This window comes from Arctopsyche grandis, chromosome 10, assembly GCF_051622035.1.
Source record: "Arctopsyche grandis isolate Sample6627 chromosome 10, ASM5162203v2, whole genome shotgun sequence".
NCBI lineage: Eukaryota > Metazoa > Arthropoda > Insecta > Trichoptera > Hydropsychidae > Arctopsyche > Arctopsyche grandis.
The window spans coordinates 3,589,004-3,733,182 of record NC_135364.1 but is presented as its reverse complement, the minus strand read 5'-3'; the positions used below and the strand labels follow the sequence as shown (position 1 = coordinate 3,733,182).

The 144,179-nt window shown below is 32.9% G+C and overlaps 6 protein-coding genes across 11 annotated transcripts; 4 read left to right on the top strand and 2 right to left on the bottom strand.

Moving 5' to 3' along the window:
* The first annotated feature begins 79,366 nt into the window (after positions 1 to 79,366).
* On the top strand, positions 79,367 to 94,211 carry LOC143917773 (putative fatty acyl-CoA reductase CG5065). 3 transcript variants are annotated; one of them, XM_077439355.1, is made up of 8 exons: positions 79,367 to 79,484; positions 90,404 to 90,609; positions 90,689 to 90,997; positions 91,897 to 92,092; positions 92,173 to 92,371; positions 93,147 to 93,386; positions 93,478 to 93,735; positions 93,815 to 94,210. In XM_077439355.1, exons 2-8 carry the CDS (start codon positions 90,418 to 90,420, stop codon positions 93,945 to 93,947), a joined length of 1,527 nt encoding a protein of 508 aa, XP_077295481.1. In that variant the 5' UTR covers positions 79,367 to 79,484; positions 90,404 to 90,417; the 3' UTR covers positions 93,948 to 94,210. The 3 variants fall into 3 exon arrangements, with proteins under 3 accessions (XP_077295481.1, XP_077295479.1, XP_077295480.1); XM_077439353.1 differs by lacking the exon at positions 79,367 to 79,484 and adding an exon at positions 88,314 to 88,432 and having other exon boundaries at positions 93,815 to 94,211; XM_077439354.1 differs by lacking the exon at positions 79,367 to 79,484 and adding an exon at positions 88,337 to 88,513 and having other exon boundaries at positions 93,815 to 94,211.
* A 1,115-nt stretch (positions 94,212 to 95,326) lies between these two features.
* On the top strand, positions 95,327 to 100,546 carry LOC143918026 (putative fatty acyl-CoA reductase CG5065). Of its 4 annotated transcripts, none has more exons than XM_077439678.1 (9): positions 95,327 to 95,351; positions 96,299 to 96,466; positions 96,974 to 97,175; positions 97,254 to 97,562; positions 97,877 to 98,072; positions 98,151 to 98,349; positions 99,572 to 99,811; positions 99,899 to 100,156; positions 100,236 to 100,546. In XM_077439678.1, exons 3-9 carry the CDS (start codon positions 96,984 to 96,986, stop codon positions 100,366 to 100,368), a joined length of 1,527 nt encoding a protein of 508 aa, XP_077295804.1. In that variant the 5' UTR covers positions 95,327 to 95,351; positions 96,299 to 96,466; positions 96,974 to 96,983; the 3' UTR covers positions 100,369 to 100,546. The 4 variants fall into 4 exon arrangements, with proteins under 4 accessions (XP_077295804.1, XP_077295805.1, XP_077295802.1 ...); XM_077439679.1 differs by having other exon boundaries at positions 95,327 to 95,436; positions 96,305 to 96,466; XM_077439676.1 differs by having other exon boundaries at positions 95,327 to 95,436.
* A 1,008-nt stretch (positions 100,547 to 101,554) lies between these two features.
* LOC143918275 (peptidyl-prolyl cis-trans isomerase-like 3) lies at positions 101,555 to 102,514 on the top strand. The gene is made up of 4 exons (XM_077440063.1): positions 101,555 to 101,834; positions 101,898 to 101,996; positions 102,082 to 102,200; positions 102,316 to 102,514. The coding sequence occupies exons 1-4, from the start codon at positions 101,694 to 101,696 to the stop codon at positions 102,440 to 102,442; spliced, it is 486 nt and encodes a 161-aa protein (XP_077296189.1). The 5' UTR covers positions 101,555 to 101,693; the 3' UTR covers positions 102,443 to 102,514.
* Positions 102,196 to 113,042, bottom strand: Sardh (Sarcosine dehydrogenase). The gene is made up of 16 exons (XM_077440062.1): positions 112,722 to 113,042; positions 112,532 to 112,642; positions 110,234 to 110,376; positions 109,946 to 110,158; positions 109,756 to 109,879; positions 109,476 to 109,684; positions 109,208 to 109,394; positions 109,049 to 109,139; positions 107,006 to 107,258; positions 105,031 to 105,150; positions 104,815 to 104,957; positions 104,641 to 104,749; positions 104,414 to 104,562; positions 104,088 to 104,338; positions 102,926 to 103,092; positions 102,196 to 102,851 (listed from the first exon to the last, which is right to left on the bottom strand). Exons 1-16 carry the CDS (start codon positions 112,828 to 112,830, stop codon positions 102,525 to 102,527), a joined length of 2,706 nt encoding a protein of 901 aa, XP_077296188.1. The 5' UTR covers positions 112,831 to 113,042; the 3' UTR covers positions 102,196 to 102,524.
* Positions 113,043 to 121,976: 8,934 nt separating this feature from the next.
* Bap60 (Brahma-associated protein 60) lies at positions 121,977 to 128,015 on the top strand. Its single transcript, XM_077439233.1, has 10 exons — positions 121,977 to 122,147; positions 122,236 to 122,465; positions 124,091 to 124,344; positions 124,424 to 124,506; positions 124,577 to 124,705; positions 124,778 to 124,944; positions 125,014 to 125,221; positions 126,342 to 126,437; positions 126,511 to 126,621; positions 126,693 to 128,015. The coding sequence occupies exons 1-10, from the start codon at positions 121,977 to 121,979 to the stop codon at positions 126,846 to 126,848; spliced, it is 1,605 nt and encodes a 534-aa protein (XP_077295359.1). The 3' UTR covers positions 126,849 to 128,015.
* Positions 128,016 to 128,875: 860 nt separating this feature from the next.
* On the bottom strand, positions 128,876 to 141,844 carry LOC143918023 (uncharacterized). Its single transcript, XM_077439671.1, has 8 exons — positions 141,760 to 141,844; positions 137,741 to 138,029; positions 137,429 to 137,661; positions 137,246 to 137,349; positions 132,400 to 132,550; positions 132,112 to 132,309; positions 131,421 to 132,035; positions 128,876 to 129,247 (listed from the first exon to the last, which is right to left on the bottom strand). The coding sequence occupies exons 2-8, from the start codon at positions 137,947 to 137,949 to the stop codon at positions 128,970 to 128,972; spliced, it is 1,788 nt and encodes a 595-aa protein (XP_077295797.1). The 5' UTR covers positions 137,950 to 138,029; positions 141,760 to 141,844; the 3' UTR covers positions 128,876 to 128,969.
* Positions 141,845 to 144,179: the final 2,335 nt, after the last annotated feature.

Sequence of the window (144,179 nt, the reverse complement as noted above, 5' to 3'; positions counted from 1 at the left end):
ATAATATATGTATGTATTTATTTATTTAATTGCAAATTGCTAATTAAAACATGTTAACAAAATTACAAGAAACGACAAACAAAAATTAATAACTACATATATATACATACATATAACATAATATATCGAACATGGAATCAATCTAAGCGAGCTAAATCAATAAATAATACGCAAACTAGAGTGCAAAAACGAAATCAAATGATTATTAGTGATTGGAATGGTTTCAGAGACAGGATTTTAAAAGCAATAACAAAATGACAATTTAATAATTTTATTCAGAATATAATCTTTGCAAATACACTCAAACTTGACAAAATTCTATTTTATCTAACATCAACATTAATTTTAATCTAAAACTACATATAAAATATAATGAAAAGCATCAACATTTCTATAAATCAAATTTATTTATTAGTGTGATTTTATTCAACATCGAGATAAATTACAAGAAATATTTCGTTTTTTCAATAAATTTTTAACTCTGGGCAAAATAACCTCTATTATAAATATCAATGTACAAAAACCTAACAGTTCACCCCAAAACAAAAGCAATCCAGACATGTTTTGAAAATTCAACGCGTCCACATCATTTTGACAAATATTGGCTTCAGCACTGAACGGCTTCGGAGGTAATATTTTCCCATAATATTGACCACAAAAATAACCAATTCCAAACTGTTTAGCGAAAGTGAAATAATTATTAAAGACACTCAAAAATGGTAAGTCTTTCCTGAAAGGCATTCCGAAAACGCTGGGCGGCAAGAAGTCCGTGGTAATTCTCAATCTCGACAAATACTTTCTATTACAGATTACATTTCGACATATGGATTGAACGTTTATTATTACATACTCCCACTGTACAAAAATACTATATTTTTCATTGATAACCAATTTCCAAAATGCACATGAATCATTTGAAATAAAAAATAAATTCTTCGTCGCGATATTTTCCAATTTTGTGTTTAAAAATGAGTCTGGAGTAATATAACTATTAGCACTCCATACATGATAGTAGTCATCGTTTATTAAATCTTCCATTGACTTGGGTGTCGTTTGAAGCCCATTTACCATCAAATTAGTAAGCCCTGTTTGATATGCAGTGGACAGAATCCCAGAGGCGAGCATCCACATTAGAAATACAACTCTTATACGCGTGCCATTAATACAACTGGGATATTGATTAATCAGTGCTGCAAACGTCATCAATGATGCCATTTGAAATGATTTCTTTTCGTTTTGCAAGTAGTACATGAGCCAAATTGAAATCGATATCATAAAAAACGAAAACGATATAAATATCCATACTTTTTTCTCTAAAGTCAAAACTAAAACTATTGTAGATGGTTTCTCGGCTGGTTTAGCATACAATAAGTAAAACGGTTCCTTGAAGACTTGTGATATAATGGTAACTCCACTACGAGGCCTCAAGAGATATATTCCGGATAATGACCAGTCAGCTTTGTGCTTTGCAATATCATCTAGAAGATCAGTGTCATATTGTATAGAATCTATCGAAATTGTACTGATTACAAATTGAACTTGAAAATTGAAGCGTTTCATCATATCTGTTAGTACAACTTTTGCACACCCATTAATTTCTCCACACTGAACCATTGCTAAACCGATTTTTGTTTTTATTTTCCATGTCTATTTTTATTTTTATTCGGGTGCTTAAAATGTACTGATACTTATTTTTACGCTATACATATTCATATTCAATAAATATATTATTAAATTCAAATCCTTCTAATTACACTGTTCGACAAATGACGACTTTTAAAATGTTACAGAGACGAGATATGACTTTTGTTATAGATCTATGCCCATTGAACACGAATCTGGTAATAAAAAGTGTTGATTGGCTCGAGATTCGGAGATATATGTGTTTATTAAATCGCGCGATTTTTCTATATCTTGGTGTTGTTCGGTCGATTTCTCAAAATCTGTTAATTTCCTATTAAAAATGAATATTGGAATCTACAGTCGGGTATTTTATCTTTCATTTGTAGTACTTTTCAGCTTTCAAATCTCTCTAAGTAGTCGTCCAGTTCAAATCAAAAGTCAAAATTACGTATTTTCACTTGGGATTTTTTCCCACTGTTAATACTATATTATATTGAGTATTTTCTATTGAAAAATGTTTATTAGGATAGTGTTCTGGCCACACTATTTTTTGATTTCGTTTAAAAGGGGTAATTGGATGTGTGGTGAATTTTAAACCGGTTAATTTTCGAGCAAAAATTTCGTATTAGTAGAGAACATATTTAATAATATATTTATTGAATACGAATATGTATAGCGTAAAAATAAGTATCAGTACATTTTAAGCACCCGAATAAAAATAAAAATAGACATGGAAAATAAAAACAAAAATCAAAATGAAATTAAATACGAAGATAATGAACATTTCAAAGATAAATAATTGTGAAAAAATAAAAATATATCTATATTAAAATAAAATATTATGTTATATATGTTCTGATATTGAAATATCAGAACATATATAGGAATAAAAACAAAATCAATTTTAATATCACACACTCAAACAGTTCAAACAAAAAAAAAAAAAATTTTTACGTAAATATACGTTTAAAAAAATTAAGTCTATAACTTCGATCCGTAAAATTCTATGGTTTTATCAACACCTTTCGAACTGAAAGACCTCTCGAAGGGAACTGAAGTACAATACGAATGTATAAACACATAAAAGAGTTAAAAAGATCGCGAGCATAGTGAGTCATCGACCATCGTATAGCTCGTGCAGCTTCACGCTTCACAAGCTACATATATGTACAGCGCACGCAACACAAATATGCTCTCTACTAATACGAAATTTTTGCTCGAAAATTAACCGGTTTAAAATTCACCACACATCTAATTACCCCTTTTAAACGAAATCAAAAAATAGTGTGGCCAGAACACTATCCTAATAAACATGTTTCAATAGAAAATACTCAATATAATATAGTATAAACAGTGGGAAAAAATCCCAAGTGAAAATACGTAATTTTGACTTTTGATTTGAACTGGACGACTACTTAGAGAGATTTGAAAGCTAAAAAGTACTACAAATGAAAGATAAAATACCCGACTGTAGATTCCAATATTCATTTTTAACAGGAAATTAACAGATTTTGAGAAATAGACCGAACAACACCAAGATATAGAAAAATCGCGCGATTTAAAAAACACATATATCTCCGAATCTCGAGCCAATCAACACTTTTTATTACCAGATTCGTGTTCACTGGGCATAGATCTATAAGAAAAGTCATATCTCGTCTCCGTAACATTTTTCGTGTCGAACAGTGTAATTATTGAAGTGTCTATACAGTGGAAAATCTACCCTGAAAGGTATTCCATAAGTGCTGACAACCAATGTGTCCGTAGTAAGTCTCACTCTCGATAAAATCTTACTATCGTGTGTCATTTTACGACAATGTATTTTAATGTCAGAAACAAAATATTCCCACTGAACAAATCTAATTTTTTTTCCAGTGATTAAAGAATTCCAATAATCGCATGGTTCAGTTTTATTCCAAAAAAAATTATTCATCTTCAGTTTTGCTATTGGTGAATTCGAAGAGTTTGAAATTGTTTCAGGAGATATAAAACTTCCAGACCACCATATTAGATCATAGTTCTCGGTTATCAAATCCTCTATAGTCTTGGGTGACATTTCCGTTCCTTTTACCATCAAAACAGTCAACTTACTTTGATAAGCAGTACTCAGAATTATAGAAGCCAGCATCCACGTTAGAAATACGAGTCTAATTCGTGTTCCATTAACTAAATAGGGATATTGATTAATCAGTGCCGCAAAAGTCATCCATAAAATAATTACAAACGATTTTTTCTTGTCTTTCAAATAATAAATGACCCAAATTGAAATCGACATCATAATAAATGTAAATAACAAGACGATCCATGTATTTTTCTGGAAGGCAATTATTAAAAATGGAGCTGTATTCTCGACTGGTTTAATATATGTACAATGCATGTACTGGTTTGTTGATGAGTTGTCCCATTATGACTATTTCATTCAAAGGCTTCAACATAAATATTCCTTCTAATGACCAGTCGACTCTACGTTTTATAATTATATTTGTGAGATCTTTCTTATATTGTTTTAAATCTGCAACAGTTGAGAAAATCACAAATTGAACTTGAAAATTAAAATGCTTCATCAAATCCTTCAGTTTCCTCATTAAATCTCCTTCCACTTTGTTACATTGAAGCAGTGTGATACCATTAATCAATGGCAAGTAAGTAGGTTCTATACATCGCCACAAACTTGAGTATTGTATAGCAACTTTGAATATGTGACCGTTCATATTGCGAAAACGCAACCTCATCGTTTCCATCATCCGAATAGATATCGCTGTAGAAGGACCGAACATAGAAGATGACTCGAGCAATAGAAACTTCTGTGACAAAGGACCACAGTAAAAACACATGTCGTATAAGTTTACAATCTCACCGACATATTCCAGATAAAACACAGAATGCAATCTTTCGAGCAGACCCTTGCGTATTAAAATGTTCGAGTCGTTTCTGAATCGCAAGAAATCCTTCAATGCAAATATGACAATTTCAGATGTAACTATGAATGGTGCTGCAACTTCGCTCAAAACTGTGGGATCCTCGAATAAGACAATGTGGAAGATCGTCGTTGCTCTGTAGTTGGTTTTGTTGAACAGGAATCTTGTATTACGTATTTCGTCATAGTTTATTTTGGCCGCAATCACTTTTTCGCCAATCAAATTTGCAATCAAGGCTTCCATGAAATACACATCATTGTTTCTGTAATGAAATGCAATGTCAAATTTTTCTGTAACTGATAGAATAATCTTGCTTGTAAATATCGCGCGTTCACTTTCAGTATTAAAATCAATAGGGTTAATGAGAGGAGTTTGTCCGTTACTATTTAAAATTAATAGAAAGGCCGAAGACAGAAACAACAGAACCATTTTGTTCAAAGAAGGTGTCCGACGAAATGATCGAAATTTCTTTCTCGATCATTATATATCATACAATCGTTATTATTGGTTTATATAGTTTATAATGACGCAATTTGATTCTATCTTTTGCTTATAAATTTAAATAAACATTCCACGTCTGGAACGTTGCAGTATATTTATTACGAATAATGACTTTTGTTGTAATTAAAATGATATAATTTCTTATTTCTCCATTTTATTGTTAGTATACATACATAAATAGTGTAAATATTGAAATGACATGTTGACTTTTTCGGTATAAATTTTTTTCACGTAAGATTATTTTTAAAAAATAATATTATAGCCATTATATTATATTTAATTTGAATATAAATAAAAAAATTCGGGTGTGACCAACCCATGACTTTATCTATGTATTTGAGGAATATAAGAAGGTTACAAAACAAAATTCGATATTGAACTAATAACTATGATAGCGATACAAATTGAGCGCAAATATATGCAAATACTTTCACAAGAAAAAATTTCTACTTCCGGTTGGCGGATTTTGTTCAAATTTTTTTAATTATTTAAAATCAGTATAATTATTATACACATTTAATATCAAGAGGATAAAAATAATTTAAAAGGTCAAAATAAAATAATGAAATATTGTTTTTAAAAAAAATACTACTTTCGGTTTACGAATTCTGACCAAAACGTTACCAAATCTAAGTTAGTGCATAAACAACACAAATATAAATTTTCAGCTTAATAAGTTAAGGGGCGTGGACAGGATCCAGGCGACAACATTTTTGACCTTTCTAATAGGAGAAAATCCCACTTCCGGTTCATTAAATTTGCTGATTTTATTTTTTATTTTTACTTAAAATCACTATCTCTATTGTACACAATAAATATCAAGAGGCTTAAAATAATTTAAAAGGTCAAAATAAAATAATGAAAAAATAATGAAATATTGTTTTTAAAAAAAATACTACTTCCGGTTTACGAATTCTGACCAAAACGTTACCAAATCTAAGTTAGTACATAAACAACACAAATATAAATTTTCAGCTTAATAAGTTTAGGGGCGTGGACAGGATCCAGGCGACAACATTTTTGACCTTTCTAATAGGAGAAAATCCCACTTCCGGTTCATTAAATTTGCTGATTTTATTTTTTATTTTTACTTAAAATCACTATCTCTATTGTACACAATAAATATCAAGAGGCTTAAAATAATTTAAAAGGTCAAAATAAAATAATGAAAAAATAATGAAATATTGTTTTTAAAAAAAATACTACTTCCGGTTTACGAATTCTGACCAAAACGTTACCAAATCTAAGTTAGTACATAAACAACACAAATATAAATTTTCAGCTTAATAAGTTTAGGGGCGTGGACAGGATCCAGGCGACAACATTTTTGACCTTTCTAATAGGAGAAAATCCCACTTCCGGTTCATTAAATTTGCTGATTTTATTTTTTATTTTTACTTAAAATCACTATCTCTATTGTACACAATAAATATCAAGAGGCTTAAAATAATTTAAAAGGTCAAAATAAAATAATGAAAAAATAATGAAATATTGTTTTTAAAAAAAATACCACTTCCGGTTTACGAATTCTGACCAAAACGTTACCAAATCTAAGTTAGTACATAAACAACACAAATATAAATTTTCAGCTTAATAAGTTTAGGGGCGTGGACAGGATCCAGGCGACAACATTTTTGACCTTTCTAATAGGAGAAAATCCCACTTCCGGTTCATTAAATTTGCTGATTTTATTTTTTATTTTTACTTAAAATCACTATCTCTATTGTACACAATAAATATCAAGACGCTTAAAATAATTTAAAAGGTCAAAATAAAATAATGAAAAAATAATGAAATATTGTTTTAAAAAAAAATACTACTTCCGGTTTACGAATTCTGACCAAAACGTTACCAAATCTAAGTTAGTACATAAACAACACAAATATAAATTTTCAGCTTAATACGTTCAGGGGCGTGGACAGGATCCAGGCGACAACATTTTTGACCTTTCTAATAGGAGAAAATCCCACTTCCGGTTCATTAAATTTGCTGATTTTATTTTTTATTTTTACTTAAAATCACTATCTCTATTGTACACAATAAATATCAAGACGCTTAAAATAATTTAAAAGGTCAAAATAAAATAATGAAAAAATAATGAAATATTGTTTTAAAAAAAAATACTACTTCCGGTTTACGAATTCTGACCAAAACGTTACCAAATCTAAGTTAGTACATAAACAACACAAATATAAATTTTCAGCTTAATACGTTCAGGGGCGTGGACAGGATCCAGGCGACAACATTTTTGACCTTTCTAATAGGAGAAAATCCCACTTCCGGTTCATTAAATTTGCTGATTTTATTTTTTATTTTTACTAAAAACCACTATCTCTATTGTACACAATAAATATCAAGACGCTTAAAATAATTTAAAAGGTCAAAATAAAATAATGAAAAATAATGAAATATTGTTTTTAAAAAAAATACTACTTCCGGTTTACAAATTCTGACCAAAACGTTACCAAATCCAAGTCAGTACATAAACAGCACAAATATAAATTTTCAGCTTAATACGTTCAGGGGTGTGGTCAGGATCCAGGCGACAACATTTTTGACCTTCCTTCCGGATGCTTCCGGAAGGGAAAAATCCCACTTCCGGTTTATTAAACTTAGTGATTTTTTTTTATTTTAATCAAATTGATACAAGAATTATACTTTAATTTTTTCGTGAAGACCACACATGTTTAAGGGGTCGAAAAAAATAGTGGAAGACAAATCGAACAAGAGTAAACTGCCACTTCCGGTCGACGCACGCTTACCAAATTTTATACATAACTTGCTATTGAGCTTAAACTGATCGATATGAAATTTCAGTTCGATAAATCAAAAGGCTTTTGAGAAAAACATAAAAAACCTCGACTCTCTAGAGTAAAAGTACTACTTCCGGTTCAGATAAAAATATTTAAAAAATATAAAATTATAAAAATAATGATTTCTAGTACATGTAAAAAAAAATCAGTCCGATTCAGTTAGCAGTTTGGGAGGAAATCGAATTCAAAAACTTAAAAAAAAGAGGACACCTATAAGGGGAGGTACCATTTCCGGTCAACTTAAAAATTCGAAAAAAATTTACGTAGTGTCTATAAGAATTTCATTAACCGATACTAAGTTTCGGTTCGATAGGAGTAACGGTGTTGAAAAAATCCCCAAAGTACACAGACACACACACAGACACACACACAGACACACACACAGACACACACACAGACACACACACAGACACACACACAGACACACACACAGACACACACACACACATTTTTTCTAGATCATTAAAACGTGATCAGTAATCGATTCTGAGTTCGAATCAGTCAAAATCTCGAGTTTGAATTTTCGCATGATAACAAAACTTCATCTATTGTTACTACGTACATAGATAAAGTAAAAATATATTCAAATATACCACGCCAATTATACAAAAATTACCACGCCAGATATATGTACATATGTATGTACGTACGTACATATAAACTTATGAATTTGTAATATTATATTTGAATAAATGAGAATATAAATATTTATTTTTATATTATAGATATATTAGACCTTTATTTGATAACTGTATACATAATATGTACGAAATTTATAAATATCCTTTAAAAATTCATTTAAAGTTTGGACCATCGCATTACAGGAATTCTTAATACACCACAATGATCGAAAATATAACCGAGGAGAAACAAAAATATACTATACAGAAATTAATTGCAAATTTATACATACAATACATAAACAAATAATAGCAGTAAAACCTAAAATAATAATAGGAATATAATAAATCACAAACGTATTTTGATTTTTAAATGCTTTTTATTATTACGAAATTATGTTCACAATACATCTTATATCTATTTTAATAGCTACTGATCTACTGATCATTTTCTATTTTACAATTTTAATTTAATTTTGTTAGTAATCATAGTATTATATTATTATAATGTTAATGTACAGCATAATAAGAAAAAGAGCTCAAAAACCTATTTACAGTTCTTATATATGCTCATAATACATCTAATACATAATATTAATTAAAGACTCTCTAAAGTCGGTGACTTAAAACAGAATCACAAACGTATAATAATAGTTAAATATAAGAAGAAAAATTGAGAATGCCTTGCATCTTCACCTAGCACCAATATATTTTTGTAAGAACCATCTGTAAATATAAAACATCCCCGTGTAGTCCAAATAGGAGAGGAAAATTCACTCTTACATCGCGTCCAATTATGAAAATACTGATGCTAGTAGCCTGCACCAGACAAAAAAGTAATAAATAAAAATAAACTCTGATAATGTACACACACTAAGGTGGAAAATATCACATTCAGACATCGTTTTATTGAGAAGTCTAATAGCACTAGGAATAGGAAGCCATCCTATAAAAATCTGTGCAGGTAGGAGATACAACCACCAAATGATGATGTCAACCTCACATATAATAATCTTTAAGGAGATGTCCCGAATGTTCCAGCAAAGACGGGTATGGCATATATACATACATAATTTTCAATTTAAACGACACATAGACAATATTTGTTTGCGAGCCACAAAAATGCTGGGATTCTTACTACGAGTTAATTAAAAAACTTCGTGGTGGGTTAGATGCTACCGTATCGGGGGTCCTTTTCCGTGCGCCTAATCAGTCACAGTGCGATGATCCTCGATTCTGGCGAAGTTTGAAGTCCGTTATTTTAAATTGTGCTATTTCAGCTTGGCAACTTAGATGGGATTGTTCATCCAAAGGTAGACACACCTATTTCTTTTTTCCGAGGGTTACTTCGCGCCTTGAGCGTTATTGGCTGTCGACCAGTTTTTGGACCAGTCAATTTTTGACTGGTCATGGCCACTTAAACGGCAAGCTCGCATCTATGGGCTTGGTATCTGAGTCCTTTGTCCGTCTTCTTTTCCGGTGCAGGATGCAGATCACATTCTGTGGTCCTGTCCTGGAATGGAGACTGAGATGAGGGTTCTGCTAAACAGCGTCAGGGGTTCTCTCATTAGCCCCCTGCATCATGGGGATCTAATAATGAATAAAGCATCGTTTAGAGCTTTCAAAAAGTTTGAGGAATGCTTTGGGAAGCTGTGTTCCCCTGGATGCTACTACTCCACTTGATTGCATAAGCATTTGTGAGTTCATTTTTATTTATTTATTATTATTATTTTTTTATTTTTTATTCTGTGAATGTGTGTGTGAGTGTGCGTTTGCTGTTTAGGTGTGTGTATGTTTTTGTGGTTTGTGTATGTGTGTGTGTGTGTGTGTGTGTGCGTGTTTGTGCACGTATAAACATGCATACATGAATGTTTACTTGAGGTGTGCGTGCATTCGCACGGCACATTTCAGGTATTGTTTCCTAACGCATGAGCGCTTTATGTGTCCATGCGTTGTTGTTTATTTTGTACTTGGTTATGTACAGTGATGTACGGTTGTTCTTGTGCTTATTCATGAACAACCGTCTCATTCTCCGACGAAAGGGTCTCTTAGACTTTATTCGTTGGGGGGGGGGTGGCATCATGTTGAGGGCTTTAAGGGTCAAATTCCTTGACCTTTAAAGCGGGCTTAGACTACGAGTTAATAGACCTTTCCAGAGTGCGTTGGTGCTTAAAATTCTTTATGAATCTCTAGTACGTAGCATTCTAGAACTTTCTTCCATTATATGGAATCCTACCCATATAACTCATTCACTGAAGATTGAGAGAATCCAAAAACAGTTTCTCAGATATCTTTATATGAAACGGTATGATTATTATCCTTGGCTATATCCTAGTGCATTCTTATTAGGGGCGTTGGGTTTCAACCATTGAAGTAGAATGGATTATACTTCAATGGTTTGAACTCATTGGAGTCTCGTCGGGATATGTTACTGGGAAGGCACTTTTTTAAGCTATTGAATGGGATAGATAATACACAATCCTCAGGTTCTTAATGAATTTAGGTTTTATGCAACTAGTAAATTCAGGGACCCGAGGAATCGTGATTTGTTTGTTCCTCCTGTGGCTCGCACAAATATGTTGGCAACGGCTCCCATATCTAGGGCGATATATCTGCTCAACCGGATTGCTGGTGAAATTGACCTCTTCAATATAAAGTATGCTAATCTGGTTGAGTGGTTGTTGAGGAATGCCAGTGGTTGATTTTGCCAATTATAAATGTGAATGATTGTTATTTTTATGATTTTATGATTATAATGATGTTGTGCTATAATTGTTATTATTATAAGTTATTATTATTGTTATCATGTTATTATTATTGAAAGACTGACCACAGTGATGCGTTGGAGCTCTCTGTAATGTCACTGTGGCAAATATTTTAAATAAATACATATGTATGTATATACATACATATTGTTGCATAGAGGTGAGCAAAAATCTTCCTAATCATGTAGACTCAATTTCGTACACACGTAGAAATTCTGTGTCACGACGCGTCGCGTCGTGTAGATTCGGTTCGCTTTGAACTGTGCTCATTTAATATGCGTTTTCAACTGAAAACTATCGGGTTAAAGTGGCAAGTTTTAGTTTAGCACAACTTTGACGAATAATTAATAGCGTTCAGTGGGGAAACGTGTCTGTGCATAGTCGACAACTTAAAAGTGTACTCGCGTGTGTTTTATTATTCGGAAAATTCGCACGTCTTGAGCAAGTCTCATCCGCGATTAACACCCCTAAATATATTTACCGTGAAAATTGAGGCCACCGTACTCGTACCACTGGCGAGGCGTAATTAATTATTCATGCAAATGTTTTTAGATGGCAAGCTCCCCCTTATATCTTTCCGTATTAATTAAAATGATAATGATGTATAAAGAATGATCGCGGCGCGAGTTCGAGCGATATTTTCATTTCGATCGTGAAAAACTTGGCAGAGTTTCAAGCACGTATAAAGGTTAATTTATACCAGTACAGCTCAACTTTGCATCAACTCAATCAGTGCAAAAAATATCCTCTACTGCATTCTATATGGACACATTCATATTTTCCGTAATATGAACGTGGGGTAGATGTAGCAGCAGTAGCCGACACTATCTAATAATATTATACAGCAGTACATATACTGCTGTATAATATTAAGAGATAGTGTATTTTCCGTACATATCCCGCACGGATAAAAGCGCGCCGACATTTTGGCGCGGTACAACTGAGCGTGTATCATTTCAGCGCGTGACATTTCGGCACACCGACATATTGGTGCAGTGATAAATATAAATTTAGTATATTATATATACAATTTTAGAATTAAGTAATTAAGAATGTATTTGGTTACATCATATTATCACAATGTTTACTCGATGATACAACGCAAGCAATATTGCGCTGTATCGTCGCGCTCTGTATTTTATTTATTTATTTACATATTAGCCACAGAGACGTTACAGAATACTCTAACGCGTCTCTGTGACCAGATATATAAGCATAATACAAATACTTTATATAAGAAAATTAGCGAGACATCTATGTTATAGATAATAATTTTTTTAAATCATATTCAAATAGTGGTGATATATTGGGTAGGATGTTTTTTGCCAGTTTGATAGAGGAACCGCTTCAACTATGAAATCAGATAAATCGGCAAACTCTGATAGGAAACGATCGACTTGGTGTCACAAACTTCCAAGTCTGACCAGCAACATTAAAGATTATACTCAGAATAAATTATTTTCAATCGCGGTCATATCACGGGATCGAACCCGGTGACCTTTTGATGCTTAGTATCAATGCAAACACCGAGCTATGATGCTTGTTAATGTATGTATTATACATATGTATATGTATGTAAGCCGATTATACCTTGCACTCGTCTAAAACTAATATGATCGTCCCGAAAACGGGCAGTCCTGTATAGTATGAATAGAAGTAGTCTTTACCGTGCAGTGTTGTGCCGAGCTGTTGACGAGCAGTTAAGTTAAAAAATAAAGCGCATTTGTATTTTCTGAGAATTAATTAAACGCCCCCCCCCCCCCTCTCCCACCCCCTCATTGTTTTATAATATAGCAGCATAGCTCGGTCGTTAAGCTTGCGTCGAGAGGCGCCGGGTTCGATCCCATGAGCTGACCTCGATTGAAAATAATTTTTCCGAGTATATCTGTAGTGCTGCTGGTCAGACCTGGATATTTGTGACTCCAGGTCAATCGTTTCCTATCGGAGTTTGCCAATTTTCTCTTATTTCATTGTTGAAACGGTTCCCGATTAAAAATTGGCTAAAAATCCTTACTACCTACAATGTCACCACTATTTGAGTATGATTAATTTACAATAAAATGTATGTACAATTCATAGATGTCTCGTTAATTTGCGAGTTTTCATTGTCTCGTAGTTCAGCGACTTGTATAATAAAAAAAAGCTGTATTGTTTGTAATTAGCCATGAAGGCGCGTTGGGGCTTATCTGTAAGGCCTTCCTGGTATAAAATGTAATAAGAAATAAAATAAAATGTATGTATGTAAATATGATGATATTCTGGATGGGGAGATTTACTTTCAATATAAAAGTTTTGGTTCGTTAATTATGTATGCGTTAGTGTGAGGTCCGGTTCAACTGTGCTTAATCGAATCCTTTAAACTTTTAAATTCGCCAATATTCGTATTTGGGGCATAATCTCAAAGTCTGAAATTTGAAATTTGGATAGGCGGATTCGGAATGAATTATGAAACTTTTACTTGTGGCTGTTGGTGAACTTTGATTTTTAAATGTGATATAATATTTATGAACCGTGTGCTGAAGCCGACTATCGAAATAAATATATTTTTTTGATTTTTAAATGCTTTTTATTATTAATAAATTATGTTCACAATACATCTTATATATATTTTAATAGCTACTGATCTACCGATCGTTTTCTATTTTACAATTTTAATTTAATTTTGTTAGTAATCATAGTATTATATTATTCTAATGTTAATGTACAGCATAAGAGCTCAAAAACCTATTTACAATTCTTATAATTGCTCATAATACATCTAATACATAATATTAAGACTCTCTAAAGTCGATGATCTATTTTAATAGCTACTGATCTACTGATCATTTTCTATTTTACAATTTAATTTAATTTGGTTATTAATCACAGTATTATATTATTCTAATGTTAATCTAAAGTATAATAGGAAAAAGAGCTCAAAAACCTATTTACAATCCTTATAAATGTTCATAATACATCTAATACATAATATTAATTAAAGACTCTCTAAAGTCGATGACCTAAAGCAGATTGTGTTTAGGTAATCTGTGTTTATACCTGAAGGGTATAGACATTTTGTTGTAATCACCGAGACTCTTCACAAGTGTGTTAGTATGGTTATTAGAGATTATGTTATAGAATCTAATGGTTTGTTTGTTAATAATGTTTGTAAGTAACGGAATATTATTTATTGCATGCATTTATTTCAAGTTAGTATATACGGGTGTATTATAAAATATTTTGAGGGATTTATTGTGTATTATTTGGAGCTTGGAAAAGTTAGTATTCGAGGCGTTATTACAAACAGGTGAAGCGTTGGTTAATATTGGTAATATGAGCGCGCAATATGATTTTATTTTATTTTGAGTTGATAAAGAACTATGGCGATTAAAATTTATAAATAAATTATTTAATATACCCCGATATACGAGGATATACCCCGCATCGCCTTGCATTTCGCTGCCTCAATGTGAAGTGTCCATCTCATTCTTTTATCGAACGTTACTCTTAAATATTTTATAACTGATTGCCATTTCAGACTTTCTCCAGAGGGGATTTTCAGATCTGAACTTGGCTTATGCTTTCTAACTCTAAAAAATATGGCGTCTGTTTTGGTTTGATTAATTTGAATTTTCCACTTAGTGAAGTGTTCAGTCATTTTTTTAATTGCAAATTCAAGATTTTTAAGAATAGTGTCTGGTTTTTTGCTACTTGTAAAGCAAGCGGTATCATCTGAATATAGGGCTATGTGACAGTTTTTTAGAACAGGTATGTCATTTATGTATATATATGGAGAACAAGAGTGGGCCAAGCATGCTCCCCTGCGGAACGCCAACTGCGATTATTTTTGGAGACGAAAATTCATTATTTACGCTAACCAATAGCTTTCTACGAGTTAGGTACGATTTTATGATGAGAATTAGGTAGTTTGGTATTTTGTTAATAAGGAGCTTATGAATGAGTCCATCGTGCCAAACCGTGTCGAAAGCCTTTTCTATGTCGAGACAGTATATATATGTACATTTGAAAGTAGTTACAAGTCGTCACTATGGCTAAGAAGTAAATAAAAAAGGATACAATGAGAATAAAATGAAACATGAAAAAAAAACAAAATAAGGAATAATGTAAATAAAGAAAAAGGTAATGTGAGGAAAAATTCTATTTCACGATTTTCTTTTATATACATAATTTCCAATTTAAATTAAGCCCATCCCCCGTATATACGTATGCAAATTTCCAACTCAATATACAAATAAATAGAACGGGGGAGTGTACGGTCCGTAACGTGTTTACGCGCGTAGACCCCGTCTACGGGTTTTACGAGCCTACGTCAGGATCCGAGTTAGTATGTCAACAGGACTTTGCCGAAGCGGACGTGTCCTGCCAGGACTCCCCTACAGCCTCTGGAAAAGTGCTGCACACGTACTCGTCCGTGGCTGGAAACTGTCGTAGACCAAATCGTAGCCATGTGTGCGGTCGATATTTGAACGAATGCAGTTCGCCTTCTACGACGGTCTACGCGGGAAAGCTTTCGTAGCGCTGCAAGTAAGTGCAACTTTTGCGCGGATCGTTCAATCAACATTAAATGATCCAGTTGGTTGTATATGTGTGTGTACATTCGTACATGGCTACAGATAGCTATTTATATATGCAATCTTTTCTAATTATTCGTATTGTATCATATTAACTTTTTGTTGCTCAATAATGTTTATTTTATCGGACGATTTTTCAGGTGGCATTTATAATGTTTGTGTTTATGATTATTATTATATATTGAGTTAAAATATACATACATAGCTTATCGATAAATATAAACTCTGAAATAGTATAAATAAATACAATTTTAATTTTTGAGCTCGATACGATCAGTAGTGTGGAAAAAATCGTATGGTTAAAACATTTTTTACTTTTCTAATAGGAAAAAATATACTACTTAATATCAAATTCGTTGATTTTTATTTATTTAAATTATACTAATATAGAAATTATAATGTAATTTTTTCGTGAAAAGCACACATATTTAAAGGTTTGCAAAAAATAGTAGAAAAAAAATGAAAAATGAGTATATTTCCTATAAATACACAGAAAACACTTTCGTAATGAAATAACTTTAAAATGTGTTTATTATTTTTAAAATTATATGAATATGTACATATATGAAATATTATTATTTTACATTCAAAACTTTTTTGAATATAAAATAATTTAAAAAAAATAGCTTAAAATGTCTTGTCAAAGAATATAAAAAGGAAAAAATGAAAAAGATATTCTAAGAACGTTACAATCCTTTTTTGAAAATTTTCATTTACATTTGTGAAATAGTGTTATATTTCGAATTATAATATTCAAATGGTTATAATTGCTTATTTTTAATTTATTTAACTTTTATTTTTTATTTTATTTTATTTTATTTTACAAAATCAATTAATCAAGCTCACTCGTCTAACAGATTGCTCCAAAGCGACGAGTGTGCTAAAAAGATTAAGAAGTACAAAAGGAAAAAATACAAGTTAAATAAACAAATTATATGTATATACAAATATACAAATTAAATAAAGAAAAGATAACTAAATATAACATGAAATCATAATAAAATCATAATTAAAAACACCAACTCAACCTTTCTATATATGTATATATGTATGTACGTATGTATTTTAACATTCAATTAAAAATAGCTTAGTATATCTCGTCAATGAATATAAAAATTTATAGCTAATTAAAAATAAATAGCACCTTTTATTTCTTTAAGTAAATACACAATCGTGAAGAAATCTTTTTGTAAAGAAAAACTTAATTTTATATATTATATACAATTTATATGTAGATATACATATATATAATATGAAACGATGTACTGAAAGGCTTCATTTCATTTCATTATTATATGATCGTATCAATTTCTGAATTGTATTAAAAATACTCAATGTATTTTTATATGAAAATACTCAATACTATCTTGTTTAAATAATAAAAATGTATTTTATCAATATGAATCCGTATTTTTCATAAATAGTGTTTTGAACTCACAAAAAAGTTTGGATATTTTGAAATTCATTATATCTTATTATGTATAGGTACAATATAATTTGATTCGTAGCCCACTCCAAAATCAAAGACAGTCACCCAATATTATTACATTTTGGGGAAATTGCGTTTACGTGTACTTTCAAATGATTGATGCCTTATAATATAAATATCGTATCTTATCGTAAGCCGTTATTTAAACGTCTGAAATGATAAATTATTTACGTGCACGCGTAAAAGCATGTTCGGAAAAAGCTTCTTTTGAATTATTGAAGGCGAGAAGAGCGAATATGTCTTTTTTTTTTGTTTTTTTTTATTCGCCAAATGGAAAATGACCGATGAAACAACGATTCGATATTTCGAAAAAATACACATCAGAGTCTACGCAAAAAATTGAACCCGGCCAATTTTTAGATATTCTATTGTATGCGTTTTTGTCCGGTTTTATTCTTTTTATCCTGAGCGAAAGAAAACTTTCATCGAGGAAAATCGAGGTAACAATGCACGGGTTTTATTCGAATGGGAAATAAGAGAATTCATCCGTGATTCAAATTTTAAGGGCCATTTGTGAACGATGAATGAACGAGTCGTTAAAAAGACGAATACGACTCCATTCGTCCGACCGTTAAACGATACTATGACTTAAATTTAAACTTACCAGTCATTTTATCAATAGTGACTCAATGAATAAACATAAAATAACCTTTAATCTTTGATCATTATTCCCATATACCTATACAGTTAAAATATTCAACCTAAATCGATAGAATACTATTATGAGTTGTATGATAATGCCAATTTATATCTCAAAAGAATTTACCTCGAATTCTTGCTTTCTCATTTAAAATTAATAAGTTTGAATTTTGAATTTATTTTCGTCCCTTTCAATTAACTTTTTAAGCGGGCTTTAAATTTTCGCACCACGGCTTCTCAAAGGAATTTAGCACAGGTACAATTGTCATAAAAATAAATATTTCAGCTTCATTTTAATTTCACATTATAATAAATACATCTCTTCAAAGTGTTTTAATGGAAGTGACTTTCAAATCATAATATTGATTTAAATTACATTTTTTTATTAGATCCTACGATCCGGAAATATGTAGATTGAAATTTAAATAAGACATTTTGAAATTGTTGTGAAAAATACAACTATTTAAAAACAATGAAAAATTTTATTATATAATTTTATGTTTACTTGGAATTTTCATGTTTACTTGAAATTTTCAGCTTTCCATGAAATAGATGCGTATGAACAATGTTTATAATATTATATTTGATTGTTAAATGCTTTTTATTATTATTAAATTAAGTTCGTAATACATCATACATATATATTTTAATAGCTACTGATCTACTTATCATTTTCTATTCAATTATTTTTGTTTTTTTTTTGTAATTGTAGTATTATTTTATTTTAATTTTAATGTACAGCACAATAGGAAAAATAGCTCAAAATTATTTTAAAAATTCTTATAAATGCTCATTAAACATTTTATACATAATATTAACGAAATACTCTTTACAATCGACGATCTACATATGTAAAGCAGATTAGAAAATCTATGTTATAAAATATTATATATGTATGTATATACGAACGTACATATAAACTGGTGCCTCATTATTTAATGTTATGTTCAACATTTCATTTAATTAAAATATAATTTAAATCTGAAAATATTACCGAGACTGTTTTTTTAGTATTTGTATAGTAATTTTATTTTATTTTACATAGATATATAGCAGGAAGGCTTAACAGGTAGACATCAATGCACCTTCGTAGACAATTAATTACAATCATTGCAGCATTTTTATTTTATTTCACGAGGCTGAAGAACACGAAATTAGCAATTAATTAATCCATAGAGACATTTATGGAATTAGGTTTGTACATATTTTTTTACATATTGTATATATGTAAATCAAATTCAGATATTTGTGACAGCGAGTAGGATGATTTTTTAAATTTGATGGAGGAACCGTTTCAACAACGAAATCAGATAAATTAGCAAACTCTGATAAGAAACGATTGACTTGGAGTCACAGATATCCAAGTCTGACCAGCAGTATTAATAATAAGCTCGGGATAAACATAAACGCAACCACCAAGCCATAATAATGTCTATTTATAAATATAAAGGCTATTTTTTTTATTTGTTTGCAATCGCAATTTATAGAGAAACGATCAATTTGAAATTTAATATTGAATAAATAAAATATTACACAGAATTAAAAAAAATAGATGGCTAGACTTTCTAAACATACACATTCTATTCATAAATTATATTTAAATTCGATGGTTGTACTTGAAAATAAAATTTTATAAAACCTGTATCAAATATTAACATATTATTTTAAATGCCTTATTAGCGAATATAATAGCCAAATATTATGTACATATAATAATGATTATAACTAAAAAAAAAACTTTACTGTCCAAAATGACCATCGTATTTGATGATATGTAATTTAGTATAACTAATTATATGTAAACCTGTAGGAAGTAACCTGATTAGGATCAGTCGGCACGCGCAGATATAAATAACAGAAATAAATGTTATTCGACTTTTGGCCGAAACACCATGCTATTTAAAATTCATTTTAATAATCATTATATAACCTACGAGCGAAGTAAAAATATATAAGATAGAGAGCCTATAATGCAAATTTCATAAAATATAGAGTTAAAAAAGAAAAAGGTATAGGCGTTTAAACAATTAAAGTCTGATATAGCGAGAGGGTGGCCAAAAGGGAAAAAAATGATCAGAAGTTTGTGGATACGAACCCAAATTTCGTCAGACGAAAAAATCTATAGTGAGCTAAGAAGAGGCTAGTAAAAATATAACAAGTTTAAGTGGGCTGGACACCAGTGCCTTGTCCATACAAACGTATTAAACTTATCCCTTCCTCAATTATGGCACTAGAAAAATTATTTTGTAATATGCTATGGATACCCACGATAGGCATGTTTCTATTTTTTTTATTTTTTTTATTGGTTATTTTTTATAGGAGCTAGGAGCCACCAAACATCGATAAAATCACCTCGTTTTTATACCCACGAAAATAATCCAGCGTACTAATTAAACGGTCGATTTATAAAAAAATACGAAGCCACAAACATAGAATATATCTTTCTCATACCGTTGATGAATTTTTTTTTAAATTGGTTCAGTTTTGGGGGAGAAAAATGGAGAATACGAAACCTCGATTTTGTCGATTTAAAATAGGTATTATTTGGCCGAAGCGCGACTGTCGCATTCACTCAATATATATATTTATTATTATTTTATTTTATTTTAATGAACGCCAGAATGCTGCAAAAGATCCAGTGCCCTCAAAGAAGAATCCTTGGCATAACGGAAAGAGATAGAAAACGGAATAGGGGGGCTAGGTTGAGTTAGGAAGTTAGGTTAAGTATGAAAATGATGAGAGTAAAGAAATTGAAATGGCAATAAACGGGTCACGTAGCTAGAAAAACAGACGAAAGAAGTGCTAGAATGGTACCCGATAGAATGTAAAATGGTGCAGGGCAGATGGGTGGATGAAATCAGAAAAATGTTTCAGATGTGATGGATAATAATGACACAATACAGAGACGAATAGATGAATAGACAATATTGATATATATTGTCTTATTCACTCAATATATATATGTATACATTCACTAGATATATATATATATATATATATATATATATATATATATATATATATATATATATATATCGAAGAAAGGAACGGCAACAAAATTAAGGTTTCGGGTATCCAGCCCTCTTAAGAGGGCTGGACAGCAGCGCTTTGTCCATACAAACGTACTATACTTCTCCCTTCCTCAATTATGGCACTAGAGAAATTATTTTTTAATATGCTATGGATATTCACCATTGGGGTGCATCTATCGTTTTATTTTTTTGATTAATTATTTTTTATAGGAGGTAGGAGCCGCCAAACATCTATAAAATCGCCTCGTTTTTACACCCACGAAACGAGTCATGCGTGCTTATTTAACATTCTCATATCGATAATGAAATTTTTTTTAAAATTGGGCCAGTTTTGGAGGATAAAATAGGAGAATACGAAACCTCGATTTTGTCAATTTAAAATACGTTTTATCTGATCGAAGCGCAACTGTCGCATTCACTCAATATATATATATTGATATATATGTATTGTCGCATTCACTCAATATATACATACACTCAATATATATATCGAAGAAAGGAACGGTAACAAAATTAAGGTTTCTGGTGTTCAGCCTTCTTAATAACTAAATGAAATAATCGTAAGTGAAACGTAAAAGAGGTTAGTAAAAAGTAATGCGTTTATTCGAAAAATGTTTCAACATCACCCAACCAGCATTTTCTTTAAATAAAACACACTCCAAGTATAGATCTTACGAAATTAAACATTGAACCTGAACACAAAGTTCGGTGAATTATTACCGGGCGTCCAAATTAAACTGGAAATTTACACCGCGGCCCAGAATAACAGACGCAGCGCAATATTTACACAGCAAAAGACTACGTCTTCTTTTTAAAAAGAAGCTTAGAAACTCGCATGGACCACCTGATGCCGGGGAAATTTTTAATACATCCACGGTTTAATGTGCAGACTCGTTTCGCCACACAGGGATGCTGGCAACAAAGTGTCGTATAAATCACACGGCCAGTACGTACTGCCGAACGATATTATTTATCGGAAGGCTCACATCAGCCTGTATTATAAGCCTCTGGGGTTTGAATGAAAATACGCTGAAGCGAGGATGAGGTCTGGTTTTTCCGAGAGACGGAATTTCCCGGATATTTGCACCGGTGAGATTGCACACACACACACACACACCAAGAAAATTGTACTGCTCGCGAACGTGCTTATCTTTTATCTGCCGGTTGCGATTGTTAGCGCGCTTCAGTTTGCACGGTGCACTAGCTAGTTGGAAACCTGAATTGCGCGATTAATTAAAAGATGAGTGAGCTTATTGAAATGTGTTATATTTACGAGTATGTCTAGGATTACGACTGATGATCCAATGATTTAGACAAAGTCTCCAATATACGTAAGTGGATGACTCATTAGGTGTCATTATTTATTTCTATCAAGCTATCGTGCTGTGGTATACTTTAGATTAACTAACTTAAGTTACGAATGGTATACGATGCAATTTGTATGAGATATACCAGTACTTTGTACGTATTAGGTTGTTAAAAATTCATTAAGAGATTAAACAAAGGTAGTCTCTCGAGAAACGTGTTTTATTTAAGTGAGTGCTAATAAAAATTTCAGCGACTTTGAAGAAAACTCTAAGTTGGAAGCCGAGCGTTGAATATGGAAAAATATTAAATATTTATTGTAATTGTCTTTAACTTTTAACTCAATTTGATATTTATTTCATTAGACCGTTCCCTGTATGGAAATTTGTAAATTTGTCTATTTAAGTACATATTTATGAAGTTTATTAGCCTGCAGTATTATTAGGAATTTGTTATGTCTTTGTCAACCCCTTTAAATAAAAGAAACCGCCTTATTATAAATTCTTTACAATATATTTTTTACCATTAAACCGGAATACGAAATTTCATCTACCTGGAAGCATTTTAATTTTTCCAACCCTTACATTGTTATATCCGCATATTTCTGTTGTGTATTTCTGTCTAATTATTCAAACTTGTCTTAAAATTAAAATTTCAAACCAACTAAGCTGAAGAAACATTTGCAACTCATTCAATAAAAAAAAGCCAGAAACTTTTCAATTTTTTTTTCAAATTTTAAACACCGATTTCTTTTTTATTCAAATATTTTTACGATATACATATACAGTATCTTATATATAGCGATTATTCATTTTTTAATTTACATTTATTTTTGTGTTAAAATTTTAAATTATAACATTTATAACAAACATTTATATTTTAAACAATTTCTTCCTTCAAATTAATATTATATACATATATCATCATCATCATCTATGTACAGCCGCTAAGCATCCACTGTTGGATGAAGGTCTTTCCAACACGCTTCCACTCGTCTCTGTATTGCGCAACTCTCATCCATCTCACTCCACACATATTCCAAATTTCGTCGACCCATCTTCCTTTTACCCTTCTGCAGTCTCTCGGGTACCATTCTAGCACTTATTTTGTCCACCATCATCCATTCTTCTAACCACGTGGTCCGCACATTTCCATTTCAATCTCTTCACTCTATCCACTATATCCACTACCCTTGTCATACTTCTTACCCACGCATTCCGTTTCCTGTCTTTCCTCGTTATGTCAAGCGTACAACGTTCCATACTTCTATAAGTACATTGGACTTTTTGTAAAAACTTGGCATTCAATGTCCAAGTTTCACATCCATCGTCATCACCGGCAAAACACTTTGATCGAAGATCTTTTTCTTAAGACAATATGCCATTTTTGATTTAAAAAAACATTAATTCGGCCAAATGCACTCTATCCTAATTTCATACGTCTCTTTATTTATTCTTCTTTACTACCGGACACAGAAATGTTATAATAATAGAAGTGGCTCTAGGCGTTATATTGTTGTCAAGTGAGGATTGTCCACGGACATTCCTAAATAATTTTAGCATCAGTCGTATTTGATGCTTGGTGCTCGATGTATGTCCGAAAAAATCTTCTCTATTTATTTATATTCCTCGCAAGATGGGCAAGCATCGTTAAAAATTGCACAATGCATTCAAAAACACACAATAAACAACATGGGATACATTTTTATAAGTAAATATATCCCAAGCGTTGATTACATTCCGTGCGTTGTAGCGAAGTTATGCAGACGTGACGCGTAATATTGACACGATTTATTTATGCGTAAAAGCCCTTCTATTATTATAACATTTCACTGGCCGGACATGTCTATTATTTGACCTAAATATAAATAATTATTTACTTCTACTATATACATACATACATATAAATATAGCTGTATTTGCTTTATATAGAAAATGCTGATTTTATCCAGTGTTACATTTTGTTACCTTTACCCTTAAAGTTTCGCATAGACACCGAAGCCTTCCCATTTCGAAAGAAAACAAACAAAAAAAAATCAGACAAGCAAATTTGAAACGTGTGAGCTCAAAGGGCCACAGTACACACGTATCCTTGCTTGGAAACATTCACATTTTAATATTTGGACGCGAGACCGTGGAAAACAAGGGACGCGAATTATGGAAATGTATGCATATACGTTTCGGACACGCGATGTCGAGACACGGTGAATGGAGACGAGATGGGGACGAAAGAGTGAAAACGAGAGTATGAGAGAGGGGGAGGGGGGGGGGATTTGCGCAAAAATGAGCCAATTTATTAGAGAGCGGGCTCGAGACTGTTTTGCACACGAAGTTTTCCGGATATCCGGCACAAGGAGCCGGCAGCCGCAGAACATCTGTCCGGAATGGCCGACACGCAGCCTCGTAAAAAAGTTATGGTCCGAGAAGACGACCTCTCCCGAATCGAAAATATATGCCAGATTATGCGACCTCGAACCCGCGATGTAAACAGCCATCTTTCGAGACGATAAAAAATACGCTCGTTAAAGGGTTAACGCGCACGGTGAGACCGCCTACTCCAAAAAAACACACACGGCTATTCTCATGCGTCATAGAACAGGGGTGTGATTTTGCCCTTAACTTAATTTTTCTAGGTTTGAAAACTAAATTCTACAATAATATAATTTCGTTGAAGTTTTTTTTTTATATTCAAACCAAACAGTACTATCTCACTTATTGTCTATTTATTTTATTTTATTTTATTTTATTTTATTAATTGAAAAATCAACAGACAGGATGTATATAGATATGTATAAAAAAAAACAAATAGTAAATAAATAATATATGTAACATCCGAGTCCAATAATAGATTTTTACAAAAATGAAAAAGATAAATATAAGGAAAACAAATTAAAAAGTAAAGAATAAAGGCATGACAAAATATGTAGAACATTGCATAATTAAACTATAGTATTAAAATATTTGGAAAAGGTTATAAAATAGAATATAAGAAGAAATTGAAATTTACAAATATAAAACAAATGAAAAAGGTAAATACAAAATAAACAAATGAAAAGGAAAAGAATGAAAGCTATAATATATGTATTGTCACGTTCCAGGAAAATTAAAATCAACTTGGTTAACCAACCAAGTTTCTTTATTATTATTAAAATGTTACATTTATCTTATATTATAGATATATTCGAAAAACGAGAGATTATGGAACGATGACTTTTATAATAGGAGACACGTAGAACTATTTCACTATAACTTTAACTTTCGTTCACTTTATTCTGCTGCTGTGCTGATCGTTATTTGCGGACGCGTTCTCGGAGTCTTTATGATGACGACTGTCACTCTCAGAGTCGATGATGATGACTGTCTCTCTCGGAGTCGATGATGATGACTGTCTCTCTCGGAGTCGATGGTGATGACTGTCCGTCACTGCGGAGTCGATGTTGATGACTGACTAATGCGATCGAATGGCGATCTATATAAATGATTTGTTATCTTATGGGCTGGGCACATTCCTGTGTTATCTGAATATCCTATTACAGGAATTTTTATAGTTTTGTTATTCACGTATATGAGCGTGTGAAAAGTACATTTGATATTGTGGGAACTAGAGTGATAAGCGGGGTACATAACAGTATGTATGTATATTAAGTATGTATATTATAATATATGTATGTATGTATAATATATGTATGTATGTCTATATACATATGAATGTATGTATATTAAGCTCGATCGATTCAGATGATTTTTTTTACCATTGAATTGCTTCCAAGGCGAAACCTATGACCAACTTTCTACATATTTATGTACTCTATATATAAATTTTTCCTAACAAATGCCCTGCACTCCGTTAAAGACGTTAGTGTTTTAAGTAAAGTAGATATAGGTAGCGATCACAGATTAGTCCGTGCCAAGATGGCCATTAATATAAATTGCGAACGTAGGAAATTAATAAAAGGATGCAGTAACTCTCCAGATTTCGCTCAACTAAGGTCTAGGAAAAAGGAATTCGAACTCGAACTTGGAAATCGATACGGGAAATTAAACCCAGAAGCAGACATCGAGGAATTGAACACTGTAATTAGTTCGGTTCTAACCTCAACAAGTAAGAAATTAGGTGGATTCAGGAAACAGATTAAATTAAGCAAAATTTCAGCGGAAACAAAAAACCTAATTAAGCATAAAAGGAATTTAGATAGGGATAATAATAAGCAAGAATACAATCTAGTAAATAAGGAAATTAAGAAGAGAATAGTCAGGGATGTCAGGGATTTTAACAGCAAGCTAATAGAAAATACCATTAAGAATAACCGTAGCCTGAAAAAGTGCAAACAGGATCTTTTCTTAGGCAAAAACCAAATGATCGCAATCAGATCAGAGAGCGGAGTAATAATTAGGAATAGAGAAGAAATCATAGACAGAGTTTACACGTTCTATGCAAAACTACACGAGAACGACAACGGCCAATTCCCCACTCTGGAATCGACACACGGCCAAAGGGTTCCTGCAGTATTGCCTAGCGAAGTAGAGGCCGCGCTAAAAACTGCAAAGAATGGTAAAACCCCAGGGGAAGATAATATTCCCATCGACTTACTAAAATGTGGCGGCCCCCCCCTAATTAATATCTTAGCTAGGCTTTTCAGCAAATGCATCCAGAACCAAGCTATACCAGAAGGATGGAATAACGCAACTATCATTTTAATACACAAAAAAGGCGACAAAAGCGATATCAAGAACTACCGACCCATTAGTCTACTTTCAGCGGTCTACAAGCTCTTCACGAAGGTTATTACAGAAAGGCTGAAGAATATCCTCGACGAGAACCAACCTATAGAGCAGGCAGGGTTTAGGGCAAATTTCAGCACAATGGACCACCTCCAAGTAGTTGGCGAACTAATCGAGCGCGCCAACGAATATCAACGGCCACTGTGCCTAGGTTTCGTCGATTATGAGAAAGCCTTCGATACAGTTAGTCATAATGCAGTACTTAACGCTCTAAAAACACAGGGAGTGCCGGAACCCTATGTGGGACTGTTAGCTGCAATATATAAGAATGCCACAGCTTCAGTTAAAATTTTTTCAGGTACAGATAGATTTAGCATAGGAAAAGGAGTAAGACAAGGAGATACAATCTCGCCCAAGTTATTCAATGCGGTGCTTGAGGGAGTTTTCAGGAAATTGGATTGGGATACAGCCGGAGTAAGCATCAATGGTCGCTTTTTGAGTCACCTTCGGTTCGCAGACGATATAGTTTTAGTAGCTCGTGATTCAGCTGACCTACTTATCAGACTAACACAGCTGGACAGGGAAAGTAGAAAAGTAGGATTAAAAATTAACGTAGATAAGACTAAACTAATGTTCAATAGTTATTGCATGCCTGATAGCATCCCCTTAGATGATAAACCAGTAGAAGTAGTAAATAATTATTTATATTTAGGTCAAATAATTGACATGTCTGGTAGTAAAAATGAAGAGATAAAGAGACGTATGAAATTGGGGTGGAGTGCATTTGGACGGATGAATGTTGTTTTTAAATCAAAAATGCCACTCTGCCTGAAGAAAAGGATCTTTGATCAATGCGTTTTGCCAGTGATGACGTATGGATGTGAAACTTGGACACTGAACGCCAAGATGCAAAATAAAATCCAATGCACTCAAAGAAGTATGGAACGCTGTATGCTTGGCATAACGAGGAAAGACAGGAAGCGGAACACGTGGGTGAGAAATATGACAAGGGTAGTGGACATAGTGGATAGAGTGAAGAGATTGAAATGGCAATGGGCGGGTCACGTAGCTAGGAGGATGGACGAAAGGTGGACAAAAGAAGTGCTTGAATGGTACCCGAGAGAAGGCAAAAGAGTAAAAGGAAGACCGCAAGGAAGATGGGTGAACGAAATTAGGAAAATGTGCGGAATGAGATGGATGAGTGTTGCGCAAAACAGAGACGAGTGGAAGCGTGTTGGAGAGGCCTTCATCCAGCAGTGGATGGCGAATGGCTGTAAATGATGATGATATAAATTTTAAATATTATTATAAATTTAAAATTTAATTAATATATTTTTTAGAACCGTTAAAAGAATGAAATCAAATAGTAGAAAACAATTGATCTGGAGTCACATGTGTATATCTGGCCAGCAATACTGGATCAGGGATCGACCCCGTGATACCTCAGTTGTTGGCATTAAACGACAACCAATAAGCTATGTTGTTGGTAAAAAATATATTAAAAAAAAAACTAAAATATATAAAAGAAGTTCAATATGATAATAATATTCAAATTGCAAAAGAAGATTAAATGTGATCAAATCGGTTTATTTTTGTAACACAATTCGAGAGACACCCGGTGCGTATATATGTATATGTGCTTCCGGTCCATTTTAATACCTGTTCATTGTGTTAGGGTGGACGATAAAATTTTAATGTCCTCTGACCCCTGACCCCTGACGCTATGACTGTTATGACACTCGTTATTGTGCTTTTGTTCTGTTGGATTTTGCAGTATAACAATGTTCGCGAATACATGTTGCGACTGTGAAGTTTCGATTCATATACAAGGATATGGAATTTACATTAATCAAATGATGTATAATACATAATTTTATTACTTCATTCTATGGATTATTATATATGTATATACATATATACATATATTTCAATTACAGTGCGGTGGGCCGAAGCTTTCAAGACGTTCACACAAACAAACATAAAGATGTACAATGTATGTATGTCCATATAATACATACATATATACTCGTACAATCACATAGCTTAATAGGCCTCAACCTAGAACTGTCAGATTAGCTCGAGTCCCATGGCGACTGTCTGCTTTAGGGATATATAGGCTTAACATTTCGATTCGTAGTTGTATGTTTCAATATTAAAAAAGGGAGATTTAGTAAGTATAGATGAAGTGTGAGTCTTGCCAATAAAATTTAATCTTCAGAACATCTTGTATTGTTTTGAATTGTTGAATTCAAAAGTTACTTATCACTTTAATAAAATTATATTACATAAATATACGTATATGGGTATAAAATTTATATATTTTTTTATTTTTTTATTTCAATTTATACCAGTAAGGTCTAACAGGTGAGCCTTCCTGGCCAAAAACATTGTACATTTGATAAAAGTACTATTAGTATTATACAAAGTAAATATTTACATATCAATTAACATCCGCGGAGACATTTATGATCAAGTTTGTAAATTTGCAGCATTTCATACCATTCGGTGAGATTCTTGATTGCTGAAAACTCAAGATTTACGAGAAAATGGGTAGGGTTGCCAATTTTTTGGAACTGTTTCAATGAAAATCAGATAAATTGGCAAACTTTGATAGGAAACGATCGACCTGGAGTCAAAAATCTAAGGTCTAGCCACCAGAAACCAGTAGGATTTGAACCCGTGACCACTTTGTTCAAAGCATCATATGCTAACCATTATTCTATTCTGCTGATTAAAATATTCATACATTCTAGAGTTTCTGATTTTCCGGACATTTTCAATTCCTGGGGCACGAAACAGCTCGAGAGCGTTCGCGGGATTCCCGGAATCCCGCCATATATGATGTATTTTTTTTATTAATATACAATTTATTGATTTATAAAATATTTTTAAAAAAAGTAAGCAATATTAATAATCTATAACTGGAAAAAATGTAATTATAAAAGAATTGATTTGAAATAGCTTCTTAAGTATACTAAAATATTTAAATGACAATCCGAAATCCTATTCTAGATTCGGCACAAATATTTTCAGCAATGGATGAATGTTGGTTGTTGGAGCAGTTTTTCTAGATTTTAAACGAGCGTTTGAGACAGTAGATAGGAATATTTTATTACAAAAATTATATAAGTTAGGAATAAATGGTATAGCATTAAAGTGGCATCAATCATACTTAAATAATAGACGGCAAATAGTAAAAATTGATAAGGTGTTATCCTCTGAATTTGTAACACCTCATGGAGTGCCGCAAGGGTCCAAATTGGGACCCTTATTATTTATATTATATATAAACGATATTGTTAAGGTAAGGTATTGCAAAAGTTGAAAACAATTTTTTTAATTATCTGTTTTTTCTCCTGTCAGTATACATATATATTATCATTTCTGTTTTTAAGTCGAGGCTATTTTTATTTACGTTATTTTGTATATTTATCTTCGAAAGCTCCTTATTTAATTCGTCATTCATCGTCAAAGACTATACTGTCTACATATGTATATATGTATTATACATACATCATAATATAAAAAAGTTTCTTCAATTTTGGAATCGTCAATACAAAAAGAATACATGTCATCGTACGATAAACATTCGACTTAATTTTAACATTTACAAAACTTTTTGATTAAAATATTTTTCCCGGGATTCAAGCTAAAAATTCCAGGGACATAGGACATCAAAATTTCCGTATATTCCGTATAGACCCTAATACATATTTTACATACATAAAAAATCATATATAATACATACATATAATGAGAACATTTTATTTTGTATAGACAAACATTTAGTCCAACAATTTTGAATATATCTGTACATATTTTTGGATAAATCAGAGTTGCTGCTAGCATAGCAATATTTTATTGCATAATACAATATGACAGCGTAAATTCAATAAATGGTGGAAACTCATCTGGAAAGTTGCTGATAGTAGCAAATAGTTATTCGCTCCATTATGAAAACGCATGATTTACTTCTCGTTATATGTAGTTTCAAATTTATTTAGTAACCATTCAATGTGAGTTTATTATATGTAGCCTAAATGTTTGTATTTAATTGGTTTAAAAAGTGTAAGAATTCACCAAAATAATCATATATTCATTTTTAGATTATTTTCTTATAAACTTACATACAATTAATTATTTAATATTATTGCTTTAATTGCTATTGTTTTTTATGATTATGTATAAATATATGTTTATATTTATTTTTCTTTCTCTTTTTTATTTTATTTTTTTGATTTTTGATTTTTAAAGGCTTTTTATTGTTACGAAATTATGTTCACAATACATCTTATATATATTTTAATAGCTACTGATCTTCTGATCATTTTCTATTTTACAATTTAATTTAATTTGGTTAGTAATCATAGTATTATATTATTCCAATGTTAATGTACAGCATAATAGGAAAGAGAGCTCAAAAACCTATTTACAATTCTTATAAATGCTCATAATACATCTAGTACATAATATTAATTAAAGACTCTCTATGACCTATAGCAGATCGTGTTTAGGTAATCTGTGTGTTATACCTGAAGGGTATAGACATTTTGTTGTAATCACCGAGACTCTTCACAAGTGTTTTAGTATGGTTATTAGTGATTCTGTAATAGAATCTTTTTTTTCTTTTATAAGACATTCCCTTCTTTGTTGTTTTTATAATTTGTAATTATTATTATTATTATCCGCTATTATATAGCTTATTATTTTTATAATTGTGTTAAATGTGTTGTTTGTGTATATATATGTATGTACATATATGTATATGTTTTATTTTTGTCATGTCCAATTTCTTTAGTTATTGTTTTATTTCTTTTCCGTTATATTTTTAACCATTGTGTAGCATTAGCAATTCCTGTAATGCTACAATGGTCTAAGTTTTAAATAAATACATTTCTACTTATAAATTTTCTATAAGTAGTCAACAAACAGTTATATATTATATGGACAATATAATGAAAACAAAATAAACTACTGAGATAATAAGCTTGTTATCAAAATAGACAATAAAATAATAACAATCATATTTCAAAACTTAATTCAATCAAGATAATAAATAGAATAACACAGACAGAGATATATGTATATACACATAAAGAGTAAGAGTGAGATAGCACAACTTGAAATTAGAACAAGACGAATTTAATTTAAAATTTAATACACCTATATGTATATGTATGTATATTCGGTCTCCGTGACGAGACAGAATGTTAAATTACAGAAAACGCAAACATCGGAAGGCAAAGATCGAAAATCGAAAGATCTTAAGTCGAAAGATCAAAAAAAATGGTGCATGGTAAACGGTACATACTCACGAACATACTCACTTAATTTGCGCGAGCATAATACAACAGGAACAAGAGGAACATGCTTTTCCTCCCGTATTAATGTGCGCGCGCAGAATACGGGAGGAAAAGCATGTTCTTCTTGTTCCTTTTATATCCTGCTTGCGCAAATTAAGTGAGTATGTACGTGAGTATGTACGTGAGTATGTACATGAGTATGTGCGTGAGTATGTACGTGAGTATGTACCGTTTACCATGCACCATTTTATTTTCGATCCTTGCCTTTCGATATTTGTGTTTTCTGTAATTTAGCATTCTGTCTCGTCACGTAGACCCATGTATATTATACTATGAAATTGCGTATTAATAAAATCGTACCAAAAAAAATAAATATATCTTAATAATATTGTATACTATACAAAACTAGAAATATTGAATAAATTTATCACCAAAAAACGGAAAGCTTTTTTAACCAATCCCATATTCCAATTTTACACGAGTTGTTTGCTTCAATTTCAAAAACCCATCTAGCGTACAGCAACGAATCTCCAGCCCACGTTTCGGTATAATATCCAACATATTACTTTTTTGATATCGAATAAGTAAGCCTTGCATATTCAAAAAAAAAACGTGAAATTCAATTCATACAATACGACACGTATTCAAATGGCAATCCAAAATTTAACCAACTAACGGCTGCCATCTCGAGATTGTATCTATCTCTCACAATCTGAGTTTGTATATATCACTGTCGGCATTAATTATTATCGGCAAATAATTAGCAGACAGCTCACACGAGCCTATTGATTTTCGGAAAACGGCCAATTTCTCGATTTCTAGAACGGCAGCATTGCGCAATCGGTGGCATGCGAGTCGAATTCCTCGAACCGAGAAGTTGTCTGAAACCGCGAAATGCTAAACTTTTACAATTTATTATAAATGCGAACGTAATTGAAAACCGCTCGAGCGAATCTCATGTTGCGAATATTGCGATGCGTCATAATATACATGCATATAGTAGGTAGTTCGATGCACATTGTAAAAGTGCCATAAAATCGACTTGTTGCTAAGTAGGTGTATGTAGATAGTATATGAGGATTTTATGGTCTCGCTCGTGCCGTACAATGTGTTAAATGTAATATTAAAAGTATCTACAATGAATATTATGTTCACGTAAGTATACTTTTCATGTTAGCGTTTCTCTTAACTCTCTTTTTTGTGGATGGATGAGTCTCTTGTGTGAAGTTTGGACTGTCGTCACCAGGTTACCAATTCATCAAGAGATGAACATCCTTTTTTGTTTAAACGCTCTTTAGGTGCTTTACACGAAGCAGTACATCCAATTTTGTTTAATATTACATTAGTTTCGCTATAATATTCTTTCGACTCGTTTTATCTTACAAAATTATCAGTTATGAGAGGTAGTTTTTTATGTATTTGATAATTTGATAATTTAATAACTTTGTATAATTTATCTAATATATAATTTCGAAAGAGACTTTGTAAGTATGTATGTAAGAGAATATGTAATGTTAGTTTGTAACATTGAAAACGTTAAAATTGTTCGTTTCCATGACTTTCGATATATAATATGTATATTTGAATCGATTTTTTTTTCGATTCAAATAAATTTAATAAAAAAACAAATGAATATTTACTATTAGATTCGCCATGTTTAAGCTGTTTATATTACAAACACTGAGCGAAGCCGGGTAAAACAATTATACTTTGACTTATTTAATGTTAATACAAACCAAACTAGTGATTGTTGCGAATTTGTTTTTTGATGTTTAACATCCTTGTTAACTGATGATTGGGATTGTGAATTTTTATTATTTTTTATTTTAGTGTTTTCTCTAATTACATTACTTAATTTATTATTTATTTGCTTAATTTGAATCTAATTATTATTATTAGTGTATTGTTGTTATAACAATAATCTAACTTATTATTTTTATTATTATCTTACCATTATCATTGGTACTATTTTTACAAACCTCCTTTATGTACTTTTAATGTTTAAATTTTTATTGTCTCCCAACTATATGTGAAAATTTTTAAAATGGTTTAACTTCTAATAATTATTTTTTGTCATCAATAAAACGCGCGCGCGCCTATAAATAACCTACAATATATTTTTACATATATAATATATAACTTGATTTTATTTCGTGTTTCAATTCCTTTCCGAAGTCACCCGTTGAGATCAGCGGGCACAACACTATGTATGTAGTTATTTGATATTGTTACGTACACCGCGGATTAAGCGAATAAAATTCCAGAAACTGTGTGACCGTTGAAGGATTATCTGTTAACGGATTAACTAAGTGCTTGCACTTAGAGGCGATAGCATACCGTGCGACCGGGATAATTGGTTTCAAGGATTATATCTAGACTCTAAGTGCATATAGGCTAAACAATGACCGTTATTAGTCCCTTCGCAGAACTGACCCATACCGTGGGAATACATATCCGAATACGTGACTATACAATAGGTAAACAGATTAGACGTCCTGAGAGATCTACCCTTTATAAGGCGGTACGTAGGCGATATCATGTCATTCTGGACTGAGCACTGCCAGTGCGTGTATCTCCTTAATCATCAATAAATGCTGTGAAACAACTAAGGCCTTTTACTTGGATCTTCCACCCACCCCTACGCAACAATATTAACGATTCATGAAAAGTTCAGAACTTGTGTAAACATTTAAAGAAAGGCTTATTATGTCTATAGACAGTTCAAAGAATATTTAATTACGAGTTATTTTTTAAATTCAAATGTTGTGATTTTTATTTTACTTATATTTATTCAATGATGCTATTCCGGGTTTCCCCTGAGTGACACCTATAGTATTATATTTGTACACATGTATATGAATTTATAGATTGTAAATTTTGAAATCATATTCAAATATGGTTGGCTATGCCATTTTGATGAGGAACCGTTTCAACATTTTTTATTCAAGATTCACCATGAAAATTTTCTCATATTTTCACATCTCCAGAATATTTTAACTAGTTACAGTAAATAAATTAAGTATTTCCATTTATTTTGTCCGTTTATTTTTATATCTTTCTTTTATAACCAATGAAGATTTTTTACAACCGCTACCAAAAATATTAACTTATCAGAATATATCCAGTGTTTTGTATTAAATTTTAGACATTGTCTATTATTACTTAAACTCCTTTAGATATAATCAATATATAAAATATTTAAATACACTCACTGTATCACTGTATGTCCTTTACTGCACAATTAGGTTGGATCTAAATGTGAACTTTCACCTATTATTATTTTTTAATATTAATTACATAGTCATTTTCTATGTAATAAACAACATTGTTATAAATTTTACGTATATTATAAGTTTTATATTCTCACTTTATAGTACGAAATTTGAGCTGCTACCATCAGGCTATCAATTTCTTTGTGAAAGAAAAAACTTTTTATAGAATAACTTCACATCCCTTTTAAACCGCTTAATTTCTAACTATTTTTTTTTGCATAAAATTGAGGCACAGTTTAATTTAATTACAGAAAATTCATCAATCATCCAAAAAATAAAATAAATAAATAACAAATTTTTCAAAACGAGTTAAATACTTGAACATCAATCAGCTAACCACATAGTACATAAATTACTAAGACGAACCCTATATATATTTGACCACTATGTGTATAACTCAGAACATGTATTATATAAAGAGTACACACACAGAATGGGAGCATAATACTCGTATTTAGAACAATAAGAAGATGAATTATTTAGAAAGAGGAAACCCTTTAAAGCCAGACATAATAAAGCGAATGAAGTAGTTGAAATAGCAATGGAAGAGACACGTAGACAAATTGTATATGAGGAAGATACTTAAAATGGTACCCAAAGCATTGTATGCAGAATGAAACAAAGTATATGTTCCTTGCATACATTGTTCAATACATATATGAAACAGTCGACCTTTACAAACCACGAATGGCAAAACATATGCGACATTGTAAAAGCTCTTGTTTTTATTTCATTGTATGGTTCAAGTAAATTTCCTCGAATTCGTTCCCACTTAGTAGACAAAGGTGTCCTTGGTTCACTTTCACACGTCGTGTATACATACAAAAGTTCCACAGAAATCTGTTACTTATAGTCTTATCAGCCACGTTTATTTGTTCTATGCGAGAGGAGAAAACATTGTGACGGATTTTGACGGATTTTCCCTCCCACGCTACGCGAGAAAATGAAACGTCCGCTTTTCTTTTGTGCGCGGAAACAACCTCAACCTTTTCGCCTACAACCTCACCTAACCCATCTAGCACATAAAAAATGTATCTAGAGTGGGTCGGCTTAGACATCGCACAAAGTCCTCCTGCCGAATGTCGATACGGGGATATACGAGAAATTCGCCACGTCTATTATTACATATTATCGGTACGTGTGTGTGTGTGTGTGTGTATGTAGTACTTCTGTAAATATACTATTATAGATGTTTGGTGAAGAGGAGTGCTCTCGGGGTTCTCATATCGGTAGTATTAATGGCTCTCATTGGAAAGATGATTCGCAGTCTGAGTAGGCATATATTGTTTGCCGTTCAGTGCCAGCCGAGTGGTTGTGAGCCTTTGGGATAAAATGAAAATACAAACATAGATAGGGAATGGAAATGGGAAATGGTATTAAATTAAGTCGAAAATGGGTGTGGTTCGATGTGTTTGCGAAATGCCTAGATTCCCCTGTGACATTTTCAAATTACCAAATTTATTATCTGATATAACTGTAGTGCTCGTCTATAATTTGAATTCGAAATATATATGTATAATATCGCTGTTCCGTCTGTGTGTCTTTCTGTCCGTCTGAGATAACGCTCGCCGTACTATAATAGTCGTTTCGATTCGACATACGTATGTACGTGACAGCTAAACCACTGCTGAAACGTACATATATACGAATACAATAACAAAAGAAAATACTTCTGTATACTAAACTTTTGATTATTATTTATTATTGTCTTATGACAATTGCCTTTGTATTTTGATTAATAGAAAAATATATACTATAATATTATTTTAGTTATATGCAGATATTTGAAATAAATAAAAAAATAGTGGAAAAAAAATCGAACAAGCGTAAACTGCCACTGTTCACAAATGCTTACTTAATTTTATACATAATTGGGTATTAAGCTTAAACTTCTACATATCAAATTTCAGTTCAATAAACCAAAAGGTTTCTGAGAAAAACATAAAAAACCTTGATTCTATACCAAAGTACTACTAGTAGTACTTTAGTAGTACTTTAGTAGAGATACGTTCAGATAAAATATTATTATAAATATTATTATTTGTATTACATGTAAAAGAATTTCAGTCCGATTCAGTTAGCAGTTTGGGAGATAATTGAATTCAAAAACTTAAAAAAGAGGACACCTATAAGGGGATGTATTATTTCTGGTGAACTTAAAAATTTACGTCATGTTGATAAAAATTTCAGTAACCGTTACTAAGTTTCAGTTCGATAGGACTAACGGTGTTCAAAAAATACACAGACACACACACACACAATTTTTTTCTAGATCATGAAAACGTGATCAGTAATTGAGTTCAAATTAGTCAAAATCTCGAGTTCGAATTTTCGCATGATCACAAAACTTCATCCATTGTTACTATGTACATACATATGTAGATAAAGTAAAAATTACCCTATTGTACTTTTTTTTTAATTCTTATCTCGTCTTAATTTAAGAATATAAATAATCTTTTTTAATCGCAAAACATGTTAAATAGTTAATAATCATGCGATTATATGTCATTGGGGTCCCGTGAGGTAGACCCCTCCTTTCTGGCCAGAAACATTGTACATTTGATACAAGTATTATTATACAAAGTAAATATAAATCAATTAATATCCACATATATGGTCAAATTTCTCAATTTGCAGCATTTTCTACAATTCAGCGAAATTCGAGATTGCTGAAAACTCGAGATTTGTTAGAAAATAGGTAAGGTTGCCAATTTTTTGGAACCATTTCAATGAAAATCAGATAAATTGGCAAACTCTGATAGGAAACGACCGACCTCGAGTCACAAATCCAAGGTCTGGCCAGTAGAAACCAGTGGGATTTCAACCCGTGACCACTTTGACCAAAGCATTATTTGCTTACCATTAGTCTATTTAGCTGGTTAATTAATCCATTTATTAAAAAAATACACTGTAGACAATATTTTAAAAATAGTATTTTTTCATCACATACTCCAATTACACTGTTCGACAAATGACAACTTTTTATTGGTTCAGAGACGAGGTATGACATTTCTTATACATAGATCTATGCCCAGTAAACACGAATCAGGTAATAAAAAATGTTGATTGGCTCGAGATTCGGAGATATATGTTTTTTAAATCGCGCGGTTTTTCTACATCTTGGTATTGTTCCGTCGATGTCTCAAAATCTGTCAATTTCCTGTTCAAAATGAATATTGGAATCTATAGTCGGGTATTTTATCTTTCATTTTTAGTAATTTTCAGCTTTCAAATCTCTATAAGTAGTCGTCCAGCTCAAATCAAAAGTCAAAGGTACGTAAAAGAGTATGATGAGATAGTATACCAAATTTCGTAGTCTTAAGTTGAAAACTGTGGATTTACAAATACACAAACGGTTATTTTTTTATTTATACATATGTATATCATTTTTATATATAGAAAAATATAAATAAATAAAGTTTTAATATTAAAATGTGATACACCAAAATTGCTTTTTGTATACGGACGGAGCTTTTCGTTTTCAATTTGGTTTTAATCTCATTTTCAATGAATTACTTTAATATTATAAACAAGAAAAATAAAGTAAAAAATGTCGGTCTTTGATTGAGCTGTCTACCAGATTTTGACAGACAGATGTTGGCCTAAAAAAATCACAATCTTTCAAGCTGTCAGACAAAAAGCTCTTATAAATAAACACTTTATATTCTTAATATTTTGAATGTTTAATTAAGACAAACCAATTTTCTTGTTAATTAAGTAAAAACGTATCCCCGTGACCCATTTTTAAAATTCAAAGAGGACTCAAATTTGATACATTCATTGCAACGATTCGTTTATATCGTAAATATATGAATATATATGTATATATAGATATATATATATATATATATATATATATATATATATATATATATATATATATATATATATATATATATATATATATATATATATATATATATATATATACATATGTATGTATTCATAATTCAAAATTTTCAATTTTATGTTTAGAAATAATATGAAAAGCGTATGAAAAAGAAATAAGATAATTTATTTTTTTACGCTCTTTGAAGAGGTACATACATACATACATATTATACGTACATATGTACGATAAAAGAAAATGTACAAATGAAATCTATTTCCATTGCCTGTTGTACATTTTTCTCTTGACTGTCATTTATACAAAAAAAAATGTCTCGAAAGGAATTCTCAAAAATAATTATTTTGAAATATAATACATCAGTTTTATATACAAATATTGAATTAAAATGTAAAACAATGGTAAATTCCTAACAATAGACTCGTTCCAAACTTTCACATAATGGCCAACGCGCCTTTCAAACATGAAACCAATCAAACAACACAATTAAACGAAGCGAAAACAAAAAAAAACTTAATTAAACAAACAAGGAAAGATTTCAAACGTCAAAATATGTATCAAACATTTAAAATGGAATATTTTATGAAAGGATAAATCATCGTAAAAGCTCCATTATACATACACACCTGTCTACCTGCCACAATTGCCCTAAAATGTACTATATATTGAACCCTCGTCAAAACGTCACACAGTTACGGCAAATTAAACGTTTAAATTGATCTACTTCGAGTTCATTGTCTTAGGGGTGGGAATGCTCAACCTTTTTAGAATCCTTTTCATTAATTGTAATGGGATATACAATATAGTAATCACACTTTCTGCTTTCAAATAAAATATATGTATACTTACAAATATCAATCAATACCATTTGTAAAATACTTTTGTATTTTAAAAATGAGCCGTTATATTTGAAAGTAACGGAATTCTAATTTTCGGTTCTAAGAACATTATTTCTGTTTGTCATAATTCACAAATTATCACTTATTTTAATTCGATGAGTCCAGAATCTCGGAAAAACCAAATATACGAATTACAGGCCACCAATATTTTAAAATATTGTTAACCTTTGAAGGACGGAGCGTCGAGATCGAACGAGTGTCCTGAACTGGGGTTGAGTTAGACCCCGTTATTTTCCAATTAAAATACATATTTTCTCAATACAAATGAGTTCAATATATACATATCTTATGAATCATTTTATAGATCAACATAAAAAAGCTTTAGTCCTAATAATAATAGCATGTTTTTGACTATTTTTGTATTAAAAATTACGACAAGCATCGACATGCAAACGCACATAGGTAAGGCCAACAGGCGACTGTATGACTCAATAGCTACGCGCCAAAAGCGACGAAAACAATAGCTTACGAAAATATAGCTGTCTCTTTCTCTCGCATTGATTCATCGATCAACAAGAATATGCAAGCGAACAGTCAAAAACATGACTTATCGCTACCGCCTTTAAATCATACTTTGGAACGTAGAAATGTATTTTTTTACGATGTACCCCTTTTCTAAATCATACAAAATCTATTAAAATAAATTTCTTGTAGTTCATTCTAGGAATACAATAAATATAGGGTGTATAGCATTGAAAACCACATAGTTATTACGAAAAACGTAAAAATTGGGGCACTTGCATACACCACTTCGGTGAGGGAGGGTTAAATGCAAAACATTATACTTAATATTTTGGAAAATATTTCTCCAAGTGAAGAAACGTGGATTTATTCCACTTTAAAATATAGCGGTTCATATATTTGGTATACATGCACATATATCAAGTGGTAATTGGATGAAAAATCGACAATTTTGATTTTAATTGCGTGTTCGAAAAGATTTTTGCCGATAATTGTTTGCACTGTATATTTTTCACGTGGAAAAACTGTTTGTATATAATTTTAACGCGGTAAATTGAACGTAAAATAATAAAATGTTTTTTACTATATGTATGTGTATGTACTTGTATAAAATTTCATTAAAATATATCAGAAGATCTCTCCACTGAAAATGATTACTTTTTTAATTTTTTGTAGTTATTAATTTATACTGCTAAAATTGCCTCGAGAGAATACTTGCTTCAATTCAAGGAAAATTGTTTTCAAGGCCATTTTTAATGATTAATATCAAATCGAAAAAACATCTACTTTAAATTACAGCCTATAAAACACTAGCTATATATTTATATATTTTTGTGGATACTTTGAATGTAATATAATTTCTACTTTATCTACATATGTATGCAGTAACAATAGATGAAGTTTTTTGATCATGCAAAAATTCGATTCGAACTCAAAATCGATCACTGATCACGTTTTCATCATCAAGAAAAATGTGTGTGTTTGTGTATATTATGGGGATTTTTTGAACATCGTTCATTCATCCTATTGAACTGAAACATAGTATTGGTTGAATATTTAATCCATATGACGTCAGTTTTCTTTCAAATTTTTAAGTTGCATGGAAATGATACCTGCCCTTATAGGTTTCCTCTTGTTTTTAAGTTTTTGAATTCCATTATCACCCAAACCGCTATGCGAATCAGACTGAATTTTTTTTACATGTAATAGAAATTATAAATTTTATAACCTAATATTTTTATCTCTACCGGAAGTAGTACTTTTACTCTAGAGAATCGAGGAATTTTATGTTTTCCTCAGAAATCTGTTGATTTATTGAACTGAAATTTCATATATAGAAGTTTAAGCTTAATACCATGTTGTATAAAAAATATGTTCGGAATATATCCGTCAATCGGAAGTGGCAGTTTACTCTTGTTCAATTTTTCGCCCTTTAAACATTTGTGCTCTTCACGAGAAAATTCAAGTATACTTCTTGTATCAATGTGAAATCATTACATTTAATAAACCAGAAGTGGGATTTTTTCGTTTAAGAAAAGTCAAAAATATTGTGACCACCTGATTTTTTTCACATCCCTGAACGTACATACATACATACAAGCAATTTTTAATTTAATAGTAATAATTTTTTAATAATATTTCATTATTTTATTTTCACCTTTTAAATTATTTTTATCTTTTTGATATTAAATGTGTATAATAGATATAGTGAGTAATAAAAAAAATTGAACGAAATCCGACAGCCGGAAGTAGATATTTTGTCTTGCGAAAGTTTCTCTACATTTGCACTCAATTTGTATCTAAAACGCTCTCATAACCGGTATTTTTAAACGTGTATGTATGTTTAATTATCGATTTTTGCTTTCAATCCTTCTTATGTAATCCAAATTCATAGATAAAGTCATGGGTTGGTCACATACAATTTTTTTTTATATAAATACATATAAAATATGTATTATATTCATACATGTAATATTCCATAGTGGTTTTAAACAAATTAATATCTCACATTGTAAATATATGTTTGTTACTATTCCAAAATATAAAATTTTTTGTCGATTATCTTATATATAATAATTCAAATTTCAATTAAAAGTTTCATGTATTATTATAAATATGCTACAAATATATGTACATATGTAGTTTAAAATCTGTTAAACCCTGGAAATGCGATAGTATTGTTTATATTCGCAAAGCTTATGACTTTTATTATCGGATGAATGTATTTTGATACATCAGACATTCTCACTTGAGCTGACAGAAGCCATCAACCTTTCACTTGCCTAAAAACAAAACACGTGGACGTGAAAATTTTTACGTCTAGTCGATTTCAAAGACATATTGCGGGTGAAAATTTAGTACGAGGATCCGACGTTGCTTATCCACTTTTCATTATAATTCTGAAACTCGTGTTTGAATACGAACGCGAACAACAATAAAACACAGGCGTCGCAATAAAGCAGGCCCGTCGCAAAGGGGAGAGAAAGAAACAGGAATGGGAGGGATGGCAACAAAAATAGAAACAAAGTGATCTGGAAAACGGAAAATTCGCCATATTTCAGGCCATAAGCCCGCCGGAAAGGTTTCGCGTTTTTCCTTCTTAGCTCCCGGGAAATATATGTCCGTGGAAAGTTCCGGACTGAAAAACGATCTCGAAGGCATAAATCGGAGTTTACCTTTTCGTTAAACGAACCTAATATCGGTTTGCTGCTATAACGAAACTTCTTTTTTTACGCGCCCGTTTATTTCGACTTCAACGCTCTCGCTATGGACAAACTTTGGTTTTTGGCGGAAAAAATAGTGCGGTTCGGAGGGTCGATATTTTAGCCGAAATTCTAAAGGGTGACTTGAATAGTTTCTGGTTGGGTGAAAAAACTGGAAACTTTGTGTCCTCCGTGCTTGTTTTACGAAAATTACGCTATAAAATCGTAAATTCTATTCTTGTTAAGAGTTTATTTGGTCAAATGTGACGACCTCTAACGGTCAAAGCTGAAATTTATTATGTTTATAAAAACAAAATAAAAATTTAATTAAATTACAACATTTAATTATGAATATAGTAAAATAAAACTATTGTTGAAATAATTTATTGAATAAAAAATATAAATTTAAGTGAATAAAAAATAATATTTACTTACTTCAGTTACTATACAATATTTATTGTTCTATATAAATATATAAATTCATACAAAATTCGTTACTCCATAAACTATTTTAAATATTGAAGTATTTATTTATGTATGTATATAATGCATATTAATATGTTTATTATGTAATAAACATTATAAACGAAAAATTGGGTTTAGGTTTATATGTATATAAAATATTTTTGAGTTTATGTTTTGTCTTACTTTGCTATACTAAAAAGCTTATGAGCATTCAAAATAATGATTAATTTTGGTCCACCTAATATTTAACTTTCTTGCGAGCTTATAAACTGCGTTAAACATTGTTAAATGCAATCAAATCTTGTAAATCTTTTCATAATAATTATTCTAATATTTTGATAATATTTTTATTATTTCATTAATAAAATATTATATTAATTAATTATAGTATTTTATTGTGATAATATTATATTATTTTATTATAGTTTTGGACCATTGTGGAATTACAGGAAAAACCTAATGCGCCACAATGGCCTACATAAGAAAACAAAAGAGTGGAAAAAAATTAAAAAATACATAGAAGCAAAAGCAACAGAAGAAAAATAAAATAAAATTACAAAAAAATGATATATAACACAATACATAGTAGGGAATGAAAAAAAACATTTTTACACAATCATAAAAAAAACATTAAAATAGTTAAATAGTTAATAGTATAAATGAAAGTTTAAAGTAATAAAATACAAAGAAAGGAATGTCTTGCACCTACACATGTTACAAATTATTATTTAATTAATTATTACTAATATTAAATTAATTATTACTATTATTAAATTAATTATTACTATTATTAAATTAATTATTACTATTATTAAATGAATTATTACTATTATTAAATTAATTATTACTATTATTAAATGAATTATTACTATTATTAAATTAATTATTACTATTATTAAATGAATTATTACTATTATTAAATTAATTATTACTATTATTAAATGAATTATTACTATTATTAAATTAATTATTACTATTATTAAATTAATTATTACTATTATTAAATTAATTATTTTATTCTTAACATCATTTAATTATATTTTACTATCGTGTTGGGTCATAGCGACATAAGAGGTATCACCAATTCGTCACTATAAGCAAAAATTTAAAATATACACAAAACATGCATACATACATGTTTCTTTCACCAAAATTGCAATATTATTTTTCCAATAAAATAATATTATACATATTAATAACCGGTCTCCGTGACGAGCCAGAATGTTAAATTACAGAAAACGCAAATATCGGAAGGCAAAGATCAAAAATCGAAAGATCATAAGTCGAAAGATCAAAAAAAAAAAGGGTGCATGGTAAACGGTACATACCTACATACATACTCACTTAATTTGTGCGAGCAGGATACAACAGGAACAAGAGGAATAGGCTTTTCCTCCCGTATTAATGTGCGCGCGCAGAATACGGGAGGAAAAGCCTGTTCCTCTTGTTCCTGTTGTACCCTCCTCGCGCAAATTTTGTGAGTATGTACCGTTTACCATGCACCTTTTTTTTATCTTTCGACTCAAGATCTTTCGATTTTCGATCTTTGCCTTCCGATATTTGTGTTTTCTGTAATTTAACATTCTGGCTCGTCACATAGACCCATTAATAACACATCCAAATTTTGACTGCACATTATACATGTGTATATTCACATGGATACGATACATACAAAGAGCTTTCACTTTGTTTTATTAAATAAAATAAAAACAAACTGTGTCTTTATTCCGAATTTGCATGATATAAATATTTATATATGTATACGTATTATAGAATATGGGCCACAGCCTGTCACACCTGTAATTCCGTCCACGACGTAACACATTATCCGCATAAATTTCGCGTAATTTCACACAACACCTTTACATTTTGCGTGAGGTACATTACGCGTAAAATGTGGCCGACCCCTGACATGAATTCTTACGACCAACCCGACCGCATGTGAGACTAAAATTTGACACTTAACAACACAGACCACGTCTACGATCGTGGAACACCACTAGGTCGGCGCACGTTCAAACCCAAAAATAGTTAGACCGAATGCTATACCTCCGCTTTATTTATATACAATATTTTTGTACGTATCTTTGAGATTTCATAAATGATATTAGATGTTTATAAAGTGGCGTGTGGGTCACTGGAGACGTTTTAGACGAGTTACGTACTCGCGTCACGTATGTTTGCCTCAGGATCACGCGTTTCGCTTTTTATTCCTCAGGTGATGGTCTCGCGCCGCAGAAGAGGGGATTAAAGTGAGGAATGGGTTCCACCACCCTTCTTCCTGAGGGTGTACTCCCCAAGAGGGACCCCACGGCTCCTGTGGCCCCCATAAGGATACAGCAGCCCCCGCACAGCAAAAGGCCCACCGTCATCATATACCAAAGGAGTAAGGCGACATACACCCTTGAGATTTCCCACTCAATTATGCATTCAGCGAATATTTCTACGGAAACATACCCAATTTGGATGATTGAATTCCGGATTCTTGGAAAAAGGTCTTTTCATCTAACGTGTTCGTGATAAAACGATACTTTCAAATATTTTAAAACTTTTACTCGTGAGGACTTTAATTATATTTAGATATTTTTTTCTCTACCTACCTATGTACATAGTACCTACATACAAATTATAAAGATACATATAACCCGTATTTAAAAGCATTTAATGTATCAAAGTTTCATCTCTAAAATACCTATAATACACTATAATACTAGTTAGCAGTGGAAGTAATTAATATTTGAATTTGTGAAAATAATCAACTATTAAGTTTTAAATTTTGTCGATGAGTTACAGCTATTATCTTATATTAAAAAATAAAGCATTAAAAGTTTTTAGATCGTTTCAAATATTAAGAAAATTTGAACCTTAAGCATTTAAAATTTGAACATTAAATACAAATTCATTGCTTGGTGACAAATTACACTGTTCGACACAAAAAAATGGTTCAGAGGCGAGATATGACTTTTCTTATAGAGCTATGCCCAGTAAACACCAATCTGGTAATAAAAAATGTTGATTGGTACGAGATTGGAAGATATATAACCCTTTTAAATGAAAACGTGACCATAACTCTATCCCAATAAACATTTTTTAATAGAAAATACTCAATATAAAGTAGTATTAACAGTGGGAAAAAATCGTACTATTGACTTTTGATTTGAACTGGACGACTACTTAGAGAGATTTGAAAGCTGAAAAGTACTACATATGAAAGATAAAAAACCCGACTATAGATTTCAATATTCATTTTGAACAGGAAATTGGCAGATTTTGAGACATCGACCGAACAACACCAAGATATTGAAAAATCGTGCGATTTAAAAAATACATATATCTCCAAATCTCGAGCCAATCAACATTTTTTATTACCAGATTCGTGTTTACTGGGCATATATCTATAAGAAAAGTCATACCTCGTCTCTGAACCAAAAAAAAGTCGTCATTTGTCGAACAGTGTGTCGAAAGGCGCTTATCGTGATACTTGAATATATGTATAATATAGATATTTTCAGCAAAATGACTTAAAAGTGGTTTTTTAGAATGCTCTGTAAATACTTTAGTAAAAAATCTATATTAAAATGTGGAAAAATAATTAAAATTTCAATGCATAATAGCCTAATATTTCATGGCATTTTTATTGTTCCTAATAAGATATGAAAAATTTCATGTTTTGATAAAATATAGCAATGATATTATTGCAAAAGTTTCATTAAAATATGTATGCTTTAGTATCGCCGGAAACTGTGGTCGTTCCTATTGTATCATCCATCATCGGCTTTCCCATATTGGCGCTGTTGGTGATATGCTGTCTGCGAAAACGTGCTAAAATGGCCAGGTAGGATTTCGCACACAAAAATAAATTAAACCAACCCTCTCTCAATGCATTGCTCCACATTTTATCTCGAACAGAGAACGAGCTAGGAGAAGAAACTGCGGAGCTGGAGCAATAGGACTATCCCTCGTCCAATTAGGTACAGGTAGAGCTGCCAGATTTCCGAGCTTCGCAAGACCGAATCGAGAAAGGCCCTCTTTGGACCTGGCGACTGTTTTGGAAGAAAGATCGGATGCTGAACAGACTCAGGTATTTTATTTTTATTTTTTTATACACTCAAGTGTCCAACTATCGTGAAAGCTTGCCCTAGAAAAATTTAATTATAACGGGAAGAGCTCTCATACTTGTTGATGTTATATTAACGAGATATGCAAGCATTCGACTGCAAGCTTAATTGGAATGCACATATATGTAGTCAGTCGTGCGAAATTAAATCTGAATAAATAAATAAAATGTCTTTGGTGTATATTAGTGAAATATATATTAGGGAATAATGAATATTTACATGCTGTAATATGCATTTTTAATATCAAATGAGAGAATAACATTACCATTTGAGTAAGTAAATAGATACATTCGAACTATGTATGAAAAATAAATAAATTCAGGTAAATAAAGTATTGTGGTTTATATTAAAGTTCACTTTTATTCAATTTCTAAAAAAAAAATTCCCGGAATACATTATATTTCGAATAGAAATTAATTTCGTATGAAAATATTTTTTTTATTCGTATTTTTAATGAGAAAGAAATATTAATAAACGTATATTTTTTTGTGCCAGAAATTTCTAAGGCTCCATTTGATGATTAAAAACCAGCAAATTATGTACATATTATACATACATTAAATAAGCATTCGAGTTTTTATCATGTTTTCCGAAATGTGCCTGAATTCCATACATCAAACGTTATAGAAGTTTACAAACTTTCATATAATAAATCGATACAAAAGTTAAGTCTGACTTTGATACAAAAAAATACGTAACTTTCCAAGAAATTACATCAATCAAATTTTTCCAGTAGCTACACACTAAAAATACATTTATACGAAACATATAAACGTACTCGTGCCTAAAAGAGTACACAGATTTCCATAACTTTCCACAAATAAAAATTCAGCCTTCATTTTTTTAACAACTCCGTCTTCCTATAGTATTAATATTAAGAAAAAAACTCATTTTAAATATGAGACTAAACAAGCTAAAATCATCAAGTTCAATCAATCATATTCAAATGTGACGAGAGTGCTATGCTAATTAAGAATTATTAATAATATATAAGGTACATAATTACATATTAATTCTGTATATATTTTACATTAAAAACGACATATATGATCGAAAAATGAACACAAGTACTGTCAGTATTATACAAGGCAAAAACAAACAACGATTAACATCTACAGAGACATCTATGGACAAGTTTACAGCATTTATACAAATCAGCGAAAATCGCAATGCTGATTTGTATAAATGAGACAGGGATGCCAATTTGTTGGAACCGTTTCAATGAAATCAGATAAATTGGCAATCTTCAATTGGCAACGATTGACCTTGGAGTCACATATTCTATTACCCATAAACAATCAAGAACTTGATGTTTAAATCTTTTAATAATCTTTCAGCTGTTATTTTTAGTAAAAATGCTCAATATTCAACCTATCGGGGACTGACTGTTAACTTTTCATACAGAAAATATTTTTATTTTTAACAAATTAGCCATAGTGACATTACGGAGTACTCTAACGCGTCACTGTGGCCTGTCACACCATCATAATACATATATTACAAACATCGTATTAATACGATAAATAACGATGAATAACTTTCATGTAACAATACGCATTTTATATTCGATAAACAACCACAGAGACATCTATGGTGAGCAATATGGCGAAACCTAAGATATAACAATAGCTAAAGGTTCGCAACAGAAAATTGGGAAGGAAACGCCAATTTTACAGGAATCGATTCAATGAAAATCAGAAAAATTGGCAAATTCTGATAGGAAACGATCAACCTAGACAAATCAAGGTCTGGCCAACAACGAGACTTAGCGGGGAATCGAACTCGTAACATCAAGTACGAAATAATTCAACATTCACCACTATACCACGCTGCTGGTTATCATAATAATAACCATCTGTTATATTGAGCAGATATATCGCTCTAGATATTGGAAAAATATTTGTGCAAGCCACAGGAGGAGAAAAAAAATAACGATTCCTCAGGTCCCTGAACTTACTAGGTGTATAAAACCGGTCTCCGTGACGAGTCAGAATGTTAAATTACAGAAAACACAAATATAGGAAGGCAAAGATCGAAAATTGAAAGATAAGGAACAGGCTTTTCCTCCCGTATTAATGTGCGCGCGCAGAATACGGGAGGAAAAGCCTGTTCCTCTTGTTCCTGTTGTACCCTGCTCGCGCAAATTAAGTGGGTATGTACCGTTTACCATGCATTCTTTTTTTTTGATCTTTCGACTTAAGATCTTTTATTTTCGATCTTTGCCTTCCGATATTTGTGTTTTCTGTAATTTAACATTCTGGCTCGTCACGTAGACCCGTATAAAACTTGGGTTCCCGGAAAGATGCACTAAATTGCACTGAATAGTAGCGCAGTTTCGAAAAGTCATAATTTTCAAACGTGCTCAAAAAGAACTTACGCAATAGAATTAATTCCACAATTAAATGTTAGCACCCTCGGATAACATAACATAACATACTGACGGATAACATCATTCAATGTAAGCGTCTTTGAAAGTTTGGATATCTCGAGTGCATTTTTCCGGTCACCTAAAACTATTTTTAAATCCTTTTTATTATTACGAAATTATGTTCACAATACATCTTATATCTATTTTAATAGCTACTGATCTACTGATCATTTTCTGTTTTACAATTTTAATTTAATTTGGTTAGTAATCATAGTATTATATTATTCTAATGTTAATGTACAGCATAATAGGAGAAAGAGCTCAAAAACCTATTTACAATTTTAATTAATTTTGGTTAGTAATCATAGTATTATATTATTCTATTGTTAATGTACAGCATAATAGGAGAAAGAGCTCAAAAACCTATTTACAATTTTAATTTAATTTGGTTAGTAATCATAGTATTATATTATTCTAATATTAATGTACAGCATAATAGGAGAAAGAGCTCAAAAACCTATTTACAATTTTAATTTAATTTGGTTGGTAATCATAGTATTATATTATTCTATTGTTAATGTACAGCATAATAGGAGAAAGAGCTCAAAAACCTATTTACAATTTTAATTTAATTTGGTTAGTAATCATAGTATTATATTATTCTGATATTAATGTACAGCATAATAGGAGAAAGAGCTCAAAAACCTATTTACAATTTTAATTTAATTTGGTTAGTAATCATAGTATTATATTATTATAATGTTAATGTACAGCATAATAGGAGAAAGAGCTCAAAAACCTATTTACAATTTTAATTTAATTTGGTTAGTAATCATAGTATTATATTATTCTATTGTTAATGTACAGCATAATAGGAGAAAGAGCTCAAAAACCTATTTACAATTTTAATTTAATTTGGTTAGTAATCATAGTATTATATTATTCTAATATTAATGTACAGCATAATAGGAGAAAGAGCTCAAAAACCTATTTACAATTTTAATTTAATTTGGTTGGTAATCATAGTATTATATTATTCTATTGTTAATGTACAGCATAATAGGAGAAAGAGCTCAAAAACCTATTTACAATTTTAATTTAATTTGGTTAGTAATCATAGTATTATATTATTCTGATATTAATGTACAGCATAATAGGAGAAAGAGCTCAAAAACCTATTTACAATTTTAATTTAATTTGGTTAGTAATCATAGTATTATATTATTCTAATATTAATGTACAGCATAATAGGAGAAAGAGCTCAAAAACCTATTTACAATTTTAATTTAATTTGGTTAGTAATCATAGTATTATATTATTCTATTGTTAATGTACAGCATAATAGGAGAAAGAGCTCAAAAACCTATTTACAATTTTAATTTAATTTGGTTAGTAATCATAGTATTATATTATTCTATTGTTAATGTACAGCATAATAGGAGAAAGAGCTCAAAAACCTATTTACAATTTTAATTTAATTTGGTTAGTAATCATAGTATTATATTATTCTAATGTTAATGTACAGCAAAATAGCTCAAAAACCTATTTACAATTCTTATAAATGCTCATAATACATCTAATACATAATATTACTTAAAGACTCTCTAAAGTCGAATTGAATTCATTAAAAACACTATTTTAATTTAATAATTATATGTATGTATATATGCACATATGTGCAATCATTATTCCATTGACGTTATATAAATCGAATAAATCACAACTCAATGATACACATTTGTACGACCCAGAACCTTTTGAATTTCCCACTTCATGCCCATCTAACAAGTCCATAGACATCCAGTACATTGTTCGAGCTATCGATCGGAACTCACTTGACATTTCCACATTCCACACTCTACCCCCAGAGTTTCTGCTTTGGTTTTGTGCAAAAAGCAAACAGTAACATTCACCTGACATTTCAGACCGAATTGATGACCCCGGACCGGGAGGAGCGCATTCAACTGGGGAGACTTTTGAGCCAACCTGCGAGATATTTCTTAGAAGGCGGAAGGTAGCGGACAGCTGAACCGACCAAACCCAAGAAGAAGACCCAAACAATGCCGACGATAAGTTTGGGTCTGGATCGGGCTCCCTTGTGGAACACCCTGACCCATGCCCAGACCCTCAGCCTCCCCATAGACAGCTAGCGAACATGAAAAAACTAAAAAAAAATAAAACGGTAGTCGTAGATTGAGGTCGTACATAAAAGTTTGGTCATAAAAACCCACCCCTTTCTATACATCGTCCTTCTATTCTTTTCACTTCGCCTTCTTCATTCGAATATTATTTATTACACTTAACTGTGAAAAAACGAACAATATTCAAATTCATGCCACATAAATGTACAGAATCGTAATAAAAAAAAACACTCGTAAAGTACATACGAATTGAAGACATACATATAAAATAATATTATATAATAAAAAAAAATAATACCATATCAAATACATTTATATAATAAAAATAATCTTAAGTGAAGTCGATCGATCGTTTGTGTGTGGACTTTTTGGTGATTTGACGATCTGTTGTTGTATTATAAATTGAATTAATAAAAGTATTTAAAAAAAAATGCGGGAAGCGATCTATCGAATGTTCATTTATAGTATAAAAAAGTGTAAAAAATAAATGTAATAATATTTCATGCATAATCCAATGTGAGATGTATTTTAAATGAGTTGCAATTACAGGTGAGGAAAATTTTCTACGCCCTGGATTATTTCAAACTCTAATTAAATTTACCTGCGATGAATTCTCACAAACGAAAGTGGACCAAGTATTGTGCGGATTATAATTTTTAAGCTTTTTCAATGTCTATAGATTAAATACTATTTATAAAATAGGATTCATCGTCATCTGCCGTTTTTCAAGGCGTTATCTAATGTTATATATTTTAATTATAAATAAAATCTTATGTATGTATGAAGTCAAAATCAACTAAACTGAACGTAGTTTTATATTCATAAAATTGTGTATATCAAAAAAATCTGAAACTGCGTCCAATTAAAAATTTAATATTAAATCACAATGAAATCGAGTTATATGTAAATTTCTCATCTGAAAATTTTCCGTCAAGACTTGGTCCACTTATTCGTTGTACATATTACACTCAACATTTATTTTCTTATTCGTTTACTCTTTTCAAATGTCTCCCATTCCTCGTCGTAATTTAATTTAATACTCTTAAGTACAAATTTATACCTACGAATATACACATATATAAAATTTAACCTGTACACACTTACCTATTCTTGTTGACCAAATTGTTCAAAAATTCATGTTATCGAAGACCAAAAAATAAAGAAAATTGTAAACCACATAATTAAGATCGTTTTTAATTAATCCCCAAGTGTGTTTGCGGACTGGTGCTGCGTCGGCGATTGTTCCGAATTTTCCCCACTTTTCCTGTGGATTTTCTTCCCTTTGCGGTCGGAAAAACAAAGAGTCCGTACCATAAAGACATAAAATAGATTTTCGCATCGGCAACTCGCAACAGAGCTAATGAAAAATCCTTGATAAAATTATACGCACATATACATACATATATTGTACTTAGATATATATGTATTATACATATATATATACATATGTATATCCAAAAGTAATGCCCATATCTGATTGCGAATTTTCGCTTTTACGGGAAAGCTTTTAAGCCCAATATGTTTTTGCGATGGAAATATTGCGTTTACGTACGAGAAAAACAAACATATTGAATATGTGTATGATAAATAATGTATCCGTATATTTTCGACATGTGTTTATATTATACTATTAACGTAATGGACTGTATGAGAAAATTTTATTTTATAAAAATACGCTCATGGATTTATTAAGTAAAATTCATTTCAGATGTGCAAAAGCTTACACACACACATCATACTATATATGTTATTAAATAGCATGTTACTTTGCATTAGTGAAGAAATAATATGTATGAGAGATAATGAGAGCCTATAATGCAAATTTTATAAGATATCGTGTGAAAATGATAACGTTATAGGCATTTAAACAATTAAAATCTAACAAAATGAGTGGGAGGTGGAAAGTCAAACAAACAAGGCTACTGGCTATTGGCAGTGAAAATCTAAAATTTTTGGATTCTTAACCCTCCCTCAAAGAAGTGGGGTATGCAAGTGCCCCAATTTTTACGTTTTTCGTAATAACTATATGGTTTTCAAAGCTATACACCCTATATTTCTTGTATTCCTAGAAAGAGCTACAAGAAATTTATTTTAATAGATTTTGTATGATTTAGAAAAGGAGTACTCGTAAAAAAATATATTTATACATTTCTACGTTTCAAAGTATGATTTAAAGGCGGTAGCGATAAGTCATGTTTTTGAATGTTCGCTTGCATATTCTTGTTGATCGATGAATCAATACGAGAGAAAGAGACAGATTTATATCCGTAAGCTATTATTTTCGTCACTTTTGGCGCGTGGCTATTGAGTCATGCAGTCACCCGTTAGCCTTACCTATGTACGTTTGCATATCGATGTTTGTTGTTATTTTTTAATACAAACATAGTCAAAAACATGCTATAGGAATAAAACTTTTTTATGTCGATGTTTAAAATGATTAATAAGATATATATTGAACCCATTTGTATTGAGAAAAGATGTATATTGATTGAAAAATACTGGGGTCTTACTAGATCTCGGTTCGGAACACTTGTTCAATCTCGACGCTCCGTCCTTCAAAGGTTAAACGTGTTTTTACGATTATATTTTACCATCGACTTAGCGGACCCAATTGAAATCTCTATCGGCGGCCAAACCTTGCAACATGGCAAGATTTCAAAGCGATCATTAGAGTGTAGGAAGTTTGTCAGACCAATTGATGAAGTGAAACTAATAAAAACCTTGTAGAAATAGTTGAATTTTCTCCTTATATGAGACTTTTTGGTAGATTTCGTTTCTGCATTTATGCGAATTTTATATATGTATGTATGTACAAACATGCATTCATATGTTATCAATTGAATCTTTCGTTTTATTCGCTCCGTATACACACTCACGTAGTGCAATCCTGTGAAATGCAATGGTGCAATAAAATATTCATCGAATCGTAAATTTTACGATACCTTTGAGCATCGGAAGCGAACGATTCCCATTCGGTCAAATGTAAATTGAAAAATAAACTTAGCTATAAAATTGAAGTAGGATTCTGAAATAACACATTTTTCAAGAAAAAAGCTTTAATTATTTTAAAATTATATAATGTTTTCAATCTACTTATTTTGTTTCTTTAGTTTTTATTTATGCCAGGAAGGCCTAACAGTTAACCCCAATGCGCCTCCTTGGCCATAAATATAGCACATTTGATACAAATAATATTATACAAAGTAAATACATTTCAATTAATATCCATAGAGCCATCTATGGTCAGCGAAATCATAATTCAGCGAAAGCCGTAAAGCATCGAACCGTAGCTCTTCTACTATCACTTATTTTTAATACGATACTATAATTATTTAAAAATGAAAATGTTTTCAAATTAATTTTTATACGATAAAACAAATGACTTAATCGTTAGATTAAGAATCAGAATTTTCGTCACAGTTTTCGGAGACAAATTAAAACACTTAACAATTGATTTTTTGCGATTGTTGTTACCGCAAATTAACCTTTGGAGGAGTGTCCTGAACCGGGGTTGAATAAGACCCCAGTATTTTTTAATCAAAATACAGCTTTTCTTAATATAAATGGGTTCAATAAATATCTTATTAATCATTTTATCATTTTTAAATCAACATAAAAAAATAGTTCTATATGTAGCATGTTTTCGACAGTTTTTGTATTAAAAAATAACGAAAATCATCATCATGCAAACGCACATAAGTAAGGCCAACAGGCGACTACATTAATCAATAGCCACGCGCCAAAAAGCGATGAAAATAATAGCTTACTAAAATATAGCTGTCTCTTTCTCTCGCATTGATTCATCGATCAACAAGAATATGCAAGCGAACATTCAAAAACATGACTTATCGCTACCGCCTTTAAATCATACTTTGGAACGTAGAAATGTATAAATGTATTTTTTACGAAGTACTCCTTTTCTAAATCATACAAAATCTATTGAAATAAATTTCTTGTAGTTCATTTGAGGAATACAAGAAATATAAGGTGTATAGCTTTGAAAACCAAATAGTTATTACGAAAAACGTAAAAATTGGGGCACTTGCATACCCCACTTCGGTGAGGGAAGGCTAAGAAAACATCGAATTTTGGAATTTGGAAACACCTCTAGTTGAAAAAGTTTTTCTGTATCATGGGGAATCCGTAAAAATAGTATGAACATTCTAAAAAATATATTTGCACTGCCACAAGTCCATTTAATGTAAATATCTCATATCTGTATATACATACATACATATATACATTCTTAACTTTCCACCAAATGAAAACTCATTTCAATTTTAATCCGGGCAATACTGACATTTCAACACATTTAAGCGCGATCGTTCAAAAAAATATATCAATAATTTTAAAATATGTCTGTATATTTTATTACATTAATAGTTGGAACAAATAGTGGGTCTAAGCGAAAGCATAACATTCTCATAAATATTCATGTCGAAACTAGAATCGGTCAATCTCGAGGGTGTGGCACGAAAAGTTCGACACTTAACTGATATATATGAGCAAGTATATGGGTATATATATATATATATATATATATATATATATATATATATATATATATATATATACATATATACATACATATAGGGGATGCTAGGGTCGGCTGACACCGCTAACACACAACGTCCATTAGCAAAAATTGCCACACCGGTACGGAGGACAGTGATTGAAGATGGTCGTCGCCTTCTGGTTCATTTATCTCCAGAAAATCACTTCCAAATTACGAGGCCAGAAGACCAGCGGAATTGTCTATAAATCAAAAAAAAAGAAAGAAAATAGAAGGGTGTATAGGAATCCTATCGAGATTTTTCCACTAGAATAAACCGTGATAGTATAATTTATTGCGAATCGATGCGAGTTGCATGCGAAAAAAATTCACCTACAATATAAACTATCTGTATTCGACAATCGCTTAAGACCTCATTATTCATACAAATTGAAAATACATAAAATAAAAAAAGCGTAAAAAATCCTTCCCTTTTGTTTGGGGGTGGATTTATTTTATAGTTTGGCTCAAATCCAAATATTTTCCAAAGATAACGTTTTTTCTTCCATTTCCGCACCTAAAAACACTCCGTATAGATAAGCGCTGCTATTTTCGATATATCTATTGTCAAATGTGCAGAATCAAAGTCAAATAAACCATATGTATAATATGTATAAGACCGCGAAAACTAAAATAACGTGGCGACAAAGTCGCGCAACGCATATATGTAAATGTTAATTTGTAAAAGTAATGGCTGGGGATAAATATTAATAACAGGTCTAATGTATAAAAAAATCCAATAGGACAAAGCAATGCTAAAATATGAATCGCTTATTGAATCTGAAAGTACAGTTTTGAATTTTGCTGATCCTTCGATGCTATTTTTAATTTAGGACATATAATTATATTTAACTAGTTGTTTTACTCGGCTTCGCTCAGTATTTGTAATATAAACAGCGTAAACATGGCGAATCCAATAGTAAACATTCATTTGTTTTTTTATTAAATTTATTTCAATCGAAAAAAATAAAATCAACTCGTCGTCATAGAAATTTTGACTTGTTTACGAAATTCCCAACCAAAGATATATACATACTTACATTCAAAGTCTCTTTCGAAGTTTTGTATTAGATATGTCTATTCTTTTTATTAAATTATTCAACTTTCAATAAATATAATTAAATCCGTATGAAACGTACCCAATATCTGGCGTGCAAGTTTCACCATTAATACATATTAGTACTCCTACTTATGATTTTGATATATATGTATGTATGTAAACGTAAACCAAGCTAAGATGATTATTACAAATTTATTTTTTAATGTATAACAGTGTTGTTAATTAATTTATCATTTGAATTGTAAATTATTTCTATTTTTTCTAATTATTTTATCAAGTCTTATAAGGTTTTTGTTGTTTTTTTTTAAATTATTTTGCTGAAATATGGAATTACAATATATTTATTATTATAATTGTAAACTACATTATTATTACTATTATTTTTTTACTGCTATAATTATTACCACTGTTATCATTTGTACCATTATTTTACTGCTATCATTAGTACCACTGTTATTATGCTATTTTTTAATATCTAATTTTTTATGTGAAATTTTTTTTAAATGGTTTATCTTTTGAATAATATATTTTATTATTATTTGTATTTTATTAAAACTGTAAATATTCCAAAATAAATAAATAAAATAAAATTTATTGTGAATCAATTGAAAAGTATACTTTAAAAATTAATAAACGACTTTTATTACTCATTACTTCTCATTACTGTATTCTTATTACTCATTATTTGTTTTTATTACTTGTGATTCTTATTACTTATTCTCATTACGGTGTTCGATCGGATTTTTCTTACACATATTACTTGTTTTTATATTTATTTTCTTGTTTAAATTTGTTTATATATGCATTAAGTGATTTTGTTGCCACATTATATTGGTTTGCGCGGTTTAGTCCAGGCGATTTTGTCCTACGGATTTTGTCCCGCGCGCTTTTGTAACGGTGCCAAATTGAACATCTGTATAAGAAATATCTGGATCTGAAAATTGTGGAGAAGAAAAATCCAAACAAGTATGTGATTATTTCGTTAAAACCCTGTTTTCATACACATTTGTACCTATGCATATCTACATACATATGTAAATTCATTCAGAACGATCTGCATGAGCTTAATTATTAAATTGCAAACGTCATTCATATTGCACATGCAGTTTAGCACTTTGGCAATTGAGCTCGACCGAATTTGAAATTAACTCCGACGTAATTAAATTTCGAATGCGAATTCATGACGGTCATAATGTGCAAATTTTCAAAAAGTTTGATCCGCATAACTCGTTGGAATTACCTGCAAGTGTTTAATTAATTAATTAACTGTTAGATTTTTCGAAATATGTATTCCACTAGACGCAGATGCTTTGAGCTTTACTTTCAGGCCGTTACTTTAAGGGATGATTTTATGTGCATTATCAACGCTCGAATAGGCACCAAGTTTTCAAATGATCATAAATCATATGAGGTGTGTACGTGCTGAAAACAGATTTAATGAAAAATAAATTACCGTTAGATTTTCGAGAGCCTTCTCGAAATTATTTTTTAGTGCATCAGTATGGCAATAATTACAAAATAAATATATTTTCAATTAATACTAAAGGTACACATTGTATATGTGTTTGAAATCATTGTGGACTTTAGCTCAATCGAATTTGTATTCGATATTTACATTTTATTCCGCTCTAGTAGGCAATGAGAAACTTCTGAAGCATCCATTTCAAGGATTCCCTTATTTAAATATAAACCGTACCTACATATAAATATATTTCAAATATATCTACATTAGAAAGGTCTTCATTGGGTGGAAAATTTTTTGATATGTTGAGTTTCGGTCTCCGTGACGGGCCGGAATGTGAAATGCCGGAAAACGCAAATATCGGAAGGCAAAGATCGAAAATCAAAAGATCTTAAGTCGAAAGATCAAAAAAAAGGGTGCATGGTAAACGGTACATACTCACTTAATTTGCGCGAGCAGGATACAACAGGAACAAGAGGAACAGGCTTTTCCTCCCGTATTAATGTGCGCGCACAGAATACGGGAGGAAAAGCCTGTTCCTCTTGTTCCTGTTGTATCCTACTCGCGCAAATTAAGTGAGCATGTACTGTTTACCCATGCACCCTTTTTTTTATCTTTCGACTTAAGACCTTTCGATTTTCGATCTTTGCCTTCCGATATTTACGTTTTCCGGCATTTAACATTCCGGCCCGTGAGGTAGACCCATTTTTAATATACATACATATATTCCTATATGTTTGTCCATTAATTCTATCATTCCCAAAGTATATACCTATACATATGTATATTGATTGAACCAAAAAAATATAGGTTCGGTTTCGGTTTTCGTTCCGGCAACTTCAGTTTTCGGTTCGGTTCCCTGCTATAAATTGTCTAATATATAGTAATAATTAAATATTCCCAGTGACATCTATACATTTGTATGAACAGTATACAGTTCATTAAAAAAAATCAGTCTATACATAATTGATTTAATCGCTTTGAACACGTTTTAGAAATCACCTACAGATGACCTCGTGCAAATTTGCATAGATCGCGCTGCCGTAAAATCGGCAAAGCGTTCACATGTACCGTATAAAATCCTTACTTTATTTTTAGAATCGTTTACGCGAATATTGGACGTTTATCTCGCAGATAAAATAACATATCGTGACTGTTTCCCAGATCCCATGTTCGGTTGTGTGGGATTACCTGGATCAGTGTCGTTCATCCCACGACCGGAAAAACTTCTTAGGGCGTGACCCACAGGCAACTTTCCCACATCATTTTCAATATAAAAATCTCCCTAATTGAAAAAGTGAAGCTTCAAGAGAGGGGGATTATCGACGTAAAATTCCGTTACAAAATTTTGTTCAGAAGTTTAATGCGATTTGCCTGCCGGTCCTGGATAAATCCATCTTCAATCACGAGCGCCTCGTTTTCACGCCAGATGAAGACAAATGAGGTCTCTGAAACACTGAAAGGTTCTTGTCCGCCCTTCCCTCTGCCTTTTCTATCGCGTCCTGTTTGATATTAATTTGGTATGCCTATAGGTACACATGTACATATCTATATGTTTAAATTGGTTTGAAATCGAAAGGAACACTGAATTTTAGAAAGGAGTTTTTATTGATTCAAGATCACATTTAGTTTCCCAATACATTATGAAATTGTTACACATCTAATATATAATTTCGAAAGAGACTTTGTTAGTATGTAAATATATAATTTCGGTTCGTAACATCGAAAACAAATCGGTTTCTAGGACGATTCGATATATTTCTTTTTTCGATTCAAATAAATTCCCCCCAGCCCCGGGGGGCGCCGGGGGTGAAGGCCCTGGGGGCGCCGGGGGCGAAGGCCTTGAAGGGTGCCGGGGGCGAAGGCCCCGGAGGGCACCAGGGGAGTCGCCAGATTCTGGTATAATATATAATACATCTAATATATAATTTCAAAAGAGACTTTGTATCTTTGATTGGAACTTCGTAAAAAAAACAGTTTCTATGAAGATTTGATTTATTTTTTTCGATTGAAATAAATTTAATAAATAAACAAATGAATATTTACTACTAGTTTAAGCCATGTTTAAGCTGTTTATATTACAAATACTGAGCGAAGCTGGGTAAATCAGCTAGTATAATATAAAGTTAAATCAGCTAGAATATATACCAAAAAAGATTTCTAACAAAATAAACCGGGTATAAAAGCTATTTTGTCAGTTTTGAATATGCTTTTATAGCGAGTTATTTTGTACACGGATTGTACATATGTATAACCAGCTACGTTGACTATTGGTTAGCATATTATGCTTTCGAGTAGAGTGGTCACAGTTCGATTCCCACTAGTAGCTGTTGACCATACCTTGGTTTGTGACTCCAGGTCGATTGTTTCTTATAATTTTGGCAATTTTTCAGATTTTCATTGAAACGATTCCTGTAAATTGATATTTTCTTTCCTATCTCTCTTGTTAATCTCAAGTTATTCAGCGTCTTGAGGTATGCCAATTTGATAATAAAATTCTGCAAAAATTTCTCCATATACATATGTATGTCACAGTGGATGTTTGTATGAATTCGCATTGTATAAAAATGTTTATATACCTATATATTGATTGAATTGATTGATTGTATTGTATCTGTTCAAGTGCACTCGATCTGTAAAGGCGAGTGTTCATGTTCTATGAAAAAAATCTCACTAATCGTGGTTACCATCTGAGCTCTCTAGAAGTCTAGATTGCTTTAAATTTTTTTTAATTATTTACGTACATGATTTGGTATAGCGAAATATTTTGTTTCAACGTTTGCTGTTTTTATATACTGGTATAAACATATCAGTGGCGTCCTGTCATTGAAATAGAGAGATTCAAACCTTTGTTCATTTGGATTAACGAAGTTGAACGGAATCAGCCCTACCTGAGGTAGTGGTAGTGCTAGTGGATTGTTATAGTGTGGTCCACCGCGTCATTCACTTGCACGGTCTCGCCGTCTCAATTTTGTTCCCTTCGATACTGGCGATTTGTTATGTATAAGCGTTCCGTCGAAGACAAAATATTTTTTAATTTACTCGTCTCTTCAGGCATTTATGGAATTTTCACTAAGATGTTCTGATTTGTATCAAGCAAACATTATTCTGAACTAAATTGTTGTTTTTTTTTTGTTAAATTAACACATATTTACACAGAAATTTTTGAGTACAAATATGGCAAGGAACTCCTTTAAAACATATAAGTGCGGGAAGTACGGAAAAAAATAACTGGACCATGGAATTTTGCATTCTCCATCGATTGTTCGGCAAATCATTCAGAATATTAAGTTTTGAAGACAAATAAGATGTTATTAAGAAACGCAGGCCACTTATGATATATCTACTAGCACGAAAACGAAAAATTATGCCCATCACTTCAAGACAGATTATTATAATTCGAAAATCCTGTTTTAAAAGTCGCGGTAAACCAATGATATGTTTGTAAACCTTTGAGCAATCATAAATTTATTTCAGATATGTATGTATGTGATATTTTTTAATGAATAATAAGCATTCTTTTTATTACAGTATATTACATATATTTAATATTAATAAAATTACTATAAATATAATACAGCACGTGTATTTTATTTTATAGAATTAATTCACAAATGGATTAAAAATCATTACCTTAACTCTTATTCATACATTACATGGTCTTAAAAGGCAGTGACATACCAACTGAGTCTAAGTCTGTAAATGGGTCCATAAAATAAATGACTTCTACGAAATCCAAGACATACGATAACTTTCGTACATGATGTTTATGAATTATATGCATATATTTATATTAAAAAAAATAAAACTAGTTTTAAAATATACCTAGGCCCTTGGCTATGGTTCAGATACACCGTTAAGAATATATTTAATAACATACATATCTATATATTTTATCATAAACTAAACCTATTACTATAACACGCTTTGCTATACTAATACATAATAAAATACATACTACCTATGTATATAGTTAGTGATATATATGTATATATTTTGATAGCATTAAATTAAGTGTGTATATGTATCAGGAAATATTATATTATAAACACTAAAGTCGAAATTTAAGATTTTTCTTTAACTTTTCTATTCTGACTAGGCAGAGCAGTAGTGGAAACGAATATCTTAATTCTTCTCTGAGAATCCGCACTTCTGGTCCCTTGAAGCAAACTTCCATCAGAACTTCTCCTCACCAATGCACTTCTACGCACCTCCTGGAAACAAACAACCCAATAATAAACGAATAAATAAATAAATAATTCACGCCATGGAGGGGTTTAGCGAGCCATTTTCTTCCGCATCAATTTGGCAGTGTCATTCAAGTTTATTGGTTTTTGCGAACAATTGGGACTCGTTTTTCACGCATTTCCCATCGTTTCAGTATTCACAACGTCATTTTCTTTATTGGCTTTAAAGACGACGTGTTTTCCAAACACATACACACACTCTGATATATCGCTGCCGCTTTTTACTGCTTCTCGAAGTGTTATTCGACGTTTATTATTGTTTACAAGGGCGTATATAAAAGCGACTGTCAAAACTGGTAGGAAATGCTTTGGTTTATTGTTTCTACCCTCCCCTTTCTGCTTGTTGTTTTTTTTTTCAACATACTACATGTTTCAAATTAAATACCTTGATTACAATAGGCGCTTGATGAGTGCTTCCATGATAGCTCGACCTTCTCGACGTAACAGCTTCAGTTACTGTAGATGCTGGAGATGATGGCAATGGATTCTATTAAGTAAATAACACCATTAATATCAACACTTAAATGAATGTGAATCAATCATAACAAGTGACCTATCAATTAAAATAAAATGTAACATAAAAATAACTACATAATATGTATGTGCATTGTATGCGAGTGAGATTTTTAATTGTAGTGACATCTCTTGGCGAAACTTAAAAACTATTTTTTATTTGCAAGTTCAATGTCAATATTGTAAATTTAAATTAAATTCAACTATATTATACTGACTTTTAGCGGTGGAATGCTGAAATTGAATGGTTCAAAATCTCCAACTTCCGGTACACTGACTGTGAGCGCTTCTGATTCAATTGAGACGATCGAAACGTTTGAAGGTCTTGCTGTCAAATGTTTGGCCAAATTTATTGGATCAGCTTGCACTGAAACAAAAATTTATCTTGTTACATATTATCTTCCATTCCATCATTATTTGATATCACAAAACAAGCATACCTAACAAAAACATTACATATAGAAGAAAAGTGGCCCGAAAATAATCACCCTATTTTGAACTAAATTTAATAATTTGAAGTAACTTTTATCCGTCTTTAATTAGCATTTTTATTTAATTAAATGCTTTATAATTATCTATATATATATATATATATATATATATATATATATATATATATATATATATATATATATATATATATATATATATATATATATATATATATATATATATATATATATATATATATATGTATATAAAAATTAATGTCTGTGTGTGTGTCTCGAATAGGCTCCTAAACCACTAAACCGATTACGATGGAACTTTCAGGATTTGTTGTATGCATGTCCGGGAAGATTACTGTAAAAAAAAAACGAGAAAAAACGGGAACGGGAACGGAAACGGGAAAAACGGGAATGAGTGTCATTGCAACGCAATAATTTCAAAGGTGTTCGATGCCTGCGTTTTTCCGACAAATGGGAACGGGAACGAGAATGAGAACGAGAACGGGAACGGGAACTGGAACGGAAATTGCATGCGTTATTATGGCATTGCAATGCATGCCGGGGTTCAGCTAGTTCTATAAATAAAAATATAAGAATATTACTTATATTTATTTACAATATTATTATTAAAATAATGGCCTTTGTTATTGATCGTGAAACAATGTCATATATAATATAAATTTCAACCGCTATAAATTTTCATTACGATAAATATTTCATTGAATTTATGTTAAACATAAAAAAAAATATTTTCTATATAGACTATTTTCATTTCAATTATTTTTTATTTAAAATATTAAGAAAAAATATAGTCGAACTAAATAGGGTGATTAATTACGGACCATTTCACAATTGCGCATATTTTAATTTAATAAATTAGGTACAAAGTTGTATATTTTTAAAATTTACATACAAACTTAAACCCACGGAGGCTTTCAATTAAACATTGCAAGCGACAAAGATGCGAAAATCAAATAAAATATCACGCGACTATTACACTTTGAATGCATCGTATTGCGTAAAATCCCCAACTTTTAGGTCACAGGTCGGTTACGTTATATATTTATAAACATTACCAACGAAAGTGTCAACAATCATCTCTTGTGTCATGTCTATTATTTACTCATTCACTTACAGGTGTAATCAATCGTCAATTACGAAACGGTGACACTCAGACAGATTCTAACGATCAAATTTAAATTGGACACGCAAAAATCGACAGTAAATTTTCCGGAAGAGCGTGATTTTTTTTTCAATTTCGATGATTATCTTTGAGCGAAACCTTGATCTGAAGTTTTCACATGCAAATAATGAAATAGAGATCGATATCCTACAGTAATGCATTCTTTACCATTTCAGTTCATATTCGTGATTGAATGTTTAACCTGCTTTACGTTCCATGAAGCAACAATAATTTGTCGCGATTATATCGTTAGATTTGCATGAGTTAATAAAAATAGAAGGCTTATTTCTAAACACATATCGACGATTGGAGCGCAATCACCTTCAAAGATTAACAGTGATAAATTATTAATAATCAGAGTTCTGAATGTTTTAATGATATCTACATCTAGTTCCATTTTTGTATGAAAACGGTCTGAAATTTTTTATTTGCTAACTTTCTCACAATGTAATCTGATATAATTAGACTTGATATCTACAATACAGGAATTAAAGCTATTATTCTTTCGTGTTTGATGTATTGTAATTGCAAATGAAATACAATGGTAGTTGCAAGTCGAAGGTTAACTATTAACGACGACCTTCTTTAAAACCTTAATGAATTTAAATAAACTTTTCCATTTTAGTCACCGTACAAGATCTTCAAGTACAAAATTTTTAATATTTGATATAATCGAACGAGGTAAAGTGATTCTAGAATAAATATTTTTTAAACTTTTCCACTTTGCGGTGTGAATATTTTACCATTTCATTTAGTTGTTTGTCATACGTAATATAAGTAAATAAGTTTCGACTGAAATATACTCGTTGTAATGTATTTGGTTAAACAATGAAGGCAAGAACATATTCAGGATGTTTAGAATGCATATTTTGATAAGTAATGTTTGTGTTTCAAGGATTTTTCAATGGTAATATCATATATGTATGCTTTTATGACATTTTTAGCACCAAATCTGTAGCATTGAACCAACTTTAAAAATAGATAAATAATAAGTAAACATGTGAATGATTATATAGAATTCATTTTTGTATGAAACACTCGAGCATTCATTAAAAATGAGTAAAATGACAAAAAAATATACAAAAAAAATCAAGCAAAATGCATCGCAATTAACATTTTCTTCGAACAGGTAATGTAAAGGTGTCTAGTTTATCAAGTTTTTAATTTATAAATATTTTAAATTTAAAATATTTCGTATTATATCCGTGTTCGTAATCCCCAGCATTAATCCTGCATTCTAAAAATATTCACCATACGAATGTATTTCTATATTCAGAATCATCAATAAAGCGTCGTATATTTTGAACAACAGATTATTCACTTAAATCATCATTAAAAACAATAATAGTTTTAATTGAAATCAAATGTCATTATATGAAACGGTTTTTGAAACATAGCGACAATCATTTACTCTCACGTATTTGATAGAAAATCGTTTTGAAACAAGTCAGTTAACTTTGCGCCACCGTGCGTAATATTTCCTACTACGTGCACAATAAGCAAGGGTCGTGAGACTATTCCATTACATATAATACTCATTTATTATACGTAACCAATAAGTGCATAGTTGCACATGAAGATTACAATCGGACGACATTTCAACGTTGAAGAAAGCGATATCACGTGTCTAACTCCACGACCCTTTGCTGACTGTAATAATGATTCATACTGATCCCAATAGCTCTTGCGACACGAGCAGCCGCCAAAAGTCTTGTGGCTCCTTTTCTGAATCTCAGGGCAGCTGCCCTTCGCCTTCCAGCATTCCTTAAAGCTGCTCTGGCAATGGCTGCTTCCCATCTTCCGCATCCAGCAGCCCTGACGCTGAGGCGAGCTGGGCCACCAGCTCCAGGGTTAGCCTCCATTGCTGCAGCCAAAGCAGCTCCAGCACCCTGAAGGAGAATTTAAACATTGCCATAATCCTCTCTATTATAATAGTCCCATAAAGCCAGCAGTTTGGCTTAGTGGTAGCGTATATATTTAGCACCACTGAGGTCAAAGGTTCGAGTCCTCGCCATCTGCTGGTTAGATTTGGGGGTTTTGTGACTCCAAATCGATCGTTTCTCTATCAAAGTTTGCCAATTTTATCTGATCATTGCTGAAACGGTTCCTGAAAATTGGTATTAGATTCTGTTGTCACAAAATCTGCCTGTGTATAATTTGTAATAATTATACACAGTAATCTGATATCTATAGATATCTCTATAGACATCTCTATAATTTCGTATTTATTATATGTATAAAAATTGTACACAAAAAAAATCTAAAAAATAATCTATAGATGTCTCTATGATTATTATTTCTGATTAATTGTTATATGCTATATATTCTGATTGTATATGTATGACTGATTTCTGATCGTTTATGTATTCTGTATTTCGTTAACGTACACCCGTCACATTGGAGCAAATCTGTATTGACGAGTGTATATTGATTTGTAACAATAAAAATAAAATAAAATAACACAGTGGCTCAAAGAAATCACTAAGAACTAGTTCAAAGGATTAGTCATATGAGCCTTTACATATATTTGAAAGTGGCGGAAGTCCAATTTTCAGTTCCAAAAAACACTATTTCTGTTTGGATTAATTCACTTAATTAAATCACTTATTTTAATTCGTCATGTCCAGAATCTCGAAAAAGCAAAATAAATGTATTACAGGCCACCAGTATTTTTAAATATATGTAGTTGAACGTAAAACATCTATATATTCTTCGCTTCTATTATTATAACATTTCTCTGTTAACAATGGCACCCGCCCTATCGAGCTAGACGGAAAAAGACGCATTAAACGAGCTACTGTAATATTTGGACTTTTAATACACATTCAAAATTCGGCATATGTATAGGTATACAGTTTTTACACTACAAATTCGTAATTTTACAAATCAAATTCGTAATTTTACAAATCAAATTCGTAATTTTACAAATCAAATTCGTAATTTTACAAATCAAATTCGTAATTTTACAAATCAAATTCGTCATGTTGCAAATCAAATTTAACAATTGGATGTATTTTTTTATTTCTCATTTTATGATACATAGGGAACTTTATAGAGAATATTATAGAGAAAAAGAGAATATTTAATACAATATGTATGTATAGAGAACATATTATACATAGAGAATGTTTTATTTATAATTTATAAAGGTTCATTTGCTGCAGCTGCAGGCAATTTTTTTTCATTAATTAATTAATTTATAAATAATGGTATTAATTTGTTAATTAATACCATTATTAATTTCATCCTTTTATTAAGTATGAAATAATATAACTAAGTATTAAATTATATTATTATAATAAATAATATATTATTTATTATACAGTATTACAAAAAATAATATAATTTCATAATAAAGTATGAAATTAATAATGGAAGTGTAATTAAAGTATAAAGGTCTGATTAAAAACGAATTCTCATTTTTTTATATAAAATACATTTAATTTTATAATTTGATTTGCAACATGACGAATTTGATTTGTAAACGACGAATTCGATTTGTAAAATGACGAATTTGATTTGTAAAATGGCGAATTTGAAGTGTAAATACGAGAACTATGTATGTATGTATGTTTTCACACATGTACAGTGAGCGACAAAAAATAGCTGATTTTGGGATTTCTATGAAATTTGATTTTACTCTTATGTGTAGCGATATTCTCAGTAAAAAAGTTTATTAAACGATGATAAGGATCAAAGGACAAACTATGAATTTTTACTACATGTTTATTGAATAATAAATCGATCTTGAAGAACGGCACGTTTGATTCCATGCCCAGAAGAATTCGGGCACTTATTATATATTTCTTTGTGTTTATTAATAGAATAGCTTATTTACAACATATAAAAAAAATTTACAGGTTGAAAATCGCTTCAAAACAAGTAAAACACGACCAAAATACACGTTTTCCCCATTTTTATACATTTCGCAAATAATTTCAATATTTCAATAAACACGTAGTAAAAATTCATAGTTTTTCCTGTTTTAATATCCTTATGATCCTTATCATCGTTTAATAAACTTTTGTACTCAGAATATCGCTACATATAACTATATAAGAGTAAAATCAAATTTCATAGAAATCTCAAAATCAGCTTTTTTTTGTCGCTCACTGTAGATAAGTATGTAGTTGGGCAGAGGGTTTGAATTTAGAACTTACAGGTCCCAAATCGTTGACACTCAGGTCAAGATCTCTGAGAGGGCTCCTACCAGCTGCCACGGCTGATGCTATCAACTGTCCACAATCTGTAGCTCCCTCGACAGCATCCCTGGTAATTCCACAAGCTGACAGGTTCAAACTGAAATCAAAGCCCACAAATGACACCGAAAAATAATATTAACAGTAATTAAAATGTTTATCCTTTTTTTTTCACTTATTAAGGCCCACCCCCACCCACGAAAAAGATGCGCACACTTGACTGCGCACAAAACATTGTACTGGCCGTGACTTGTGAAGAGAGTGGGGGTGGGTCTTCGTAAATGGAATGATCCCTATGTATGTATGGACATATGTACTTTTGAAGAACACTACCCCTCAACAGAGCAGCGGCTATATGAGAAGCGCCAACTGTGCCCAAATTTGTGTTCATCTTCAAGTCCAAAGTCAACAATCTGCTCGATGGATGTGTGAGTGCGTATCCCAGTCCTTCACTTCCTTTTACTCCTACAAAACTTTTATTACAAAAATGTGCCACAAGTGACATTTTTTTCAAATCGAATTAATCGATTACTAAATACTCAAACCACATTCAAACTTTTGCAGCTCAATCTAAACTTATGTGTGTTCTAAATTGACCAATCTGAAATCGGCACACACACTGTTATTTATTATGCACACATTTCCCCTTGGAAAAGCTGTCCAACATCTATTCGATGGAAAATTTAAAGCTTTATATTATTTTAATTTATTATGAGTTTGCTTTAAAAGTTAATGGTTTATATTAATGCTTTGAATGACGTAACAACGTAACAGCGCAAGTGACCAGCCTTTATATTTGACGCCATTTTTATCATCAATATTTGTTAATGTAATATCACAAAATAAAATATTTTATTAATGTTAATAAAATTTAATAGTACATTAATTTTTAATTTATTTCAATTAATATAAAATTTTATAATAGTTATAGATTGACAAAATAGATTAATTTTGGTCCGCCTTCAGAGTTATTTACATTGGTACGTCATTAGTAGAGACACGTATTTTGGGCACTTTTCTATTAATGCTAAAATTTAGAATAGATGCTAATAGATGCTTAATTCGTAAAATATGCAAATAGATGGTAAAATAACAAACAAAAGTGAAATTTGCATAGAATTTATAAAATTAATAGACAATTTAGAAGGGTCTTCCTATCCCTTTGCCCATTTATTATGTGAAGAAATTGAGGGGATAAAACAGAGCTTGCAGTTTACCGTAGACGGTATTTTTCCTGTCGAAACCAAGCAAATAGTAGACAAAAGTGTGGATGCTGAAAGGTATTTTATACAATATAATTGTTACCGATCATCGTACAAATCTCAAATAAGAATCTGTAGAAATATTCTCCAAGTTGAGTTTTAAAAAATATTAATTGGTATTATATTTTTATATTCATATTTTTTGTCTTTATATTTTTATATTTATGTTTTTTTCATTAAAATTTTAATTCCAAAACATTTTTGAATTTTTCTATTATTTTTTCATCGTTGAGTTGTCTTTAAATTGTATATTTGTACATATGTATAAAAATTTTATTAAAATTCTTCGAAGTTTTTTATAATTAAAATTAAACTCTTCATAAAAATAGATGCTAAAATTAAACATTTTTAATGCCCTAAAACGCTAAAATTCAAAATGAAAATGCTAAAATTGACAAAAATAGATGCCCAAAATACGTGTCTCTAGTCATTAGCTTCATTGAACAAACCTATTTTATTGTCGACCAAAACCAACTCTTTTAATCCAGGATGCTTGATTACAAACTTGGCTAACATTAAAGCACCATTATCTCCAATTTTACAGTGGCTAAAGTCCATAGTTCTCAAGCCTTGATTTTCGGACACGGCCTTCAACACGCTCTTCAATTTACCGCAATCCAAGTCGCTAGACGTAATCCTGTCGCAAAAAATTTAGCCAAATTCGCTATTATATAATTTCATTTACACTTTTTTCACTAAAACAAACAACAACCTGAGTGTTTTGAGTTGAGAGCACCTTTCGAGACCGCGGCACAAGTGCCTCACGTCCACAGGTGTCATTTGGAATAGATCGCGTCTGAACAGAGCACCGGCTCTTCGAAGTCCAAAAGTTAAATGCACTTCAATCAGAAGTGGTAGACTGCTCAATACTCCACTCAAAGGAATGTGATCTGAATCAAATCAATCGAACGGACATTTCAAAACATTGGATTATTGTAATAGCGGATAATTATACACGTAGAAAGAATGATTGCAATGCCTCTATATTGGACTTTTTTCTTTTTGAAGTATTCCTTCGCCGTCTTTCCAATGTTCTCCTTCTGACTCCAATCAGTGGGCGATAGCTCAGGATGATCTGTTTGAGGTAGATCAGCTGGGATCATACTTCTGACTGACAGCTTTTTGACATGTGGAGCCCAAAGTTTGACTAATTCCGAGACCTGTTAGAGATTTTTACTTTATATTATACATAAACAATAGTAACAATAGATAGGACACTAAGCAACGAAAAACATGATAGTGATCAATCGTTACTAAGTTTGACCCACTAAATTCGAATATGACATTGAATCTTATTGGTTTGCTCTCGTTTATGAGATCGGCATCATCATCTAGAGCCATTCACCATCCAATGCTGGATGAAAGCCTCTCCAATACGTTTCAACTCGTCTCTGTTTTGCACAACTCTCATCCATCTCACCCCACTCCTAATTTCGTCTACCTATCTTCCATGCGGTCTTCCTTTTACCCTTTTGCATTCTCTCGGATACCATTCTAGCACTTCTTTTGACCACCTTTCGTCCATTCTCCTAGCCACGTGGCACGTACATTGCCATTTCAATCTCATGACTCTATCCACTATATCCACTACCCTCGTCATACTTCTTACCCACGTATTCCGTTTCCTGTCTTTCTTCGTTATGCCAAGCATACAACGTTCCATATTTCTTTGAGTGCATTGGACTTTGTGTTGCGACTATGAAATATGTCATTAACTCAAAATCTAGGATATCTGTGAAAAAAATGAATGTTTAAATCAATAGTAAGATATTTTTATTAGTTTCAAATACGGATAATTAATTGTTTAGCGATTTCTGAAATCCAAAAATATATTTTTTATATATTTACACGCGCTATCGTGTATTTATTGGGCGAGTTTTATATTTTTAAGGATTGTTTTTCAATCCCAATATTTATTTTATATCTAAACGTACTAATTCAATGGGTCAAACTTAATAAAGATTATTTAGTGTCCACTCAAAAACGTGATTTTTTTATTGTTCAGTGTAATTAATGATAAATGCCCTTACATATTTAGCTTCTATAAGCCAATTTTTATTATTCTAAAACACTAATTATGCTTCACTTATTCGAATCAATCAACAGTATCTAACATATAATTTCGAAAGAGACTTTGTATGTTACTATTGTTGGTTCGTAAATCCGTGACGTCATCGAACAAATGAATATTCAAATAAATTTAAATAAAATAAAACTAATCAAATAAAATTAAACTAATTAAATAAATTTAATAAAATGTTTACTATTAGATTGGCCATGTTTAAGCGGTTTATAACACAAATACCGAGCGAAGCTGGGTAAAAACACTAGTATAAAATATTTACAAAATTAAAAAAAATCGATCGAAATGGAATATCCTATTAAAAATCACATTTACATTGATTTTCCATATATTTTTTTAAAAATAATGTTGAGTTCAATACATTAAATTTTATTATAATGAAAAAAGCCTAGATAATGATACTTTTTTTATAAGTACAACTCATTATATGTAGTGACATTTTTTCGCCTAAAATTTTAAATAAAAATAATATTACATCAAAATAATGTATATATTTTACCAAGTTTTTATGAAGAATTTTAAAATAAAAATTAAATATGGTGATTCATTTTGGCCCAACTGATACAAGTATGTATGTATGTAGTGTGTAGGCGTCACAAATACAATTTAACTTATTATTTTATAAATTAAAATTATATAAATTTATTTATCTTTAGACACCTTTTCTGGATCGTAAGCTCTAGGATGCATCTCCTCCAATTCTTCCGAGCAATGATTCTCCATGAAGAGTTCTATGAACGGACGCTTATCTCCAGTGCTTTTGTTTGGCCAACGTTCTCTGCAAAACATGCAAATTTGCACCTAAACAATGTATTTAAATGAAAAAGATTCTGTATTGAAAAAATAATTACCTGTATGCTCTTTTCCAAAAAGCATCATCAATAATATATTCCGACAACAGGCTCAACGACAAGTCAATATTGAGAATCTCCAGCAAAAAATTTCTGTCCTTGACCGATGCGAACTCGTTTACTGGTGAATCTGCCAATGTTTTTTTCAAACACTTCATTTAAATCCGGTTTTAGCATTATGCTAATTCGTAATGATTGTCAATATTGGACGTACATACCAACAGAGTTCAAAATCAAACTCGTTATAGTTTCTAATTTTTTACATGCGATATCGAATCATTTTTTTCCTGTTGTTATGTAAACATACACGTATAAATATGCGTCAATCAAAACCGACATGCGATATTTAATTATTCGCTGGCGGAAACTTCAAATTATTAATGTTGGTAAATAATATTCATAATATTGACGATTTGCTAGGTAAATATTGGCAATCAATATCGCTGCTTTATGTCTAGGTAATATCCCTACGGAAGTAGAGTTGTGCAAAATATCATTGCACATTTTCGAGTGTCTTCGTATCATCGTAGATTAAAAATCAGTGAATGTTTTACATTATGTACATACATATTATATCATAAAAATCAAACGGTGATGATTTCGAAAACATTAAAAAGATAATATCTACATATGTATGTAGTTTAGAAAAGTAAACAGAATCAATACGCATGTAAATTATGCTGAAATTATTCGTATACGTAAATTCATTTAATAAATTCACACCAGAAGAATAGACTAGTGGTAAGCATATAATACTTTGAACATACATAGTGGTCACGGGTTCAAATCCCATTTGTTTCTGCTGACCAGACCTTGGATTTGTGACTCCAGGTCAGGTCAGATCAGAGTTTGCCAATTTATCTGATGTTCATAGAAACGGTTCCAACAAATTGGCAACCTTATCCATTTTCAGGCAAATTTCGAGTTTTCAGCAATCTCGAATTTCGCTGAATTGTATAATGCTGCAAATTTACAAATCTGACCATTAATGTATCTGTGAATGTTAATTGATATGTATTTACTGAATTGTTTAAGATGCTACAAATGTCTCAGTGGGTATTAATTGGTTTTTATTTTGTATAATACTTGTACAATGATTCTGGCCAGTAAGACGCATTGGGGTTACCTGTTAGGCCTTCCTGGTATAGATTACAAATAAATAACAAATAAAAATTCAATTAACGTATTAATTTATTATTTCAGAATATAATCAGTATTTATAAAACGTATATCCAATCAAAATAGGGTGATTGTTTTTGACCCACCTATCACTTATTGGTCTAACATTTTTCTATACGACGCTATATTTTTTTTAAAATATATTTTTTGTTCTATGAAATATTTTATAACAACGGCCCAAAATTTACTGAAACCTTTGTAGGACGGAGCTTCGAGATCTAACGAGTGTCCCTAACCAGAGTCGAGTAAGACCCCAGTATTTTTTAATCAAAATACAGCTTTTCTCAATACAAATGGGTTCAATATATATATTTTATTAATCATTTTATACATCAACATAAAAAAATTTTAGTAATATAGCATATTTTTGACTATTTTTGTATTAAAAAATAACGACAAGCATCACCACGCAAACGCACATAAGTAAGGCCAACAGGCGACTGCATGACTCAATAGCCACGCGTCAAAAGCGATGAAAACAATAGCTTACGGAAATATAGCTGTCTCTTTCTCTCGCATTGATTCATCGATCAACAAGAATATGCAAGCGAACAATCAAAAACATGACTTTATCGCTACCGCTTTAAATCATACTTTGGAACGTATAAATGTATAAATGTATTTTTTTACGATGTACCCCTTTTCTAAATCTATTTAAATAAATTTCTTGTAGTTCATTCTAGGAATACAAGAAATGTAGGGTATATATGTACATATGTACCTTTGAAAACCACATAGTTATTACGAAACACGTAAAAATTGGGGCACTTGTATACCCCACTTCGGTGAGGATTTAATTTAAATGTTTACATGTTTGATACATGTTTTCTGTTTGAATGTATGTATGTATGTGGGTGTCTCATTTATCTATTAGAAGATCGAAATTGGATTTTCCGAAAGGACGAAAGGACTATAAACGCGTCGGATGCGAACAACATTGATTAAAATTGAATGAAACAACCGGGAGGAAAAAACAGTTTGGCAACAGCTGTATCCACGACATTTATGGATGAGTCAAATAGAAGTAGAGAATGAGCACACGCTTGAAAGAAATCAATAAAGTGTTTGATGCTGAGTTGCACGATGTTTTTTCTTTCTAATATATATGTACATATGTTTATGTATATACGAGACAATACATTTAAATTTGAGAATCGTTGACATTATGCGTATTTACCTTTCCAATTTTCTGCTATTTTTCTTACGCAAATATCCGAGAGTTTCTCCGGGCTCGATGTGTCCCATGCGAAGTTCGACGAGCAAACATTTCCAAGTACTTCACAGATAGGTACACTTTTGTACGTCTCCAAAGTGTTCGGATCGACAGTGTGTGGTATCTTCATTCCGAAATGGAAATCGGTCAAGATATAACGTATAAAAAATAAGCCAAATGCCAAAGATTGATATGTGCCAACCGGACAGTATCGATTTAACAACTCGCTTGAGTATCCACGTAACTATGTATGTGTGTTTACAAACAACCCGGCGAAAACGCCAATCGTTCAAATGACGAATAGTTCTATAATGCAAAAATAATCGTTATCAGTCGCATACGTCGGATTGTGAGAATTTGAACAATTTTTTAACGTTGCGACAGCAAGTCGTTAGAGCAATCTCTGTTGCTGAGGAGATCAATGGCGCTTGCATTCTGTACAAAATCGCACATGTTGCGAAATCGCGTCGTTTAGAATTGTGTTTCTGCCAAAATTGTAGTCGTATGATTCGAAATTATGCGGTGTAACTAGATCGTAATAATTCGTTGGGGCAAATTGCAAAATAAAAAATCAAAAATTATCTATAGTGTATTCTCTACGTGCTTGCATAATGTATGCAAGTTTTTTTAAATTGCATTTTTCAATGCTTTATTTACTGCGTAGATACATACATACATATGTACGTCTGCTTATTGATTAAAATTTTTGCCTGTAATTAGTAATGATAATAATTATATTTAAATACTGTGATTTCTAAGCAAAGACTAATGACATTATTATTCGAAATGCATTAAAGGCTAATGAAATATTTATAACATATAAAATTCGTCATTGGTGTTTTATACTTTTATATTTTTATGAAGTGTTAGTGTTGTTCAACGGGTGGTTTCGGAAAGGAATTGATACACGAACTAAAAGAAAGTTATATGTTATTTATAAATATAATTTATAGTAATTTATGGAACGTTTAATCGGAAAAAGTTGAGTGCGCGCAATGCACGCTCACCGATCCAACCCGTTATCGGTGTTAAATTAAATTGTAACATAGAAAATGATCAGTAGATCAGTAGCTATTGAAATAGATATAAGATGTTTTGTGAACATAATTTCGTAATAATAAAAAGGATGTAAAAATCAAAAAAAAAATAACAAATCTAAAAAAATTTAGACTCTTATCCTATTGTTTTCATACTTTGCCATTTTGCTTGGTTTGTTCATCAATATTAGTGGAAATGACGTCCGCCATTACGATGGTGAAAAAGAATCGTAATAGACACGTTTGAAAATACTGTGACGTCTTTTATCCACATTGCTGTATTTATCCACAGTCTTCCGATCGGTTTTCCCTTTTCGCCACCCTCTCCCTATCTCAGGTTTTAATTATTTACACGCTTATAACTTTTTCACTCTATAAATTATAAAAGTTCGTTCAGTTTGTTCGTTTTATGGTGCTTACGGACTAAACCAACGACGATTTTGGGCCAACTTTTTAACCAGCAGTAGCGTACAAAATATCGAAATAAAAATTAAATTTTAAAATTGAAATTAAATATCAAAATCAAGCTAAAGAGCGAGATTGAGCTAAAATTAGATCATCGTTGATGTTTTGAATTACAACAATGTTTTGAATTACGACGATACCGCATTTAAAACCAGAGAAATATTATAATTTCTCTGCGTACGAGCGAAAAAAAATATTGTTAAAGTCGTCACGAGATGTTACTGTATTTCCACTTGGATGATCGATAAAAAAAAAACAATTCATAAAAAAACGCGGTGTCGGATGTCGGTGATTTGTCAAAGGGTTTTTTTCTTTCGTCGAAATAAAATTAATAATCACACATTATCCGATAAATTTTACCTCTGAAATGATTTAATTACTTGATTTATTTCGACGAGAGAAACAATTGAAGAATAAAAAAATCCGTTTGATGTGACCCACAACACCCCGGGTTAGCAAAAATCGTTGGATCACCCATACTAATACATGATATATTCTCAGTAACTGCGCATTACGGGGAAGTAAAAATAATAATTCTTTGATTTTTTTTCGATCTTGGTACGTATCTTCGTAAGTCAAAACATCTTCGACAAACAAAAGTCGAGGATTACCTGTATGTGATTGTTGATGATCTAATTTTAGGTCAATCTCGAAAATTTATTTAAATTGTGCATGTTCTGTTTTAACTTTCAATATTTAATTTTAATTTTAATATAATGATTATAATTTTATTTTGATACTTGAATTTAATTTTAATATAATAATAATAGTTTTAATTTTGATATTTAATTTCAATTTTTAAATTTAATTTTTATTTCGATATTTTGTACGCTACTGGTTTTAAAAGTTGGCCTGTGGGCCGTTCGTTGGCTTGGTGCGTACGCACAATTAGCTTCTTCTTAATTTATATCCCTTTTCGCCACCCTCTCACATGTCAGATTTTAATTGTTTAAACGCCTATAACTTTTTCTTTTTTCACTCTATATTTTATAATTATTTCATACCTTTCAATCACACTATCCGTTCATTTAAATTTCCAGTTCATAGCAGCCACCAATCGTCGTGGACCGGATTCTTATCAATTTCCTTCGAGGCACAATTAAATAGATGTATTGCGTTACTCTGCGTTCAATTATCCAGAGTAATGAGCCTATATATGTATGTATGTATATACTGGGAAAATGGTGGAAAGCGTTGATGATTGAAATAGATTTCATATATTTTTCGTGACATAAGACGAATTCGGTTCGTGGGACGTTGAGTAATACACTGTCATCTTGACATGAACATATGTATGTACATATGTAGTAAACCTATATACTTTTTTGATATTTGTTACGCTTTTCTCGTAGGTTTTTCCGCGGTGTGTTATGACACACGGCAAAGTAAGCAGTCTAGTCACATTAGAATATGTTGACATTGAATATGTATTTTTCATATTCGTAAATTGCGAACAAGAGCAACTGTCATATAATACTACATACATACATACATATATCTGAGGCTCCGTATTGAAAGATTTCATGTCAAAATTCAGTCAAAAATGACAATTGTATGGCATTTGCTTCAATGCCACTAGTTGGTGTATTTTTTTACGACTATGTACGTGTATAATGCTTATGATTATATTGCAAACGATCATTTTTGTGTTTATTTGTTTTATTATCTTGTGCAGTGATGGCCGTGGAGATGAATTACCGAATATATGCAATATTTTGACAATATCTACATACATACATAAATATGTGAAAATCAAAAACAAAAGTTTATTATCTCACATACATATAATATTTTGAGAAATTCAATGATATTTTCAATGATCCATCTTTTAGATACATATACTGCATATATGTATAATATATTACATAAAGTACCAATATAGGTCAGTGGTTAGCATGTGAAACTTTCAACTGATGGGTTCAATCCCTGGCCCGGTGCTGCTGGCCAGACCTTCGATATAAATGTAGATGTAGGACCGGAAGCGTTCCGTTCATTGTTAATTGCCGTGCTTTTTTTATGCACCATTTTTTTTGCACTAAATAGACCCTAAACGCACTGCTTCCTTGAAAAAGCACGCTTCCGGTCCTACCTCTAGATATTAGTGACTCCAGGTCGATCGTTTCCGATCAGAGTTTTTCAATTTATTTGATTTCATTGCTTAAACGGTTCCACCAAAATTGGGAACTTATCCAGTCACGCAAATTCGAGTCACTAGCATCTTGAATTTGATGATTATGATAAAAAGAATTATTCATATCATAATATTTTAATTTATCTGTCTGGTAGCCTGCGCTCATCCTTTTTTATATTTGCATGTGATGTATGAGTGGAATTTTAATCTTCTCTCTACCGTTTGGGCCTCGCAGGGATGTTTTGTATTTACGGCTGGTTCTTATACATATATTGGTGCGTGCTGTATTCTATACTATTTATTTGATTCCAAACTATTTCCATACTTCCATACTATTTATTAGACATTCCAGACTATTTATTTGATATTTTTATTGTATCTACTATTATTAATGCTATTTCTTTTAATGATTATTTATTGATGTATTTTTGTCTGCTTTTTTTTCTCTTCCTTACTATATGTTCGACCGTTATGGCGCATTAGTTATTCATTTAATGCCACAGTGGTCCAAACTTAAGTAAATATGGAATATCTCCATAAATTTCTCTACGATACTGTATAAATGTAATTGTTTATGGATGTTTGTCATTGGCCAGGAAATGTGCATTAGGTTTACCAGTTAGGCCTTCCAATACGAAAATCGAGATGCTGAATAACTCGAATTTTGGCAATGGCAGGAATGTCAATTTGTTGGAACCGTTTCAATGAAATCAGATAAATTGACAAACTTTCATAGGAAACGATTGATCTGCAGTTACACACATACATACATATATGCAAGGTCTGGCTAGCAACACCAGGCCAGGAATTTAACTCATGACCTCTCAGTTGATAACATTATACGATCACCACTGTGTTATTTAGCTGGTTTAATTGCTGGCTGATAATAATTGCCTAGTCATACATATACAGCCAGCAGTATAGCTCGGTGGTTGCGTTTATGTTTGGCACTGAGAGTTTACCGGGTTCGATCCCGTGCTAATCTTTAATACTGCTGGTCAGACTTGGATATTTGTGACTCCAAGTCAATCGTTTCTTATCAGAGTTTGCCAATTTATCTGATTGCATTGTTGAAACGGTTCCTCCATCAAATTGACAAAAATAATCCTACTCGCTGTCACAAATATCTGAATTTGATTTATGAACAATATGTAAAAAATTATGTACAAGTCTAAATCTATAAATGTCTCTATGGTTTAATTTATTAATTAATTAATTGTTAATTTCGTGTTCTTTAGCCTCTCGAAATACAGTGATTTATGTAATAAAATGTTTGTAATTAATTGTCTAGGAAGGCGCATTAAGGTCTACCTGTTAGACCTTCCTGCTATATATGTATGTAAAATAAAATAAAATAAAAATATCATTAATCAATCTTAATGTAAATATATATGTATGTAGAACCACTAATAGCTATTAATAACCAGGGTTGTAGAATAGCCCGTACATAATAGTACGGCGCCCCGACACCTTTTTTATTGGCACCGGCACGCGACCCGGCATAAAAATTTCAAAAATGAAAATATTATAAAACTTTAATTTTTTCGAAATGTTTTTCACGCAAGATCGATGAAAAGGAGCGCTGTCATGCATAAAAATGCTGTCAGGATCAAGGATACCACCAGGCTTTATGTGAAGCACCAGATGTGTCTTTAGCACATTTAAATATTGGCTCCCATTCGTGGATCCATTAACGAAATAAATAGGTCCTGGACCATTTTTTCGCTTATGACGGCTCAAACCATTGTCTTGGGTGGATGTTTAATTGTGCTATCGATACATGAGATTAGGTAGCGTTATATAATAAATATTATTAATTTTAATCGCCTTAAATTATGATTTTTAGTACATCTTATAAACGCGATGCATATTTCATTTACAAAAATTATTTGAATTTTTACTTGCTTATAAATAGAGGTCGGAATCTGAAGGGGCCGGAAACGTGCCGCCTATTGTTCCATTGTTGTAAATCCTTTGTAAAAAAGGTTCGGCAAACCTTTAACAATGCATTTACAATCTTTGAACAATAAACAGCCCCTTCAGATTCCGGGCTCTACTTATAAATATTAATAAATCACGAATTGTACACCGAGTGCAAAACCTCCAAAAAATTTGGCCTGTCCGAAATTTATCGCGTTCTACTTTTACTGTACTGGTTCTTTTTTTTTGTGTGTCAGTCAATTTCAGTCAAAACTGGTTACCAATTTCACTTTCCTTGACTCTCATTTTCATTTCTATATACTATTTTCTTTTTATTCATTTCTTTCTTTGCTTTCTTTGCAATTTAAGACATGAAAATAACGAAAAATATTTTGTTACTTTTTATGCGTTTTTGCTTTCGCTTGTTTCTCTTCAGAACCTCAATCATTCAAATTTAATGCAGATGACGTCATAGTGAACAGTTCATATTTATGATTATATTTATATATTAGAATATGACGCAACTTTTTATTTAAATATCTCAAACGATCAACGAAAAACAGCATCATAAAATTTACAACGATACTTTACACACCGAATTTACGCCGTTTCAATTACAAAAAAACAACTAATCAATTGAGACAACTTATCAAAGTCACAAGGTCAACTTTTTTGAAAAAAATTGTACCTTTATTGCCCGACTTCATGTAATTTGCATATAAAAATACACTTGCTTTCAATATGTCAAACTACATACATACATATATGTCCAGTACTTGATTTAAATCCCGTTATAGCGAAATATCTGCGTTATTTAAAACCAGATTCGGAAGATTTCAAAATTATGTACTTCAATTACCCATTGAATTATCTATCAGCTCAGTTCGAAGGTAAAACAAGACTGGATGCATAGTTATTTTGTTGCACAATTGACTATAAACGCTTACGAAATTTACCGTTTAATTATGCGCTATTTCTTGACGTTTTACACTATTTTTCAACTGTGTAATTATTTATAATAAACACAGATAATCGATCGGAACTAACTCGACTGCATAGGTTTAAGACACACAGACTGTATAAACAACACGTGTTTTTACTTTATCTATGTACGTAGTAACAATAGATGAAGTTTCGTGATCATGCGAAAATTCGAACTCGAGATTTTGACTGATTTGAACTCAGAATCGATTACTGATCACGTTTTCATGATCTACAAAAAATGTGTGTAAGTTTTGGTCAGAATTCGTAAACCGAAAGTAGTATTTTTTTTTAAAACAATATTTCATTATTTTATTTTGACCTTTTAAATAATTTTAATCTTCTTGATATGTATTGTGTATAATAAAGATAGTAATTTTAAGCAAAAATAAAAAAAATCACTAAATTTAATGAACCGGAAGTGGGATTTTTTCCTCTTAGAAAGGTCAAAAATGTTGTGCCCACTACTCTGTCCACACCCCTGAACGTATCAAGCTGAAAGTTTATATTTGTATGTACTAACTTAGAACTGATAAGGTTTTGGTCAGAATTCGTAAACCGGAAGTAGTATTTTTTTTGAAAACAATATTTCATTATTTTATTTTGACCTTTTAAATTATTTTTATTTTCTTGATATTTAATGTGTATAATACTATTAATGATTTTAAGTATTAAAAAAAATTTGAACAAAGTCCGACAACCGGAAGTAGAACTTTTGTCTTATGCAAGTTTCTTGTGCATACATTTGCGCTCAATAGTATTTCATAATCTGTCTGTACGGTTCAATATCGAATATTATTTTGTAACCTTCTTATATTCCTCAAATACATAAGGTCATGAGTAGAGGTCGGAATCTGAAGGGGCCGGAAACGTGCCGCCTATTGTTCCATTGTTGTAAATCCTTTGTAAAAAAGGTTTGGCAAACCTTTAACAATGCATTTACAATCTTTGAACAATAAACAGCCCCTTCAGATTCCGGGCACTGGTCATGAGTTGGTCACACCCCGAATTTTTTTTTATTTTTAAATAGTTTTGCACATGTTAAAAAACCGCCAGCACGCCCAGTATATGCGATCGCAATCCAATCCAAGCCCCCCGGAAATTTTTCTGTGATATATTATCCTTGTTTTGACATAGATTTAACGGTAATCGATAACGATGATTACTATATTTGAAGAAATATAGGAGAAAATTGTCGAAATAATAAGATCGTACGAATTAGCAATGACACGAAGACATTCACAGCCGAAGTTAATGCCGTGCTGTACGATTCAGTGTGTCTGCGCCTTTATAAAATCTCGTCTGTATAAAAAACTAGTGAATGAATAGTAATAACGGTCTCCCACAAACAAATTGAGTAACTTTTGAAATGTTCTCGATATTTTTTTATAATAATATCGACGTATCCAGTCGACGTTTTAACAATATAGAATTTTGCTCGTGACCTCAAAATTTCAAACCAGTTTAGATTTAAATAAAAAAAAACTCGACTTAATCACTTTCTATACATATACATACATATTACGTTAATTTTTAATAAACATTACATTTGTATACTTATGTATACTATTTTTTTTATTATAATTCATGTTTCAAAACAGTTCAATTGCATTTTGCAAACTCTCCCGATGTTTCACGCAAAAAATACTCCTCATATTGGCGTTCTTGTTTTGATAGTTTGGCTACATTCTTTCAATTTTCGGTTCGCATCCATAAATTTCTAAGATTAAATAAAAAACATCCTTTAATGGAATCAAATAAAGTAAAAAACATCACTTTGATTCATTGATTCGTTTTTTACAAATTCGTCTAGTAATTATTCATCGAAACAAAAGAGTGTGGATAAGAACCCAAATACATATGTATTGTCAGACGCAAAACTCAAAAGCAAGCTGAAAAGTGATACTAAGATTCTGTTCGATAGGACGAACGGTGTCCAAAAAATACACTGACGTACAGAAACACGTACAGACACTCACACAGATACACAGATACAAGTGAAAACGTGATCAGTGATCGATTCTGAGTTCGAATCAGTCAAAATATGCTACAAATATCTGCGACACAATACAGGCCGTTGATACGATTTCGTGGGAACGGCAAGCCGGCGTCAAAACGGGTCAGAGAAAACAAATGGACTATGACTGTCATTGCTCATCCCACCATTGGTCATTATATAATGTTGTTTTATGTTTTTTCTTTATTATTTTTGTAAAAATAATATTTTTAAAGAAATTTTTCCAGCACCGTAATCCGGGTATTCAGACTAGTTTTAGCACCGGGATTCACGGTACCAGAAAATACCAGGATCCCGCGATCACGGGATTGGAAGCCTTAGTAAATATGTACATACATATGTCATTTTTTATGTTTATATACGAATTACACCAAATACGATAAATATTGAATATGATTTAATAATATAATATTAGATCAGTTTTAAATGACACAAATAATTTCAACGGAAAATATCCCGAATCATTTCAAATATTATTATTATTTCATACATTATTATTATTATTATATACATTATTATACATTACTATTATTATTATATACATCAAATATTATTATTATTTTTTATATGTAGGTAGGTACTAGGGTTTCTGTATTCCCGGACTTTTCAATTCCCGGGACACGGGACAGAACTTGTGATCGTTCCCGGGATTCCGGGACACTTGTTAAAATACTTTTTTTTTCAATTTAATATATTTTTTATTAATAAAAATTTTTTTATTTATTTACAAAATATAAAAAAGTAAACAATACATAATATATCTATTAACTGGAAAAATGTAATTATAAAAGTAAACTTATTTAAAGTAGCTTCTTAAGACTACCAAAATAATTAAATGAGAATCCGAAAGCCTATTTATAGATTTGCTACAAAAATTTCCAACAATGGAAAAAAATCTTGCAGTTTCTGTCGAAGTTGAGAATATTTTACGATTTTTTGTGTATTTGATTTATTATTTCCCTTCGTGCAGTCTTGAAAATATTTTTAAGATTTTTTAAAATCCAATTCCCGGGATTCGATATAAGAATTCCCGGGATACGAGACAACAAAAATTCCGTGACTTCCCGGGAATGTTTGTCCCGGGTCGACCCGGGTCAAAAACCCTAGTAGGTAGGTAGTTTTCACCATATTAAACAATCTATATATATAAAAATGAATGTCTGTGTGTGTGTGTGTGTGTGTGTCTCGAATAGGCTCCTAAACCACTGAACCGATTACGATGGAACTTTCAGGATTTGATGTATGCATGTCCGGGAAGATTACTGTGAAAAAAAAATGAGAAAAAACGGGGATGAGTGTCATTGCAACACAATAATTTCAAATGTGTTCGCTGCTTGCGTTTTTCCAACAAATGGGAACGGGAACGAGAATGAGAATGAGAACGGGAACGGGAACGGGAACGAGAACGGGAACAGGGATGGGAATTGCATGCGTTATTATGGCATTGCTTATTATTAAATACATTTAAAAGGTATTTGAAAAAATACAACCGGGTGCGTACCGAACACAGGACCTTAATATGCCAAAACACAACACTAGTTTATTATAAGATATGTAGGTACTTAAGAGGGCTGGACAGCAGCGCCTTGTCCATACAAACGCACTATACTTCTCCCTTCGTCAATTATGGCACTAGAGAAATTATTTTTTAATATGCTATGGATATCCACCATTGGGGTGCATCAATCGTTTTATTTTTTTTGATTAATTATTTTTTATAAGAACTAGGAGCCGCCAAACATCTATAAAATCGCCTCTTTTTTACACCCACGAAACGAGTCCAGCGTGGTTATTTAACGATCGATTTAAAAAAAAAATACGCCGATAGATGCACAGCAAGTATCTTTCTCATACCGATGATGAATTTTTTTTAAAAATTGGTCCAGTTTTGGAGAAGAAAATAGGAGAATACGAAACCTCGATTTTGTCAATTTAAAATACGTTTTATCTGGTCGAAGCGCAACTGTCGCATTCACTCAATATATATAATGATATACATATTTTTTGCACTCTTTTCACTTGATCCTTTCAATACTAATTCCCAAAAATATTTTTATCTGCAGCGCGTTTATCGTATGTTTAACGGAGAGCTGAATGAGGTTGATCTATTTGGTATTTCCCTACATCAATTCAGGTCTAACATCAAGAGAACTTTGACCGATTGATTCATTTCTTCTCCTATTCTATTTTTCCAATATTTCCAATATTTTTATACTTTAGTTTAGTTATGTAATGTGCTATTTAATCATATTATAGCTTTCATTATTTTCCTTTTCATTTGTTTATTTTGTATTTACCTTTTTCATTTGTTTTATATTTGTAAATTTCAATTTCTTCTTATATTCTATTTTATAACCTTTTCCAAATATTTTAATACTATAGTTTAATTATGCAATGTTATACATATTTTGTCATGCCTTTATTCTTTACTTTTTAATTTGTTTTCCTTATATTTATCTTTTTCATTTTTGTAAAAATCTATTATTGGACTCGGATGTTACATTTATTATTTATTTACTATTTGTTTTTTTTATACATATCTATGTACATCCTGTCTGTTGATTTTTCAATTAATAAAATAAAATAAAATAAAATATATTGTCGCATTCACTCAATATATACATATATACACTTAATATATATATCGAAGAAAAGAACGGTAAAAAAATTAAGGTTTCGGGTGTACAGCCCTCTCAAGGAAAGTTTTTATTTGAATTTATTACGTTTTGGTCGTTAAACTTTGTACCTAAATATTTTGGCAAAACGTTACCTTGCGGTTACAGTTTGTTTTACTTATTACGGTGACCGTGTTTCCATTCGTTTCTTTTTTTTTAAATTTTCCGTCTTCTTTTCTTGCACAAGCAAGCAAAAGACGACAATTACAAAACCCCGGCAACAGTTCCGTTGCACCAACCCGCTGCAGGTAACCGCTCTTTTTAATCAACGTCACCTGTAAGCCGAGGAGTTAGTCTTCGTTCTTCTCTCGGCAAGTCAACAGAAAGCTCGTGGTGCGAGCACGTTTTTCGGTTTCTTTGAATACAATAAGTTAACAACAAGGTTGGCTTCAGTCGATTGTAACTAATACAAGCTAATATTCAGAGTTTTATCGTGAATTTAAACCGTTCGGATAATCGATAGGTATAATATATTAGTTAAACCGCGCAAATAATACAAAACCTTACGCGTACGTGTGTGTATATGTCAACCAAATAAATCATTTTAAATAGAACGCAAAAAAATCATTTTATATTGAATAATTAAGAGAACTATACAAAAAAGGTCATTTGCATTTTAATTAATGACGATTTTTTGGTTTGAAAATTTGCGGTAAAAGAAAAGTAATTATAAAACGATTTTTTTCTTGTTTAAAAGGTACGTTTTCAATGGGTTATGTTTTTTATCCTTTAATTTATACTATATATAGAAATATATATGTACATTCATTTCATATAATACTGCTTTTTACTAACCTCTTCTTATTATTATTATGATAAAGTCGTGAAACTGTGTTGCAATATTTACAGATTGTATGTATTCGTTTTTTCATTGCTCAACTAAATTATGTAATATGCATTTCGTATGCAAACTAAAATCGCAACAATTCAAAGTCAAAAATATAGTATTTATTATATTGATCGATTTCGTAATATAAAGATCTTTTAATAATATGTTAAACTTAGCAAAATTTATAATTTTGTTTTATAAAAATTTATAACCCTGTTTTATTTCATACTTTTCATTGGTTAATGAAAGTTTGAGATTTTTATGAAGAAACATAAGATAAAATTGTTTAAAACTGAGTTTTCAAGGGTCGTTGTTTCATCTTTACCTGTTGTGGCTGTTGTGAAATATTTGACTTGCTTTCAATTTACTCTCAAAATCATAGATTTTGATTAATTCCATCCATGTGTGTATGTACATCGATACATTATAAATTAAACAATTAATCTATAATATATAAATATATATCTTGCACTTCAGATGGATGAAAATCTTTGAGGTAATCTAGCCACACTTAGTACCAAGTTTTATTGTTTTCAAGAAAATTTTAGTTTTTTTTTTTTACCTTACCTTAAATATATTATAATACATATTTAACATAAATATATTTTATTTATATTTAACAATTATAAATAAATATATCCGGACTAGGGTTTCTATATTCCCGGACTTTTTCAATTCCCGGGATACGGGACGGAACCCGGGATCGTTCCCGGGATTCCATGGATCCCGGGACACGTGTAAAAAAACATTTTTCATTAATAAAAAAAATATCTATTTATAAAATATAAAAAAGTAAACAATACATAATATATCTATTAATTGGAATAAATGTAATTATAAAAGTTAACTTATTTAAAGTATCTTCTTAAGAATACTAAAATATTTAAATGAGAATCCGAAAGCCTATTTCTAGATTTGGTACAAAAATTTCCATCAATGGAAAAAACTCTTTCAGTTTCAGTCGAAGTTGAGAATATTTTACGATTCTTTGTGTATTTGATTTATTATTTCCCTTCGTGCAGTCTTGAAAATGTTGTATATTTTCAAGATTTTTTTAAAATCCAATTCCCGGGATTTGAGATTAGAATTCCCGGGACACGGGACAACAAAAATTCCGTGAATTCCCGGGAATGTTTGTCCCAGGCCGACCCGGGTCAGAAACCCTAATCCGGGCCTTAATGTAAGACGTGCCTGCATATGTCAAAATTTCAATAAATAAATATTGGACAGTACTTATTACTTAAAGTTAATGTATTTACATGAATTATCATATTGTAAGTACTAGATATGTATGTAAATCAAATAATATTGTAAATGTTAGTCAATATAATAATGCTACATTTTTTTCCATAAAATGAAGCATTACTTCATTTTTATTTTCATCATATGACAATATGACAATATGACAATTCTTACATAAAGGTCCAGATATAATCCATAGTGGTTTATATTCCTAATTTTATAAAGAAGATGAACTTTCTTTAAGTCAAATGAATAAAATATCGGACTGTGCTTTTAAATCAGGCTATACTGAAATCATGGCTACTCCCGTGACGGACTTTTACCGGGGCAAAACAATACTGATCACTGGTGCGACGGGATTCATAGGAAAGGTCCTGATGGAAAAACTCCTTTACTCTTGCCCTGATCTAAAAAAGATATATATCATAATGAGGGAGAAGAGAGGAAAGGCAATCAATACAAGGATCCACGATATGTGGGAGTTGCCAGTGAGTCGTCTACTATGTATATATTTTATTGACCCGGTTTATTTGTTGTTTCAATATTAATAAATTAAAAACTATTTAGATGTTCCAACGGTTACGCAAAGAGAGGCCTGAAGCTAAAACGAAGGTTTTCGCACTCGATGGAGATTTGGTGAAAGAAAATTTGGGTTTGAACGATTCAGATTTGATTAAGATTCAGAAAGAAGTCAACGTGATCTTTCATTGTGCTGCTACTTTGAAATTGGAAGCTAATTTGAAGGATGCCATCCAAATGAACACTTGCGGGACTTGGAGTCTGATAGAAATCGCTAGAAAAATTAAGCAGTTGGATGTTTTCGTTCATTTGTCAACTGCTTTTTGCTATGCTGATTTTGACGTCTTGGATGAAAAGGTAATTCAATATGAATATCCTACTTTTTTATTCATCATTTTAAAACAGTATGAATATCAATATTGATATTAACAGTATGAAGATCAATATTGATGGTAATATATATTATAATATGTACATTGAATAGCTAATAAATTCATTTACATAATATAACATATTATATCGTTACCTAGAAATCAAAAAAAATGCTTCATTTGCAAATAAAAATGAAAACTGTTTTGAATGAAACATCACTTTGAATCACTTTGATATTTTTAAAATTTTAGTTTTATATGCTGAGGTAAATGTGGAATTGTATTAATTTATCGAAGCTTACAAATAAGGTAACGATATACATATATGTACGTACATATCCATTATAAAGTAATTAATACTAACTAGACTAGTACTTAGTAATTACTTCTACGTACTTATGTTAAATACTAACCAAAAATTCTATCATTAAATACATATTTATAAAAATTGAAAAAAAAACAATGAGCGATATCATTTCAGTTTTGTTTTTCAATACAAATGTATAATCATATAAAATCGTTAATTACAGTTTAATTTCACTATTTGCTTTTCAATTGTACTAAAAAATGTTTTGAAATAAGAATCTGATCATTTACATGTACATAATATCAATAAATATGTACATATGTTCTAATCAACCATTTCTATTAGAAATGTTCTTAAAGTTATACAATAAAACAACTAAAAGACAATATACTTGCTTATTACATTTATGGGGGTAAGTGAATGCTTACCGGAGTAGCACTGGCCAACTGATGGTTTTATGGCCGATACCTCAGGGTTGCTACACATTAATTTCGATTTCATTGTTATTTCATTCAATTTTCATGTTAAAGATCAGCCAAAGCTCTTATTAAATTTAATCGCACATAAATTATTCATAGGTTCACAACGACGTTGAAGACCCTCATGAGATCATGCACTTGGTGAAATGGATGAAAGACGATGCATTAAATGCAGTACAGCCTCAGCTTCTCAAATTCCATCCAAACACGTACACATACTCCAAAAGATTAGCCGAATGTCTCATCAGAGACGAATACCAGAAACTACCAGTAGGCATAGCCCGGCCCAGCATAGGTAACTAATTACATTATCTAGTGACTTGATACATACATGTGTCTATTATTTTCAAAGCATTGCAAATATTATTTCGATAGTGATACCTGCCTGGAGTGAACCAGTAGAAGGTTGGGTGGATTCTTTGAACGGTCCTATGGGTGTGATGTTAGCAGCCGGAAAAGGAGTCATTAGGACGATGAACTGTGACGGAGACTGTGAAGCTGAAATCATCCCTGTCGATTTTACTGCCAACAGTTTGATCGTTTTTGGCAGCTCAGTTGGAAATTTGTCTAAAAAGTATGTTTTTTAATGATATGTTTTGAAAACCAGTCGTTTTTAAACTACTGCAATGTATATTGGGAAAGTTTAGAACATGAGTGAAATGAATACGTATGTAATTTCATTTTATGTATCATTTGTATAATAATAAAGACATAAAAGAATTGCATAATATAAAATTAGTTTACTAACATTTTTGGCTGCGGAAACAAAAGGCTTTATACATATGTATGTATGTATGTACATACATACATGTATTCACATGGTTTAGTATTCATATGGTTAGTTGGGTTATATAAGAGTTCACTAAAATATTTAGCTTAGAATTTCATAATTGGTAGTTCATCAAGAATAGTTAGGATTATAAAATAATGAGAGTAACTCATTGCAGCGTACATATTGTTTAAATGAAAAGTATGACAAACAGAATAATACCAATATTAAAATAGCTATTTTCGTAGGTTGAGTTATATAGGCTATGTCGATTAAGTAGGTTGATGTAAGAGTTCATTAACAGATTAAATTTAGAATTTCTTTTAATTCAATTTTAGAAGTTTAACTATTTAAGTTAAGCTATTTTCCAAAGCTGATTACATTACCTCTATTACTTTATATTATATATATATGATGATAGTAAATAATAAACTATCTTAAACACAAGCAATATATTCAGAATTTAGATTTATTAATATTTTTTTTATATACCATCAATACTTGCTAATTAATTATTAATTATTAATTTCTTTACATATTATAAAATGTATTAAAACTTGTATGTTCATTACAATTACAGTTCACCAGAAATACCTGTTTGCAATTTAACTTGCGGTGATATAAAACATACGACCTGGGGGGATGTGTTGAATTTATCCAAATCAATGGTCACAAAATATCCTCTCGACTATCCTCTGTGGTATCCTGGTGGTAACATTCGCACAAACAAATTTATTCACAATATATGTCTCGTATTGTTCCATTTGATTCCGGCATATTTCATTGATTTTCTTCTACTAGTGTTCCGACAAAAACGTTTGTAAGATAATCCTGTTTTTATTAAAATTTTTAATGTATTATAAATATTACATATGTACATCCCAATAATTTAATGTTTTGATTATTTTAAGTATGGTACGCTTACAAAACCGCATTACTTTCGGATTAAAACTCCTCGAGTTCTTCACAACAAGAAGTTGGAATTTCAAAAACGACGTTTATAAAGAGTTGCTTCATAATCTATCCCCGGAAGAAAAATCCAAGTTTCAAATGGACTTTTTAATAGTAGAAGAAGAAGAATATATAAAGAGGTGTATTTTAGGCGGTAAACAATATTGCTTAAAAGAATCTTTAGATGATCTTCCCACAGCACGACGTGTAAACTTTTGGTAAAAATAATATTAAATATTTGGTGTTTTTTTATGTAATATTATAATATGAACAAATCCTCATTATTTTTCATTACAGTATGTATCTTTTGGATCGATTGGTTACCATATTATTTTACGGATATATATTTTGGATGATTTATTCTTATTCGGAACCATTGAGAAACTCATGGACCCGTCTGCCAATTTTGGATTCTGTTGATTCTCCTTGAGTAACTGAAGAATTACTAATATGCTTACCAAATAATAGTTGTAAATTTTAGTTTTAGTAACTTTATATTGTCTTAAAAAAATGCACTAGCACTAACTTGTTGTATTTTTTTAAATATTTTTATAACAAATTGCATGTATCCAACTGTTTGTACTATATAGAGGTGTGTTTTCTTTTAAATATGTAGATGCCTATGTATATATTGGTATTGTTTTCTTTATGTACATTTTGTAATTAATAAATTTTTTTATTATTTTTGTATTTATCTTTTTTTCTTAATTTGTTTTTGTAATTTGTTTTTTTCGTATTAAAATTAATTTGAATAACATTTTTAAATAGTTTATTATAATATGTAGTATCGTATTAAAAATAGTGGTAGTAAAAGAGCTACGGGTGCGATATTTGAAGTCATCGATGGAATATTTGCAAGGCTGGGCATTGAAGATGATGATGTAATGTCGGAACAAGTAGGAAAGCTTTCCATCCAAACCAAAAAAAAACATATGTGCAGCAGAATTGACTAGTGGTTAGCATATAATGCTTTGAACTTTAAGTGGTCACAAGTTCAAATCCCACTGGTTTCTGCTGGCCACACCTTTTTATTCGGGTACCATTCAAGCACTTATTTTGTCCACCTTTCGTCCATTCTTCTAGCCACGTGGCCCTCCCATTGCGATTTCAATCTCTTCACTGTATCCACTATGTCCACTATCCTTGTCATACTTTTCAGCCACGTGTTCCGCTTCCTATCTTTCCTCGTTATGCCAAGCATACAGCGTTCCATACTTCTTTGAGTGCATTGGATTTTGTGTAGTATCTTGGAGTTTAGTGTCCAAGTTTCACATCCATTCGTCATCACTTTCAAAACGCATTGATCTTTTTCTTCGGGCAGAGTGGCATTTTTGATTTAAAAACAGCATTCATTCGTTCAAATGCACTCCATCCTAATTTCATACGTCTCTTTATCTCTTCATCTTTACTACCGGACATGTCAATTATTTGACCTAAATCTAAATAATTATTTACTACTTCTACTGGTGTATCATCTAATGGGATGCTATCAGGCATGCAATAACTATTGAACATTAGTTTAAAATTAATATAATTTAATATTAAGTATATATCTACATATAATATGATTTGTATTCCAACATATAAATACATACATTAAATGACAGCATTAATTTCAACCGAAAAAATCCCGATTTGTTTCTAATACTTATTATTAACGTTTTTACGTGAATTTGTCACCGTTTAGCTGTTTTTTGTATATTTGCTGAACATGTGCGTGTTCCATTCGCATTTTATTTTTAATTATCGTCTTCTTTTTTTACACGATGCCGAAAAATACAATAAAACCCGGGCAACAGTTGAACAGTTGATCAGTTGAACCAACGCGCTGCAGGTAAACGCTCTTCTTAATCAACGTTACCAGTAAGTCGAGGACTTAGTCTTCGTTCTTCTCTCAACAAGTCAACCGAAAGCTCGTGGTGAGAGAACATTTTTTGATTGCTTTAAATAGAAAAATTTAACAACAAAGTTGGATACAAACAGTGACGTCCCGAGAATATTTTCCAACCTTAGGCAAAGTTCTAAACGTTACCCCCTCTTTTAATATGAAACAATTAAACATTTTTTTTTTCATAATTACCGACATAATAGTATAGACAAATATCTTAAATTACATTTTTATGTCGTTATTTTGTTCCGAAAAAAAAATAAAGGGGAATATGTACATATATTATATAATTGACCTTTATTTTTAATGGTATTCACTAAGTACAGCGAGCTTTAATTCAACTACTTGACACTTAAAAGTAGATACAATTCACTCGGTAAACTTTAATTTTATTTCGAATGCATTTAACTTTAAAATATTATATACCAGTGTTTTTACCCGGCTTCACTCGATATTTGTAATATAAACCGCTTAAACATGGCTAATCTAATAGCATTAACATTTTATTAAATTTATTTGAATAATCATTTTTTATCTCTTTTTTTAATAGCTAAATGGCAAAAACATAATTGAAGAATTAATTTTATTATGAAAATTATTTATTGCATTGAAATTACGAAAAACAAAATTAACAACCCACTAATTTATGTTCTATTGACAAAAGTCGTAAATCAGCAGTGCGACATTGACAACTTACAGATCCCAAATCATTTTTGATTGTTCTTAATTTGCTGACATATTAATATGCGTATAATTTTTGAATGAGATTCTTATAAATGCTACTCGCTTAGTTTTGAATACTTGTAACTTTAAAATAAATACTTTTCGCTAGGTACAGCTACCATTTATTTCAAATACTTTTAACTTTAAATAAATAATATTCACTTGGTAAGGGATAGGGGACACGGTCAATTGGGCGACCAGGACGATCGGTCGACAGGTTTTACTCTCCACTGCGTCTACTGGGCGACGTGACGGGTGGGCACTGCGTCATTTTGGCCCTGCGTCAACTAGGCGACAGGCGACTCGGCGAACGCTGACTCGGTGACGGACAGCAAAAGGTGGGTTGAATGTTGCCACCATTCGATGCTCAAAATTCCCTAGAACATTGTGTAGCAAAAATATTTTCCCCGACCGAAATAAAGTATTTGTCCATAGGTACATTCGTTCATAGGTACACCACTCTCCCCTAAGCCTTTATTCCCTATACCGTTAATTAATAAAACTTCCTGACGATTATTTTTGGATTTTCAATGGGTTTTAATTTTATTTTAAGAAATATACACATTCATTTCAATTTTTTCCGCTATATTTGCAATCTGTTTATTGAAAAAATTAAACTTTAATTTTTATTTTTCGGTTTAATTTAACGCATAAATTAATTTCATATAATGCATTACTTTTTATTATGATAAAGTAAATTTTATGAATTCGTTTTTTTCATTGCTGAAATAAATTATAGTTAATTTGCATTTCGTATACAAACTAAATTCGCAAACAATTCAAAGTCGTTGAAAAATGTAATATTTATTGTATTGATCAATTTCGTAATATGCTAAATTTTATAGACTTGAAATCATGGCTACTCCCGTGACGGATTTTTACCGGGGCAAAACAATCCTGATCACTGGTGCGACGGGATTCGTGGGAAAAGTCCTGATAGAAAAACTCCTCTACTCTTGCTCTGATCTAAAAAAGATATACATCATAACGAGAGCGAAGAAAGGAAAGACAATCAATACGAGGATCCACGAAATGTGGGAATTGCCAGTGGGTCGAATACTATGTAGATACATATTGACCAGTTTTATTTGTTGTTTCAATGTTAATAAATTAAAAACTGTTTAGATGTTCCAACGGTTGCGCAAAGAGAAGCCCGAAGCTATGGCAAAGATTTTCGCACTCGATGGAGATTTGATGAATGAAAATTTCGGTTTGAAGGAGTCGGATTTGAATGAGGTTCAGAAAGAAGTCAACGTGATCTTTCATTGTGCTGCTACGGTGAAATTCAACGCTGATTTGAAGGAGGCCATACAAACGAACACTTGCGGGACTTGGATTCTGATACAAATCGCTAAAACAATGAAGCAGTTGGATGTTTTCGTTTATTTTTCAACTGCTTTTTGCTATGTTGATTTAGATGTGTTGGATCACAAGGTGCATATCTTACTTTTTTCATCGTTTTATAACATACTTTTAATTAATGATCAGATTTTTCTTGATAAATGAGCAGTATAAATACAATATTGATCAGATAATACATACACATTATTCAAGACCGCGCCTACCATGTGTACAAACATGTGCCACCAACACAGGCGGCCGAAAGAAAAGTCGATAAAATTACCTTGTAGTTATACAATGGAATAAATAAAAGACAATATATTTGTTCGTTACATTCGTTTAGATAAATTTAATATCAAAGATCAGCCATAACTTATTAAATTAAATTGCACATAAATTATTCATAGGTTCACAGCGCCAATGAAGACCCTCACGACGTCATGCACATGATAAAATGGATGAAAGATGATGCATTAAAAGCAGTAACACCTCAGCTCCTCGGAAAACATCCAAACACGTACACATACTCCAAAAGATTATCCGAATGTCTCATCAGAGACGAATACCAGAAACTGCCAGTAGGCATAGCCCGACCCAGCATAGGTAACTGATTACATTATCGAGTGGCTTTGGTTAGATACATATACTATTTTGAAATCAATGAAAATATTATCTCGATAGTGTTACCTGCCTGGAGTGAGCCAGTTGAAGGTTGGGTTGATTCTTTCAGCGGTCCTATTGGTGTGCTGTTAGCAGCCGGAAAAGGATTCATTAGGACGATGAACTGTGATGGAGACTGTAAAATTGAATTCATCCCGGTCGATCTTTCTGTCAACAGTTTGATCGTGTTTGGCAGCGAAGTTGGAAATTTGTCTAAAAAGTATGATTTTGTTATTATATTATATGTGAATTTTGAAATAACAGTCACTTTGCAAACCACTGGAATGTATGTATGTACATATGTGTACTGGGAAAGTTTTGAATTCGAGTGAAATACTATGTTATTTAATTTACGTATAATAATAACGACATAAAAAATGTCGGATGTGACCAACCCATGACTTAATCTATGTATTTGAGGAGGGTCTACGTGACGAGCCAGAATGTTAAATTACAGAAAACACAAATATCGGAAGGCAAAGATCGAAAATCGAAAGATCTTAAGTCGAAAGATCAAAAAAGAAGGTGCATGGTAAACGGTACATACTCACTTAATTTGCGCGAGCAGGGTACAACAGGAACAAGAGGAACAGGCTTTTCCTCCCGTATTCTGCGCGCGCACATTAATATGGGAGGAAAAGCCTGTTCCTATTATTCCTGTTGTATCCTGCTAGCGCAAATTAAGTGAGTATGTACCGTTTACCATGCACCCTTTTTTTTTTGATCTTTCGACTTAAGATCTTTCGATTTTCGATCTTTGCCTTTCGATATTTGCGTTTTCTGTAATTTAACATTCCGGCTCGTCACGGAGACCGATTTGAGGAATATCAGAAGAATAAGTACAAGGATTACCGTTAAATTTTCTCGCTAAGAGCACACATATGTACATATATAAAGGATCGAAAAAAATAATGGAAGAAAAATTATATTCATAAAGTGTAAAATGCCACTTCCGGTTGACGGGTGCTCACTAAATTTGATATATAACTTGGTATTAAGTTAAAACTTCTAGATATTGAATTTCAGTTCAAAAGACTAAAAGGTTTTTGAGAAAAACATAAACAACCTGGATTCTCTAGAGTAAGAGTACTACTCCAGATTGAGGTATAAATGTTAGTGTATGAAATTTATAATTTATATTACTGTAAAAAAAATTTCAAATGTCTGATTGGGATAATGGTTTAGGAGATAATTTAATTCAAAAACTTAAAAAAAGACGACACCATTAGGTGCCATTTCCAGTCATCTTAAAATTTTTAAAAATATGTCGAAAAAAGATCATGTTGATAAGCATTTCAGTAACCGATACCAAGTTTTAGTTCGATAGAACTAATGGTGTTCAAAAAATTCCCAATACACACACACACACACAATTTTTTTCTAGATCATGAAAACGTGATCAATGATCGATTCTGAGTTATATATGTTCATTACAATTACAGCTCACCAGAAATACCTGTTTGCAATATAACCTGCGGTGATACAAAAGATATGACCAATCGGGATGTGGTGAATTTATCAAAATCAACCGTCGCAAAATATCCTCTCGACTATCCTCTGTGGTATCCTGGTGGTAACATTCATAAAAATAAATTTATTCACAAAATATGTCTCGTATTGTTCCAATTGATTCCGGCATATTTCGTTGATTTTCTTCTACTAGTGTTCCAACAAAAGCGTTTGTAAGATAATCCTGTTTTTATTAAAAATTTTAATGTATTATCAATATTACATACATACCAATAATTTAATGTTTCGATTATTTTAAGTATGGTACGCTTACAAAACCGCATTACTATCGGACTGGAATTGCAGGGGTTCTTCACAATAAGAAGTTGGAATTTCAAAAATGACGTTTATAAAGAGTTGTTTCATAATCTATCCCCGGAAGAAAAATCCAAGTTTCAAATGGACTGTTCAGTAGTAGAAGAAGAAGAATATATAAAGAGGTGTATTTTAGGCGGTAAACAATATTGCTTAAAAGAATCTTTAGCTGATCTTCCCAAAGCACGACGTGTAAACTTTTGGTAAAAATAATATTAAATATTTGGTGTTTTTTTATGTTATATTATAATATGAACAAATCCTCATTATTTTTCATTACAGTATGTATCTTTTGGATCGATTGGTTACCATATTATTTTACGGATATATACTTTGGATGATTTATTCTTATTCGGAACCATTGAGAAACTCGTGGACCCGTCTGCCAATTATGGATTCTGTTGATTCTGTTTAAGTAACTGAAGAATAAGCAATATGCTTACCAAATAATAATTGTAAATGTTAGTTTTAGTATATATTGTTTTTATATTGTTTTAAAAAAATGCATTAGCATTAAGTTGTTGTATTTTTTTAAATCTTTTTATAACAAATTACATGTATCCAACTGTTAAATATAGAGGTGTGTGTTTCATATTGGTATTGTTTTCATTGTGTACATTTTTTAATTGATAATTTTTTTTATTAGTTTTGTATTTATGTACATATTAATAAGTATAGTGTTTTACCGAAAAAAGTTTTACCGATGATGTGGCGTTCTTATATATTGCAGTTAACAGCCCCATATGGGGCTCTTAACTGCAATAAGAACGCCTTTTTTCAGATACAAAAAAGAATGGAACGCTGTATGCTTGGCAAAACGAGGAAAGCGGAATAAATGGGTGAAAAGTATAACAAGGCTAGTGGATATAGTAGAGTGAGAAGATTGAAATGGCAATCGGCGAGAGAATGTAAAAGTGTAAAAGGAAAACCGCAAGGTAGATGGGTAGACTAAATTAGGAAAATGTGTGGGGTGAGATGGATGAGAGTTGCACAAAACAGAAACATGTAGACACGTGTTGGAAAAGTATTCATCCATCAGTAGGTGGTGAATGGCTGTAAATAATGATGAATAGAGTTTGAATTTGCTCGAGTGGGCGAAAGAGGGGCGCGGGGAGGGCGCTCTCAGCCAGAAGCTTGGTCTCGTACTGCCACTCCCGACAGTATTTCGTGTTCTGCTTTCGCTTTAAAAGTACAAAAAGAAAATGCCAATGGAAGATCTACTAATAACCGTTGAATCATATCCAAGGTACCGCTGCGTCGTAGGGAAAAAAACATCTTTTTTCCCAACTTCCCCGCTAGTTAAACCCCCCGCACCCCTCAGTTAGTGAAGACAAGATCTCCGACCAAAATTACACGTCAGGGCCCATCTATGTGTATTATACATCAATGCACCGAACCCCAATAATCACCGAACCGTGATATCGCGACTGCCTCAGGTGAAAGTCGAAAGGAAAGTCTGTGCTCGCACGCAGATCATTAAATATAATGTATATTAAATTCAAGTTTTGATGCAGTATAATCGACATAATATAGCTTAAATCAATATTCATTAGATATTATTAAAAAAAATCCACTAATTATCAGACATGCATAGAATTATCACTTTTTAGTTCACAGACGTCAAGCAGTCAAATTGTCAAACTTCGATATAACCTCACTTTTACATTGATTGCGCTGTTCTTCTCGATTTCTGTGTTTGGTGTGAAGTATTAAACATTTGGCATTTTCAAAGCTCTAATCATGTCTGTTAGTATTCACACTGACGTTGGCGATATAAAAATTGAACTATTTTGCGAAGAATGCCCTCGAACTTGTGAAAACTTTTTAGCCCTATGTGCCAGTGATTATTATAACGGATGTCTCTTCCACCGAAATATTAAGGTATGATTAATAAGCCATTATTTTTAAGAGATTCGAGAATACTAATTCGCTGTTTAATCTTAGGGTTTCATAGTTCAAACTGGCGACCCTACAGGTACCGGAAAAGGCGGCACTTCCATATGGAATAAGAAATTTCAAGACGAATTCAAAGAAGAGTTAAAGGTAAATTTTACATATGTACATAGATGGTGTAATGAAACACTTTCTATAGAATTGACTTAAATTATAACTATTCAATGTAATATAGCATTCGGCGAGAGGCACCATATCAATGGCTAATAACGGGCCAAATACAAATAGTAGTCAATTTTTCATCACATACGCAGCTCAGCCACATCTCGATTTAAAATATACAATATTTGGAAGGTGGGTTTTATTTTATTTTATTTTTCTTACATAATTATCATACAAAAATTTCTAATATTAACATCTCTAACAGTTAGTATTCATTGTATATTAAAACATGTCTTTACATTTACAGGGTAATCGACGGCTTTGACGCATTAGACGAGTTAGAAAAACTTCCGGTAAATGCCAAGAACTTTAGACCCTTATCGGAAACCAGAGTCACATCAGTGACGATTCATGCCAATCCATTAGCCGCATGATATATTATACCGTACTTTAGTCTAAGTTTATATCGTAAAATTATTAAATGCATTTGAATTTCGTACAATGGAAGATGGACTTTTATTCGCATCCTCCTGATCTTTCATTTTGTCCCGAATGCTCATCCTCTGGATTCGTCTTTGTGTCTTCGTAGTTTCCTAAAATTCTTTGATTTTTAGCATCAAACGGCGACTTTAAATGCAACGTCGCTTTATATTTCACGCCCAAACTGTCAATTTCGTACTCTCCTTCTTTCAAATAAGCACCAGTCACGGGAGTATCTTTCTCTTGGTGTTTCACGTACGCCGTTCCAATAGATTTATCTAAATAATAGGCATAATCTCCACGCCTAACGAAACCGCACACTTCTCCATTTCTATACACCGTCTCCATTCCGAAAAGTGGTGTCTGAAACAAACAAACATGTTACATGTATATAATATTATATTTCTAATGTACTATATATGTAAATAAAATCATACCTTTTCGTCTAGCGTAAAGTAAGCATATTTTTTCATAGTGCCTTCAGTTCTTATTCTATCAACGTGTTCTTTTCCAATGTAATATCCATCTTTTCGGCATGTAAATCCTAAACCGGCCTCAATCGGACTATCATCAGCTCTCACGTCTGCATTCCATAAGTGATAACCTAGCAACACATATATTTATAAACATATTATACAAAAACAGGCCCGGCCCGAGGGTATGTGGTGCTCCCAGGCAGATTGGTTTCAGCGCCCCCTTAAATTTTTTAACCACAAATATGAAATTTATTAAAATTTCATGTTGAAAAAATAAATTTAAAATTTTTGATCCCTGATATATAGTATATATACATACATACATATGTTTCAGTGGTATTTTATATGAAATACAATTCCAAATTACCATTTGTATGGACGACAGTTTGCTGTTTTACAAGTTTTATTCGTGAGTCGTTGATATTTGACAGTCAACTGCCTGCGTTCCTCGTAAATTATAATATTTTACAATCTAAGTTGATTGTAGAATGTTTTATAAGTTCAAATAAAGGCAAATTATTTTTCAATTTAATCAGGGGCTGAGGTGGGCAGCCGCCCCCTTCTAGATTTGAACGAGACTATCCACGTTGTTTAATGTATTATGAATTTGAATTAAAATACTAAACCAACAAAAACCAAATATTGAAATACTTTAGAACACTGTCGGTATAAACACGTCGAATTTTCCCAGAAAAAAAAATGTTAACTCCCAAATATATTTTGTTTTATTGTTTGTTTTGCTTTAAAAGATATTTGTAAAACTCGTTTATCCTACGAAACATTGTTGAATGCTTTTCTATTACTGAAAAAATTATTAAAATAGATGAAATAGCTAAAATTCATATACACTCATTTTTTTTTATATAATACAGCCCCCCCCCCCCCCTTAAAAATGCATTCCAAAATCATTGATAACGAATTTCATACCTAAGATAAATTATGTATGTGTATGAATGACTAAAAAAATAAATAAGACGAAGAATGAAATTGAAATGGACTGTAGAGGAAAAGAAAGAAGGCCAAATGGACGATGGATGGATAAACTAAGGAAAATGTATAGAAGAATACAGTCAATGAAGTTTCCCCGAAATGAATAAGATTGATTGAATGATAAGTTTGCCACCTTTCTCCGCACTGAGGGATGTTAGAGCTCGCCAGCCGGCATGTTTCCAACCACCGACCTTTACCAACTCATCGTAAGTAGCAGCCATGTTGGCCGCCGGTATATGAAGCTCCCAACCAAGTTCTCCGGCCCATCCGACCCTCAGAGCCCGACATGGCCCGACACCACCTACGGATATTGGCCGATGGGTCGAGACTGGGAACGCATCGTTACTCAGACCGGAATCGGTGAGCTTTTGCAGGATGACTTGACTGAAAACGACAATATTCAACTGTAAAACCTCAACTTTACTACACGAAACCTACCAAAAATAAAATATTCAATACCTGTTTGGACCTTGAAGTGACAGTATACCAATCTGAGTGGTAACATCGGTCAAATTTGCTTTCAATCCTTTGGAATTGATCACCTTTCTCATGTGTGTCAACGTTTGATAAGCTGAAAATCCACTACTGACGATGTAAAATCCTCTTCCCTTTTAAATACAATACATGTATATTAAAATTTATAAATTTGTCTGCTTAAAATGCAATACTTAAAATAGAATACTTACTTTAAATATGGGTTCATGAAGTTTTCCAGTACCGTTGTCTATTATACTGACGGTCAGATCAGCTTCTACTCCTCCAGATTCGTTCAAAGCACATGTATAAACAATTTTGCTAAAAAATCAACAGCATAAAAATATTTCTTTCGTTACATAATATACCCAATCATAAAATCTTACTCGCTCTGATCTATTTCCAAATTCGATGTGAATATTAAGTTGGCCGCCTTTTGAGCATCGGGTCCAGTCAAATAAAACTTTCCATAGTAAGAAATATCGAAGAGTGCTGCATCGTTTCTGCATTGCATTGCTTCATTGCCGATCTGTCCAATATGACGATTTGTATATTGAATGTATATTTAATATTGTTAGGATTCAAAAATTAATAAATTAAACCTTGTTATGATGTTTCGAGAATCCAAAAGTGTGATCGCCATTTAGCATGTGCTCATAACGTTTGTCTGTGTTTTTTTTGTGTCCGTAGTATCCATAATAATCATATTTGGGTACGGGAATCTAAACGAAATCAATGCTTTGTAGACACTTTACTATTTAAAATCACATTTGAAAAAATATATCTTCCGATACATCAAAATAGTGACACTGATTTTAGCTTTGCTTTCTATGTTTATATCAATTGTGACTCAATAGTTGGAAAAATATGTACATACAGTAGAACGTCGATTATCCGTATCGTTAAAAACAAACACAAATGTTACGATTGTGATGCTATGAAATGCATAACATAAAATTTTGAAAATACGACGGAGAAATGAGTCGGTGTCTTCAAAATTCAATACTCAAAGGACGTTTGTTTCTTGAAAATTCGAGTATTTATTTTTAATATCACCAATATGGAAAAACACGCATTATATTATCATTAAAAGACAAATTAAATATAATCAATACTTTAAAAAGCGGTGTCTCAGGACGTTTTTTGTCAAATAAATATGGTGTTTGGAACGTCGAAGATCTCGGATATAAAAAAACAAAGTGAAAAATTTATGAAGTTTACTGATTCTTTAACTCTTTGAATGCTGACTAACGCCGATCGGCGTTTTGCCAACAAGTCCATAGGCCTGAAATACGCCGATAGGCGTTGTATTTTGAGCAAAGTAAACAAGAATACTACCCGTTAAGCCTTTCCAGGTGGCATTGAAAAAAATGCATTGTACATGGATCTTGTAATCCGCGTCATTCATTTGTCAACGTTTATAAAGACTGGTTTACGCCGGAACTTCTGAATTTATAACCATAGCAGAATTTCCCGATGGAAATCCCTAGCTGCCGAGTAGTTTAGATTGTGGCTTGGCATTTAGATTGTGAGCATTAAGAACAATGAAGAAGATGGAACTAGTTTTGGAAAAATACATTCATTAATAGACTTCTTTTATTTATTTTATATTGTTGCCAGATTAGAGAGTCTACACCTTTACATTAGAGATAACGAGAACCTATAAAGCAAATTTTATAAAATATAGAGTGAAAAAAGAAAAAGTTATAAGCGTTTAAACAATTGAAATCTGACATGGCGAAAAGTGAGAATAGGCTAAACAAACGGTAGATAAACGTCAACTACTATCTCGCCGGGCAGATTTCAAACGCGTCTTACACGATATTTTTGCACCATCGTAATGGCGGAGGATCCATTTACTTATATTGATGACCAAAATGAGCAATATAGCAATGTATGAAAACGATCGGATAAGAGATAAGAGATATAAAGAAGTCGTCTTAATGTGAAACGTAAAGGAGGTTTGTAAAAAAAGGAGGTTTGTAATAATAATAATAACTCGAAATCCTCGGCAGTAATTATCTAGGGTTTGTTTGGATTAGCTACAATTTTTATACCTGCTTTCTATCGGATTTCTAAATAATTCTAGTTGGAAATGACGGAAAAGACGTCAGCACTCAAAGGATTGATGTCAATATAATGAAGATGGAATCTCAGAGCGTAAGGGATAAAGTCGAAGAGGGCATTTTTATGTGGTACAATCGTAGACAGCTAATATCTGGTCCATTATTGTATGAAAAGTATTCGCGATTTGGCATCTTCAAAAATAACAGATAACTTTAAGCAAAATTCCATAATGGAATTTCTTAATAAAGAACAATTTAATATTGATCTTCGTGTTATTATATATGTAAATGTAGACAAATAAAAATTATTCATACTGAATGTACACGTCTTTCTCTGTGAATTGTGATTTTATCGATTATCCAGACTACCTTCATCCCCAATTAGTCCGGACAATCGAGGTTCTACTGTATATCAAAACAAGTGAGCATTTTTAAATATGACAATTATCTGTGTCATATATTATATTTATACTATTTTCATATAAAAAAAAAAAACTGTTTGTATACATACAACATCACCGTCTATAAAAAACGCTGGCCTCTCCCATCCAGCACGCTCTTGCATAATTGCACCAGCATTGACTAACTGATCATGCAACGGAGCCAATTGTAAATTTCTACCACCGAGATGTTCATCATGAGGGCAAACCACATCGTAGTTTCTAGCATATGCTTCATGACTACGTTCCTTGAGCCACTTTTCGTTCGATATTTGGGTCGGCGAAAAACGTCTTATGTCAAATGTGAACATCGGTAGCGAGGGCCTAGAAAACAATCATCATATATACATATGGGTAATTGGACTATTCGTCACATTGGGGTGGTCACAAAGACAATTTTTGCCATGAAAATCGCGAATACACAATATTTGGCACTCAAGTTCTCGTTACTATGATAGTTATCGTTAGTATTGTGGCGGCTCGCTTATACGACATGATCGAGCTTGGTTGCCTTCCTGCGAGTGGGGACCAACTCGGCTGGGTTCGGAGAGCCGCTACTCACTCTGCCTTTAGCTGTCATATAATAAACACGTGCATTCACATGCCAGTCGTCTCATTCGTTCATCCCCCATAGTATGATGGACTTTTCGGCTGCCAGATGTTCCGTTATAGAGATTTTAGTGACTTTGTGACGAGTAATTTGTGACCAGTAATCACCGAACCATACATATGTATATAATATCGATATTCTGTGCGTCTGTATGTCTGTAAGATAATGCTTGCCGTACTATAATCAGAGAAATGTAATATTAACACATTCAGCCCGGCGCATGATTTCATACATTTGCCCATGTGGCGGCACTGTCACGCGTATCGGCACCCAATTACGCGTGACGGCATTAAATCACTTTATATAATGAGTTGTCCCTAAATCTTTAGAATTTTATAGGAATTATAGTGTTGGGGTACTAAATGAAGTGGAACCGTAAGATTATAGTCTGCTATAGCACTATCCGCGTGGCCACCGATGGTAGACGCCGGGTTGAACGTGTTAATAGAATTGGCTTTAGGTGTTATATTGTTGTCAAGTGACATTCTGTCCACGGACAGATCTAAATAATTTTAGCATCAGTCGTATTTGACGCTTGGTGCTCGACGTATGTCCGATAAAAACACCTCTGTTTGTTTATATTACTCGCAAGATGGGCAACCATCGGTAAAAATTGCACAATGCATTCAAAAACACACAATAAACAACATGGGATACATTTTTATAAGTAAATTGATCCGATTGTATTCCGTGCGATGTAACGTATTTATAGAGACGTAACGCGTACTAAAATTGACAACAATTATTTATTCGTAAGGGCCCCTCTATTCTTATTACATCTCTCTGACTATAATAGTCGTTTCGATTCGACATATGTACATATTAATTAATTAATTAATTTTTCTATTAGTGTTTTATATTGTTTATATTTAGGTAGGTAGGTAGGTAGGTAGTTTTTACCATTTTTTTCATACTAAACAATTAAATATAAATATTAAATTAAATATATTTAAAAGGTATTTGAAAAAAATACGACCGCGTGCGGATCGAACACAGGACCGACACATTTATTTTAATTAATAGTTTAATATGCCTTAGCCAGAAAAATGTAATAATAATAGAAGGGCCCTTACGAATAAATAATTGTTGTCAATATTACGCGGTACGTTTCTATAAATACGCTACAACGCACGGAATATAATCGGATCAATTTACTTATAAAAATGTATCCCATGTTGTTTATTGTGTGTTTTTGAATGTATTGTGGAATTTTTACCGATGCTTGCCCATCTTGCGAGTGATATAAACAAACAGAGAAGTTTTTATCGGACATACGTCGAGCACCAAGCATCATATACGACTGATGCTAAAATCATTTAGGATTGTCTGTGGACAATCGTCACTTGGCAACAATATGACGCCTAAAGCCACTTCTATTAATATAACGTTTCTCTGTCCATAGCCCAAGCGATGATATTTCATCGGGCACAATACTAGTAAATCAATAATTCAGTAGAATAAAGAAATAATGTTTTATATGCATTGATTAATGAGCAGATCTTACCTTCCTTTGATAACCCAATCTGCCATTTGATTGGCACATCCTGGTGAATACATCATGCCAGCTGAATTATATGCACAGTTGTGGTACAAACCTGAAAAACACCAAAATGTTTTTATACACTTGGATTAACAATTATTTTTAAGTTTTTTAAATACTGACCAAACAGTTGCGGATCTTCTCCCATGAGCGGTTTATGATCGGGAGTAAACGATTCCGGTCCACAGACGGTACTTTTGATTCCAGACTTTGCAAAAGCAGGACATAATTTACTTGCACCTTCGATGTGAGAACTGAATACTGACCAATCTAATTCGTACAGTTGGAATTCGAAATTATCTGGCAGACCCTAAAATAATAATCTCGATTTACTTGAAAATATAAAGTTCTAAATATAAAAAAAATCGTTGAATTAATATAAAGAAAATACCTTTTCCAATATATGTGGATTGCCTTCATATCCTCCCATGCATATCGATTCACCCTGTATTCTAAAGTAAAACGCACCATCATGATCACGTACGTTTGGCATTCCTCTAACTCCAGGGATACTTTCAGATACAACATAAGCATGCTTCATAGGAAGTAGTGGAAGTCCTTTCAAGCCTCCATATTTTGCTATCTTTCCACCCCATGCACCTGAAAATAAGTTCAAGAATAGATTAAAAACAAAGTTTCAGCATTTTTCGATGACTGTAATGATACTTTACCTCCGCAATTGATGACACATTTCGTATTGATCACTCCTTGTGCCGTAACAACACCTTTAACTTCCATATTTCCCAAAAGATTCGCTCCAGTTTGAATTTGAAGAACTGGCATCGATTCAAAAGCCTATTGAACAGTTATACGGTTAAAAAAACCAATTAAACATCAAGAAAAATCCAATAATATAATTACCTGACAACCATTACTGGTTGCTGACTTTATCAAAGCAGCACAAGCCATGGCTGGATCCACAGTTCCGTCTGATTTACTCAAAAGAGATGCTTGCATCGCTTTCGGATCCAGCAATGGAAATCGTCTAGCCGTCTCTTCAGCATCAAGAATTTCACTTTCGATTCCGAAAGCTTTACCAAACGACGACAATCTGGTATACTCATCTGTGCGCACCTTAAAAATCATTTTGAAACTTAAATAAAGAGTTGTTATCATATATTTCATTCTCATCATAATATTTATATATACTTTAGTATGCGATATGAAAAGACCACCATTGTTAATCCAACCAGAAGCCTGTCCTACTTCTTTTTCAAGACCACTGTAGACTTTCCGGGACTCGGCCAACAGTTGAATCTCAACATCATGCGGTCGCAGACTCCATACAAGACCTTACAATTATTATTATTGCATATTTAATTTATATAAAATGTTGAACTAAGCTAGCTGACATATTTCATAACGTATTACTTGAATAATAACGAATTAAAGTTCCAAAACACCAAACTGTGTTTCGTATTTTCTTTTTAATTATTTATTTATTGAAAAATCAACATACAACAGATGTAGAAATGCATAAAAATAAAGAATAAATGTAACAAAATAACATCTGCGCCCAATTATAAATTTTTACAAATTACATAAAATGGTGCATAGAGATAAACAAATGAAAAAGAAAATAATAAAGGTTGTGGCTATTTGCAGGTACTTTATCTGCGAATTATTGGCTATTTTCAGGTACTATATCTGCGACAGGCGCATAGCCTTCTGCGCATGCGCGTGAACTTATAATCCGATTATAATTTCTTACATTTAATGTATGCTAGACTTATTTAATCAATCGTTCATTATACATGAGGCAAATAAATTTCGCATGTTATTATAATAGATTTATATCATTTAGCTAGTTCGCGGCTTTTACTTGTATGTAGGTATTATACGTTGTATATGATAATAATTTTCTAACAATTAATAATATTAACTAATTTGGATTATATTTTTACCTACATACGTCACTTCACGAGTTCGAACTAAATTTTAAGAGGTTTAAAACAAGATTTTAACAGTAAACACGCTGACAGTGACAGTTCACGCGCATGCGCAGAAGGCTTTGCGCCTGTCGCAGATATAGTACCTGCAAATAGTCAATAATTCGCAGATATAGTACCTGCAAATAACCAATCATTTGCAGATATAGTACCTACAAATAGCCACAACCAATAATGAAAAATAAAACATGACTGAATAGAACAGTACTTAACGAAACATAAAGTGATATAATATTGGATAAAGATTGTATAATAGAAATATAAATGGATCAACCAATCATAACTCTCCTGATGGCAGTCCTGAATTGATGTAAGGAAATTTCAAATAGATCAACGTCATTTAGCTCCCCGTTAAATATACGATAGATAAACACTGTAGATAGGTATATTTTAGGGGATTTTTTTTTATATACATATTTTCACATACAGATATACAAATATACCAGGAAGGCTCAACAGGTAAACCCCAAATGCGCCTTCCTGGTCCACATAATTATTACATAGATACATGTAAATCTAAATATCTGACATCTATGGTAAGTATACATATATTACAAACATCGTATTAATACGATAAATAACGATGAATAACTTTCATGTAACAATACGAATTTTATATTCGATAAACAGCCACAGAGACATCTATGGTGAGCAATATGGCGAAACCCATATATAAACCTAGATATAACAATAACTAAAGGTTCGCAACAGAAAATTGGGAAGGAAACGCCAATTTTACAGGAATCGTTTCAATGAAAATCAGAAAAATTGGCAAATTCTGATAAGAAACGATCGACCTAGACAAATCAAGGTCTGGCCAACAGTGAGACTTGGCGGTGAATCGAACTCGTAACATCAAGTACGAAATAATTCAACATTCACCACTAGACCACGCTGCTGGTTTTGAAAGAAATAAGTGAAAAGAGTGCAACGTGTCTAATATACCTAACTGGGATCCTGAAACCAACCTTACTCAGTAAATCGGGACAATCAAGAAAAACATCAAGTAGCTTAAAAAGGAAGGTAGCATCAGTGAGTCGTCGCCTGACAGAAAGATTGTTAAAGGATAGGAGTTTTAAAATACCGGGTACAGTAGTATGGGTATAGATAGGAAAACGGTAGCGTAAGGATTTGATAAATTTTAGTTGGACGTTAGCTTCAATACAATTCATATGGGATGCAGTGCCGGTATTAGGGGGGGGCAGGTCGGGTGGCGCCTGAGGTCGCAAAACACGTAAGGGCGCAGAACGATGCACCAAAGGCGCTTTAAAATTTAAAATTAGAGGGAAATTCAAGGTGAGATCTTACAAGGGAATTTCTTTTATTAAACTCTGAACTTTTCTAACATTAATTTAACTCTGAATGTTTAACTTTTCACACAGTACGTTCTGATGCATATCTACTAACTTTATAAAACTACACATCTATTGAATAATTCCAATATTTAATCGACATTACAATGACCCCAAAGATAAACTATAATAACTAAATACGATACCGGCAGTGTGCCAAGTGGTTCCGGACGTGAACTTTGCTCGCTCGAGCAGAACAGCTTTGATCCCTCTTCTGGCCAACTGATACAAAGTGCTGCAACCAGCTATACCACCGCCTGCAAAACGCCATAACACAATACGATAACATCACACAATACCATAAACTCCGAGCAAGTGTTCAACCAATTTAAATACCTATTATGACAACGTCGGCTTGAGATGGCAGCGAACCGCCAGAAGCGTTTCTCTTCTGCAGCACGCTTATGCGAAACGAACTTTTGTATGCATTGATAACACGCAACATTTTCACTTCAATTGAATAGAAACACAAAGGATATGCTTAAATCTTAACACCAATTATACGTTGAGTGTGATACGTACCCTTCTAACCAATATTTGTCTGCAAATCGGTTCTTATATAGAGTATTGTTTGAAAAAAATTTGAAGACGATAGCACTATCTGCACAAACATGTTTTTGTGTATTAATAATAATGCCAAAATATAACGATACTCCTAAGATTGTTCAATATGTATTGTATACATACATATACATATGTATATTGTATATATAATATATTTTTAGATAATATATTAATTAAGTTCATAAGTTTTAAAACCAGCAGAATAGACTAGTGGTTAGCATATAATGCTTTGAACAGAGTGGTCACGGGCTCAAATTCCACTGATTTATGCTGGCCAGACCTTGGATTTGTGACTCCAGGTCGATCCTATCAGAGTTTGCCACATTCCACAAAATTTGCAACCTTACCCATTTTCTCGCAAAATCTAGTTTTTTTTAAATGCTGCAAATTTACAATTTAGCCGTCTGATATTAATTGATATGTATTAAAGTACTTTGTATAATACTAATAATATTTGTATCAAATTTACACTGTTTCTGGCCAGGAAGTGCATTGGGGTTACCTGTTAGGCCTTAAATAACAATAAAAAATAAAATGAAATTTGATATTCAACACCTAATCTCTTTCTTTTCTTCTTATGAAATATGAATTATGAAAGATATATTTTATACCGGTCTCCGTGACGAGCCGGAATGTTAAATTACAGAAAACGCAAATATCGGAAGGCAAAGATCGAAAATCGAAAGATCTTAAGTCGAAAGATCAAAAAAAAGGGTGCATGGTAAACGGTACATACTCACTTAATTTGCGCGAGCAGGATACAACAGGAACAAGAGGAACAGGCTTTTTCTCCCGTATTAATGTGCGCGCAGAATACGGGAGGAAAAGCCTGTTCCTCTTGTTCCTGCTGTACCCTGCTAGTGCAAATTAAGTGAGTATATACGTGAGTATGTACTGTTTACCATGCACCCTTTTTTTGATCTTTCGATTTTTGCCTTCCGATATTTGTGTTTTCTGTAATTTAACATTCTGGCTCGTCACGTAGACCCCTTTTATACAATGAAAATATGTGTGAAAAAAATACCATGACACTATAAAGACTCTAGTTTCAGTGAGGTTTAAAATTCAAGCTCCATCTTCCTCTACATATGTACATAGAACTAGTGAGCATTTATTAATACCAATCCTTATTTTTACATGGCTTTTTTTCAATACAGTTCAAGCACTATAGCTTGAACCTTTCTATTGACTTGGGAATCGTCTGATGTGTTGTTCAGGACTCTCTTTGGTGGCTAAGTACTGTTCATACTCGCCGCATAATCTACTCATATTAATTTCTCAATTATTTCTGTACGACTTCGAATTATATCAAAATTCAAGTGGTTAAAAAAGAAACAAACATATATATTCTCCTTTTCTTGTATTGATATTGTTGCATAGGGGTGGGTGGAGGATTCAAGTAAGAGGCCAAAGTCGTTTCACAGCATTTATTGGTGATTAAGGAGATACACACACTGGCAGTACTCCGTCCAGAATGTCTTGATATCGCCTAAGTACCGCCTTATAACGGATAGGTCGCTCGGGGCATCTTCGCTTCCCTATTGTTTAGGCATGTACCCGTATATGTATTCCCACGACACTCAGTCCCACGCTATCGGTCATTTCTGAGAAGGGACCAATAGCGGCCAATTCGGTGGCCATTGTTTAGCCTAGTTGCACTTAGTCTGGCGATAATCCTTGAAACCAATTATAACGGTCACACAGTTATTTCCTGGTTATCACCTCTCCAATTGTATAATTGTAAGTATGATAAATATGAAATTAAATTTAGGCAACGTTTGGACATCTTTGTATTAGTTTAATTAGTAATACATTTCTTTATTCTGGCAAAAGGTGTTGATATGAAAGTGAATACGTTCAACATTAATAAATTATAATCACAAATAATAATAAACAAAATTCAATCCATTCCAACCTGATGCAACAAACTGCTGACTTTATTTTTTCATATTATTTATGTACGTCATGATTAATATTTATTTTTATTGATACACTGTCCCTAGGTGAACAACAACAAAGCATCCGCTACAAACATGTAAATTTTAATTAAATATTCTTTAAAACGAACCATTTTTTCAATTTCGATAATCGTTGACCCCTAGATAGCTCATGTTTGGCGGAAAATGAATTAAGATATCTCTGAAAGAACTAAATTAGTTGATACAACATACTTATAAAAAAAAAACTCATTATACTTTGCATATATAAAAATTTATTAAACGTCACAATGTCATCAAAATAATCATACATTTTAACGATAAATAAAGTGAACAAAAACAATATACAATGTAGCTTGTGTAACACATTTGTAGTTAATAACTTATATCATAAATATTGACAAATCTAACAAAACTGCATATTGCTGTAATGATTTTCCACACTTTATTAACAAAAACATTATTATTATTAGAGACATTACACTAATTACTAACCCTGCTTGAAAGTCCAATAAAAAAATCTTTAAATAAACATATGTATGTACATAATATGTAGAAATTTAATGCAGACAGTATAATTCAATTTCAACTATGGGTGAATTATTATATTACGAATTAATATTATATATTAATTAATTATTACGAATTATTATTTTTTTTTTTTTGATTTTCAAATGCTTTTTATTATTATTATGAAATTATGTTCACAATACATCTTATATCTATTTTAATAGCTACTGATCTACTGATCATTTTCTGTTTTACAATTTTAATTTAACTTTGTTAGTAATCATAGTATTACATTATTCTAATGTTAATGTACAGCATAATAGGAAAAAGAGCTCAAAAACCTATTTACAACTCATAATACATCTAATACATAATATTAATTTAAGACTCTCTAAAGTCGATGACCTAAAGCAGATATCTCTAATATAGATATTAATCAATGTACAGGCTTTTCATTTCAAATTTACCCTTTTTAATTTCAAATTGACCCCTTTTCAATGTCAATTTGAAATTTGAAATGAGAAAGGGTCAATTTAGAATGAAAAACCTATATCAATACAAGACATTTATATTTGCAGAACACCAATTAATAGCCAATGCAGTAAAAACTTTGTCTTGTGGACAAATACACACTCCGTACGAATTGGAGAAGATCCAGAAATAATTTGATGTACAGAAAGAGAAGTTCATCAATAGACTTCCTAGCATTCCTCGTCCGTTGACTAGAAGCATTGCAAGACAATTTAGATTGAAAAAAAGTGTCCAAATCAACACCAGCATTAGACAATGAAACAGAGCTCCGCAATATCAAAACTGATACAATTATACAAAGAAACAACACCACAGGTTTATATGTACATATTTGATATTTATTGAGCTATCAGTCAACAATACAAATTAAAACAGAACACAAAGTCGTACCGTTCGTCGGTTGCTGCCCAGAAAAAGTATGCTATCGAAACTAACAATGCTTCTCCAAACTAGCGTGCATACCAAAAATAACAACTTGCAGTTTTTATATGCAGTCACAGCAAATGATCCCTAGGCAGTGCTATTAACTCGAAAAGGGAACGACCGTTCTGGCAAATATGAGAATGCTGGATAGAAATACTTATAGATGACGAACTAAATTATAAATAAATCACTGTTATCATGGGAATGGAGACTTTCTGGGAAACACCTACTAAAATAATCAAATAATCCGTATTCGCGATTTTCATGCCAAAAATTGTATTTTGGGCGATCGCAATTTTTATTTATTTAGGCAAAAACGGTCGCATACAATTATTTAATAAACATACATAAACAAAAAGACCTAAATTACTATAAATTTTAACAATCTTATAAATATAGTAGCAAAAAACATAAATGGCAGTCGAAATTAAACTATTATATATACTCAATAACTAATTAAACTATGAAACTAATGCAACAACAAATCACCTAATCTTTTCCTAAAAATAACCAATGTATCGGAAAATATATCAAGGTCATTCAAAACTTTATTATAATGTAAACCGGACCGTCTGAAAACAGGTATTTTTTGTGTAGTTCGTATGAAAGTATCTTTTGAACGTGAGGAGGAAGATCGATTAATAATCTAATTGTGGCGGCTCGCTATACGACATGGTCGAGTTTGGTCACCTTCCTGCGAGTGGGGACCAACTCGATTGTGTTCGAAGTTAGCTACTCACTCTGCCTTCAGCTGTCATAAATAAAACACGTGCATTAACATGCCAGTCGTCTCATTCGTTCATCCCCCATATAATAATCCAATGTGATTAATAACACTGAGCAACAAAAAATCATGTTTTTGAGTTACCAGAGCGGAGACTTACCAATCTTTACTAACTTTGAGCGGCTGAATTCGAATATGATAATGATTTTTGTTGGTTGGTGATTGTTTACGAGATATGAGCGTTTAAAAAAATGCGCGATTTTTACAGTTTTTTGGCTTTTACGGTCTTTAACTGAAAATCTAGTATTACTGTGTTCAAAGTGAGTATTGGAATCAATAGTCAGATGTTTTTCCTATTGATTGTGATATTTCATTGCTTTAAAATACTTATAATTAATTGTCTAGAAAATTTTAAAAGTCAAAAATATATATCTTTTTACGGATTTTTTTTCCGTGCTATTTTTCATTTATTTGGCATTTTTTTTATTTCACCACGTTTATAAGGATTGGTTTTCCATCTCAATATTTTTATTTTTTATCTATACCCACTAACTCAAGCGGTAATTGCAATTTAAATGCTTTCGTTGTGTATACGGTTGTAACGCGTAATGTGTTGGGTGCAAGCGAGATGGATGTAGTCCGACCATTGTACTTTGTGCGGTGGATTACATGCCGTATTATATTCTACTAGTCATATGTGAACCAGTCACAGGACAACCGGTCGCTTTAGATCGGTCACACGTGATCACCCGTCATACCTGATTTCACCTTTACATTCTATAAATATATCTATTCAAAAATTGATTAACAAAATAAATGCCTTAGATATATCTAAATCTGCGGGTCCTGACAACATACCCCCAATTTTTATCAAGAATTGTGCCAATGTATTAACTTATCCTCTTTTTAATCTCTTTAATCAATCTATTTCCACTGGTATATTTCCCAATTCTTGGAAGTCTGGCTATTTAATACCTCTCCATAAAAATGGGGATAAACATAATGTAATGAACTATAGAGCCATCTGTCAACTATCAACTATTCCAAAACTTTTTGAAAGTTTAGTATTAGACGAATTTATTCCTTTCATTAATAACATTATTATTCCACAACAACATGGTTTTACTTCTGGTAGATCTACCTTATCCAATTTATTATTATATGAAAATTTTATTTCTAGTGCCTTATCTGTTAACCCTTTGGCTGCTACGAGGTTTTTCAATGTCCAAGCGAAAAATGCTAACATTTGTAATTATTTTGAAAAAAAAAAATATAATATTTTTTTTTACATACTTACTTCGCCGAACACTCGTAATTTTTATAATACTTTATATACATTATTAAGAAGCAGTCGTGGACTCGTGCTCTCTCTTTCTGTCTTGCTTTTACATGCGTGCGTGCGAAAGAGATACCTACATATATACACTAAATAAGTTTTGACGATTGTTTTCCGAGGCTTTATTCTTTTCAATAATCTATTTTTAGATATCGATGTATCCTTACAACATGCGATATATTCGAAACAGGTAGCGGTCTCTCTCTCTTTCTTTCTTGGTTTTAATTGTGTACGTATGAGCGAGACACACAAGGATGCGAAGTTTCTAATAATCAAATAATTTTTCAACATGTATCATAAACATTTTGTATGCATTTCAGTTGCATTTGATTGATTGCATGAATTCGTGACGTCTCGTGACCTATATAATTGAAAGCGGATTTCTATTGTTTTTTGCCATTTATTTTAACTCTGCAAAATGATATCGGACAGTGAAAGTGATGAAAGCGAAATAATAGCTTCTCGCCGAGGAACTCGACAAATCAGCAGCTCTACTGATTCTGAAAATGAATTTATCGATAATAATCAATTCCCAAGTAATAACTCCTTATATGACATTGACAACGAACCCGAAATTTACTTTGATGATGAACCCGAAATTGAAGAGCTTTTATTTAAAAAATTGATAAATATTTATAAAGCTTGATTGAAAAATAAATATAAATACGTATATAAAAAAAATGTTTCGTGCCACTGATGCGCTGGTGGCTCAAAGAAAGTATTGAAATACGACAATTAATGACGTCAACAACGATCGTCGTAGCAATCTTCGCCGATTTCAAAACAACGATTTATCGTTGTTGTAGCAGTCAAAGGGTTAAATTGCAAGTTGACTCAATTTACACTGATTTCAGTAAAGCATTTGACAAAGTTGATATTGAGATTTTATTATATAAACTAAACAGTATCGGAATCAGCGGTGTATTACTAAACTGGTTTCGGAGCTATTTGTCCAATAGATCATTATTAGTTAAAATCGGCCATTCTAAATCTTACTCCTTTAATCCAACTAGTGGCGTTCCCCAAGGATCTCACATGGGACCAGTCCTATTCAATATTTTTATAAATGATATTATAAATATATTTAATGATGTTAAAGTGCTCTTATTTGCAGACGATTTAAAAATATTTAAATGTATAAAAGACTGACGATTGTGCTACTTTACAAACTAATTTAAACTCATTAAACGATTGGTGTTCTTTTAATAAATTATATTTAAACATTAAGAAGTGTTCTGTTGTCAGGTTCAGTAGGTCAAATAACAAAATTATTTATAATTATCATATAAATAATGAATCATTACCATCATCATCGCTAATTAAAGATCTAGGAGTTATTTTTGACGACAAATTAACTTTTAATTCTCATATAAATTTTATCACAAAAAATGCCATCAAAACACTTGGTTTCTTAATAAGAAATAGTACTCACTTCAAAAATGTAAATACGATTAAAATTTTATACACCACTCTGGTTAGAAACCAATTAGAGTACAATTCTACCATTTGGTCTCCTTATTTAATGAAACAAATTAACATAATAGAGTCAGTGCAAATAAAGTTCATTAGATTCATCAAATTTAAATTTTTTAAAAGTCATAATCACTATGTCAGTAACGTTATTATTTATAGGAAACTTAATTTGCTAAAATTATATGACAGAAGGAAAATTAACGATATTTCAGTTCTGTGTGGTCTTCTTAATGGCACTATTAAATGCTCTGACTTGGTGAGTTTAGTGTGCTTCCATGTGCCGGGTAGATCAATTAGATGTAACCATCTTTTTGATATGCCCAGGTTTACCACAAATTACTCATTGAACTCAGCTATGTTGAGACTGCACAGAGTTGGAAACGAATTGTCCATGGTCGATTTATTCATTGTTAGTAAATATAACATGAAATCTATTTTATTAATATAATGTAATTTATTTTGTAGTATATGAATGTATGTGTATTTTTCTTTTATATTTCATTTTAATTTTTTTTTTCTTTTTCTTCTCTATTTCCAACATGTAAAATGGTCAATTTTTTCTTGACCGTAAAATAAAATAAAATAAAATAAAAATAAAAATAAAAATAAAATACTAAAACTGGTCACACCCTAAAACTGGTCACACCCGAAAATTAGTCACAAGAAAACTGGTCACACCCAAAAATTCGACCAATTTTGGGTATGACCAATTTTTTCATGACCAGTTTTTTCGTGACCAGTTTTAGTGTGACGGGTGATCACGTGTGACCATAGATGTATAATAGATAGATCCGCCCTCACGCTTTATACTGGTCTCCCTTTTGGTGCATGCAAAATACATGGCGCATATCACTACACTATCTCTCAGTAGGTAGTTAGGTTCTAAGTAGGAAAGGTCGATTGCGGAGATCTTGTCGATAGATATGCGAAGATCTTGTCGTCACTAACTGAGGGGTGCAGGGGGTTTAACTAGCGGGGAAGTGAAAAAAACGCCGACCGTTGCGTCATAGGGAAAAAAGCCTTTTTTTCCCAAACTTCCCCGCTAATTAAGCCCCCCGCACCCCTCAGTTAGTGGCGACAAGATCATCTCCGACCAAAATCACAAGTCAGGGCCCATCTATGTGTATTATATATCTATGCGTGTGACCGATCTAGAGCGACCGGTTCACATTTAACTAGTAATCACCAAACCATTCTAAAGCTTAGCCTTGGAATTTAATTTTTTCAAATATATTTTCAGGTCACGAGCTTCGGAATTGTCCATAAGGAGAGGTTTTGTAGGCATATAGTACAACTGAAATGATCTCATCAGGTCACTGCGACACATATCCAGAAAAGTCATTAACGCATGGCACACGCTCGCCTCGTCAAAAGGTCGACACGTGTTTCTATACACGTATCTGGGAAACAAAGGAAGAACACACTGAACCCATAAAAACCACGAACTACGTCCAGGCGTATGAACCCATAAAACCACGCTCGCGAGTACCAAGAACAAAAGATGTGCACACGACACACTTCAACCCAAAACGTTTATAAAGCAACGCAGCAACCTCCACCGGCAGAGTGAGCCTCTAGAGTTCAACTAGATCACATCTCCAAAGAAACCTCTTCGTACATACAATAACCATTGTACCAATTGAACGCAAATAAACGATCCTCTTTCAAACTACACAACACGTGTTTCGTTAGACCGGGATACGGTCAACATACCTTCCCTGTCTTACAGTTAAGTTGTAACTTGTAAAAAAAAATAACTTCAAACTCAGTTGCATCGATAAAATATAAAATAAAATGGTAATTGGACTATTCGTCACATTAGGGTGGTCACAAAGACAATTTTTGCCATGAAAATCGCGAATACACAATATAAGTTCTCGTTACTATGATAGTTATCGTTAGTATGATGTTATAGAGATTTTAGTGACTTTGTGACGAGTAATTTGTGACCAGTAATCACCGAACCAAATAAAATATGTTACGTTCAACGTTGCGGTTGGCAGGCCGTAAAACCCCCGTCAATGCGTCAGTTGTCAACCTGTCGCATTGACGGGGGCTGAAGCGTCCGCTTCTCTTGGCGGAGAATCGCTGAGATGGCCCAAAGATTCCCCGTGCCGGGGGTAGGAGTGGCGGGCGGAGTGGGAGTGGGGGTGGGGGTGGGCGTAGGCGTGGGAGTGGGCGCTCCGCCCCCCGGCCCCGGAGGCCCCCCGCCGCCGCCGCAGCGCTACCCCTCCCAGCGCCAGTACCCCACTGCCGGCTTCCCAGTACTATTACCCTACTCATACTCATACTCATACACATCAATTACCCCATACAACTACCAGGTTGTGACAGGTTATGTTTTGTCGACAGCCGCAGCGCAGCGGGTTCACTCCACCGCCCATGGGAGGATCGCCCGGAGGCCCCCCGGGCGCCGGGGTGGGGGTCGGGGGCGCGGGCGGGGGCGGAGGCCTGATGCAGAGGCCGGGCGGGCAGCAGCCGTACCAGGGGCCCCCCATGCGAGGCGGGCCCGTCTCCCTCTCCCCGCAACCTGGTAAAAGACCCAATGACAATCGCGGCCCCATGCCGCAACCGCAGAAACCGTATGTCTACAATTAGTATGTTCGGTTTGCTTATCTCTTTTTATTTTGCTATATTTATATATTCGATCCTTAGCTGCATTCGGTCCCATCTTATTTGTACTCGTTTATATTATATATATATACTTTATTTTACAGCCGCAGATGTGATCAATCGCCGATTGTGCATTGACTATATATGTATGTAACTATTCCAGGGCTGTGCAATTCGAATCCGAGGCTAAATGCAAATGAATATAGCAGACTATGACTCCTCTCTATTTATTTATTTTTAATTAATAGTATTACAGTATGCGTCAACTATAGTCTTACGAGAACAGAGCATAATTTTTTTTTTTTTTTTAATTATTTCTTATAGTATTATTACAATATAATTCAATGCAAAGTCTTTAATAATATTATTGTAAGCTTTACTGTCCATATCGTGACGTTGACAATTACTTTTATCGTCTAAAAAATATAAATTTCCTTTAACCTTTCCACCGCATATGACTACTATACATGTCCTAACGAACATGCCCTCAGCGCGCGAGACACGCATAGATATCTTGGAAGTTCCAACCTGTATAAGAGCCGTCTATTGTGTTAAAATTTTATAACTTGGTTGAAAATATTACTAAATGTATACTTTACCAAATTCAATAGATGGCAGTAGTAAAAAAAAAAAAATATAGGTTGTAAAATTCAAAAAAATATTACAACCTATATTTATAGTCGAAAACGCGATAACAAAACCGCAAAAAAGCAGCCGCATACAGGGCATGTTTGCTAAATTTGGTGACGCGGTCAAAGGGTTAATATAAAATATATACGTATTCCGTAAATAAATTAATAATATCAACAACTTACGTATTTTATATTATAATTTTATTAATGTAAATACAATACCCTGCCATATTACTTGGTACTCTTGCCATATGCGTAAACTTTCACATTTTTTTTTATATTAGAGAACAACCTCGTCAACCGGATGCTTTTTTTTTTTGTATGAACCCACTACTCCTTAAGTTATTGCGTGACTTCTGGTAACCATACAAAAAAAATCAGACCGTTTTTTTTCATTATGCAAAAAATGCATCAAATGTATCCTCAAAACAGTGTTCGAGCGGCGGCTGAAGAAAATGGGTGTTCTCAAATAGAAAAAGAGGCAAGAGTACCAAGTAATATGGCAGGGTACTGTATTTCAAAATACGAAACGCAAAGTCAAAACTAACAAAACAGTAAAGTCAAATTCTACTGACTGCTGTACGCACGAACAGTGTTGTATTTCTTGACCAAAATGCAATGCGAAACTGAAACGAAATGTAATTGGCCATCGTGGGTCGAGAGCTGGATTGTTGCGACTATAATAAGAAGTCAAAGTCGGTAAATTTTGATCCGACTCCACAGCCCTGGAAAAAAATATCATTTGTTGAACACTTATTTTTTTCATTCATATAGGCATAGACATGATTTATCACATCTGCGAGTAAATGTTTTATTTTAGTAATACGTTTGTTTCTTTTTAATTTTGCAATTATTTTTCAATATAATAATTATTTTTCAATAAATTTTTGACTCGTCTTTGATATGCAGCTCGAGTAGCCGACGCCGCATTATACCTCAAATAAGGCTTCGTCTCATTTCAGCGACTTCCAACACATTCCGCCTAAAAAGAAAAAGAAACTGGCCGACAAGATTCTGCCGCAGAAAGTGAGAGATTTAGTGCCGGAATCTCAAGCGTACATGGACCTCTTGGCCTTTGAGCGGAAGCTGGACGCTACGATCATGCGTAAAAGACTCGACATACAAGAAGCCCTCAAAAGACCGATGAAGCAGAAGAGAAAGCTCCGGATATTCATATCGAATACGTTCTATCCTGGAAAAGAAAACTCGGCTGACGGTATTATTTTTATATACATACTTATATTTATATCGAGAGTTGAATTGATTAATACTTTTTTTTTTTTTACTAATGTTAGGTGTCAGCGAAGGTTCGGTAGCCTCCTGGGAATTGAGAGTGGAAGGTCGACTATTGGAAGACTCCAAAAGCGATCCAAACAAGGTAGTTGTTACTTTTAAACCCGTCCAACTTCGATTGGTATATTTTCAATCGCCGTCTTTACATCCGACAGGTGAAGCGAAAGTTTTCATCTTTCTTCAAATCGCTCGTCATCGAACTAGACAAGGAGCTGTACGGTCCGGACAATCATCTGGTCGAGTGGCACCGGACCCTGACGACCCAAGAAACGGACGGCTTTCAAGTATTCACCGACACTTTCCATCGGCGCATTACATTAAAGCCTTGCGAGATTTCTAACGCATGTAAATTTCAGGTCAAACGACCCGGCGACAAAAACGTTCGCTGTACGATTCTGCTGCTTCTAGACTATCAACCCTTACAATTCAAGCTCGATCAGAGGCTCGCTCGCCTGCTCGGAGTCCACACTCAGACCAGACCAGTCATCATCTCGGCACTGTGGCAGTATATCAAGACTCACAAGTATGCGGTTTGGAATGTGTTTTGAATTGTAAATGGGATCATGTTTTTTATGTAAATGTGTTTTTTAAGGTTGCAAGATGCTCACGAGCGAGAGTATATAGTGTGCGACAAGTACCTGGAGCAAATATTCGGTTGTCAACGTATGAAATTCGCCGAAATACCTCAAAGGCTCAATCCATTGTTGCATCCGCCAGATCCAATTGTCATCAACCATGTCATATCAGTGGAAGGTGGAGCTGAAGCTAAACAGACTGCTTGCTACGATATCGACGTTGAGGTGAAATTTTTCATCGTTTTTCACTTCATATTGTTGCGTAGGGGTGGGTTCTGGATCAAAATCAATGGCCAAAGTCGCTTCATAGCATTTATTCAACGATTCAAGAGGTCCACACGGATCCAACACTCACTCCAGAATGATCTAATCTACCGTGTGTACCTCATTATAAAGGACAAGTTGCACGGCACAGCTTCCCCGATCCATTAATGTGTCTATTGTCTAGACGAGTGGCGAATCTAGTGTTTACACACGCACTCGCCCATGTCTGTGAGAACTCCAGCGTATCCTTGGTTCGGGTACTTACTGAGTCCTGCTAGTCTTATCTGGGGTCTCACGAATTCCCAGTGGATATTCTCTCTCATGTTCCCACGTTACAGTATATACAGTGAAGGAGCTAGTTGCTCGACTTCGGAGGAGCGGCTTGCTGAAATCCAGAGGCTCACTGGCATTTGGGGATGCTGCGCTAGTTTATATCTTGGTTGTACAATATGCTTTCGGGGATTCCTGCAGGTTTGAGTTGTGTCGTTGCCTTTGTGTGAGCGATATTTCAGGCGAGGACACTCGTACAGAAACGCGATGAGCCATGGATGAGATCACCGATCACGATTCGGAGGATTTGTAGGCAGGGAAGGTTTATTTTTCGACCTTGTCCCGATGTATAGAAACTCAGATAAGTTTTCAAGAGGATCCCTCATGTCCAGTGTACAAGTATTATTATATTGTTACGTAGGTGTGGGTTCAGGATCAAAATGAAAGGCCAAAGTCGCTTCACAGCATTTATTCAACGATTCAAGAGGTCCACACGGATCTAACACTCACTCCAGAATGATCTGATCTACCGTGTGTACCTCGATATAAAGGACAAGTTGCACGGCACAGCTTCCCCGATCCATTAATGTGTCTTTTGTCTTGACGAATGGTGAGTCTATTGTTTACACACGCACTCGCCCATGTCTGTGAGAACTCCAGCGTATCCTTTGTTTGGGCACTTAGCCTGATCCAGGGTCTCTATTGTTTACCCACGAATGCACTTAAACAGTGGATACTCTCTCATATTCCCACGTTACGATATTATCAACGAGTCTACTTATTTATAATCGAATATTTGTATCAAATGCAGGTCGACGATACGTTGAAAGCTCAGATGAACAACTTTTTGATGAGTACGGCGAGTCAGCAAGAAATCCAAGGCCTCGATACTAAAATTCACGAAACTGTAAGTCACATTTTACGTTGAAATTTGTAACCAATACAATGCTTATAATCAATATTTTTACATTTTTTTTAAGGTCGATACAATCAATCAGTTGAAAATCAACCGAGAATTTTTCTTGAGCTTTGCCAAGGATCCGCAGCAGTTCATTCAGAAATGGATAGTGAGCCAGACTAGAGATCTGAAGGTGCGCCGTGGTGATTTAATTCGCATTTTATTTTCTGCCGTGTTATTAATTATGTATTTTTTTTGTTACAGACCATGACCGACGTGGTCGGCAATCCTGAAGAAGAGCGTCGCGCTGCTTTCTACCAACAGCCGTGGGCTCCGGAAGGCGTGGCTCGGTACTTCCACGCCAAGCTTCAGCAGAGACGTTCAGAACTGGACTCGGCGTTGACGAACAGAAATCCTTGAACGATATTTACAATTATTGTGTCATGAATAAATTAAGTGTAGGTTATTGTTTGTACGACGACGGTATTGAATGTATGCTATGACCATTTTCGAAATATATAATATAAATATTGTGATCCGTGTGTGTTGTTTCTTAGCGGGGAGGGTGTCAAATCAAATGTACGTTTGATGATTTTATTTTTAATTAACATATATTTATAATATAATCAAATATTACACATTTTTACATGGTTTTGAAAAATAAATTGTATCCTCATCATACAAATTATACGACTTCATGTGATAAAATAAAATAAAACGTCATTGTTGAGTTGAAAAATGCGAAAAATATCAATAAACTTATCACGACTACATGTATGCACTTTTATCATATATTCATTACAAATGTAATTCAATCATTCTTCAGTATTTTTTTTTAATCTCTTTTACACATACATATAAAAATATCATTTTATTTATTTGTAATGTGAAAATATGACTCGTGAAGAAGATATTTTATTAAAAATTAAAACAAGCGACTTTAAGATAATAACAAAAAAAAAAAAAAAAAACTAGAGTAAATCACCTACTTTAACCTAAATCGAAAATAATAAATTCTAAAATTTCTCCCAATTTTTCCTGTCTTATTTTTTAGACTTAAATATACAAATAAAAATTTTCCTATCCATAGACAATATATACTATACAAAAGCCGAACAATGTAATAATTTCATTATGTACACGCGAATTTCGAACGCACGGTAGCTTTAAAACTGATATGACAATTTGAATATGAATACATTGATTTCTTTGGATGCACAATCTGGAGCCAACTAGGTGACAATTGAAAGAATACATATAGTATATATTTATAATGAGACATAAGCAGACGCGAAACTGCAGCATTGAAATACAACACATGAGAAAAATTTTCACATGTAATTTTTCTCCGCGTCCTAAAGAATTACATCCATACGGAATACGACTACTATCAGACCTGATCCCGACTGAAAACACACAGCAAGTCAGACTCAAACTGCCACAACGGTGCTAAAATCGCTCATACTGTGATAACGTAACATGTAATCGAATCATACGGTAGTTTTGAGTCCAATTTACAACATATTTCAAACTGACTTATCTAGGAGCAGGCCCAATTTTTTTTTAAGGTAAATCTCACTTCAGCGATAAATTTATAAGCATCCCATTTCATAAAAATAATCCACTGACCTTACAATAATAACTAGATAATTATAAAAATAATTATTTACAATAACTGTTACACATATATAAATATATATTTTAAGGAAAATTTATCAATTAAATTTTTTTGAAATATTCAGTCATGAGAAAAAAGTAACTTTAGTACCAGTTGATTACATATAATAAAATAATACAACAAAAAAAAAGGATACAATTCATGAAAACTTTGGGCATCGAATGAATAAGTAGGTACATTACAACAAAATATTCCATATTTTATATAGACTGAGTGTTTACCACAAATATTAAACATTAAAATTTCAGACATAATCCAAGACCATCACAACAGCCCAAACGGGCCCAACTCTAAAAACATTCACACGAGTAATTCGAGTCCAACTCCGACTCCAACAACCACATACAAAATTTAGCTCAATAGAACCAACCATCTTCAACTTCGTCCAGTACAAAAGATTCACAAACCTTTAGATATATATATATATATATATATATATATATATATATATATATATATATATATATATATATATATATATATATACATATATATATATATATATATATATATATATATATATATATATATATATATATATATATATAAGTAACCTTTACACGTTGGTTCCGTCAAGCAAAACTACATACATCATGAATCACCCGGATCGAACGTCGCATACAAACAAACACACACACACACACACACATATTAACAGTCTATTGTAATTATAACATACGATATGTGTATTATACAATACACATTATTAATAGATATATATATACACAATGTATGTATAGTATTACCAATCGACAAGGGTGTTAAACACCGTAAACATCACAAACTGATTCGCATACTTTCAAAAATGGGGGAGGGGGGGGGGGGGGAAAAAAAAAAAAAAAAAAACAAACTCGTCGGCGCGTTTACATGGGAAAGTTCCTATTCATATTGACGAATAACTTAAGCGGACGGGGCAACGGCAACAACTGAATCTTCCGCTGTAACAAATTGGATAGTGTCTTTCTATTGGTGTTGTAAGGGTGCGGAGGCAGCGGCGACTTCCGCTTTATCTTCGACTGCGTCACAACCCTCTCCTCACTGTCACTGTCACTCGAATCACCCCTTTCACTTATCGAATCGATGAACTTTTCCTGGAGATGTCGCTTTCTTTGACGCCACGTATCAGTGGGTTCGCTAGTATCTGAAATTCACATTGAAAACATATATTATAATAAAAACTAGTGTTGTACCCGATGACATATCATCGCATGGGTGTTGGCATATTATGTTATTAAATAAATAAAAAATTAAAAGAAATGTGTCAGTACGATCCGAGAGCACACACGGTCGGATTTTTTTCAAATACCTATTAAATATTTTATTTTATTTTATTTTACAAAATCAATTAATCAAGCACACTCGTCTAACAGATTGCTCAAAAAGGGACGAGTGTGCTAAAAAGATTAAGAAGTACAAAAGGAAAAAATACAAGTTAAATAAACAAATTAAATAAGGAAAAGATAACTAAATAAAACATGATATCATAATTAAAAACACTAGCTCAACCTTTCTAAACGGTCGCGACCTCCATAACTTAGGAAGTGGTGCAGAGAATGAAGAGAGACGTGACAAATGTCAATGGCACCATCCAGTGAATTTAAGAAACGGAGGCCGCGAGGAATGGGAGAATAACTAAAAGCCACAGTACTAGCCGAAGGAGTGTGAAAAAGGGGACGATGGCGGGTCCATATCACACTCTCTGGAGCATGAAGGCCCAACTCAGCCAGGATAGACGGACAGGAGGTACAGCCTCTAAATATGGAAAACAAGAACTTGATGAGGGCAACACTCCTCCTGTGGTCAAGAGAAGTGTAGCCGACCATACCCATGACGAATTTTGAAGGAAATAAGTATGGGTAAATCCCATATTGCTCCTTATAAAGCAGTCTGAGAAATCGTCTTTGGACAAGTTCAAGCTTCACAGATAGAGACTTAGTGTAAGGATTCCAGATCATAGAGGCGTATTCCAAGATACTCCCAACTAGGGCATTGTACAGCGATCTCAAAACAGCGGGATTATGGTAGTGTCGAGAATTACGAAAGACAAACCCCAGCATTCGTGAGGCAGAGCAACACACAGAGTCGATATGAACAGAGAAATTTAGGTCACTCTGGAATGCAACCCCAAGATCAACAGTTGAATCGATCCAGTTCAATAAAAAGTTACCAACAAGATAGGGAAAGGTACGATCGGGGGTTGATCTGGATCTGGAGTAACACATAACCTTGCACTTGGAGACATTAAGAGGCAAACAGTTGGTTAACGACCAATTTATATTTAATTGTTTAATATGAAACAAAAAAGTAGAAACTAACTACCTATCTATTTACATATAAACAATATACAACAAATTAATTTCATGGTTATGAGTGATTGAATTTTGGTTTCGGTGTCATTTAATTATCTTATCGCTCACTCATACTTTTTGACTATGCCTTTAACTGTTTGCCCGCGGCCGTCTTGTATGGAAGCTTTGCGCGACAAGTCTGTAGCGCGGCTGTCTTCCATAGAATTTCTGAACTTTGCACGGGATTTTGAGCCTTATATACGCCTATTTCAACTGTTTTAAGGTTCAAAATTGGTGAATATATTACTGAGAGTTGAATGCCATCTATTCAATTTGCTTAAAATTCATTATACCAGTCAAAATTAGTTTTTTGTGGAACCGTACTGAAACCTCGTTTATGTGACGTCACGTCTGTTGAACAATGGCAACGATACGTCTCAATTGTATGAAGAATGATTATTTGACAATTAAGCCAAAACTACGAGATATATTATGTATTTTATTGTTTAAAATAATACTTTATGTGTTAATTAACATATCTGGTTACTTGAGTAAATATTAAAATATGTATTTAAGTTCGAAAACTCGATTGCCAAATTCGCGAAAAAGATGCCGCGTACAAGGCTTGTTCGCTATATTTATTGCCGCGGGCAAGGGATTAAACACGAATAATCATTTATTTATTTAAAGTTTGGACCATTGTGGCATTACTGGAATGTAATCATATTGTAATTGAATTCCTTTCTATTCCTCTATTGGAATTTAATCAAATAGTGTTGACATAGTAGGTAGGATGGTTTTTGGCCAATTTAATGCAGGAACTGTTTCAACAATGAAACCAGAGAAACGTTATAATAATAAAAATGGCTTTAGGCTTCGTATTGTTGTCAAGTGGCAACGGTCTGTGGACATTTCATAATAATTTGTCCAGCAGTCGTATTTGATGCTTGATGCTCGACGTATGTCCGATTGTTTGTTAATTTTACTCGCAAGTGCATCGGTAAATATATAAAAGATAATACAAACCGTCCGAATCCGTTGGCCTCGCTTGATCTAAGGAGTTGTCGTCGCTGGAATTGGTGTCCATCTGATCGCTCATACTCTTATACGACGACGAGCTGCAATATCCGGCCGGAATCTGAGCCATGTCGTCCACTATTCCGCTATCGAACTTGTTCCTCTTGCTGTCCGAGTCGTCGGACGACGTGCGATTGGTCGGAATGGAGTTGAAGTATCTCAACTGGTCGCTCAGCTTGGACGAGCTCGGATTCATGGCCGAGTCGATCTCTTCCAACGAATCTTTATTGTTACTGCTCGACTCCTGCTCCATGCTGCTGTTCTTATTTGCGGCGTTATTTTTAGCCTCCCTATCGACGGTCTCCTCCTCGTCTTTGTCAAAGGTTGGAACAGAGTCGCTGCTGCTCACCGACGAGTCTGGATCGTCCGACGAGCTGCTGTCGTTCGTGTCGTCGCCGGAGCCGGAACCGGAGCCGGAGCCAGAGCCGGAGCCAGAGTTGGTTTCGGTTTCGATGAAACTCATATTTCTACGACGGTTGCCCATGCTCAAAACCAGACGCAGCAGAGCGTTCATCTCACGAGAACCCGACTCCGATTCCAGGTTGTGAAGCCTGTTGAAATCTTCTGACAAAAAAACGAGATATATATATTATAGAATATATGTCGACATGCAAAACCGAGCTTCGTATTGTATCATTACCGGAATCGCTATCTTCGTCGTCGACCGAAAGACAGAACGTTTTGACGTGATTGAACGAATGCTTCTTCTTCGGCTTGGCGATTTCGGACTTCATGAGGGACTCGAGCAGTATCGGTTCCTCCTCGGCTATAGCGTCGCGGAGCACACGACGTATCGTAGCCCGGCACATGACCTGAAGCGTTGCCGGTACAATGTCGGCTGAAAGTTGATATCAAACACACGACGATAACAAAAAACCAAAACCATTACATCATAAACGCATTACAGAAATGTATCAAAACCACTTACGCAGCACGACTGGTTCGCTTTGATTTACAGCCGGCGAGACCAACGTTGAGAAAGACACGCAGTGTAACTTCTTAGTGGCCCACTGAGTGCTCGATATTCGCCTGATCCAAAGAAGACTATCCTCTAACGGCATCACGAGAATTCCACCGACCTTAATCGAACAGTGCATACATTTAATATCAAACGTTAACTCTGTCAGATTGCATAAATGAATCCTACGTTGAACGGGCTTGATCGTAGACACGGTAAATCGGATTCGAATCTGGTAACCACACGTTTACCAAATATGCACTTCATCCTCCGTTGTATTACATATAATACAATGTAATTTCAATTAATATACTTAATACTTAATGACGTGGCCGATCAACTGAGGAATTGTCCCGTAAATATTACTCATTAAAACCATCACTAACCCGTTCAAAGCAACACATGCCACTTTGCAACGGCAGAATTTATCAATAGCCCAAAATTATAATAATAGAAATACCAACTTGTAAGCCATACTAAGCGGGCCTCAATATAGAAACAGTCTAAAAGGGATTTCGATTCTTCAAATTGCAACAAATAAGCGGGAATTGAACTGCAAAGGCTTTTCAAAATCAAACTTTCAAGCTAATAACACATATAACAACTGGACACTTGAACTAACATTGAATTCGAATGTGGCAATTTTTTTCTCGTTTATGAGATATGGATGTTTAAAAAACACGCAGTTTTTACAGATTTTTGGCTTTTGCAGTATTTAACTCAAAATCTATTATTTATGTGCCAAAAGTGAGTATTGAAATCAATAGTCGAATATGTTTTCTATTTTATTGTTTTTAAGTACCCACAATCTAGCAAATTTTACAAGTCAAAAATAAACTTTTTTCTTACACATTTATTTTCCACAACGTTTTTCACTGAACTACGTTTATAAGGATTGTTTTATTTATGTATGTATGTTTTATCATCTAAACGTACTAATTCGAGCGGTAAAATGCATCATATAAAATGGCCATTGTATATGATGCAAGAGTGAGATGAAGAATGGAGAGCGCATCACTACATCTCACTCGCTCACGTTCACTAACGAGCATTTCGTTTCGTATTGTAATTTAAAATCAGTTACCGCTCGAATTATTACATTCAGATGAAATAAAAAAATATACAGATTGAAAACCAACGCTTGTAATCGTAGTGAAATACAGAACTGGTTCAATAAATGCATGATAACTCGAGAAAAAAATATATTCGAATTTTAAAATTCGCTACATAATTAACTATGCATATTTAAAATCAATAAAAATCACAATCAATATAAAAAAAAAACACTTGACTATTGATTCTAATACCTATTTAAACGCTCATATCTCATCAACGAGAAGAAACCAACAAAAATCATTGACATAAACGAATTCAGTGGGCGAAACTTAGTATAGATTGATTACTTTCCGCTCCGGTAAGTAAATTTGTTTGTTGCTCAGTGTGATTGAGTATAATTTAAGACATTTTCGTTTAGCACTCGACATGGTATTTACATTCCCTTATAAAGACTTTTGCTATCGAAATACTAACAGAGCCAAATGAGTCGTTCATATAATATTTGATTTTTGATAAATGCTACATACATTATAACTACTTATTGATAAAAGAGATTGGATTTTACTTTTAATTGTACATAAACCTGCCATAAGTTCTGTTACAAAAGTTTACGATGGTTTTTCTCGTAAATATTGAATACCATAAGGTTGAGTCTCCCTTCTGGAAGACTCATCTATGAGCCTGAAATACGCCGATAGCCGTTATATTTTGAGTATATAAAAATTAACAAAAATACTACCCGCTAAGCCTTTCCAGGTACCGTTGAAAAAAAATGCATTGAACATGGGTCGTGTAATCCGTGTCAATATTTATAAAGACTGGTTTACACCAGAATTTCTGAATTTATAACCATATCATATCAGAATTTCCCGATGGAAATCCCTAACTGCTGAGTATTTTAGATTATGGCTTGGCATTTAGATTGTGAGCATTACATTTTAACAACAATGAAGAAGATGGAACTATGTAGTTTTAGAAAAATACATTCATTAATAGACTTTATTTGTGTATTTTATATTGTTGCAAGATATATATTAGAGTCTAAACACACTTTTACAAAACTCGAAATCCTTGGCGGTAGTTATCTAGGGTTTGTTTGGATTAGCTACAACTTTCTATTGGATTTCAAAATAATTTTAGTTGGAAATTTTCAGCATGGCGGGCTTTCAACAGAAAAGACGTCAGCACTCAAAGGGTTACGGGGATTTATATAAAATAGGGGTAGACATTTCGAAAATTTTTAAGTTTTATATTATATGTATATGTTGTAAATAAAATTTGTTTTATGTCGATATATCTTTTAGTTTTTTGCTCTGTGATAAAATATATTTGTAACAGAACTCATGGCAGGACTAGGTAATATAAACCATGACAAATAATAAAAAAAAATACTACACAGTATACTATTAAATAACTTTCCAAGACGATACATTCAAAATTGAACTATTTTGGATTATGAATTTTCAACATTTATTACAAAACCATTTGTTGAAAAGCGCTTGCTCATGATTTTCGCCTGTTGCTAAATCATTCATACATATTTGATCAAATATAAAAAAAATTCGGGTGTGACCAACCCATGACTTTATCTATGTATTTGATGAATATAAGAAGGTTACAAAACAAAATTCGATATTGAACTGATGACTATGATAGCGATACAAATTGAGCGCAAATGTATGGAAACTTGCACAAAACAAAAGATCTACTTCCGGTTGTCAGATTTTGTTCAAATTTTTTTTATTACTAAAAATCACTATCAGTATTATACTCATTAAATATCAAGAAAATTAAAATAATTTTAAAGGTCAAAATAAAATAATGAAATATTGTTTTAAAAAAAAATACTACTTCCGGTTTACAAATTCTGACCAAAACCCTACCAGCTCTAAGTTAGTACATAAAGGATAGAAATATAAATTTTCAGCTTAATACGATCAGGGGTGCGGACAGAGTAGTGGGCACAACATTTTTGACTTTTCTACGAGGAAAAAAATCCCACTTCCGGTTCATTAAATTAAGTAATTTTTTTTTATTTTTACTTAAAATCACTATTTTTATTATACACATTAAATATCAAGAAGCTTAAAACAATTTTAAAGGTCAAAATAAAATAATGAAAAAATAATGAAATATTGTTTTTAAAAAAAATACTACTTCCGGTTTACGAATTCTGACCAAAACCCTACCAGCTCTAAGTTAGTACACAAAGGAGAGAAATATAAAGTTTCAGCTTAATACGTTCAGGGGTGTGGACAGAGTAGTGGGCACAACATTTTTGACCATTCCACGAGGAAAAAAATCCCACTTCCGGTTCATTAAATTAAGTAATTTTTTTTTTTATTTTTACTTAAAATCACTATTTTTATTATACACATTAAATATCAAGAAGCTTAAAACAATTTTAAAGGTCAAAATAAAATAATGAAAAAATAATGAAATATTGTTTTTAAAAAAAATACTACTTCCGGTTTACGAATTCTGACCAAAACCCTACCAGCTCTAAGTTAGTACATAAAGGATAGAAATATAAATTTTCAGCTTAATACGATCAGGGGTGCAAACAGAGTAGTGGGCACAACATTTTTGACCTTTCTACGAGGAAAAAAATCCCACTTCCGGTTCATTAAATTAAGTAATTCTTTTTTTATTTTTACTTAAAATCACTATTTTTATTATACACATTAAATATCAAGAAGCTTAAAACAATTTAAAAGGTCAAAATAAAATAATGAAATATTGTTTTTAAAAAAAATACTACTTCCGGTTTACGAATTCTGATCAAAACCCTACCAGCTCTAAGTTAGTACATAAAGGATAGAAATATAAATTTTCAGCTTAATACGTTCAGGGGTGTGGACAGAGTAGTGGGCACAACATTTTCAACCTTTCTAAGTGAAAAAAATCCCACTTCCGGTATATAAAATTTAATAGTTTTTTTTTCATTTTCATCAAATTGCTACAAGAATTATACTTGAATTTTTTTGTGACGAACACACATGTTTAAGGGGTCGAAAAAAATAGTGGAAGAAAAATCGAACAAGAGTAAACTGCTACTTCCGGTTGACGGATGCTAACTAAATTTTATAATTAGCTTGGTATTAAACTTAAACTTCTAGATATGAAATTTCAGTTCAATAAACCAAGAGGTTTCTGAAAAAAACATAAAAAACTTCGATTCTCTAGAGTAAAAGTACTGCTTCCGGTTCAGATAGAAATATTTAAAAATATGAGGTTATAAAAATTATTATTTGTATTATATTTAAAAAAAATTCAGTCCGATTCAATTAGTGGTTTGGGAGATAATTGAATTCAAAAACTTAAAAAAAGAGGACACCTATAAGGCGAGGTACCATTTCCGGTCAACTTAAAAATTTGAAAAAAATTTACGTCGTGTCGATAAGAATTTCAGTAACCGATACTAAGTTTCAGTTCGATAGGACTAACGGTGTTAAAAATATCCCCAAAATACACACACACACACATTTTTTCTAGATCATGAAAACGTGATCAGTGATCGATTCTGAGTTCGAATCAGTCAAAATCTCGAGTTCGAATTTTCGCATGATCACAAAACTTCATCTATTGTTACTACGTACATAGATAAAGTAAAAATATACCTATACAGTGAAATAAAAGGCTGTTTTGAGCATGATTTCAGCCATCGCAAAAGGCACATAAATAGCCTCGAATCAAAAACCAAACAAAACGATAGTTAATATAAACATTTCCAATATTAATAAAAAGAAAAGTTGGATGCCTTTATTAAATTTTTCATGTAATTTTCGTATTCCACAGGACAAGCAGCGCCACAATACACCCGATCGTACTGTTGTTCCGGAGGAGACAGACTCAAACAGTTCCCTACAAAAGAAACCATTTGCGTCACATTGTCCAATATAATACAGCTCAAGCCGAAACCGACTCCGCGACAACCACTCACCGACTGTGAACTTGGGCTCGCAGAAGTCAAACTCGTCTACGGCCGGAGAATTCAAAATAAACTCATTCAACCTGTCGTAAGCGTACTGCACGATCTCATCGTGCAGCTCGATGCCGTGATTCACACCGCCGGTGCCCAGTATCAACCCGGCCATCGTGCTCAAATACCCTGTTCCCGAGCCGACGTTCAAGAAACTGAGACCTGGCTTCAGCTTCAAACCCTCCATCACATCGCTGAAACGATACAAAATCAAAATCAAACCGCCAGCCGTTGAACAGCCTCCAGCCGGAGTCAAAGTTTGACTGTAGTTACCAATAGATGCACGGCGAGGAGAGGTGCAACAGGCCGTACTTCCACGCCAGGTCATCGTAGGCTCTCTTCTTCTCGGCCGGCACGAAGTAGTCGCCTCTGTCGACGGCCCGGAACACCCGGTGCACATGCGAAGAGCGCAGGTATCGAGCGCGCACCAATTTCTCCACCAGATCATTGTTGTCCCGTCCCGCGCTTATTGCGCCACCCATTCCCACCACGAAGATATGCCACACACCCGACAGCTTGCGTTTGCAGGTCTATCCACTCGTGAAATTGGCTTTGGTGAAAACTAGAAACAGAAAAAACAAACATTATATACGAAACAAAACACTTCCACTTGTTAAAATGTACGGTGCACAAGATTCGGCCAATCTCGGAAAGGTTCAACTTTTGAAAGTGACAAAGTATCAAAGACTCAATATGAATCTGTACTTGTACAGATCAGTGATCACATCTACGGCTCATCGCGTTCCTGTACGAGTGACCTCGCCTGAAATATCTTCGCTCACACAAAGGCAAAGACTCAAGTCGACCATATGAACAATCGGGAGCCCGCAGGAATCCCCAAAAGCATATTGCACAACCAGGATATAACCAGTAGCATGGTTAGCATATCTTGCTATGGTCAGTGTGGTTACGAGTTCGATTCACACTACTTGCTGCTGGTCAGACCTTGGTTTGTGACCAGGTCGGTCGTTTCCCATCAGAGTTTGCCAACTTCTCTGATTTTCTTTGAAACGGTTCCTGCAAAATTGGCTCTCCCTCCCCAATTCTCTCGCGAAATCTTGAGTTATTATGTTATATCTCAAGGTTCGCTGGATTTCTCTCCATAGATGTCTCCGTGGATTATTATTGTATACGATGTTTGCTATGTTTGACCATAGATGTCATGTATAATTTCGAATTATGTATATAATTTAGTGCGTTTCTTGATATTGTAGCGTATACAAAAAAGAGCCGCCGGTTAAGTGCAATCGGATTAGGCTGAGGCGCATCCCTGACACTGTGTGACCGTTATAATTGGTTTCGAGGATTATCTGCAGACTAAGTGCAAGTAGGCTAAACAATGGCCACCGAATTGGCCGCTATTGGTCCCTTCTCAGAAGTGACCGATACCGTGGGACTGAGTGTCGTGGGAATACATATCCGGGTACATGCCTTAACAATTGGGAAGTAACCGGACGTCGAAGATGCCCTGAGCGACCGATCCGTTATGAGCGACCGATCCGTTATAAGGCGGTAGGCGGACCAACGGATATCTGTTATCGGATTAACTAAGTGCTTGCACTTACTTCCAGGATTATATCTGGACTCTAAGTGCATTTAGGCTAAACAATGACCGTTATTAGGCTTTTCTCAGAATCGGTACGGGGAGACCCAATGTCGTGGAAATACATATCCGAATACGTGACTATACAACAGGTAAACAGATTAGACGTCCTGAGAGATCGACCCTTTATAAGGCGGTACGTAGGCGATATCAAGACATTCTGGACAGAGCACTGCCAGTGCGTGTATCTCCTTAATCACCAATAAATGCTGTGAAACGACTTTGGCCTTTTACTTGGATCCTCCATCCACCCCTACGCAACAATATGTATAGTACACCCGTCGCATTGGAGCGATCTGTAAAGACGAGTGCACATAGATTGATTGAATAAAAATAAAATAAAACTAGCGCATCATTCTCAAACACAAGTGAGCCTCTGGATTTCAGAAAGCTACTCCTCCGAAGTCGAGCAACTACCTCCTTCACCTTACATACTGTAACGTGGAAACATGAGAGACAATATCCACTGCCTGAGTGAATTCATGAGACCCCGGATAAGATTAACGGGACTCAGTAAGTGCCCAAACAAAGGATTCGCTGGAGTTCTCACAGACATGGGGAGTGTATGCATAAACAATAAGACTCGCCACTCGTCTAGACAATAGACACATTAATGGATCGGGGAAGCTGTGATGTGCAACTTGTCCTTTATAAGGAGGTACGCACGGTAGATCAGATTATTCTGGAATGAGCGTGGATCCGTGGATCCGTGTGGACCTCTTGAATCGGTGAATAAATGCTGTGAAGCGACTTTCGCCTTTCATTTGGATCCTGAACCCACCCCTACGCAACAATACAATCATACTTATACCCTTAACATAAGAAATCCCCTTGAAAACTCATCTGAGTTTCTATAGGTCGAGACAAGGTCGAAACATAAGCCTTCCCTGCCTACAAAGCTTTCAACTTTCCAAAAAAAACCAGACAAAACTAGCATAACCAAATTGTGCATTGATTCAAATCATTTACGACTAATACTAGACTTTACGATAAGAAATGATCGAAGGCAAAATCAGATTCCCTTGCTTCAGACCCAGTAACCCAGTAATCTAACTTTCTGGATGTTGTAATAATCATCAGTTATCTTTAACCTACTTTGTTTTTTTAAACGTACTTAATCTTATATGATATTCTATAATTGAACTTGTAAGAATGTTTCACATATTACACCATTGATTTAACCCTTTTAATGCTGACCAAAATTTAATGCTGGCCAAAGTCTATGGACCTGCAAAACGCCTATAGGCGTTGTATATTGAGCATGTACAAAGCAAATAAGAATACTAGCTGCTAAGCCTTTAAAGGTAGTATTGAAAAAAAGTGCATTGAACATGAGTCATGTAATCCGTGTCAATGTTTATAAAGACTGGTTTACACCAGAATTTCTGAAATTATAACCATATCAGAATTTCCCGATAGAAATCCCTAACTGCTGAGTATTTTAGATTGTGACTTGAAATTTAGATTGTGAGCATTACATTTTAACAACAATGAAGAAGATGGAACTAGTTTTGGAAAAATACATTTATTAATAGAATTGTTTTGTTTATTTTATATTGTTGCAAGATATATTAGAGAGTCTAAACACAACTTTACAATACTCAGCGGTAGTTATCTAGGGTTTGTTTGGATTAGCTACAATTTTTATACCTGCTTTCTATTGGAATTCTAAATAATTCTAGTTGGAAATTTTCAGCGTGGCGGGCTTTCAACAGAAAAGACGTCAGCACTCTTAAGGGTTAAGCATAGCTAAAATCTCTTCAAATCAAACATATTTAAGAAAATTACACTCTTCATGTGCAATCGTAATACAGTGAAACCTCAATATTATATTCATGGAATTTACATTTGTATGATTTTAGGATCAGTTTTTTTTAATGCATTTTTTTTTCATTTACATTCAAACTATACTAGTAGAAATATTTTAAAAAAAGTTTCAATATGGAGAGCGCACTAGAAGAAATAAAGTATAATTTTTAGCATTTAAATGTTTTAGGTAGCTTGTGAATGTGTGTAAAATAAAATTAAATGTATTTTTATATATTTTATATGTATATATTTAAAATAGAAATAAAATATCAATAGCCTAAAAACATTTTATATATATATTGTAAGGATATTTTTGCATGAAAAAATTCGAAATTTTTAATAAATAAATTTTTCAGCCAATCGAATTTTTGCAGAATTTTGGCCCAAGTGATGCATGAGATAATTTGCGGATAACTAAAATCAAAAGGGTCCCGAATAACTCAACGCCTACCTAAGCCATCTACCATATCGAGGCGGACGTGAATAACCGTAATCTATATTTACAATGTTATTATCAGTTCAAACACAAGAGGATTGTGGCTTTCATTGTACAAAGGCATCATCCACATATGTCGATCCGAAACGCGAATCGATCAAACGGAATATCAGACATCGAAGTTCGACGCGGAAAAGGGGGTGTAACCAGCTGACAGGCAGAGGGCGCGGGACGCGGGGCGCGGGGCGGGGAGGACACATACGTCAGGCGAAATGTGAGGCCAATATGTGAGGCGAGAGCGCAATACGCACATTCCCTTGGAGCGAGACAGGGACGGACGTATGGCGGTGCGGGGCCGACAGAAAGAGACAGAGACAGAGACGTGGGCGGGCGGGGGGGGGTGAGGGGAGGGGAGGGGAGGGGTCGCGCAGACTAGGAACTGACCGATGACACCTCAAAGAACAGCAGAGCAGTCTACTTCTAGCACTGCCGCCACCTGCCACACCGCCATAACACTTCTAGTGTTGCCACAACGCAATTGGTCGTTGCCACCACGCAAAACACGACACTGCTCTACTTTCCGGCCGGCCAGACAGGAGTGGTCCCTTGAGATCAGTGAATAAAAATCAATTCATAACATAGATATATAGGTAATTGGACTATTCGTCACATTGGGGTGACGAATAGTCCACGCGAATACACAATATTTGGCACTCAAGTTCTCGTTACTATGATTGTCCGAGCCAAAACCCTCATGGCCGTTGGTTGTCCTCTTACGGTATGGGGACTTATCTAGTTGTGAAGGTGTTCTTCACCACCAGTCCGCCATGTGTTATAGACAGGTTCGTCTGTGTTCGGTATTAAATACAGCTATATGTTGGATATGGTATTTATTTTGAAGTAACAACGTATACACAAGTATGATTAATTGTTGGCAAAAGTATGTCGTTCAGAGGTCTCTGGATGTGGTAGAGTGTCGCTGGCTCGGCATTCGGCTATGTTCAGCAAGTCTCTGGATACGGCAGTGTGTTGCTGGCTCGTTCGTTCGGCTGTGTTCGGAAGGTCTCTGGATACTGCAGTGTGTTGCTGGCTCGTTCGTTCGGCTATGTTCGGAAGGTCTCGGGATACGGCAGTGTGTTGCTGGCTCGTTCGTTCGGCTATGTTCGAAAGGTCTCGGGATACGGCAGTGTGTTGCTGGCTCGTTCGGCTGGTTGATCTTCCAAGTCCGCGTAGTGTAGTGGTGGCAGGTCAGGAGCTGGATGTCGACTGGCGTTGTTTGGGTTGTACCTCCTTTTATAGTGTTTCTGGGTATCATCTGACCCGTGGTGGTGGTTGTTAATGCGTAAGCGAGGAATGTGCTTTTGTCGATAGGGTAGAATTTTCTGGAATGATTGGCGCCGTTCCGCTCGATGTAGTTTAATGGCTGCGGTGTGCTTCGACCGTTTTGGTTCCGCTTGACTGGTAGGGGTGTTCCGCTTGAGTTTAGTTTAATGGCTGCAGGTGTGCTTCGACTGGTTTTGGGAATGTATTCTGCGTCGCAGTAAATGTTTTGATGAATGTGACGAGATTCCCACAACGGCTTCGGCTTTTGTTTTCTCTTTTTTACTCTGACCATCTATCAGTCGCTGTAGATTCTCCCGTGGGTCCGGCGCCCGGTGATCCCGGCGCGGACCGCCAGATGCAGCGTCCCTCGTAAAAGCCGGCCTCGAACTAAGGCAGGCTGGCCCCGTGATCCGCCCAAGCGATCACGGCGAGCGCTCATTGGCATCACAGAAGCCCTCCGAGGAGTATGGCTTCTTCCATAGTCGTGCCTCACCGACTATGTCTACCGACTATGCTCGACCACGTGTTCGACCCAAGCTTCGAAACACGGCGAGCTCTCAGACGCCCGCCATCCGCCGGCCGAGAAGGTCTTGGCGTGGCTGGTCTACCCTTCCTGACCAGCCACAGCCTACTCAATCCACAGCCCCCGCCATAAAGGGGCACAGGCGAGAGGCGCCGAGAAACTCCCCGGCGCGCCATCTACTCATCAATAAAAACGAGATCATAACCGTTACTCTTTTGTATAATTCCCCCACCCCGCACCATTCCAGAGCAAGCTGATCGAGACGACGACACATCCACAGCCACTGGTCACTCATACATATATACACATTACAGCTCCTGCAGCTATTGTTCAATGATGATGTGGCGGCTCGCTTATACGACATGGTCGAGTTTGGTTGCCTTCCTGCGAGTGGGGACCAACCCGGCTGGGTTCGGACAGCTGCTACTCACTCTGTCTTCAGCTGTCATATAATAAACACGTGCATTAACATGCCAGTCGTCTCATTCGTTCATCCTCCATACTGGTGACCCCCGACATCGAGCCACGCAGCCTCGATCAATTTCAACATGCCGCTCATCCCTGCCTCGCCGAGTCAGGCGGGAGAAGCTACCCGCCGCGCCCCCATCGCCATCAACACGCGTCGCGGCCCGCGGGTGACAATAAACGAGCAGACACGGCTACCTACCTACCTACCTACCTACCGACGTCCAGCCACAACGTCGACGACAGGTGCTTTTAAAAAATGGGGGAGCGAATGAGACGACGATCTTGACAGCTGGATGTGGAGTCATGCGCGATCCACTACACATAGAACGGTCATCCAGCACCACAAGACATACACCACCTCAGCACCATCATCATCATCATCATCATCAAGGCCCCGTCCGTCCCCACGAGCGTCGTCACGCCGAGACGGGCGGTAGCGCTACAACACCTCCACGAGCCACAACGACTCACAGTCCAGCTCGGAGTATCATCAACCACATCGATGCCCCTGCCGCCCCCGCCGCCCCACCAACCGACATCAGCCTCGGAA

Bases quoted from the DNA above. Each gene is read 5' to 3' on its own strand.
- LOC143917773 (XM_077439353.1), top strand. From the start codon at position 90,418: ATGGCTACTCCCGTGACGGACTTTTACCGGGGCAAAACAATACTGATC. The intron at 92,093-92,172 runs GTAACTAATTAC...TTATTTCGATAG, and splicing joins CATAGCCCGGCCCAGCATAG to TGATACCTGCCTGGAGTGAA. The intron at 92,372-93,146 runs GTATGTTTTTTA...TTACAATTACAG, and splicing joins GTTGGAAATTTGTCTAAAAA to TTCACCAGAAATACCTGTTT.
- LOC143918026 (XM_077439678.1), top strand. From the start codon at position 96,984: ATGGCTACTCCCGTGACGGATTTTTACCGGGGCAAAACAATCCTGATC. The intron at 98,350-99,571 runs GTATGATTTTGT...TTACAATTACAG, and splicing joins GTTGGAAATTTGTCTAAAAA to CTCACCAGAAATACCTGTTT. The intron at 99,812-99,898 runs GTAAGATAATCC...GATTATTTTAAG, and splicing joins GTGTTCCAACAAAAGCGTTT to TATGGTACGCTTACAAAACC.
- LOC143918275 (XM_077440063.1), top strand. From the start codon at position 101,694: ATGTCTGTTAGTATTCACACTGACGTTGGCGATATAAAAATTGAACTA. The intron at 101,835-101,897 runs GTATGATTAATA...GTTTAATCTTAG, and splicing joins TCTTCCACCGAAATATTAAG to GGTTTCATAGTTCAAACTGG. The intron at 102,201-102,315 runs GTGGGTTTTATT...TTACATTTACAG, and splicing joins AAATATACAATATTTGGAAG to GGTAATCGACGGCTTTGACG.
- Sardh (XM_077440062.1), bottom strand. From the start codon at position 112,830: ATGTTGCGTGTTATCAATGCATACAAAAGTTCGTTTCGCATAAGCGTG. The intron at 112,643-112,721 runs GTATTTAAATTG...GGCGTTTTGCAG, and splicing joins AGCCGACGTTGTCATAATAG to GCGGTGGTATAGCTGGTTGC. The intron at 110,159-110,233 runs GTATATATAAAT...ATGATTTTTAAG, and splicing joins TTTTCATATCGCATACTAAA to GTGCGCACAGATGAGTATAC.
- Bap60 (XM_077439233.1), top strand. From the start codon at position 121,977: ATGGCCCAAAGATTCCCCGTGCCGGGGGTAGGAGTGGCGGGCGGAGTG. The intron at 122,148-122,235 runs GTACTATTACCC...TTTTGTCGACAG, and splicing joins ACCCCACTGCCGGCTTCCCA to CCGCAGCGCAGCGGGTTCAC. The intron at 126,622-126,692 runs GTGCGCCGTGGT...TTTTTGTTACAG, and splicing joins GCCAGACTAGAGATCTGAAG to ACCATGACCGACGTGGTCGG.
- LOC143918023 (XM_077439671.1), bottom strand. From the start codon at position 137,949: ATGGGTGGCGCAATAAGCGCGGGACGGGACAACAATGATCTGGTGGAG. The intron at 132,551-137,245 runs GCATCCAACTTT...TGTTCGATTAAG, and splicing joins ACATGAAAAATTTAATAAAG to GTCGGTGGAATTCTCGTGAT. The intron at 132,310-132,399 runs GTAAGTGGTTTT...ATCAACTTTCAG, and splicing joins AAGCGAACCAGTCGTGCTGC to CCGACATTGTACCGGCAACG.